The 144,179-nt window shown below is 40.1% G+C and overlaps 2 protein-coding genes and 1 long non-coding RNA gene across 5 annotated transcripts; 1 reads left to right on the top strand and 2 right to left on the bottom strand.

Moving 5' to 3' along the window:
* Positions 1–47,975: 47,975 nt before the first annotated feature.
* On the bottom strand, positions 47,976–87,180 carry LOC125934441 (uncharacterized). Of its 2 annotated transcripts, none has more exons than XR_007461395.1 (5): positions 87,008–87,180; positions 85,164–85,266; positions 65,841–66,070; positions 65,422–65,553; positions 47,976–49,231 (listed from the first exon to the last, which is right to left on the bottom strand). It is a non-coding gene; the product is annotated as an uncharacterized LOC125934441 (long non-coding RNA). The 2 variants fall into 2 exon arrangements; XR_007461396.1 differs by lacking the exon at positions 47,976–49,231 and adding an exon at positions 63,613–64,339.
* Positions 87,181–87,361: 181 nt separating this feature from the next.
* PANK3 (pantothenate kinase 3) lies at positions 87,362–109,814 on the top strand. 2 transcript variants are annotated; one of them, XM_049647815.1, is made up of 7 exons: positions 87,362–87,688; positions 94,715–95,067; positions 97,305–97,558; positions 99,087–99,263; positions 99,909–100,032; positions 101,961–102,086; positions 103,260–109,814. In XM_049647815.1, the coding sequence occupies exons 1-7, from the start codon at positions 87,661–87,663 to the stop codon at positions 103,308–103,310; spliced, it is 1,113 nt and encodes a 370-aa protein (XP_049503772.1). In that variant the 5' UTR covers positions 87,362–87,660; the 3' UTR covers positions 103,311–109,814. The 2 variants fall into 2 exon arrangements, with proteins under 2 accessions (XP_049503772.1, XP_049503773.1); XM_049647816.1 differs by lacking the exon at positions 87,362–87,688 and adding an exon at positions 93,134–94,621.
* Positions 109,815–128,885: 19,071 nt separating this feature from the next.
* Positions 128,886–129,934, bottom strand: FBLL1 (fibrillarin like 1). The gene has a single exon (XM_049648847.1). It carries the CDS (start codon positions 129,932–129,934, stop codon positions 128,939–128,941), a length of 996 nt encoding a protein of 331 aa, XP_049504804.1. The 3' UTR covers positions 128,886–128,938.
* Positions 129,935–144,179: the final 14,245 nt, after the last annotated feature.

Genomic DNA, 144,179 nt, shown 5'->3' on the forward strand with positions numbered 1-144,179 from the left:
CTGCCATCTTGAGAGCCCACCCCAGGGTCACTGACTTCTCCGGGAGGACTCACCAGGCTGCAAGCTTTCCCTCTGGCTCCCCCAATGAACCCAAGTCCTGCCTCTGTCAATCATGCCCCAGGCCCAATCCTGAATCCAGCAGCAGTCAGCCACAAAGGACCAGGTTCTTAGTGTAGCTTGAGGGGATTTTGAGTCTTCCCCTTAGTTTTGGAAACCCTGACTTTATTAAATGCCTAAACAATATCATTAAGAAAATTGTCCCCAAAAGGAAGTTTTTCTAACAAATAGAGATTAAAACTCTTATTTCAATGGCCAAATTCTAGAAACAAAGTCCCAGAGGGCAAGAAACATTTAGTGAGGTAATTTGCATGCTTAAAAGTATGGTTCAGTGTTTGTGTGTGGATACGTACACATGTGAAAAGGGGGGTTAGGCTCTGTTTTGCCCTGAGCAGGAATCAGGCAAAGGAGAAGGGAGAATCCCTTTGACTCAACCAAGAGATCCTAAAATGGCTGATGAAATGATGTATTTAAAAGTTATTTGTAAAGTGTAAACTAAAAACCTTTAATGTAAGATGTTATTACCATTGTTGTTGCTGCTATTGACATGCCAACAGGCTCCATGTAGAAGATGGCTTTGCCTTTTCAATTTCAGAAAGGAACCGGAGTCTGACACTTCAGAAAGAGGACAAGGAAGAGGGGGCAAGGAAGGGGAAAGAGATTACCTAAAGCCAGAGAATGAGAGGTAATCCCCCAGAATGACCCTTAGGAACCCAAGAGTGGCCAGGATGGGGCTGGAGCTAACCTTGCCTTCCACCACATACAAAGCTACTTTGAACCCTAAGGCCAAGCAGCCACCCATTGACTTTGCTGTAAGAAGCCCCTAGCATAAATGGGCTTGCCCCTCAAAATTCACAGGGTCTCAGTATTAAAGCTGAAGGAACCTGAGGGAATCCCTGATGAGTGATAAACCTGAGAATCAGAGAAATGGAAGGTCTAAACCAGAGACCAAGGTCATCGAACAAATTAACACCAGAAACAAGAAGAGACCCTGGTGTCTACCCAGGCCATCATTCTTCTTGCTACTCCACCATGGGCATCCAGGAAGACTGAAATTTGAGAAAGACCCTGTAATACCTTCTAGGTGGCCAGGAAAGTACCCCCCCCCCAAACCCTTCCCAGACAGTGCACTCAGATGTCTGGGAAGCTGGGGCATGGCATGGTTTGGTGACACTTACCCATATATTCTAGTCTGGATTAGTGCCAAAGGAAATGCTTGGGGAAAGTTGGTGAAAGATGCCAGCTACCAGAGAAGCAAAGACAGAATTGGGCATTTGGCAAAGCTTATTTCTCTAACCCAACAATAGATTCTAAGAGGAAAATTTTTTAAGATGTTTTTAAAAACAATGCTATAGTGCCACTTCACCGCTATGGGATAAATAATGTACATTTTTTATGCAACAGACTGTCATATTCTGATGTCATTAAAATAAATGGATGAGTCACAGGAGAGCCTTCAGATGCTCTTGTGAATACCAGAAGTTCAGCCCTACTCCCTGGTGTGTGTTTTATTTTTACTGCTGACCTTCACTCCCTGGGGCAAAGATTACTGTAATTCATGGGGTTTGGGCAAGTCTGGTGTGGAGTTAGTGAAAACAGTTGGTTTCTTGAAGCATGAAGTGGGGAAAAAGAGATCCAGAGTTCCCAAGAGACATGGGAGAGAAGGCCCAACACATGGCTTAAAGTCTGCAGGGCATGTGATTTGTATGGTCACAGACTGCCAAGGGTCATGGGGAAAGATGCCACTCCAGTGCAGAGAACACTTATTAAGATGTGGAGGAAGATTTGTCCTGGGCACTCCAATGCCTAATTAAATCCCCTCCTTTATTCATTCTTTCTCAAGCATTTTCTGAACATCTATGTGCCCAGTACTGGTCTAGGCACTGAAGACTACACAAAAGATGATCAAGACAAAGTCCTTGTTCTCCTGGAGCTTAACTGAGTGTCAATCAACAAATAAGTAAAGATAATATCAGATAATATTAAAAAGTAGAGATGTACTGGTGGGTACTTTCCACAGTGAAGTCAAGGAAAGCCTCTGTGACAAATTGAGACGGGGGGTGGATGAAGTACCGAGAAATGGAAGGAGGAAGCCTGACCCCGTAGTGCTCACTAGATAATCTGCCCTCACACAGGTGTATCCAAGGGAGGTAGAGAGCTTGAGCATCTTAGTAGGCCAGAGGTGATGACATGAGTGAGACAGCACTATGAGAGGGCTTTCAGGGGTGAGGGTGGAGACAGAACTCACCCTTCAGCCTCCCAGCCCTGGGACAACCTTGGGAGCCAATGGCCTTTCTAAATAATGTCATGGATCTAGAGGCCACTACCAACTGACTGAGGACCATTTCTGCTTCCCTAGAAGATAGACCTATATCTCCATGAAAAACACAATTAGGAAGCAAGACGCTGGTGGGCAGCAGATGCACCAAATATAGGAAAGGGCCAAGGCCTGTTGTTCCTGGGCCATAGCAAGCAGGGCCATACAGTCTGGAGGCCCTGAGTGTCTACCAAGATGCCCTTGATATTAGCTTCAAAGCTTTCGGCTTGAAAGAATCTGAAATGAAAGCGGGGAGATTTTGTGCTGACACGTATTATGTCAGGCTGCCTGGGCATCTCTGCCAGAAGAAGCTGCTGGCCAGGAACCTACAGCTTCCACTCTCCAAGCTTAGACAAAACAGCCCCTCCTCCCAGGTTTGGGACCTATAGTTCTACTGATCTGTCATATTTCCCTTTTGTGTCAATTGCAGAGCTTCTCAACTGAGAGAGATATTGCCCCCAAGGAGACAATTGGTAATGTCTAGAGACATTTTATATTGTAGGACTAGGACAGGGGAGCTACTAGCATCTAGTGGGAGGCCACAGGTGCCACTAAACACCCTATGATGCCCAGAATGGCCTCCATAACAAAGAATTATCCTGCCAACATATCAACAGTCTTAAGACTGAGAAACTCTGGCTTGGACTAATCAGCTCCTTCCTGTAACACCTGAATGGAATTGTTTACAAAGGAAGAAGGGGGTAAAAAAAAAAGGGGGGGGAAGAAAGGGGCAAAAATGCTAAATAGGTAACAAATAGGCCTCCTCAGGGGAACATGGTCTGTTGGTGAGAATACATAGCAAGCTAGTGATGTATACTTGTATTTAAAACACAGTTATTGATGTGGGACCAAAACATTCCTGGCAATGAGGTACCACCATTATCCTTCCTTTGCCACTCTGTCCTTACCACTCAGTCACTGCAAATGGGTGAACAGTGGATTATGGATTTATTATGCTTAGGTGACACATAAAATATGGCAGAGCAGGGGACATGCACCTTTGGACCTGCTATAGGCAGAAAATGAATAGGATTAATAAAAATGTTTTTTCTATTTCTTGGAACTCTATTCCTCAGCTGAGTCCCAGCAGGAAGAACAGCAAAGGTTATCAAATAAAGACATGAGGACCATGGATGTGTCTGTGGAATGTCAAAGGTGAGCAAAGAAAGTGTGGGTCAAAAGGCTTAAGCAACCCAACTTCAAGATGGGGCAGGGGATGTTGGGCCAACTCCCAGTAAGGATGATAGGATTAACTGGTTGTCAGAGTAACCTTGCTCACTCAGAGTAATCTTATAAATTGCTACAGGGATAGGACAGGCTCTCCGCCCAACCAGAGCTCTGTAAATGGACCCTGTAAATATCCACATTTGCAGGAAGAGAGGAGGAGAGGCAATCCTTGAGAGCAGAGATTGGAGTAGGGTCTAGGTGATAAGAGCAGACCTCTGTCCAACTCCAGCTCATGGCCCTAGAAAGCTCCACATCTTCTCCCCTATCTTGCTGTTTGATTTTAGCAATATCAGTGTGAGATTCAGTTTGTCCTTCTAAAAAAACAAAGATGGCAATACTTGACATAATCAAGGCTCTGTAGATTACAAGTGGCAAAAAGCAATTCAAATTAACTTAAGCCACAAAAGGAATATGTAGGCTCAAGTCATTGGAAAATCTAATATCATTCTCACTGAATCAGACAGAGATGTATGTATCCTGGAGCTCAATACAATCTCATAAGGGCTCCGGTCTCTCATGCATGCTTGGCTTTCTTCTGTATTGGCTTCATTCCCATGAAGGTCTCCCTAGAGAGTTGGCAAAGTGACTCTCAGCCACTGCACAATGAAAGCAGTACAAACTACTAATTTCAAGTCGAGAAGAAAAGGGCTTCTCTTTTCCAATAATCCCAAGAGACATCTCAGCAAAGTCACTGCCACTGACTGGCCTGGATTCAGGTAAATGTCCATCACTGAACCAGACATTATGGGCAAAACAATAAGACTTCTTGATTGGCCAAGCCTGTATCACATGATCATCCCTGGAGCCAAAAACAGGTAGTTGAAGGTGAGGACAGGTGTTTCCCCCAAAGAAAAGAAGTAATAGATGCTAGGTGGGCAAAAATTGCAGATAATAATTACTCACAAGGAATTAGTTAGAAACTATGACAAGTTTCCAGTTCAAGATGGCAACACAGAAGGATCCTGAACTCATCTCTTCCCACAGACATAATAAATCTACAACTACATATGGAACAATTTCCACTGAGAGAAACCCAAAAATTACTTGACCCACTCCTTCACATTAGGTGAACATGAAAAAAACCCATATCCAAACAAGTAGGAGAGGCTGAGACACAATCTTACCATAAATTCTACCCCTTGGCACAGAGACCCACAATCAGGAGGAAAGTAACAACCTTGAGCTTCTCACTGAGACGTGAAGGGTTTGAAATCCACATCTGGCACCCCAATTTTGAAGACCTGCACTTGAGGGGTGAGTCCCCAAAACATCTAGCTTTGAAAAGCATCAGGGCTCACATCTACAAGACCCACGAAGCTATAGCAAACTGAGAAATAGTTCTTAAAGGGCTCATGCCTGTAGACCCACCCACCCCAGAGCCCAGCACAGAGGCAGAAAAGTGACCAGTTTTTCTGTGTAAGAGACTTATGTTAAAGCATCAGCCTGAAGGGCAGACATCTGATTTAACACATGTAAGGGACCTACTGATATATTCTCCAAAGACAGAGGCCAGTAGGTACCATCTTTTCACTCTCCCTCTGCTTGCCTCCAAGTCACCAGTATCTACTGAAAAGGAGTTTATGCACCCATCTGGTACCCCAGTTCTGCGGCTATTGCCCAGGGAACAACTTGATCACCTGACTCTGCTGGCCAGTGGGGCTTTCACTCATGGGTCCCACAGGACTGTAACAAATGGAGAAAGAGTTCTTAACTGGCTACACACTAGGGCACAGTGGGAGGCAATAGACTGAGGCTCCCAATCTTTCTATGAAAGAGACCAATTAGCTTATCTTCATAGCTTTAGTCTCAAGGGCAAGCTTCTAATTAAACACACATCTAAGGGCTGACTATAGTCCTTCTACAGAGACATTGGAGGGCAGGTGCTCCAGACCACCATTGTCTCCCAGAAAGGAGCTGGTGCACATGTCTGGTGCCCTGTTTTTTTTGTGGCTACCACCCAGGGGATGATCCTCAATCACCTGACTCTGGTGGACAGCAGGGCTTACATTTGCAGTTCTATCAGTGCTGAAAGTAACAATCTGCCAACCGAGAATATTCTACCTGGCAAAGTTGTTCTTCAAAATTGGAGAAATAAAGTTTTCCAGACAAGCAAAAGCTAAAAGGAATTCATTATCACTAGACTGACTTTACAAAAAATGTTAAAGAGATTCTCCAAGTGGGAATGAAAGGGTACTAATTAGCTACAAGAAAACATATGAAAGTATAAATTTCATGGGAAGGATAAATATATGGAATTCCAAATAATGTGATGTTGTAAAGACGGTGGGTCAATCACTTATAAACCCAGCATGAAGGTTAAAAGACAAAAGTAATAGAAAACCTATAACTACAATAATTAATGGATACCCAAGATAAAAAATGTAAATTGTGATATCAAAGTGATAAAGATGGGAGCAGGGGGAGTAAAAATGTACAACTTTAGAATACATTCAAAATTTTTCAGTTTAGATTATAAATCACTTTATATAAATCTCATGGTAACCACAAAGCAAAACCTATAGTAGACAGACAAAATAAAGGAATCTAAGTATAACACTACAGAAAATCATCAAATCACAAAGGAAGGGAACAAGAGAAGAAAGGAACTACACAACAGCCAGAAAACAAAAATGCCAATAGGCATCAATAATTACTTTACATATAAATGGACTAAATTATTTAATCAAAAGAATTTTTTTTATTCATTAAGCCACTCTGTCTATACAGAGCACACACACAGTGCAGGGAATAGAAAAAGATATTCCGTACAAATGAAAACCAAGGGTTAGAATAGCTACACTTTTATCAGACAAATTAGACTTTAATGCAAAGATTGTAATAAGACACAAAGAAGGTCATTACATATAATGAAAAGGGTAAATCAGACAAGGTAGAACATTTATAAATATTCTGCACAAAACACAGGAGATTTAAACATATAAGGTGAACATTAACAGACTTAGTGGGATAAAAAGTCAGCAATACAATAATGGTTGGGGGATTTAATTCTTCACCTTCATCAATGGATGGATCATCCAGAGAGAAAAATCAATAACATTGGCCTTAAATCACACATTAGACTAGATGGATCTGACAGACATATACAGAATACTCCATCCAAAAGCAACAGACTATACATTCTACTAAAGGACTTATGAAACATTCTTCAGGACAGGTCACAGTTTAGGCCACAAATCAAGTCTTAATAAGTTTAAAATACTGAAATCATATCAACCATCTTTTCTAACCACAATGGTACAAAACTAGAAATCAATTACAAGAAGAAAATTAGAAAATTCACAAATGTGGACATTAAGCAACATGCCACTGAACAACCCACAGGCCACATTATACAATCAATGGAGAAAATAGAAGACCTTCAAACAAATGAAATTAGAAATACAACATGCCAAGACTTAGGGATGCAGCAAAAGCAGTTCTAAGAGGGAAGCTCATGACAATAAATGTCTACATTAAGAAACAAGAGGGGGAGGGGCCATGATGGTGAAACAAGATGGAAGTCTTTTTTGCATCTCTCATCTCTGAGTTGCAGCCAGATCAACACTAAACCATCTTGCACACCTAGAAAACTGATTTGAGGATTAACACAACAATCTGCACAACCTGAACCACAGAACTTGGCAGGAACGCAACACCATGAACTGGGAGAGAGAGAAGCCACAGAGCGCAGGGAGTGGATTTTGCTTGCAGAGAGAGGAGGGAGATGGGGGAAAGTACAGGAAAAGCAGCACCTCCCCCCAAAACCAGCTAGAGAGAAAAAGTAAGAGTGGAAACAGCCACAAGGCAGGGGCTGAACAAAAAAGGGAGAAAGGAGGAGAAAGGAGGAGAAAGGAGAGGGTTTAAATTCCACTAAGACTCTATAAACAGGGGAAGTGCAGAACCTGGAACTCCACAGCTCAATACCTGGCAGCGCTCTGGTAGGAAGAACAAATCCCTGAAAGCAAAGTGTGAGATCCGAGAGGTCCTCGAGCCACATGGGGAGAGGCGGTTCCCCTGCTGGGAAGACATTTGGTAGAGGCAGTGCAGCCTCCCAAAGGCAAAAGTCCCAGTGGACCCCAGAGAATGGCCACATTCACTGGTGTTGGAGTGAGGACATTAAGGGTGAAGCCTGGCACCAGATGAGTGTTGTGATTTGCCGTAGTCCCTGAAACACTGCTGCTACACAATCACATGAACATTTTCTGGGGCAGGATGGTGCCTGGCCACAGTCTCTGGGCATCAGCAGCAGCAGTCTCCCAAATGTTCCTGGGGGCGGGCCCGCACCTGGCCATTTCTCAGTAAGACCCTCCCCCAGAGGGTCAGAACAGGTCACAGTCTCTCAGAAGTGAGGTGTTGGGAAACGCAGCCTCATCTGAGATAAAAATCAGGAGGGAGGCGCCCCCTGGCAGCCTGAGGGCTTGGTTACAGTGTAGAAGAGGGGAGTGGATGGAAGCTAGAGACAAAGGAGGGGTGATTAATTGCCTGTCGGGAAGAGCATAGAGTCCATACTAGAGACTGGGTAGCTGGTTGACAATTTTCAAACCTCCGGCACATAAGCATACATGCCTACAGGCACCACAACAATCCACCCCAGTAAGTTAAGCAGCGCCACCTACTGGAGAACGGAGCTGTTACACTAAGTCCCACCCAACTGGGTCAACCGCAATCTTGAGGAACACAAGTCTCTCTGCCTGCTTAGTTTATGGACTATAAAGTGCTTCATAGTTTGACTATGAAGGGGAAACCAGATGTAATTTCAATCATATTTGACTCTGTTTGCTGGTCCATCTGTTTTTTTCTTTTCTTATTCTTGAATACAGAAAGAGAAAAAAATTTTATTTTCCATTTTTATTAAAAATTTTTATCTACTATATTTTTTATTGTTTGTAAATTTTTTATATTCTATTTTATTTCCATTTCATTTATTCTATTTTATTCTACTCATTTTTTCAAATTTTCAAACGTTTTCCTTTTTTCCTTTTCTTATCTTGCCCTTTTTTCTCTAATCTATCAAGTTTCTTTCAACAACCAGACCAAAACACACCTAGGATCTAGCATCCTTTATTTGATTTTTTGTGTTGTTTTTGTTTAACTTTTTTTTAACTTTATTAATTCCTTTTCTTCCTTCAAAATGACAAAAATGAAAGGATTCACCCCAAAAGAAAGAACAGGAATAAATGACAGCCAGGGACTTAACACAGATACAAGCAAGATGTTTTAACCAGAATTTAGAATCATGATAATAAGAATACTAGCTGGGATTAAAAATAGATTACAATCCCTTTCTGCGGAGATAAAAGAAGTAAAAGCTAATCAGGGTGAAATAAGAAATGCTATCGTTGAGCTACAGTCTTGATTGGATGCCACAGCAGCAAAGATGGATAAGGCAGAGCAGCAAATCAGCAATATAGAGGAAAAACTTATGGAGAACAATGAAACAGGAAAAAAACAAAGAGGGAGACTAAGGCAAAAAGAGAATGATATAAGAATTAGAGAATTCAGTGACTCATTAAAAAGGAATGACATCAGAATCACAGGGATCCCACAAGATGAAAAGAGAAAAAAAGGGATAGAAGGTTTATGTGAGCAAATCATGGTGGGAAACTTTCCTAACCTGGGGAAAGACACACTCATCAAAATCCAGGAAGCACAAAGAACTTCCATTAGATTCAACAAAAAACAACCATCAACAAGGCGTATCATAGTCAAATTCATGAAACACTCAGGCAAGGAAAGAATCATAAAAGCCGCAAAGGAAAAAAGTCCTTAGCCTACAAGGGAAGACAAATCATGTTTGCAGCATACCTATCCACAAAAACTTGGCAGGCCAGAAAGGAGTGGCAAAATATATTCAATGTTCTGAATTGGGAAAATATACAGCCGAGAATTCTTTATCCAGCAAGGCTGTCATTCAAAATAGAAAGAGAGATATAAAGTTTCTGAGATAGACAAAAATTAAATTAAAGGAGTTTGTGACTACCAAACCAGCCCTACAAGAAATTTTAAGGGGGACTCTCTGAGGGGAGGAAACAAAAAACAAAACAGAAATAAAAACAAAAAGACCAAAAGCAACAAAGACTAGAAAGGACCAGACAACACCACCAGAAACTCCAACTCTACAGGCAACATAATGGCAATTAATTCATAGTTTTCAGTACTCACTCTAAATGTCAATGGACTAAACACTCCAATCAAAAGAGTAACAGAATGGATAAAAAAACAAGATCTATCTATATGCTGTTTACAAGAGACCCATTTTAGACCTAAAGACACCTTCAGATTGAAAAGGGGATGGAGAACCATCTATCAGGCTAATGATTACCAAAAGAAAGCCATAGCAGCCATACTTATATCAGACAATCCAGATTTTAAAATAAAGACTGTAACAAGAGATTAATAAGGGCATTATGTCATAATTAAGGGGTCTATCCACCAAGAAGATTTAACAATTGTAAACATTTATGCTCCAAATGTGATACACCCAAATTTATAAATCAGTTAATCACAAATATAAACTCATTGATAATACTACTATAATAGTAGGGGACTTGAACACCCCACTTACAGCAATGGACAGATCTTCTAAACAGAAAATCAACAAGGAAACAATGGCTTTGAATGACACATTGGACTGGATAAACTTAACAGATATACACAGAACATTTCATCCCAAAGCAGTGGAATACACATTCTTCTTCAATGCACATGGAACCTTCTCCAGATTAGATCACATACTGGGACACAAATCAGCCCTCAACAAGTACAAAAAGATAGAGATCATACCATGCATGTTTTCAGACCACAGTGCTATGAACCACAAGAAAAAATTTGGAAAGATAACAAATACTTAGAAACTAAAGAACATCCTACTAAAGAATGAATGAGCTAACCAAGAATTTAAAGAAGAAATTAAGAAGTACATGGAAGCCAATGAAAATGATAACACCACAGCCCAAAACCTCTGGGACACAGCAAAGACACTCATAAGAGGGAAGTATATAGCAATCCAGGCTTTCCTGAAGAAGGAAGAAAGATTTCAGATACACAACCTAACCTTATGCCTTAAGGAGATGGCAAAAGAACAGCAGATAAAACCTAAAACGAGAAGAAGGCAGAAATAATAAAGATTAGAACATAAATCAATGCTATCAAAACCAAAAAAAACAAAAAAACAAAAAAACAACCCACCCCAAAAACAAACAAAAAAAACAGTAGAACATATCAATGAAACCAGAAGCTGGTTCTCTGAAAGAATTAACAAAACTGATAAACCACTAGCCAGTTTGATCAAAAAGAAAAAGGAAATGACCCAAATAAATAAAATCAAGAATGAAAGAGGAGAGATCACAACCAACACAGCAGAAATACAAACAATAAGAGAATATTATGAGCAACGCTACACCAATAAAATGGGCAAATTCCTAGAAACATAAAGTACCCAAACTAAAACAGGAAGAAATAGAAAATTTGAACAGACCCATAACCAGTAAAGAAATTGAATTAGTAATCAAAAATCTCCCAAAAATACAGGAGTCCAGGGCCAGATGACTTTCCAGGGGAATTCTATCAAACATTTAAGGAAGAGTTAACACCTATTCTCTTGAAGCTGTTCCAAAAAATATAAATGGAAGGAAAACTCCCAAACTCATTCTATGAAGCCAGCATTACCTTGATTCCAAAACCAGACAAAGACCCCAATAAAAAGGAGAACTACAGACCAATTTCCCTGATGAACATGGATACAAAAATCTTCAACAAGATACTAGCTAACTGGATCCAACAATACATTAAAAGAATTATTCACCATGACCAGTGGGATTTAGACCTGGGATACAGGGCTGGTTCAATGTCTGAAAAACAATCAATGTGATACATCACATCAATAAAAGAAAGGATTAAGAACCACATGAGCCTCTCAATAGATGCAGAGAAAGCATTTGACAAAACACAGCATCCTTTCTCGATAAAAACCCTCAAGAAAGTAAGGATAGAAGGATCATACCTCAAGATCATAAAAGCCACATATGAAAGACCCACCACTAATATCATCCTCAATGGGGAAAAAGTGAGAGCTTTCCCCTAAGGTCAGGAACACAAGAGGGATGTCTACTCTCACCACTGTTATTTTACATAGTATTGGAAGTCCTAGCCTCAGCAATCAGACAACACAAAAGGAATAAAATGCAACCAAATTGGCCAGGAGTAGGTCAAATTTTCACTCTTCGCAGATGACATGATACTCTATATGGAAAACCCAAAAGATTCCACCAAAAAACTGCTAGAACTCATCCATGAATACAGCAAAGTCACAAGATATAAAATCAATGCACAAATATCGGTTGCATTCCTATACACCAATAATGAAACAGAAGAGAAATTAAGGAATCGATCCCATTTACAATTGCACCAAAAACCATAAAATACCTAGGAATAAATCTAACCAAAGAGATGAAAAATCTACACACTGAAAACTATAAAAAGCTCATGAAAGAAATTGACGATGACACACACAAAAAATGGAAAGATATTCCATGCTCCTGGATGGGAGGAATATCGTTAAAAATATCAATACTACCCAAAGCTATCTACACATTCAGCATAATGCCTAATAAAATAACACCAGCATTCTTCACAGAGATAGAACAATCTTAAAATTTGTATGGAACCAGAAAAGACCTCGAATAGCCAAAGCAATCTTGAAAGAGAAAACCAAAGCTGGAAGCATTACAATCCCACACTTTAAGATGTATTACAAAAATTTAATCAAGACAGTATGGTACTGGCACAAAAACAGACACTCAGATCAATGGAACAGAATAGAGAACCCCAGAAATGGACCCACAAACGTATGGCCAACTAATCTTTGGCAAAGCAGGAAAAAATATCCAATGGAATGAAGACAGTCTCTTCAGTGAATGGTGTTGGGAAAACTGGACAGCAACTTGCAGAAGAATGAACCTGGACCACTTTCTTACTCCATACACAAAAATAAACTCAAAATGGACAAAAGACCTGAACATAAGACAGGAAACCATCAAAATCCTAGAGGAGAAAGAAGGCGAAAACCTCTTACTCAGGCAGAAACTTCTTAACACATCTCCAGAGGCAAGGGAAACAAAAACAAAATTGAACTATTGGGACCTCATCAAAATAAAACTTCTGCACAGCAAAGGAAACAATCAGCAAAACTAAAGGGCAGCCAACGGAATGGGAGAAGATATTTGCAAATGACATATCAGATAAAGGACTAATATCCAAAATCTATAAAGAACTTATCAAAATAAACACCCAAAAAACAAATAATCCAGTGAAGAAATGAGCAAAAGACATGAATAGACACTTTTCCAAGGAAGACATCCAGATAGCCAACCGACACATGGAAAATGCTCAACATCACTCATCATCAGGTACATACAAAATCAAAACCACAATGAGATACCACCTCACACCTGTCAGAATGGCTCACATTAACAACTCGGGCAACAACAGATGCTGGCGAGGATGCGGAGAAAGAGAATCTCTGTTGCATTGTTGGTGGGAATGCAAGCTGGTGCAGCCACTCTGGAAAACAGTATGGAGATTCCTCAAAAAATAAAAATAGAGCTACCCTATGACCCAGCAATTGCACTACTAGGTATTTATCTAAAGGGCACAGGAGTCCTGTTTCAAAGGGACAAATGCACCCCAATGTGTATAGTGCGCTATCAACAAGAACCAAAGTATGGAAAGAGCCCAAATGTCCATCGATGGATGAATGGATAAAGAAGATGTGGTGTGTGTGTGTGTGTGTGTGTGTGTGTGTGTGTATGTGTGTATATATAAAAATATATAATATATGTGTAATATATATATTATATACCTAGTGTACGTGTGTGTATGTGTACATGTGTACGTACATGTGTACATGTGTATATGCACATGCGCGTGGTGCGCATTATGTGCGTGTCTACATGTGGGCCTGCGTGCGTGTGCGTGCCTGCGTGCGGGTGCACGTGTATGTGCGTGTGTGTGTGTATATATGTGTATATATGTGTATACATGCGCATGTGTGTGGGGCGCATCGCACGCGTTTGTGTGTATATATACATATGTATACAAAACACACACACACACACACACACTGGAGTATTACTCAGCAAGCAAAAAGAATGAAATCTTGCCATTTGCAACTATGTGGATGGAACTAGAGGGTATTATGCTAAGTAAAATTAGAAAAGAAAAATATCATATGACTTCACTCATATGAGGACTTTAAGAGACAAAACAGATGAACATAAGGGAAGGGACAAAACATAAAAGACTCAAATATAGAGAACAAATAGAGGGTTGCTGGAGGGGTTGTGGGAGGGGGGATGGGCTAAATGGGTAAGGGGCATTAAGGAATCTACTCCTGAAATCATTGTTGTACTATACGCTAACTTGTATGCAAATTTAAAAATTAAAAATTAAAATTTTAAAAACTAGATCTCAAACAATCTAACTTTCCACCACAAAGAACTAGAAAAAAAAAAAAAAGAATAAATCAAACCTGATGATAATAGAAAACAGAAAATAAGTCCAGAGCAAAAATAAATGATACAAAAACTAAAACAACAGAATATATTAAACTAAGAGCTGGTTTTTTAAAAAAAAAAGATCAACAAAATAGGCTACCTTTAGCTAGATTCACCAAGAGAAAAAGAGTGGACTCAAAATGAAATGAGAAATGAGAAATGAAAGTGGGCACATTACAACTGACACCACAGAAATACAAAGGATCATAAGAGTCTAGCTACTATGAACGATCATAAGCCAACAAATTGAGCAACCTAAAAAAGAAATGGTTAAATTCCTGGAAACATACAGCCTACAAAAGAGTGCATCAAGAAGAAATAATATAAAATTTGAACAGACCAAGAATTACTAATAAAGAGATTGAATCAGTAATCAAAAACATCCCAACAGACAAAAGTCCAGGACAAAATAATTTCACTGGTAAATTCTACCAAACATTTAAAAAACAGCAGCAATCTTCCTCAAATTCTTCCTAAAAACTAGAAGAGAATGGAACACTTCCAAACTCATTTTACAAAGCCAGCATTACCCCGATACTGAAACCAGACAACACTATAAGAAAATTATAGGCCATTATTTTAGATGAACATACAAAAATCCTTAATAAAATAGTAGCAAACCAAATTCACATATACATTAAAAGGATCATACAAGAATGTCATCAATGTAGAGACATAGGTCATTCCTGACTTCACTCCTCATCACAAGGAAATCAACCAACAACTATTCATGAACAAGATACTACTGAGACACCATGTAAAACATGGGGGTGAAGCTAATGCATCTTCCTCCACCACAGAAACCAAGACAGCATTAGAAGGGTAGGAAAAGTGGTTACATGTTGACTGCATTGCCACTTCCCCAGGCCACTGCAACATCCATTAAGAGGTCTCCCCAGAGCCTACAATTCCTCCAGTAGGAAAAGGGAACACAGCATAAAGATCTAGCTCCCTTAACATTGTAGTCTGCTTCTTGGGAACTCCCATTTTAGTCTCACACCATGGGGATTTCAGGGGAATTTGCAAGCACTAACCACTGGTAACCTGATTGTGAAGAAGAAAGTGGAAGGGGCTTGCAACAACAGCACTCAAATGCTTGCAGACCAATTTCCCACCTGCAGTGCGCAAACAGATGTCCCAACCAGCACCTTTGCTGATCGGAAGAGCCAGGGCAGTAGCAAAGTCTGATCAGGCACCTCAGCAGAGCACAGGTCCTCCTGACTTGGCACCTTAAATGAAGAGCCATGCAGCCTCATATACTGGCCCCACCAGTCCCCACCCCTGCAAGCCCCTGCAGGCAGAGGAGTAAAGTCATATCCCCACCTGCTACTAAGTGTAGCTCCTGGTCATGCTCAAGCAGAAAGGGCTTTGCTGGACTTGAAGCCACCTATCCTGCTCAGATAAGATAGGTGAGCTAATTCAAAACCTTGCCCACTATTTGAGTATAGCTCCTAATCCCTCCCAACCACAAAGCTTGACATATGGATCTCCTTGAAAACTTCTTGGATCTGGCCCTCCCAACCTGCCAAAGCAGGGTAGCTAAGTCATAGCCCTGTCCACAGCTGAGTGAAGCTTCCAGACCCACCCAAACAGAAAGACTGGCCAGAACACCTGGAAAGCCATGTAGCCCAGCAATGCTGAAGCAGAGAGTCTACCAGGCAGGACTAATGGTCTCTAGAGCAAAGCCAGTGACCTAGTTAGGCCAGGGAAATTAGGGTGCAGCTTGCCTAGAGTCAAGACCATAAAGAGTCTTTCCAAGCTTGAAACTAGTTTTCTTGCTGTGTGTGGGCAGGGAAACTAATCTGTAGCCCCATTATTTGCTGAATACAGCAACCTGAACAGAGAACCTAACCCACATACACAGGAAACTACATAGCCCACCCAACAGCACTGTTTACAGAGGCTTTGAACACAGAACATAGCCCATGGCTTTCACTGTCTGCTAAGCAAACCAGGGGCTCTGTCTGATCAAGCAATTCAGTGCACAGTCTTGTCTGATTTGGGTCCCCCCAAAATAAGCCATGCAGGCCCTCAGACCCATCCTACTGCCCCAGCAGGGCAGAGAAGCAAATTCATAGCCCCAACCACTACTGAGTATATTACCCCATCCCAACCATCTATTAAGCCTGAGTAGAGAACCCAGTCAACAGCAGATTAACATCCTACAGTCTCACTTAGGCAGGGAAACAAGACAGCAATGTTAGCCAACTGTTCTCAACCAACAACACACCCACCCCCTGACCTTTGAGCTTGGGCAGTGGCCTTGCCCAAAAACAGACCCTGACTGAAAGCCTCACATATCCAAAGACATTACCAGCAGACATGTCCAGAAACCCAAACATATCTGACTGGTGAAAAAGGGTCTCTGCCAAAACAAACCTGTAAAATCTGGAAATGGAGACTACCTACTCAGATGTGCACATACCAGGGTTCATGGCTGGCTCGGATGGTGGAATGTGTGATTATTGATTTTAGGATTGTGAGTTCAAGCCCCACAATGGGTATAGAAATTACTTTAAAATAAAGTCTTTAAAAAGAAGTGTACATGAAAAGATACTCAACATCACTCATCAGGGAAATACAAATTAAAATCACAATGACACACCACCTCATACCTGGCTAAAATTAACAACTCAGGCAACAACCGATGTTGACACAGATATGAAGAGGAACCCTTTTGCACTGTTGGTGGGAATTCAAACTTGTGTGGCCACTCTGGAAAATAGTATGGAGCTTCCTCAAAAAATTAAAAAATAGAACTACCCTATGACCTAGCAATTGCACTACCAGATATTTATCTAAGGGATACAGGTGTTTCAAAGAAGCACATGCACCCCAATGTTTATAGCAGCACTATCAACAATAGCCAAATTATGTAAAGAGTCCAAATGTCCATTGACTAATGCATAAAGAAGATGTGGTGTGTACATATATATATATATACATACACACAATAGGATACTACTCAGTGATGAAAAAGAATGAAATCTTGCCATTTGCAACAACGTGGATGGAACTAGATAATATTATGCTAAGCAAAATCAGTCAGAGAAAGACTGATATCCTATGATTTCACTCATATGTGGAATTTGAGAAACTCAACAGATGAACATAGGAGAAGGGAAGGAAAAATAAGATAAAAATAGAGGGAGGCAAACCATAAGAGACTTAAACACAGAGAACAAACTGAGGGTTCCTAGAGGTGCGGGAGATGGGTTAAATGTGTGATGGGTATTAAGGAGGGCACTTTTCAGGATAAGCACTGGGTGTTGTATATAAGAGATGAATCACTGGGTTCTACTCCTGAAGCCGAGACTACACTATAAGTTATCTATCTTGAATTTAAATTTTAAAAAAATATACATATACCAATAGAAGAAATCAAAGAGCCTAGAAAACTCTAACAAACATGAAGCCATCAAAGGAAACTAGTAAAGCTCCAATAACTAACCCTAAATAGAAATGTATGAACTATCAGATAATTCAGAATAGTTCACTTAAAGAAGTCTACCAAAAAAAAAAAAAAAAAAAAAAACTCTAGTGAACTACAAGAACACACAACCAAATGAAATTAGGAAAACTGTGTGTGAATAAAAACGAGTAGTTCAAGAAATAGAAAACAAAATAAAAGAACGAAAGATAAATTCTTAAGCTGAAAAATACAATGACTGAAATGTAGAATTCAATAGAGAGCTTCAAAAGCAGAACTGAACACAGAGAAGAATCCATGATCTAGAAGAAAAAATATTTGACATTATCCAGTCAGTAGGTAAGAATGAAAGAGTGACGAAAGGGTAAGAAAGAAAAAAAAGAAAGAAGAAGAGTGATGAAAGCCTATGGGATTTATGGGACATAATCAAAATAAATAAAATCCATATTATGGGAATACCAGGAGAAAAAGAAAGAAAGGGACATAAGGTATATTTAAAAGTAATAATTGGGGCACCTGGGTGGCTCCATTGGTTAAACTTCCCACTTTGGTTCAGGTCATGATCTCACAGTTCATGAGTTGAACCCTACATTGGGCTTTGTGCTGACAGCTTGGAGCCTGGAGCCTGCTTCTGACTCTGTGGTGTATTCCTCTCTCTCGGCCCCTCCCCTGCTTGCATTTTGTCTCTCCCTCTCAAAAATAAACATTTAAAAAATTAAAAATAAAAAAAAATAAAGAAAATAAAAGCAATAGTGACTGAAAATTGCTTAAACCTGAGGGAGTGAACATCCAGATCCATGAGGCCCCAAAAAATCTCAAGTAGGTTGAATCCAAATAGGGCTAAACCAAGATTCATTATAATTAATCAAAATCAGTCAAAAGTCAAAAACAAAGAATTTTAAAAGCAGCAAAAGAGAAATTAGATAAAAGGAACTTCATAACACTATAAGCAGATTCCTAACAAAAATGTTGCAATCCAAAAAAGAATGGGATGATATATTGAAAATATTGAAAAAAAGTTGTGAACCAAGAATTCTATACCCACCAAAGCTATCCTTCAGAAATAAATGAGATAAAGACTTTCCCAAACAAACAGAAGCTGAGGGAATTTATGACAAGATCTGCCCTAGAAGAAGTGCTAAAAGTAGTTCTCTGACCAGAAATGAAAGGTAAAACCCTAAGAAAGGAGTGTAAAGTTTATTGGTAATGGTAAATATATACTCAAAGTTAGATTCTATAATACAGTAATGGTGGGGCATAATTTACAAGTCTAACTTAGAAGTTTAACAGATGTAGTAAAAATATCCATAACTACATTAAACTATATTAGTTACACAATATGAGAAATATGTAAATTCTAATATCAAGTCTAAAATGTGAGGGAGAGAAGTAAAAAGCATAAAGTTTAGGAATTCTATTGAAGTTATAAGTTTAAAGTTGGAGTTATAGTTTTAAGATTTTCTGTAAGCCTCATGGTAACCACAAGAGAAGAAAACCTGTGGTAATTACACAAAAGAAAATGAAGTCAAAGCATATGGATACCAAAAGATATCACAACAGAAACAATACAGGCAGATAAAAAAAACAAGGCACAATGTATCTACAAGGAAGCAGTGGCTTTCAATGACACATTGGACCAGCTGGATTTCATAGTTATGTTCAGAACATTCCACACTAAAATGGCAGAATACACATTATTTGCAAGTGCACATGTACATTCTCCAGAATAAATCACATAACAGGCTACAAAACAAGTCTCAACAAATTCAAAAAATCAAAGTCATACCATGCATATTTTCTGACCACAATGCAGTAAGACTTGAAATCAACCATCAGAAAAAAATCTGGAAAGAGCACAAATACATGAAGTTTAAGTAACATGCTACTGAACAACGAATGGGTCAACCAAGAAACCAAAGACATCAAAAAATATATGGAGACCAATGAAAATAAAAAATACAATGGTCCAAAATCTTTGGAATGCAGCAAAAGCAGTTCTAGGAGGGAAATTTATAGCAATATAGGCCTAACTTCAGAAGCAAGAAAAATGTCAAAAAATCTAACTATATCTCAAGGAGCTTGGAAAAAAAAAAAAAAGAGAGAATAAAACCCAAAACCAGCAAAAAGGAAAGAAATAAGAAACATTAGAGCAGAAATAAAGGATACAGAAACTGAAAAATAAAATAGATCAATGAAATCAGGAGCTGGTTCTTTGAAAAGATCAACAAAATTGATAAACCACTAGCCAGAAACATAAAAAAAAAACAAAACAAAACCCAAATAAACAAAATCAGAAATGGATAAATAGCCACCAATAGCACAAAAATACAAAAGATAATAAGAGAATACTATATAAAATTATATGTCAACAAATTGAACAACCTACAAGAAATGGATAAATTCTTAGAAACAAAAACCTACCAAAACTGAATCAGGGAGAGAGATAGAAAATTTGAACAGACTTTTAATCAACATCATACTGGAAGTCCTAGTTATAGTAATCAAACAGTAAAAGGCTTCCAAATTGGTAAATAAGTAAAACTTTCATTATTTGCAGAGGACATGACATCCTATATAGAAAGCCCTAAAGCAAAAAACTAGCAGCAAAAAACTGGCAGAACTGATGAATGAATTAAGTAAATTCTCAGGATACAAAATCAATGTACAGAAATCTGTGGCATTTCTATACACTAATAATGAAGCAGCAGAAAGAGAAATTAAGAAAAAAATCCCACTTACAATTGCACCAAAAATAATAAAATACTTAGGAATAAACTTAACCAAGGAAGTCAAAGACCTATACTCTTAAAACTATAAAACATTGATGGAATATCAATTGATATTCATTGATGAACATGACACAAAGAAATGGAAAGACATTCCATGCTCATGGATTGGAAGAATACGGTTTCTTTTTCAAATTAAAAAACAAAATTTTTTTAACATTTATTTATTTTTGAGAAACAGAGTGCAAGCAGGGGAGGGGTAGAGAGAGAGAGGGAGACACAGAATCTGAAGCAGGCTCCGAGCTCTGAGCTGTCAGCACAGAGCCAGACATGGGGCTCAAACTCACAAACTGCCATGACTTGAGGCAAAGTCAGATGCTTAACTGACTGAGCCACCCAGGCACCCTGGAAGAATAATGTTACAATGTCTATACTACCCAAAGCAATCTACACATTTAATGTAATCCCTGTGAAAATACCAACAGCATTTTTCACAGAACTAAAACAAACAATCCTAAAATTTGTATAGAACCACAAAAGACCCCAAGTAGCCAAAGCAATCTTGGAAAAGAAAAACAAAGCTGGAGGTATCAGAACTCCGTATTTCAAGTTATATTACATAGCTGTACTAATCAAAACGGTATGGTACTGGCACAAAAATAAACACATAGATCAGTGGAATAGGATAGAAAGCTTAGAAATAAATCCACAATTATATGGTCAATTAATCTTTGACAAAGCAGAAAAGAATACACAATGGGAAAAAGTTTCTCCGTAACAAATGGTGTTGGAGAAACTGGACAGCTACATTGAAAAGAATGAAAGTCAACCACTTTCTTACATGATATACAAAAATAAAATTCAAAATGGCTGAAGGATCTAAATGTGATACCTGAAACCATAGAAATCCTAGAAGACAGCATAGGCAGTAATTTCTCTGACCCTGGACATAATGACACCTCTCTAGATAGGTCTCCTGAGGCAAAGAAATAAAAACAAAAATGAACTATTGGTACTACATCAGAATAAAAAGCTTCTGAACAGCAAAGGAATCAATAAAACTAAAAGATAACATACTGAATGGGAGAGGATATTTGCTAATGACATATCTGACATTAGAGGATATTTGCTAATGACAACCAAAGGGTTGGTATCCAAAATATATACAGAACTTATACAATTCAAAAGCAAAAAACAAATGATCCAATTTAAAAGAGGGCAGGGAGATCCTGCGTGGCTCAGTTGATTGATTGTCCATTTTGATTTCAGCTCAGGTCATGACCCCAAGTAATAGAATCAAACCCCACAGCAGGCTCTGCACTGCGTGTTGAGCCGGCTTAAGATTCCCTCTCTCCCTGGGCCCCTCTCCACTGCTCACACACTCCCCTGTCTCTCAAATTAAAAAAAAAAAAAAAAAAAAAAAAAAAAAAAGAATCATTACTTTTTAAAAATGGGCAGAAGACATGAACAGACATTTCTCCAAAGAAGACACATATGGCCAACAGACATATGAAAAGATGGTCAACATGATTTATCATCAGGAAAATGCAAATCAAAACCACAATGAGATATCACCTCACATCTGTCAGAATGGCTAAAGTCAAAAACACAAGAAACAAATGTTGGTGAGAATGTGGAGAAAAAGGAACCCTTGTACACTGTTGGTGGGAAAGCAAACTGGCACAGCCACTGTAGAAGATAGTACGGAGGTTCTTCAAAAAATTAAAAATAGAATTACAATATGATCCAGTCATTGCACTAATGGGTACTTAACCAAAGAATACCAACAAAAAAACACTATTTTGAAGGGATATATGCATCCCTATATTTATGGCAGCATCATTTACAATAGCCAAATTATCAAAGCAGTCCAAGTATCCACAGAGAAATGAATGGATAAGATTTGGTATATACATACAATAGAATATCATTCAACCATAAAGAATGAAATTCTGCCATTTGCAACAACACGAATAGATCTAGAGTATTATGCTAAGTGAAATAAGCCAGAGAAAGACAAATACCATATGACTTCACTCATATGTAGAATAAAAAACAAAATAAAGAAGAAAAAAAAGAGAAAGAGAGAGAGACTCTTAACCACAGAGAACAAACAGATGATCATCAGAAGGGAGGTGTGGAGGACGGGTGGTGGGATGTGTAATGGATGAAACAGGTGAAGGAAATTAAGAGTACACTTATCACAATAAGCAGTGAGTAATACATGGAATTGCTGAATCATTATTGTACACCTGAAGCTAATAGAACACTATGTTAACCAAATTAGGATTAAATTTTTTAAAGTTTTTTTTTTTTTAACTATTGATCTGGTTTTAGTAAGATATTATAAATATTTTTATCTTTAACATTATCTGCCCAGAAAACAAGGATTCTGTATTTTCCCAAAATAATTACCTGTGTTTATCAGGTCTTTGATTTACTTTACAAAAAAAAAAAAAAAAAAAGTCTTAATATTCTAAAAAAGTTAAATTTTGCTCATAGAAATATGGTCTGATGCATTCGTCTTTGATATCTTTTATTGTTACTTTGATTAAGTGGATAATTGAATATTGTTTCATACTAAAAACAAATCAAATTTACAAAAAAAGATCATATTTGTGTTTACCAGAGGCAGCAGGTGGGTGGATGGGGGATTGGATAAAGGCTGTCAAAAGGTACAAACTCCATTCTAAGATAAATATTAGGAAGGTAATGTACAACCTGATGACTATAGTTAACATAGCTCTATGGTATTTACGAAAGTATAAATCCTAAGGATTTTCATCACAAGGAAAAATAATGTTCATGATTGTAAGTCTTTACAAGATAATGGATTTTAACTAAGCTTTCAGTGATGATCATTTTACAATATACGTAAGTCAAATCATTGTTCTGTACACCTTAAAGTTATATAGTGCTATTATCAATTATATCTCAATTTTTTTTAACATTTATTTATTTTTGAGACAGAGAGAGACAGAGCATGAACAGGGGAGGGTCAGAGAGAGGGAGACACAGAATCTGAAACAGGCTCCAGGCTCTGAGCTGTCAGCACAGAGCCCAACACGGGGCTCGAACTCACGGACCGCGAGATCATGACCTGAGCCGAAGTCGGTCGCTTAACTGACTGAGCCACCCAGGCGCCCCAGTTATATCTCAACTTGGAGGGACGGGAGGGACAGGAGGGACAGGAGGGACAGGAGGGACAGGAGGGACAGGAGGGACAGGAGGGACAGGAGGGACAGGAGGATCATTATAATCAAGTGGGATTTATGCCAGAGATAAAAGCTTGGCTCAATCTCTTATCAATTGATGTGATTATCCACATTAACAAAATGAAGGATGAAAATCATATGATCATCTCAATAGATGCAGAAAAAGCATTTGACAACATTTAATGTCCATTTATGATCAAACTCCCAACAAAGTGGGTATAAAGGTAACATATCTCAACATAATAAAGGTCACATACATATCTACAATTAACATCATACTCAAAGCTGAAAAGCTGAGAGGTTTTCTTCCAAGATCAGGAACAAAACAAAGATGTTCACTCTCCCCTTTAGTTCAGCACAATACTAGAAATCTTAGCTAGAGCAATTAGGCAAGAAAAAAAAAAAAAAGCCCTCCAAATTGGAAAGGAAGAAATAAAACGGTCACTTTGCAAGTGACATCATATGTAGGAAACCCTGAAGACTCCACCAAAAAGAAAGAAAGAAAGATCCAATCAATAAATTCAGTAAAGTTTCAAGATACAAAATGAACATACAAAAATCAGTTGTGTTTGTACACACTAAAAATGAACTATTAGAAAGAGAAATAATCTTGTTTACAACTATATCAAAAATAATATGTAGGAATAAATTTAACCAAGGAAGTGAAAGTCTTGTACACTCAAAACTATAAGACACTGATTAAAGAAACTGAAGACCCAAAGGAGTGGAAAGATATTCCATACTTTTAGATTGGAAGAATATTCTTAAAATGTCCATAGTATCCAAAGCAATCCACACATTCAATGCAAGCTCTATCCAAATTCCAATGGCATTTTTCACAGAAATAGAAGAGTCCTAAAATTGGCATAAACCACAAAAGACCCCAAATAGCCAAAGCAATCTTAAGCACAGAGCTGGAGGCATCACACTTCCTGATTTCAAACTATTATAAAGTTATAGTAATCAAAACAATGAGATTAGCATTAAAAACAAAGGTCAATGGAACAGAATTGAGAGCCCAGAAAGAAATGCAGGCATATATGGTCAATTTTAGCAAAGGAGCTAAAAGTATACAATGGGGAAAGGACAATCTCTTTAATAAATGGTGTTGGGAAAACTGGACATGCAAAAGAATGAAACTAGATTACTATTCTATACCACACACAAAAATTAGCTCAAAATGGATTAAAGACTTGAATGTAAAACAGGATACCATAAAACTAGAAGAAAACATGGATTATAAATGCCTTGATGTTGATCTTAATCATTTTTTGGATTTGACACCCGAATCAAAGGCAGCAACAACAAACAAAAAAACAAGGGAGACTACATCAAAACACTTCTGCACAGCAAGGGAAATCATCAATAAAGTGAAAAGGCAACCTGCTGAATGAGGGAAAATATTTGTAAGTCACATATATATGGGGTTAATATCCAAAATATATAAAGAACTCACAACAACTCAACAGTAATAAAACAATCTGATTAAAAAATGGTCAGAGGATGGGGCGCCTGGGTGGCTCAGTCGGTTGAGCGTCCGACTTCGGCTCAGGTCATGATCTTGCGGTTCGTGAGTTCAAGCCCCGCGTCAGGCTCTGTGCTGACTGCTCAGAGCCTGGAGCCTGTTTCAGATTCTGTGTCTCCCTCTCTCTCTGACCCTCCCCCATTCATGCTCTGTCTCTGTCTCAAAAATAAATAAACGTTAAAAAAATATATACTAAAAAAAAAAAAAATGGTCAGAGGATCTGAACATTTTTCCAAAGACAACATACAGATGGCCAACAGGCTCATAAAAATGGGCAGAGGATATGAATAAACATTTACCCAAAGACAACATACAGATGGCCAACAGGCTCATAAAAAGATGCTCAACATCACTAATCATCCGGGAACTGCAAATTAAAACCACAAGGTATCCCCTCATACCAGTCAGAATGGCTATTATCAAAAAGACAAGAAATAACAAGTGTTAGGATGTGGAAAAAAAGGGACCCTTGTGTGCCATTGGTGAGAATATAAATTGGTGCGACCACTATGGAAAACAAAATGGGGGTGCCTCAAAAAATTAGAAAGAGACACCTGGGTGGCTTGGTCAGTTAAGCCTCAGACTCTTAGTTTCAGCTCAGGTCGTGAACTCATGGTTCATAGGTTTGAGCCCTGCATCAGGCTCTGCACTGGCAATGCAGAGCCTGCTTGGAATTCTCTCTCTCCCTCTCTCTCTCTCTGCCTCTCCCCTGCTCTCACTCTCTCTCAAATAAACTTTTTTAAATTTTTAATAAAAAAAAATTAAAAGTAGAACTCCCCTAAGATCCAGCAATTCTGCTTCCGGGGATTTATCAAAACAAAATAAAAACACTATATTAAAGAGATATATGCACTATCCCATGGTCACTGCAGCATGACTTCTAATAGTCAAGACACAGAAATAACGTAAACGTCAATCAATGGATGAATGGATAAAGAACACGTGAAAAAGAGTATCATTAATATATAATTACTAATATAATGACTAGTAATTAGTAATTACTATTATAAATATATAATATTCCTTTGTGTGTATATGTATATATATGTATATACACACACAATGGAATATTATATGGCCATTAAAAAGAAGGCAATCTCACCATTGCAACAACACATATAGACCTTGTGGGCATTATGCTAACTGAAAGAAGCAGACAGAAAAGATAAATAACATATGGTCATACATGTAGAATCTAAGGAAAAAAACCGAACTAGGGAACAGACTGGTGGTTCAGAGCAGGGATTAGCATCTATCCTGTCACCACCATCCCCCCTCCAAGGTAGGATAAGATACATTTTTAGGCTACTGAGGTGGGGGTGGGTGAAAAGGGAGAAGGTGGTCAAAAGGAACAAATTCTCAGTTATAAAATGAATAAATCTAGGAATGCAATGCATTGCACAGCACGGCGACTATAGGACTGCATTGTTTATCTGAAGTTGAAAATAATACTGAAAGTTGCTAATTCTTAAATAACTCTATTACAAGAAAAAGTGTGTTAACCGTGTATGGTGATAGCTGTTAACTAGACTTGTTGGGGTGATCATTTTGCAGTATATGCAAATATCAAATCATTATGTTGTACATCTAAAACTTATGTAATGCTATATGTCAATTACCTCAATAACAAATATGATAAAATATCGATGTGATAAGCTAAGGTTAGGAATCCACTTTGTGAATTCCAGCTCACCAGGCAAATATATGGCAGAGGCCAACATTTAGAAGCTAAAAAATAACATGAAGTTTCTTACTAAGATTTTTGAACGTCTCTAAGTTTCATCATTGGACTCAGGGTGCTATTTTCACGTAGACTTAAAAATTAAATTTAAAAATGCAGCCTAAAAATCCATCTTTCCTTACACTGGAGTGGGGGTGGTGGTGACAGAACAGCCACTGACCCCTGCTCCGAGTCCTAGAATAAAATATAATTAGCTGAAGAGGGAGGCTCAGGCTGACCACTTCTCCAGTGACCTTGTTTTGAAAATGACCTCATCTTTCGTCTCCTTGTGATGGCAGCTAATAGGCTGTAGGAGCAGTGTTTGAAGATTGCCTAGTCACAGGTGAGAAGGTAGATTCACAGAATGAGGTGACAAAACTGACATTCAGGCAGCACATGCCCTTTATCACACATTTATACACATCCTTTTGTGTAAGCCCCAAGCAATGCTGCCTGCAGGTTCTGTTCTCCCCACTTCACCAATGAATGAGCAAGACTTGAATCCCACACGTAGGAAGTGGGAGGGGGGTGATTTGAATCAGGTTTGACTAAGAACAATGCCCATGTCCTTTCCACTATTACACCATGATTTGCACGCCCTTGGTAAATGTCTCTTGTTGGATGCCTTCCCACATACAGGGGGTCTTGTGCAAGATGCTGGAGCTCATGGGATTAAGGAAAGCTGCAGAGCTAATTAATCCAAGACTGAAACCAGACCTTGTGTAAGTGTTGGAGTAAAGCCAATGCAACTATTAGGAGGAAATAATGGGAACAGTTTTTATAGAGCGGCGGCTGTGGGCCAGAGGTTTTACACATTTATCCCCAATTCTCACAAAAACTCTACATGGTAGGGATTGTTATCTCCGTGTCGTAGCTGAAGAACCTGAATCTTGGAGAAGTGAGGTCATTACCCAGGGGTTCCACAGCTAATAAACTGCAGAGCTGGGATTCAAACCTGGGCCTGCTATGCTTTTTCACTCCACCATGCTATCCCACCTTTGGCCTAAAGAACAGAGATCCCTATTTACCAGGGGTGGGGGAAGGGACTGCAGGAAGTGTTTCTGAAGATAGGAGGAAGCCATGAGTCCAAGGAAGCTGTGAGTCCCTGGAAGCTGAGTCCTGAGTCTCACTGGCAGGCCTCAGCCATAGTAACCCAGGTGTAGCTGGTAAGGCTGGTCCTTCCCCCAAAGAGCCTTCAGCTTAGGCCTATGAGAGGCATTTCCACATTCATTCTCGTGGACTCAGAACTTTTCAGCTGAGGGGGACTACTGCACTAGAGAAAAGCACACAAACTGGAGCCCGAGGGCCACCACTGACTTGCTAGGTCACTTCAGTAAATAGGTCATCTTTCTGAGCACCTGCAAACAGGGGAATGGGTTGGTAAAAGCTACCCGAAGCCCAGAAAAGTTACCTGGTTAATAGGTTCTTCATTAACCCAATTTCCAATGTGGGAAGAGGGGGATTTGCCCACATACCACCAAAAAGTCTTGGACATCAGCTGTGTGTCCAAGTCAGTTGTGACTCTACCCTGCAATAGCATCAGATTCCACAAGAGTTCAGTCCTCCAAGACTGCCCCCCAACCACTGTTTTCTAAAGCTACTTTTAAGTCCAGGTTGTTACCAATAGGCTATCGACTGAAAGTTCTAACGACCTCCTCCTCAAGCTCAATAAGTTTGCTATAGTGGCTCACAGAACTCAGAAATACGTTTTACTTACTAGAATATCAGTTTACTATGAAAGGGTGTAGCTCAGGAACAACCAGATGGAAGAGATGCTGAGGGCAAGGTATGGGAAAGGACATGGAATCACCATGCTTCCTCCGAATATACCACTCTCTCCAAATCTCCATGCGTTCAACCAACCCAGACGCACTCCAAACCCAGGCCTTCTGGGTTTTTATGGTGGCCTCATCACTTAGGTGTGACTGATTACGTCATTGGCCTTTGGTAATTGAACTCAATCTCCAGCCCCTCTCCTCTCTGTGGAGGGTCAGGTGGTGAAACAGAAAGTTCCAACCCTCTAATCACTTGATTGGCTCCACAGGCAACCAGACCTCATCCTTCCAAGCTCTCTGAAAGTCGCCTCATTAGCATAACAAAAACCACCTTTATGGCTTTCACCACAGGGAATTTCAAAGGTTTTAGGAGCTTTGTGCCAGGAACAAGAAAACCAAATGTGTAATTCTTACCGTAAATCACAGTATCACACCCGGCAAAACATTTACCATGAGAAAAAAATTATGTGCCTACACTTTGTAAAAACTACAAACACCATGAAGATATGGATTAATCCTAGAAACAGTACCCAATCTGTATCAATTTCCTAGGACTACCATAACAAAGTACCACATACTCACTTAAAACAACAGAAATCTATTCTCTCCACACTTCAAGAGGCCAGAAGTGCAAAATAAAGGTGTCAGAAAAACGGATTCCTACTGGAGGCTGAGAGAAATTCCCTGCCTCTCACCTAACTTCTGGTGCTTGCTGGCAATCCTTGATATGCCTTGGCCTGCAGACTTATCCCTCCAATCTCTGCCTACCTCACCTTCACAAGGCCTTTCCTGTGTGGCTGTATGCCCTTTTCTGTATCTTAGTGAAAGAGGCCTTCAACTACCTTCATTTTGACCTCAAACTTTCTAATTGATTAAGTTATTTGCAGCTCATGTCTTAACTCAGGCAAAAGAGCCCTGTGGGCAAAGCATGTCATGAGGGAACAGATACTACCCCATCATGCAGTAGGAACCCTCCTGAGCCAGCAAGGCCCAGCCAGTGATGACCCCAAGACAACAATGGACCTGACCTGTACTGCCCACCTGCATGTACCCACGGAACTTTGTCCCACATTTTCCTTACATAAGCCTAGAAACATTTTCATCACTTTGGAGACTGTCTTCCTGGTGTCGACCTCACTGAAATAAATCTTTGTTTCCCCACCATTCGCCTCTCTCTTTTGGATTTTGTCAGCGGCAACTGGCCGAACCTGGTCTGTTTGGGACCCCCACTGCCAGGTGCACCCCAACTACATAATAAGGAGACTCTCCTTTGGATTTAGGACCCATCCTATCCAGTAGGATCTCATGTCAATCCTTACCTTAGTTACATCTGCAATGACTCCAATTCCAAATACAGTCACATTCTAAAGTTCTGGGTAGATATGATGAATTTGATGGGAGACACTATTCAACCCACTACACAATCTAATACTTTGATTTACAGCTGAGAAACCTGAAGTTTTTTAAAGGGAAATGACTAACCCATGGCCATACAGCTTCACATGTGTAACAGATGTTGGAGGGAGGAGAGGCATGGGCACTATGATTTTCATAAGTGGACAGCCCTTCATAGGTCAAGATAAATAAGCCCATCCTACATGAAGACAACCAGAGGGAGTCTACTCAAAACATGGTCTATAATTTCAACCCATATCTTCCCCTCCTAGGAAACAGAAGTAGGCATCTCACTCCACAGAAAAACCATTGAAGCCAGAGAGAGAAACCACAGAACCAGCCACCAGCCAGCTCTCTTACCAGACACAAAGAGAGAAACCACCACCTCCCATTTCCTCCTCTACAATTTCCTCCACTTAAAGTTTCAAAACTCCACCATAATATTAATCAGAGAAGTGACGGACCTGGCCCACAAGTTTATGATGTGCGTCTCCACGGCATCCGTGGTTCTTATGGCCAGGTGCAGCCACGTGGAATGTTAAGGAGCAACTTGAACCGTAGCTGTTTCCCCATGTTTTTCTGTCTGATTATAAATACAGCTTGGTGAAAATCCAGCCACACCACAGTTTCAATAGGGCTGCATTTTTTCCAAAACCCAACTTGCCTTCAAGGGCACAGAGCATCTGTTTCAAGTCAGAAGCCAGGGCAAGCCTGTCTCACACGTGGCATGGCTTAGAAGCCCCAGCCATGGTACTTAAACCCTAAGTGCCCTGAGATAATTGGCCTCCAAAACAAATTCAGCGGCTGGGACCTGATCAGAAATTGCTGGTGGCTTTTTTCCTAACCTAATTTCATTCCCACCGCCCACCCCTGCCCTCTGACCTTCTTTCCTTTCTCTGGCCTAAATCCTGGAAAATAGAGTTTGGAAATGCCTGGGGGATTTCTTGGGTGGGCCCCAAATCTTCAGGGAGAAGAGATAGGACTGAAAGTTACCAGAGGGATAAGGAAAGAAGCCAGACACGAAAGGTCACATATTGTGTGATTTCATTTGTAAGAAATGTGCAGAATAGGTAAATTCAAACAGACCAGAAGCAGATTGGTGGTTGCCAGGGTCTTTTGGGAGGAGGCATGGGGAGTGACTTCTTGAGTTGGGGAGTCCCTTTTGAGGATGATGAAAATGTTTTGGAACTAGATAGAGGTGACAGTTGCACAACAGTGTGAATGTACTAAAGGACACTGAGTTGTTTACTTGTAAATGGTTACATTTCTGTTTTGTGAATTTCACCTCAATTTTAAAAAACATTAAAAGAGGAAGGGTAGAAGGGTGGGAGGAGGAGGAGGAAGGAAGCCCTGCAGCTGAGAAGAGCTAGCCTCAAGAACAGCCAGGGGCCAAGTCTAAGTTAACCCCTCCCTTTCCAGGACAAAGCTGCTAGCTGAGTGCCTGCTGCAGTTTCCCCAGAAGCTTCAGCTGAGAAACTGCCCTGAGCCAGCTGGTCAGCCCCTTAAAGCTAAAAGGTTCTGCCTCTTCAATGCTTCAGCTCAATCACAGGCTCTTTTCTCTAATAGGTAATGTTTTGAAAGAGAGAGAGGAGGGACCCTACCTATTTCAGGAGCTTAAAATGAAATTAAGCAGAAAGACACGCAATGGGGGGGGAATTTTTTTTTTTTTTTTTAAGTTTAGGATTCTCTGCTTCCCTACTCAGAAGTGCCTAAAATGCACACTGCCTTCTCTAAATTGAACGGAATTGCTGTTTTGAGCCCCCATCCTGTAGCACTGCAAAAACTTTATCTCACTTGCAAAAACTTAATCTCGGTTTAGCATCTGGCCGTTGCTGTCTTCATGTATTCCTGTGAGGTGCCAAAATGTGCCCATACTCTGGACCTCTGAACAACTGTCCTGACTACTTTTGTTCAATCTGTCTGGCAGGTCTCCTCCAAGTTTGCAGGTTCTCTATGCCACTTCTCTATGCCACCTGTCTGTTCCCCACGAATGTCTGGGAATTTGCCAGTATAAGAAGTTAGGTGGAGCTGAGACTGTTCACCTACTTGCTTTCTACTCTTAGCCACACAGGAGAGTCGTTTCATTGCTCCCCCACTGCACAGAGGTTTGGGAACTCTTCAAGGCTGACTCAGTCATGGTGACCAGCAGCTACTTCTACTCTACTTCCTTTTGCAGCATGTTATGGCATATGCAATATCCCTAGGGATGTGCCCTTTTCCCGGGCTCTGCCTCCTAAATGGACACAGGTCTTCTCTACTCTGGGATTCCCCAAACCTATATGCAGTCTCTGAGGTGGAATTCAAATCCAATTTGACTTTAAGACACACCTACTTCCTCCTACACAACACTACCTCGTAGCATTTAACCAGGTGCCTTAGAAAGACATCAATCTTTTGACTGTAGTCAAGATGAAAGGACTTTCAGGAAGAAAAACTGAATTAGGTACTCCTACAGAAGAGCCTCAAAGCACTGTCAATGGGGTGTAGAAACAGAAACTTGGCAATGGGTCAATGTGCCCCACTGTGGTAGGGTCCCCTCCCTAAAGAAAGAAAGAAAAACAAAAAACAAAACAAAAAAAAACAAAAAACAAAAAAAACAAAACCCTCAAGGTAACCTGGCTATAAGCTTATGTGACAACATCCGTCATGACCTTGTAACATGAGACCACTTAATCAGTGTGTTACCATATATGGGAGACAAAGAAGTAGAAAATAAATTTAAAAACCTAGGCCACATGGCGTTCGGGGCTCAGTTTTTTAGGTACGAACCCAACTGAACAGTGCCGGCACAAATAAAGTTGCTTCCTGGAAAGAAAAGCCTCTGTCGAGAAACTGCTACACTTCAAGGTTCCCTGTTCCCTACAGGAAACCCTCATGGAGTTAACTTGAAAAAGTCGAGAGACAAAGGAGTTTATTCAAAAATGAATGTCTAAAAAATTCCAGGCAATGGGCGAAACTTGAAGACATTATGCCAAGTGAAAGAAGCCAAACACAAGGAGTCACATATTGTATGATTCCATTTACATGAAATGTCCAGGGAGATGAATTCATAGAAACAGAAAGTAGACTGGTGGTTGGCAGGGGCTGAGAGGAAGAGGGAATGCAGACTATTAACAGGAATGGGTTTTCCTTCTGGGGTGATGAAAATGTTCTGGAATTAGACACTGATGAAGGTTGTATAACATCATAATGTATGGGAAATCATTGACTTATACACTTTAAAATGGTTTAATTGGGAATTTTCTGTTAATTTTACATCAATAAAAAAATCTTCCCAGACATACTTGGATTTGGTCATTAAGACTACTTTATGCTTGGAGGGCCTGGGTGGCTCAGTCAGTTAAGCATCCGACTTCGGCTCAGGTCATGATCTCATTGTTTGTGAGTTCAAGCCCCGCATTGGGCTCTGTGCTGACAGCTCAGAGCCTGAAGCCTGCTTCACATTCTGTGTGTCTCTCTCTCTGCCTTCCTCTGCTTGTGCTCTCTCTCTCTCTTTTAAAAATGTATAATAGACATTTTAAAAATTAAGAAAAAAAAAGACTACTTTATGCTGGTTGGAGTGCTCAGGAAAAAGACCTATATTGGAATAGGGTTTGGGGGAAGGCATCATCTCCTAGCCTCTGCCCTTGATATGCATTTCCACCAGCTTCTTGTTTAACTCCATCATCTCTTTAAATTTCCCTTTAAAATTCTTGATAGATTTATTTCAGACCCCCCCCCCCCAGTCTTGATAGCTTTACCTGGAATGCAAAAATGTTCTAATGTTTGGGACTTTGCTTATTTCCAAACAACTGTGAATGTCTACAGTTGGAGGCATAGACTTCTAGTCTGAAAAGCCCCAATAGAAGTCATCCACGTACTGTCTGGAAGAGAGATTCCTCTAGCTTTGTCCCCTCTCTTTCAAGCCCTCTGTGAAAGAACACATTGTTCTCTTAACAGTAGTGACCACCTTTGGTTATGATTATATGCCAGATATGGTGCCCTTACTCCCTCAAAAACTATGAAAACAACACTATCATTCTGATTTTGCAGGTAAGAATATAGGGACCCAATCAGTGGAGCATTTTGTGTAATCTCATACAGATGATAAGTGGCAGGGTTGAGATTAAACCCAAGATTGTCTCCACAGTCTATGCTCTTAATCATTATATCATACAGCCCGTTTCCTATTAGCCCTGTTGAGTGTACCTCAGTGCTTTGTGTCATTGCTTCCCTGACTTCTTAGTTCTTCCATATTCACTCATGTTGAGATTAGCAGAAAGAAAAGTGAGGAAAAGATTCTGGTTCTGGTAAGAACAGAATAGCCTGTATAAAACTAACCCTCCCACATAACTTTTATATACTCTGGATAAAATTTTTTAAAAAACAATTGCCTTAAGGCACTAGACGGCAGCCAAAGCAGGCTGGAACCTAAAGGGATCCAATCCTTGAAATAAAGGAAACACATTGAGTGAGATCTTCCCCTAAAGGCACATCCCTTTTTTACAATGTGCAGAGGGCTTGAGTGACTGGAAATTGAGGCATGAAATCCAGCAAATGATGGAAGCACAGAAGAGCTTCCCTAAAATCTGTGTGCTGATTCTCCTCCAATACCTGTCTGACTGCTTACAGTTCATACATAGGGTGAGACTGTAAATTACCCATAGGTTAAGAGTAAGGACCACATCCTAGGACTAAGGTCTACACCCTAGGAATAGGATAGAACTGGAAGGGACAACTCTAATAAAGGCTGAAACTACACTTCCACAGGATTAAGGTGATCTGTTAGCAACTGAATCATTCACTAGGACAAAACTTAATACTTTTCAGAGAAAGACCACAGAATCGAAAGACAGTCTTCTATTCTTAGAGCCATTTCACTCACTCAGCATAGTGTTACCATGCTTAGCACGAAGCCTGCTTAGGATTCTCTCTCTCTCTCTGCTCCCTCCCCTGCTCACACGCTCTCTCAAAATAAACATTTTAAACGTATATTTTATAGGAAAAGATGAATGTAACAGCTAAAGAGCTGGTGAATTTCAAGATAAGAAAATTCTAAAAAGACAAATGAAACCTCACAAACAAAAAATACAATATTTGAAATTAAAAAAAAAAAAACACTAGATAACAGCATACTAAATACTGAACACTTTAAAAGTAGAGGTAAAAGTAAAGACACATCAGCAGAAATTATCCAAACAACTACAAAATAAAGAAATATTTTTCAAACATGAACAGAGTCTCAATAAGAAACATTAAATAATCTGACATCTGTGTCATTGGAATCCCAGAACAAAAACAGAAAACTAGGAAGAAACAAATATAGCAAGCAATAATGGCTGAAAATTTTGCAAATTCAATAGAAGAAACTGCAATCTACAGATTTAAGAAATTCAGAAAACCACGACCATGATAAATACACACCCACATCCACACAAAACCATGCGTAGGCACATCATAATCACATTAATAATGACTAAAGATAAGGAGAAAGTCTTTAATATATCCAGAAGGAAAAAAATACATATAGACAAATGAAATAAACACAAGAACAAATAGAAATACAGCTTACTACTTATCAGAAATGATGGAGGCCAGATGACAATGGGATGACATCTTTAAAATGCTTAGAGAAAAGTGGGTCACCTCTGCAACACCTGTGAAAAACCTACTTACACATGAAAATTATTTTCTGTAAGCATCTGCTCTCAATAGAGTTAAAGTTGAATGTTTTATCATTGATACAAAGGCAGCCCTGAATTTTTACTCTAAGGTCCAGTCCTGGAAGTATACTAGGTAAGTGCTATCTAACCTTTTTGACCCAGAGTTCTCATATGTAAATGGCGATGATAATAGTACCTTCAGCTCATAGAGCTGCTGTGAAAATTAAATAAAGTTGTAAATGTAAAGCACTTAGTACAACGCCCAGTATATAATGGGCTATAGACCACAGGGCGACTGGGGATGGAGAAAACGTAGACAATGGGGTCCAAGACTCCCAAAGTCCTTTCCAACCAGCTAGGCAACTGAGCTCTATGGCTAAGGATATTGGATATGATGAGGGCCCAGACTGTGGTCACAAGCACCTCAATGAATGGGACCACAAGTGAGCTACCAGGACTGAGAGCAGGAATGGTAATTCCCTGGATTAATACTAGGGGCTGTCACTAAAAAAATGGATGATGGAGGTGGAAGGTAAAGAACAAATGTTTACCCTAGAGGCTAAAGGTGGGTCACAGTTTTCCCTCAAAGAGCTCGCGTATAAGGAAATAATTCAGTAGGAGACAGAATACAAGGCACTAAGCATTGTGATAGAGGGATGCACGGGTTCTAAAGGGGCAAAAAGGGAGAGGAGAAAGGGGTGATCAGGGAAGTCTTCTTAAAAAAGCTATTCATTTGAAATGAATATTCAGGGAAAAGTAGGAGTCCACAACCAAAAAAGAGGAAGAAGATTTTTAAGGCAAGCCAAGACCTTGAAGAGACGGGCGGGAGTTGAGGCAGTAGAGACAGAAGTGGGTTGGGTCCTGCTTTGTGAGCCATGCTAAGGAATTTGACTTTCTCCTCTAATGAGTGGCTTTCATTGTGTGTATTGTGTATGTGTGTGTATGTTATACCAAGATCCACAATAATAAAATCATTTTACATGGCCACCTGAACCATAGCAATAGACATTGTATGTGTATGTGAACATATGCACGTATAAATCTCAAATGTAACTATTCTAAAAAAATGGAAGTTTTAGGGGCTCCTGGGTGGCTCAGTAGGCTGAGCATCCAACTTTGGCTCAGGTCATGATCTCACGGTTTGTGAGTTCGAGCCCTGAATCGGCCTTTGTGCTGGGAGTACAGAGCCTGGAGCCTGCTTCGGATTCTGTGTCTCCCTCTCTCTCTCTGCCCCTCCCCAATCACGATCTGTCTCTCTCCCTCTCAAAAAAAAAAAATAAACATTTAAAAAAATGCCTGAGGGGCGCCTGGGTGGCGCAGTCGGTTAAGCGTCCGACTTCAGCCAGGTCACGATCTCACGGTCCGTGAGTTCGAGCCCCGCGTCAGGCTCTGGGCTGATGGCTCGGAGCCTGGAGCCTGTTTCCGATTCTGTGTCTCCCTCTCTCTCTGCCCCTCCCCCGTTCATGCTATGTCTCTCTCTGTCCCAAAAATAAATTAAAAAAAAAAAAAATGCCTGGAAGTTTTAATAGTTATCATACATCTACCCCGAGGCTCACAAATTTTACTCCGATTAGCATGGTTAAAAGAAACCAGTAGAAATGAAAAGACAGGTATAAGATTATTCCCAGGAGCTTTGTTCATAATAGCCAAAAAGTGGAAACAACCCAAATGTCCATCAACAGAAGAAATGGATAATGAAATTGTGGTGCATTCACACAACAGAATAATGAAAGCAGACAAACTACTGCTACACACAACATCACAAACGTATCTCAGACATACTGAGCTAAAAGAAGCCAACCCCCAAAACCCCATTCAGTTCAAGAACCAGCAAAACTAATTGATGATTATATCAGTCAGAACAGTGATGAACTCTCAGGGAGTGAGGGGGGTTAGTTTGGATTGGGAAGGGGCATGAGGGAGCCTTCTGAAATACCAGATGTGTTTTATGCCTTGGTCTAGGTGGTGGCTAAATGAGAGTATGCACATATAAAAATCCATCAAGCTGCACACTCAATACTTGTGCACTTCACTGAATATGTTATAGCTGTTGGGGAATGTCATCAAAAAGATATGACTGCCAGTTGGCCCATGAGCTGGACCTGGGCACTTGGAGGCTCCTCACCTGCTCCCCTGCCCTGGGAATGTGGGTTCCACTTGCTTTTTCCCTCCTGGAGGCTGCTCCTAGGGCATAGCCTTAAGATGGTGAGACAGTTGATAACATCTGTACCGTACATGTGACTGAGCCCAGTTAAGTCCTCTCTATATGCTTTTAAGATTTAAGGGGTGGATATGGGGGTCCATTCATCTTGCAGCTGCCCAAGAGAAGCCTCGTTATATAAGATCCCTTTGCTTGTTAAAAGTGCCACCTACCCACCTGGAAAAGCCTGCATTTCTTTGGTCCTCCCTGTCCTTCAAGCATGGAGGCTGAGAGGTTCAGATTATACTCAGCTCCCAAGAGGAGCTACCATTTAAATGTAAATGCTTACATTTAAAATAATCTGAAATAAATGTTTCACAAAACAATACTTATATATGACTGAGGCTTACATTTAATCCGTTCAATTTTTTTAATGCTGATTGTAATTCACTAAATTGATTTCAGAACTCACTAAAGGTCCTTTTTTCATTATTTGAAAAGCACAGATTTAACCACGAGGGAGCCACTGAGGATTTTGAGAAGAGGAGGGATGCAAATGAGCTAGCGTTTCAGGAAGTGCTCTCTGGTGTAAGGTGGAAGGTGGGTTCAAGGTGTGAGACTGGAGCTGCAGGGCCAGGTGAAGGCCCGTTAGGTTTGAGGATGGGCACTTGAAAAGAGCATTGTTGAACTGGGTCTTTCTTTCAGGTTGTGGGGTTTTGTCTGCACTCTGCACAGACCTCTCACCCTGCATCACCTGGCCCCAGTGTTCACAGAGTTGACCTCCTTCCCGCCCTGTCCTGCAGGTGGCATCCCCCCAGGGAGTGGGTGGCTAAGAGGAACAGGCCCAGTCTCCCCACCATTACAGCCAGCATACAAGGGTGTGGACAGAACCTGCCCTCCCTCTTCCCAGCAAGCAATGCTCGCCCTATGTGCACTATTAGTGTAGTAGGGTTCTCGTGCATAGTCGTGACACCGAGGCTTTTCTTTGCAGGAAGCAACTTTATTCCTGCCGGCACCACTCTGTTGGGTTTGTACCGAAGAACTGAGCCCCAAATGCCACATGGCGTAGTTTTTTATATATTTTCTACTTCTTTGTCTTCCATGTATGTTAACACACAAACATGCAGTCTGATTAAATGGTCTCATGTTATAAGGTCATGAGGGATGTTGTCACGCATGCACATAGCCAGGTTACCTTGAATGGTTTTTTGTTGTTGTTTTTTTTCCTTTCCTTAGAGAGGGGACCCTACCCCATTGATGCTCGGACCCCTCTATTTTGGATCAAAGAGCATCATCTTGGTTTAGAGGTTTATATTTCTGTAACATAATTACATGAATGGCCATCCTTTTTTTTTAAATCATGGCCTCAATGAGACTGGAGACAGACCAAGGGAGCCAAGCAAGGGAGGATTAAGCAACCTCCCAGAATTAGGAGGATATTTTTACGAGAGTTTGAATCCCCCAAAAGTTGAAAACCATCCTCCAAATAACTCCCCAGGTTTCAACTGTTCCAGGTCTGGATGGGGACATGAACAATCCTTTTTATTTGATTTGTGATCTCTTTTATGACTTTTTCCCCCCTTTATCTGAAAACAGTAGTTGCTTAGGTTAAACTTTTTATAAACCTTTTTTTTTTTTTCCAGAAGTAAGCAGATAATATAAGGCCAAGAGATTTTCATAGATAGTATTGCACATTTTGGTTTGCTGCTTGGCTAGTAAGTTAAGAGCTCTGGCAGTTTTATTGGCAGTTATAATTTTTATAACTGCTTGTAGTCTGATTATGTGGTTTAGCATGTAAATGGGAGTGTGGTAGCCCCAGGACCCATCCTCTGCCCAGGTGGCAGGGCCATAGTATTGGATTATACGCTTGGGAGGCCATTTATCGTCTTTTTAATTGCCAATTTGTAAGGCACACTGTTTCCTTTAAGTCTCCCTGTTCCCATACATTTGGACTCCGAAATGTTTCCCTCTGGCAAGTGGGAGCAGGAAGAAAGATGGACGAATGGTTTCCAGCACATATGACCCTGACCAGACTGAGGGAAGTACCATATAGGCTGTCCTTCCACATATCTAGTATAGTCCACCTGGGGCCCACCATTTCATGGCTGTGTTGACATTGTCCCAGGCCTCTCAGAGATGAGAGAAGTTAGAAAAGGGGTAGGGACCTGGCTCAAGGTAATTTGGGGTCCCCCACCATTGGGTTTTCTGAGCAGTTCAGTTATAAAATCTTTGGCCTAGGCATGTTAAGTTTTTAATAGAGATGATGATGAACTTTTACCCCACCAGACAAGACAGTTTTTCCCAATAATTGAGCTTTTGAGAACCCAAACCCCAGTAGTAGGACTGGGGTATTTTGTTTTACTAGAAAATTTGTGGGGATCTAATTTTCTAATCTCTTATGGCCATTGTTTCCCCATGTTGGTACCAACGAAGTATCCTATCCACAAAAGGAAGGTGAGTGCTCACAGAAACCTCTCACCACTTTTCTAGCAGGCCTGGGCAGCCTCAGCCAATCCTATGGCAAAGAGCAGAGCAAGAATCATAATAGTGAGAAACAAGGTGTGACAGTGCATCACAGTAAGGAAACAGATATAGAGAACAAGGACTGTCTTTTGTTTTGCCGGACTGTCGATTCTTCAAGCTTCTGCCACATGAAGATTAGTCAGCTTCTGGAGTGACTAAAGCAGGCCTGCAGTCTTCCAGAGACTCTGGAGTTGCAGATTGCTTCTTCGGTATGGTCAGCTTACATGGTGTTGATGGATCAGGAATGCACTCCCAGTTTCGAGATGCTAGCTTCACTCTGATGTAATGAATCCAGGGACCCACTTCGGCTAAACTGCAGTAGGGGTGGCCAAAATGACAGTGAACAGGCCCCTCCAATGGGGTTTCAGGGGTTGGACATTTCATTCCTTTATTTATATTGCATCCCCTGGTTTAAAGGGGTGAGTGTCTGTGGTCAGACTCACAGGTAATTGCTCCCTGACCCAGGGGCATAAGGTGGTTAGGGTAAAAGCCAAGGACCCACATCTGTTGTCTTATTGCCTATCTCATTTAGATACTCCCTTAGGCCCTTAATAATGGGGGGAGGGTGCCCATAAAGGATTTTATAAAGAGAGAACCCCATCTGTTCTTTAGCATCCCACTTGCAGCTGCCTCCCTGAAGGTTCCTATCTCTCCCTGCCTAATGTTAACCCTTTCCCTATTCATTTCTCCCCCTGGAATAGGGCCCCTAAATCCCATTAGGGAACAGGGATTACGACTGTTCTGGCTTCTTCAAGCTGATAAGGGACGATATAGAGGTACAGCAGTTTGAGTCTACCCAAGGGTCGGTCAAGTGGCCCACAGTATGGTTCTACAGGAAGGCTGGCAGGCATGAGGTGGCATAAACATTAGCAGACACAAGGAGAAAGACACAAAGTAAAGATTATATTGACCAACAAGATGGCATTTAAGATAATGTCCCCAGTTCCCAAACCTGTCAAACAATCTAGGAGAGACCCTGACTTTGTAAACAGCATGTGTCAGGGAACCTCTCATAACCCAGGTGATGGAGGAGGAGGAACAGTAAGTAATCAATGGTGGCTCTATTGCCAAGAGTTTGGCCCTAACTTAATTAAAAAAAAAAAAAAATTTTAAGCATCTAATACCTGTGAGGTGTTATTTAGAGTTTTGCTGAGTATAAGCAGGCAGTTTGCTTTATTTTGAGGTGTAAAACTTTTTCAAGAGCCAGGAGTTCTACTAGAGAAAGAGTTAAGGTAGCCATTTACCATTATTAATTTGCAAATCTTTAGGTAAGCCAAACCTAGGTATTATTTTATAGAGCAGAACTGTTATTACTTTTTGTGCCGTTTCTGTCTTGTAGGGGAAGGCCTTTACTCGATTAGTAGAAGTATCAATCCATACCAACAGACGTTGGAATTCCTTTGACCTTGGCATAGGAGGGAAACCTAATTGTCAGTCTTTCCTGGATGGCCTCCAGTTTCTTGACTGCCTGGGAGAGCAAGTTTGTGGTTGAGAGGATTGTTTCTAAGACATACTTCACAGGCTGATACTACTTGTAGAACTGTCCTTGACAAATTTTTTCCAGTAAATATCCTTTGGGCCATTTGATAAGTTTTGTCCCCCCCTAAATGAAAGGCCTGATGCTGTGTTTTAATGATATTTTAGCTTTGTGAGCTTGGTAATAGTAATTGCCCTGCTCTGTTTGTAACCATTCCAAGGGCTGGAGACAGTGTCTAGGAGACAGACCCTAGTTTATTTATATGTGGGGGGGGGGGGGGGGATAGGTGGGACTGAGTCTCCTTTAATAATTGATATAACAGGCAAAATATTTTCCTGAACCCTGGTATTTACAGCCTACAAAATCCAGTAATTCCCAAAAACTTACACAATTGTTTATTTGTTCTGGAGTTAGTAGTACTATAGTCTCTAATTTAGTTATAATGTCCCTTCCCAGCAAGGGAGTAAGGCTCTCTGGTATTATCAAGAAAGAATGAGAAAAAAATTAGTTTTTCCCATATGTATCCCAGGAGCTGAGAAAAATTTAGTTATAAGTTTTCTGGAGATGCCTCTAATCGTCATGCTGAGTTTGGATAGTTGGCCTGGAGCGTAAAGGAGGACAGAAAATGTAGCTCTGGTGTCAAGAAGGAAATCAACTGGGGTGCCTGGGTGGCTCAATAGGTTGAGTGTCCGACTTCAGCTCAGGTCATGATCTTGCGGTTTCTGAGTTCAAGACCCTCGCTGGGCTCTGTGTTGACAGCTCAGAGCCTGGAGCCTGCTTCAGATTCTGTGTCTCCATCTCTCTCTCTGCCCCGCCCCCCACTGTCTGTTCTGTCTGCCTGTCTCTCTCTCTCTCAAAAATAAACATTAAAACTTAAAAAAAAAAAAAAAAGAGAGAAGGAAATCAACCAATTTTCCTTCTATAATTAGAGTTGCCTGAGGCTCTGGGTTTCTGATAGATAGTTGGTTTAGGGGAGCCACCATGAAGAGCCCCAGGCCCGGTCAGTCCCTTCCAGGGACACTGGTAATCTGAGCCCTCACAGATAGATGTCCCCAAGGGCATTCAGATCCCCAGTGATTGTCTCCACATAAGGGGCATGGCTTAAGGGGTTTTCATTTTGGTTGTCCTCTCTGAGGACCTTCTTACTTTTAGTGCTCTGAACGGCCATACAGATGGCACTTGGTGCCAGGAACCTCGGAAGTCCGGTCTGACATATTATGTAAGGCTACAACTAAGGCCTCAGATTTTTTTTTTTTTAGGCCTCTTTTTCTGTTTTTTTGTTTTTTGTTTCTTGCTTTTTTTTTTTTTTTTTTAAATTCTCTTCTTGATCTTGGTTGTAATTACCCAATTGGCAGCTTGTAAGAGCTCCTCCAGGGTCACTTCTGGACCAACAGCCAGTTTTTGCAGTTTTCTCTAAATATCCGGGGCCGACTGAATGACAAATTTGTCTTTTGGAATCGTCTCAGCCTCAAGGGTGTTAGGGGAGATAGCCATATATTTAATGAGAGCCTCCCTTAACCTTTCCAGGAAGGCCACCGGGGTTTTATTTTGTGTCTGTAAGATAGTGGCTAATTTAGCATAACCTTAGATCTCCTGACCATATATAAAAATTTTTTTAAGATTTTTCTTTACAAACCTTTTATAACTTTGCTTTTAGATTTTGACCTAAGCCTTTATATCTATATCTATATCTATATCTATATCTATATCTATATATATATATATACAACCAGTCTCATTTAGGACAAAATTACTCTTTTTTAACTTTAACAAAAAATGCATTATCATTTCTTATATATATATATATTTATGTATCTACTCTTTTACATGCAGAATTGCTTTTCTTATTTTCATTAGTCTTAACTATATTTGGCAGATTTTTAACTCTTACAAACCTTAGTCTCCAGTGAAAACTAAGTAGTAACCAATTGTGAACTGTTACATCAGAATTTTTTAGACAGCAAACTTATGAATCAATTAAGCACAAAGCATGTTTTCCAACAGGTCCAAATATCTTTAGTTTCTCTGCAACAAGTCAAAAGCACACACCTACATCTAGTAATTAGTGCTTTAGCCTCTTATCTTGTTAGATCTCCAATGAATTTAATCCCAATTTAAACTTTAACATTTTAGTTTACCAAAGACTTTGAAAGCTATCTTAACAATTACCCATGAAAACTATGAGACAGACGAAGTTAACCATTACTTTAAGTCCTCCTTTTGCTAACAAATTTGAACAGAGATAACATAGGCATATTTGACCCTCAGCAAATCTAGGTAGAATAAAAGTTTTTGTTGTTGTTGTTGAATAAAAGTTTTTGTTGTTGTTGATAAACATTGTCTGTTTCAAACCAACAAACTTAAATTAGCTTAAACACTGAATACATTTTACTTGGATCCATTTAAGACAATTTGCTCCCCATGGTTAATTTTTTTTTTTTAATTTTTTTTTTTAACGTTTATTTATTTTTGAGACGGAGAGAGACAGAGCATGAACGGGGGAGGGGCAGAGAGAGAGGGAGACACAGAATCCAAAGCAGGCTCCAGGCTCCGAGCCATCAGCCCAGAGCCCGACGCGGGGCTCAAACTCATGGACCACAAGATCGTGACCTGGGCTGAAGTCGGACACCCAACCGACTGAGCCACCCAGGCCCCCCTCCCCATGGTTAATTTTTACCTAGAGCACTAGTGGGGAAATCTGAAATGGGTGGTCTTTGCTCCAAGGCCTCTAGGGTGGGAGGAGGAGCTGATGGTGTCTGAGGCATTAAAGAGCAGTTATGCAGGCTGCCCCCCAGGTGGTGCAGAATGGGGGGTGGGGGGGGAGGGAAAGCAGAAGAGGCCAGGTGCCGGCAAAAGGCAGAGAAAGAATTCCCAGTTTTAAATCTTGTCAGATCAGACAGAGGAGCAGACTCCAGGTTTCTTTTGTTTTGTTTTGTTTTCCATTAGTGGAATTAGGCAGTCAATGTCAGTTGAGAGAAGACAGGGAATTTCCCCAAAATGAAGAGTGTTTCAGCAGCTATTTGGGAATAGTCCTTAAAGTCCCCGTTCTTAGGTAGACTATCCAAAGACAGTTGGCTCTAATTATCATAGTCATTGACCCAGGAAATGAATGAGAGACAAGTCCCCACACACAGTCACACAGCAACTCCAACCCATCTATCTCCCTACATTCAGTGCCTTAGAGTTGCGGCTTTGTTCCTCATCCCTTGTGGAACTACTAGGGCAACTCTGGGAGGTGATCACGCTCCCCTTCTGCCTCTTAGGGGCAGGCCTACCAAAATGAACCCTGGTTCTTACCAGTCTGATGGGCAGCACTCCCTGAGCTGGTTCCTGGGCCTTATGGGTTCCATTGGCGCACACAGAGTCCTCACCCTGGTACTGGGAGGGCTAGTCTCCTGTGGATCAAGCCATCTGCTGGCTCCAGGTAAGGCTGCCTCTCCCGGCCCTCCGGGATTCATATCTCCTGCAGCAAAGGAGGTGGAAATGCACTGTCTCCAAATCCTGGACGAGCCCCCAAGTAATGTAGCAGGATTCTCACACAGAGTCATGACACCAAAGCTTTTCTTTCCAGGAAGCAACTTTATTCCTGCCGGCACCACTCAGTTGGCTTCATACCCGAAGAACTGAGCCCTGAATGCCACATGGCATGGTTTTTTATATATTTTCTTCTTTGTCTCCCATATATGGTAACACATACAAACATGCAGTCTGATTAAGTGGTCTCGCGTTGTTACAAGGTCATGAGGGATGTTGTCACATATGCACATAGATTACCTTGAGGTCTTTTGTTTTTTCTTTCCTTAGGGAAGGGACCCTATCACATTAGGGACCAGGCTTCAGGTAAAGCTGATGAGGAAAGAAAGCAATTTGTATGTCCTACTCTTTCCCAGACATTATGCAAGTCACTTTATGTGTGTTATCTCATTTTATTCCTCCAGCAACCGTTTAGAATAGATCTGATCAAGGATGAAGAAAGCGAGGCTCAGAGAGGGGAAGTGACACACACACATGTAAGCAGAGTCGCACAACTGTTAAGTGATAAAGCCAGGCTTAGGATCCTGTAGGCTGATGAAAGGTGCAACACTTTCTGAACAAAAGGCCTAATAATGTGAGTGTGTCCCACTCGATCTGAGATGCAGGCTACAGAAGGGGAGCCCGAGTCATAGCATGTGCCAGCACTCCTGGGCTCTTTGAGAGCTTCCAAAGAGGGCTGAGAAATCTCGAGGAAGCAGCCCTCTCTGTGTAGTACTGGGACTTCACACTCTCTGTCCAAAGTGTGGTACATGGTGACCCTTCCCACTCTTTGGTCCTTGTTTCAGCTGGGCCAGCACTTCTGCTGGCAGCCCCGACCTCACAGCTCCTGCACTCAGCACTGGGCAGCACTGGTGGCAGCTGTGTTAACCTCATTTCTCTAGCCTGGGATAGCAGGTTAGAAAACTGGTGAGCAAGAGTAGGACGTCTGGAGCTTCGAGGAGAGTGGAGGTCAGGAAGGGCCATATCCCTGGCTACCAGGCCCAGACAGGCCCAACAACCCTGCCTCTATTTCTATATGAGGATTGCAAGACAAGGAGAAGCTGCTGAAATGCCTAGGCTCTGAAGAACCAGGTTTCCTTCTAGTCTAGTCACCTCCAGAGAATTCTGGAGGCAGAAGACGATTCTAGTGGGAAGCGTTGAGGCCACTGCAAGATGCACCTCTCTGAATGAGAAACTGAGCATAATGAGTATCTTCCAACAGTGCCTAGGGAGAATAAATTTCCAGTTCACACACAAGCATGCATGTATACATGCACACACACACACTCACACACACACACACCAGCCAACCTAATCACTGCTGTCTCCGTCTTGTGTCCTGAGACCCAATCCCAAGGACAGTATCCTTTGGGTTTCCTTTTCAGGGTCCTTGCTGGAAGCCTACCACACACCCATGGTAGCTCTGATTCCTCAGGCAGGCTCTAGCCAACCTCTTTTTTCTTTAAGTTTATTTATTTTGAGAGAGAGAGAGAGAGCAGGGAAGGGGCAGAGAGAGACGGAGAGACAGAATCCCAAGCAGGCTCCATGCTATCAGCGCGCAGCCCAGTGTGGGGCTTGAACTCACAAACCACAAGATTATGACCTGAGCCAAAATCAAGAGTCAGATGCTTAATCAACTGAGCCACCCAGGCGCCCCTAGACGACCTCTTGCTTTCAGTTTTAGGAAGGAATAGGCATCTGTTCCAGATTGCCCTCTGAACTCAAGGTGATACCACATTCTCTCAGTGGTTCTCAGGGAGCCTCCTGCCCTTCCTTTGAGGTATGTGTGGGCAGGGATTCCTGCTCTTGGTCACTCTCTCTCCATCATTTACATGCCTCTTTATACTCCCAAAGCAGCAATGGAACCAGATTTTTTGATCCCCATTTGGCATGTTCTGCATAACTGGTCTAGCTCCTCCCTTTAGAAATCGAGGGCTCTTAATGCCTTTTGTTCTCAGCTTTATGGGTATTTTCAATCAGAATATTAGAAGATCAAGAATGCTGTACACCCTCCACCTACCATTCCTTCTTTTTGGCACTTCTGCATATAGCGGATAGATCTCACCCCCTAAATACATGTGCACATCTGCACAGATGCATACACACACACACACGCATCTCCCATACACACACAAATACAACAAGTAGCTGAAAACAGAATCTAAGAGACCCAAGTGGTAGAGATGTTATCTCCACAAATAGCATCTGGGCCCAAAATACCTGTCACGCATCAACCTGTGAAGACATCTGGTGGGTGTGAAAAGTTTTGAGGCTGGGATCTATGCAGCCCCCTCCAGCTGCACTTCAATGTGTGTTCATTTCAGTATTGGACTGTAGGAGGCAGTCTGATTCCCTCATTTCTAAGTAATCAGGGGGAACCTCATAATAGTCTGCTGATACTTAAAATGACTCCAAAAAGGATGGGTCACACCATGGACCCTGTGCCTGCATCCCCCCAGGGGTCATCACTGTGTAATTGAGTCCTGGCATCATCTGAGCCAATAACCAGGCAAAATTAGATATTTTCAGTGAATGCCTTTCCTCTGCCAGCAATGCACAGCTCACAGCTCACAAGGGCCTTCCACACACATCACTTTATCCCAGTCTTGTGCAGAGCTCTGTGAGAAGAGAATATTACCCGTCTCTGGGAAAGATGAAGATGCCCATTTCAAGACTCCTGAGGTTCTTAATAAACCAAACTAAATACATTGGCAGAAACCCTGATTACTTTCCTCCCCTACCCCATTTCTCCCCATCGCAAACCTACCTACACTGATACGGCTCCTCCCCACCTGCAACAACGGGCAAGGATCCAAGGCACACCTGGGCTTGGGACCCCATTGCTCTGCTCCTCAGGGCAAGTGCGGTTCCCCTTTCACCCTGCCTTCCTCAAGTTGGCTGCACTCTCTCCCAGAGCTTCCTAGTCACCTGCTTCATTTGCAGAATGATCCAAAGTTAAGCTTAGAGAAGAGAACTAGAGGAAGGAAGAGGAAAGGGGTGAAGGAGAAGGGAAGAAGGAAGGGGAAAGAGATGGGAGAGATGGAGTTGGCTCTCTACCTACATGAAACAAACCCACTTGTGTTTCTTCTGACTGGACACTTCTCCCAGCCATCGCCTTAATCTCTTTCCTTCTTTTCACAGCCAAATATTTGGGAAGAAAGGTCTATACATGTCTCTACTTCTTTACTTCCTCTTTCTTTCCCAACTGGCTATAATCTGGCTTCTGTCCCCTCCTCTCCACTAAAACTGATCTAAATTCACCAAGGAGTATCTGACTGCTAAAAAAAAAAATTAAAAACAAAAATTTGTTTTCTCCAGAGCCTCTGGTTCTGCAGATGACCCCCTTCCTTTTCTTGAGACTTTCCTTTCCCCTGGCTCTGTGGCCCTATCTCTTCCTGAGATACATCCTCCCTCTCCCTCTCCTTTTCTTTCTTTGTCCACTAACCCCTAAATGTCAGGACCCCTCCCTACACCATATTAATTCCTCACTCTTCATTACCACAGGGATGTGACATTCAAATCCACAATTCTAACCACCAGCCTCAGCTCCCCACTGATGATGGCCTACACCCTGTCATAATAACAATAGCTCATATGATTAACTGATACTATGTGCCAGTGCTGTGCCAACCCACAATAACCCTCTGAAGCAACCCATTATCAGCCATATTTCACAGATGTCCAAACTTAAATAACTAGCCTGAGGTCACATGGTTATCAAGAGGCTGGTTTTTTTTTTTTAATTTTATTTTTTAAATTTACATTCAAATTAGTTAGCATATAGTGCAACAATGACTTCAGGAGTAGATTCCTTAATGCCCCTTCCCCATTTAGCCCGCCCCCCTCCCACAACCCCTCCAGTAGCCCTCTGTTTGTTCTCCATATTTAAGAGTCTTCAAGAGGCTGCTTTTAAAGTCCATTCTCACTGCTGTTTCTGGTTTCCAGCAACATGATAAACTAACAAAGGGCTGCTGGCTCCCTCACCACAGTCCGACCCTGGAGGAAAAATGAAAGTGATAAGGAGCTGGATGAGTCTGAGGTCCTGTCAAAACTGTGAGGAATCCCTCTGGAAAGCCAGAAGATGGTTGGGTCCCAATGGAGATGGAAAACAGTAGCGTAGGGAATAGGAGGACAGCCAAGTGCCAACCAGGTGACAGATTCTGAAGAGGGCCTTAGAGCTGCTCTTTCCTGCATTTCCACGGGGGCTGAGGGTAGGACTGCCTGCCAGCCAGTGCCTGGAGACAGAGCAGCAGCAGGGCACTGGCTGGGCTGTGAACCGAGAACAGCAGGTGCACCCAAATGGCCTGGCTCAGGACACTCCTCCCTGCCCCACAGCCTGAGGACAAGGGGATGTCAGCCAAAGAAGACAGCTCTTGGAAAGAGCAGTGCCCAAGGGTAAGTACGGCCAGGCTCCTCAGGGACAGGGAAAGAAGCAGTGGTTAGTTCCAGGCTGGAAGGCCAGGGCACTCATCTTGAGGTGTACACCCAAGCACACATACTCACATTCTTAAAACTTTGCAGAACACAACAGGGGCCAATCCTTTCAGCCCTCCGCCTGGACACACATTCCCAACCAAGGCGATGAGCCCCCAAGGGGAAAGCTGGTGTGTGTGATCACAAATTAGAATAACCAAGGTGAGCAACACCACAAAAGAAAGTCAAAAGGGTAGCCAATGAATATCAGATAAAGCCCAGCTGAAGGGCCAGAACAGACAATTCAAATAAGCACAACAAATATCTTCAAAAATATAGAGGAGTTTGTAAAATGACTCAAGAACAAATACTCATGTTGAAAAATAATTTAAAAAAATTAGCAAAGCTGGTTTGCAAAATATTAACTGTTTTAATATCAATTAAATATTAAAATATTAAATTAAAAACCAATGCTGTTTTTTTTAAAAAAGGAACTTTATAGATTGGTTGAATAACAGAATGCAGAAACTTATTTTATTTATTTTTACTTCTTTTTTTTTTTTAAGAAACTGTTTCTTTCCTGTCAACCTTATTTCCATTTTGTTTGCCTTTATGGGAAAATAGCTCAAGACCACTCAACGGTTGTTCCTACCCATTCAGTGGCCTGAATAAACTTGAAGAATGAATTAGTGAGACTGGAAATTCCAGTCAAGACAATCATCCAGAGGAATAACTGGGAAGAGATGAAAAAATAATAAACTATAGAAGAGAAGCTACGAGACATATATGGAAGAGAGAAGCAGACCTGTCAGCATTTAGATAATAAAAATCCCAGAAGGGGTAAAAAATAAGCATAGGTAAGAAAATATTTGAAGAAACAATAACTAAAATTTTTTCCCAAGATTAGAAAGAAAGAATAGACTTTAGATTAAAAGATCTCACAGTGGGGTGGCTGGGTGGCTCAGTCAGCTAAGTGTCCAACTTTGGGTCAGGTCATGATCTTATGGTTCGTGAGTTTGGGCCCCACGTTGGGCTCTGTGCTGACAGCTCAGAGCCTGGAGCCTTCTTTGGATTCTGTGTCTCCCTCTCTCTCTGCCCCTCCCCTGCTCACACTCTGTCTCTCTCTCAAAAATAAATAAACATTAAAAAATTTACAAAAAACATCTCGTAGAGTGACAAACAGATATGTATAAATAAACCCACTCTTAGTCATGTTAAAATGATAGCTTAGGATATCAAAAACAAAGAGAAAATGCTTCCAAAGAGGAAGAACAGATCATCTCTTAAAAGCAGACAATGGAATTCTGAAAAACATTTATTCCAATGTAAGTATGTATATATACATATACATATATAAAATTTATATATCACATAATGTATAATTATATATGTAAATAATTATATATTTGTATCTCACCATTTATAAAGCACAGCTTGATTTTCACAATGTGAATACATCTGTGTAACTAACCCTCATATTAAAAGGCCCTTTTAATTGGCCCTTACCAGTCACCATTTGTACCCCACAGACAACTCCATCCTAACTGCTAACACCATGAATTAGTTTTTTTCTATTTTTGAATTTTACATAAATATATGCACACTGTATATACTAATTTGTATCTGGCTTCTTTAGCTCAACATATGTTTATGGGAGTTATGTGTTTGCATCCATGTAACAATTGTTCATCTATTCTCACTGATAATAGAGCAGAGTTTCTCAACCTCAGCAGTGCTTATATTTTGGGCCAGATAATTCTTTTATGGGATGACTGTCCTATGCAATGCAAGATATTTAGCAGCGTCCTTAGTCTCTACCCAGTAGATGCCAATAGAAATCCTCTTCCCTCTCCCAACAAGTTATGAGAACCAAAAAAATATCTCCAGACATTGCCAAATGTCTCCTGGGAGGCAACATCGCTTCCAGTTAGAAACATTGCTGTATTGTAGAAATATAGGAAAAGTTTATTTATCTGTACTACTGTTGATAGACATTTAGGTTGTTTTCTAATTTGGGACTATTATGAATAATACTATTATGAAGAAAAGCAGTATTTTCAAAAGTTTTAAAGGAAAAGAGCATCAAAACTGGATTTTTTAAGTTTATGTCTGTCTGTCCATCCGTCCATCCGTCCATCCATCCATCCATCCATCCACCTATTTATTTTAGTAATCTCCACACCCAGCATGAGGCTCAAACTCACAACCCTATGATCAAGAATCACATGTTCTTCCAACTGAGCCAGCCAGGAACCCCTCAGAATTTTAATCTATATAAAAAGTGCCAGTTTTATCACTCAAAACAATATTCTCTTTGGAAATATTCTTTGAAAATTCTTTTGTAGTTAGTATTCCAGCAAGAAGAGAAACAAGGGGCACCTGGGTGACTCAGTCAGTGAAGCATCCGACTCTTAATGTCAGCTCAGGTCATGATCTCATAGTTTGCAATATCAAACTCCACATTTGGCTCTGTGCTGACAACATGGAGTCTGCTTTGGATTCTCTCTCTGCTCCTTCCCTACTCGTATGCTCTCTTGCTCTTGCTCTTGCTCTCTCTCTCTCTCTCTCAAAAAAGGAGGAGGAGGAATAAGAGGAAGAGGAGGAAAAGGAGGAGGAGGAGGAGAAGAAAGAGAGGAGAAACAAATCTATATGAATGCTACAAGCTATATGTAAAATAAAGGTGAGTAAACAGCATAGCAAAGTATGCTGTTATCTAAAATAGGAAAAACAACTTCCACTTCTGGGTAGAATGTAGGAGGTTGAAACAGGCCAACCCTGACACTAACAACTATTAAAACCTAGACAGATTACCCAAAAAAAAAAAAAAAAAAAATCACATTTTCCAGCTGTCAAGGACTTTGGAATAAGGACTGAAAGGACTAAACACTCCACAGAGGAGAGAACAGTTCACTGGAGAGCTATCAGATCAGCAGCTGATACACTCCCCTGGCGGCATTTGCCACATCGGGACATGGGTGGAGGACTGGGACTTGGCCCAGGCAGACAGCCACTACTGGGGGAAAGGGAAACCATCAAAGCTTTCTTCTATTGCTGGTGGCTAGAGTGGAAAAAACAGAAATGAGGAGCCTTCAGACACACTTGATTTTCCTGACCACAGGTTTGCGGACTCCAAAGCAGGAGGGCAGGAGGCTAAATGAGCTGGGCTAAAAGCTTCTGAAAGTCAAATAAAATCTGATGCAGGGGCACCTGGGTGGCTCAGTCGGTTAAGCGTCCGACTTCGGCTCAGGTCACGATCTCACCGTCCGTGAGTTCGAGCCCCGCGTCAGGCTCTGGGCTGATGGCTCAGAGCCTGGAGCCTGCTTCTGATTCTGTGTCTCCCTCTCTCTCTGCCCCTCCCCCGTTCATGCTCTGTCTCTCTCTGTCTCAAAAATAAATAAACGTTAAAAAAAAATTAAAAAAAAAAATCTGATGCATATGCTAATCCATAAAACAAGTCTTAATAAATGTAACAGGACTGAAATTATACAAAGTGTGTTCTCCAACCACAATGGAATTAAGTTAGAAATTATTAGGAGAAAGAAATCTCAGAATTGCTCAAATATCTGGAAATTAAACAACATATCTCTAAATAATCCGTGGGTCAAAGAAGAATTCCCAAGAGAAATTAAAAACCATCTTGAACTGAATGAAAACACAACCATAATGTCAAAATGTATGGGATGTGATAGGGGTGCCTGGGTGGCTCAGTCGGTTAAGCATCCAACTTTCGCTCAGATCATGATCTCATAGTTCATGGGTTCAAGTCCTGTGTTGGGCTCTGTGCTGACAGCTCAGAGCCTGGAGCTTGAGCCTGCTTCAGATTCTGTGTCTCCTTCTCTCTCTGCCCCTCCCCTGCTTGTGCTCTGTCTCTGTCTCTGTCTCTCTCTCTCAAAAATTAATGTGTTAAAAATATTTTTAAAAAATTATGGGAGGTAGCTAAAACAATGCTTAGAGGGAAATGCATACCTTCAAATACCTATATCAGAAAAGAGGAAAGACTTCAATCAATAACTTAATCTTCCACCCTAATAAACTAGAACAAGGCCAACAACACCTTAGGAAAAGGTACAAAAGATCTCTTTGCAAAAGAAGATAACCAAATGTCTGATAAAAGGTACTCAGCTCTGCTAGTCATTAGGAAAATGCAAAAAACCACAAGGTAATACAAACCAACCAGAACCAGGACAAAAAGAAACAGAAAAATATCATGTGCGGGTGACACTGGTGATGGGGGTCTAAACTGACACACCTACTTTGGAGATTTGGTTAGCAGTATTGACCAAAGCTGAACTATACATACCTGACGAACCAGCAGATCCACCCCCAGTGATATACTCAACAGGAATGCCTACCTCTGCTCACCAAAAGCCATGCACTAGAATGTTTACAGTAATTCTATTCATAATAGGAAAAACAAACAAACGAACAGAAAACTGGAAAATACCAAATGCTCATAAAAAGTAAAATCAATCAATAAATTGTAGTATGTCATATCATGAAACACTATGCAAGATACTACACAACAATGATCAGACTACAATTACATACAGCCACCGAAATTAATCATACCAAAAAAAGGGGTTAAGCATAAGATAGATACAAAAACATACATGCTGTATGATTCCTTGTATATAAAATGCAAAAATTGATAGGACAAAAAAGAGTAAATAAAAAAATATTTACTCTTTTAGAAGTAAGAATTGTGATTTACCTTAGTAAGGGTATGAGGAGTGATTGGTGATAGGCATAAGGAAAATTTGAGTGTTAGTAATGTTTTGGTTTTTTATTTCGCTAGTTACACCAGTGTGTTCATTTTCTGAAAATTCATTGAGCTGTACCTTAATTATATGTTTGCCTTTGTATATGCATATAATATTTCAATTAAAAATTTCAAAAAATCATGCAGTAAGTGATTCAGACAGGATTCAAACCCAGCCAGTCAGATTTAAGAGAATGAATCCTAAATCTCAATTCTAGATTCAAGGTTACACCATTCTCGAGAATGATTGAAGAAAAAATCTAAGTATATCCCTATGTTATTCAGGGTTCTCTGAGGAACAACAATAGGATGTGTTTGGAGAGACAGAAAGAGGGAGAGAGAAATTTTTTGTTTAAGAAATTGGCTCCTGCAGTTGTCAGGGGCTGGCAAGTCCAAACTCTGCAGGGAAGGCCAGCAGGCTGGAGACTGAGGGAAGAGATAATGTTTGGGCTCAAGTCTGAAGGTAGTCTAGAGGCAGAATTCCCTCTCCTTCAGAGGACCTCTGACATTTTTCTCCTAAGGCATTCAGCTGATTGGATGAGACCCACCCACACTAGATAGTCTAATCTGCTTTACTCAAAGCTTATTGATTTAAATGCTACCCTGTAAAAAATGCCTTCACAGAAACATTTAGACTGGCTTTTGACCAAATATCTGGGTACTAAAGTCTGGCTAAGTTGACACATAAAATTGACCATAGCAATCTCTAACAATTCAAAATGAAAATTCTAGACAAAGTCTAGAGACAAAAGAGTGGAGACAAAAGAGAAAAGAGTTGTCGAGTGGAGACAAAAGAGAAAAAATAAGGGATGTGAAAACATGCTAATATTTTTGTCTTGTTCAGGAGGAAAATAGTGACAGTATTATGTTTAAGACATTATTAGGGAGGATAACTACAAATATTTGTCTTAATTCATTAAAAATAGAATGCATGGGGCACCTGGGTGGCTCAGTCGGTTAAGCGTCTGACATCGGCTCAAGTCATGATCTCGCGGTCCGTGAGTTCGAGCCCCGCGTCGGGCTCTGTGCTGACAGCTCAGAGCCTGGAGCCTGTTTCAGATTCTGTGTCTCCCTCTCTCTCTGACCCTCCCCCATTCATGCTCTGTCTCTCTCTGTCTCAAAAATAAATAAACGTTAAAAAAAAAAAATTAAAAAAAATAAAATAAAAATAGAATGCATGTATTTCAAGCCAACAGAACAAAATTCAATTTAATGAAAGGAAGGAAAAGAAAAAAAAGAATAAAATATAAAGTGTAGTAAACATAAAATAAGAATAATTCATATATAATATGAATCTTAGTTTCAACAAAAGTAAACTCACTGCTCAAGAGACTATTAGATTCTATTTTTGAAATATCTATATCAAATATATTTCTTATAAGTTACTGGTAGAATTTATGTCTACAAACAGCTAAGCAAATTTTGAAAAAGAAGAACCAAGAAAGACTATCCACATTACTAGTTGTTAAGGCATATTTTAAACCACAATAAGTCATCAATGCATTGATATAAAGGAGCAAATAAACCAATGGACAGAATTAAGAGCTCAGAAGTAGACCCAGGTATACATAGCAATTTGTTAGATAATAATAAATGGACATGGATGGATTTTCTTGGAGATGATGTTGGGAAAACCAGTTTACCATATGTGAAAAATAAAGTTGGATCTCTACTTCAGACCATACACAATGGTGAATTACAAAAAAGTAAAGGCATAAATATAAAAAGTAAAATTATAAAGTTAATAGAAACTCCTATCTGTGTGACCTGTGAGAAAGAACCTGTTAACACTCTAAAAGCAGACATTACACAGAGGAAAATATTACATTTGACTACACCAAAATTAGAGATTTCAGGGGCACCTGGGTGGCACCTGAGCATCTAGCCTCAGCTCAGGTTATGATCTCACGGTTCTTGGGTTTGAGGCCATGCTGGGCTCTGTGCTGACAGTTCAGAGCCTGGAGCCTGCTTCAGATTCTGTGTCTCCCTCTCTCTCTGCCCCTCCCCCATTCATGCTCTGTCTCTCTCTTTCTCTCTCTCTCTCAAAAATAAATAAATATTTAAAAAATTTTTTTTAATTAGAGATTTCATAAACAAAATACAGATGAAAAATTGGGAAAAGATACCTGCAATATTTAAAGTTGGTAAGAGATTAATATCTACAACACTCAAAAATTCCTTCAAAATCAACAAGAAAAGAACTGGAAACCCAGTAGAAGAATGAGCAAATGATATACACTTAAATTTACCGAGGAGGAAACTTGAGTGGCTAATAAGCAAAAAAAGAAAAGGATAAAGGCCTAGGAGCTCCTGGGTGGCTCAGTGGGTTAAGCGTTTCAAAATTTTTGGTTTCTGCTCAGGTCGTGATCTCATGGTCTGTGAGATGGTATCCCACTTCATGTGCTGTCAGCACAGAGCCTACTTGGGATTCTCTCTCTCCCTCTCTCTCTCTCTCTGCCTCTTCCCCGCCCCCCCACAAGAGCTCTCTCCCTCTCAAAATAAATAAACGTGAAAAAAAAGTTTTAAAAAAAGAAAAAGTTAAGAAAAAGCCTAAATTTACTAGTAAAAAGCGAATTACAAACTGTCATTAGATATCCCATCAAATTAGTAAAAATTAAAAAGTCAGGAAATACCAAGTGTTGGCAAGGATATGGGAAAACACCAACCAATCCTCTTGCACTGCTGATGGGAGAGAATAACAGAACAGCTAAACTGGAAAGCAATCTGCCAGAGTTTTCATACTTGACCAATTCAAGATACATGTTTTTTGTGTGCTATGAACTGAGGGGGAGGTGATTGCACATAGCCATATGTCTATCTATCTGATTCCCACTGAGGCTTAAATTCATCATGATCTAATGTAACTCATCATCTTGCTCTACCCTCTCACTCCACTCCTCCTCCATTTCTTGCATTAAAGTCCCTGCCAGGTTAATATTATCACCATCTACTTAGTCACCTAAAGAAGGTAACTTGAGTCAACTTGTACTGTTCCCACTCCCTGTGACTTTGGTCAGTTCTCCCATTTGATGATTCCACCTCTAAAGTGGTCTTGAATCCCTCCATTTGTGTCCATCCTTACTGCCAAAAACGTAATATAAAATCTGGTTACTCCCCTTTTAAGTAACTAAAGTAGCCTCAGTCCTGCATCTTCCCCTTTCCTCTTCTATTCACAGTGCATACCAGCAGCTAGAGTGACCGTTCTAAAATATAAATGGGTTCACAGAACTCTCTCCTTAACAGTCCTTCACCAGTTTCCCAAAGTTCAAGTCCTTTAAGCTGTAAAGCACATCTTCACCATCTGCCTTCTGCCTCTCTCCAGCCTCAATGCTCTCCGCTCTTCCACATTCAACCCATGACCCTGAAACACCAACCTGGTGACACCATACTCTGTTCTTGCCTGGGAAGCTCCAGGGTTGGCCAATTACAAGGAAATTTGATTATAGAAATAATTATAATAGATTATCAAAATAAATGTCTATTTTTTACTGTATATATTTTTGTAACTTTGTATTTTTATATCATTACAATCTTAGAGAAATTTGCATGAACAATACAAAGAACTGCATACCCTTTACCCAGATTTATCAGTTATTTATATTTAGCCCCATTTGCTTTGTCTTCATAATTCTCTCTGTATTTTTTTCATGTCATTTTTTCTGAACTATTTGAAAGTACGTATGTTGGAGACATCATGGCCCTTTATCCCTACATATCTCAGAGTATATTTTCTAATAAGGACATCATCTTACACAATCATGTACGGTTATCAAAATCAGGAAATTTAATATTGATACCATACTATTATCTAATCTATAGATCTATAGTCCATTTTCAAATTTTATCAATTGTCCTAAAAACATCTTAAAAAAAAAAATGTGTATTTATTTTTGAGAGAGAGTGTGAGCCAGGGAGGGGAGAGAGGGGCAGGGGATAGAGGATCCAAAGCAGGCTCTGTGCCGACAGCAGAGAGCTGGATGTGGGGCTCAAACTCACAAACCATGAGATCATGACCTGAGCTGAAGTCGATGCCTAAGGACTGAGCCACCCAGGTGCCCTGTCCTAAAAACATCTTAACGTTTTGCCTGTTTGGAACCCAATCCAGAGCCACACATCTAGTTCTTATGTCTCTTTGATCACCTTTACTCAGCCTTTTATTGTCTTTCTTGACTTTGACGTGTTTGAATTGTTCAGGCCAGTTATTTTGTAGAACATCCCCCAACTTGTGTTTATCTTGTGTTTCCTTATGAAGAGATTGGCATTTTACATTTTTGGCAAAATACCACTGCAGGGACATGGTATCCCTTCTCAGTGCATCCTATCAGGAGGTACAGTTTGATCCAGTATTGGTGATGTCAACTTTATCATTTGATTAAGTGACAACTGTCAGGTCTCTACACTTTAAAGTAAGTTTTTAGCCATTTTATTTTTGCTTTAAACATAAATATGCACTCATTCACCAATCTTTTCATTCAGGCCAAGGATTTTTCTTTGAGTATCGGTCTGCTAACTGGATCTTTAAGCCATTTCCAATGCATTTCCTAGAATGCATTGTCTAAAACTTCCGATTTCAATTTCTTTAAAGAAGAGCAATAACTGGGGTGTCTGGGTGGCTCAGTCAGTTAAGTGTCTGACTCTTGATTTAGGCTCAGGTCATGATCTCATGGTTCATGAGTTTGAGCCCCGAGGTGGGCTCTGCACTGACAGCACGGAGCATTCTTGTGATTCTCTCTCTCCCCCTCTCTCTCTGCCCCTCCTCTACAATTTCTCAATCTCTCTCTCTCTCAAAATAAATAAACTTAAAAAAAAAAAAGAACAAGAACTTAAAGCCACTGTCAAAGCAGTCTGAGTGCTGAATTATTCTAGAGTTTGTATTTTCCCAGTCTTTTACTTTTTTTTTTTAATGTTTTATTTATTTTTGAGACAGGGAGAGACAGAGCATGAACAGGGGATGGTCAGAGAGAGGGCAACACAGAATCTGAAACAGGCTCCCGGCTCTGTGCTGACAGCTCAGCTGTGCTGGGTGGCTCAGTCGGTTAAGTAGCCGACGCGGGGCTCGAACCCATGGACCGCGAGATCATGACCTGAGCTGAAGTCGGCCGCTTAACGGACTGAGCCACCCAGGCACCCCTTCCCAGTCTTTTACTTAAGCAAATTGACTTCATCTATTTTTTCCCAAAGTTTTCAACCTGGTTTTCCTGGTAACAATTCTCTTTTCATACTTAAGTTCATTGGTAGGTACAATTTTTAACTAATTTATATAATTCTAATAACAAGTGCAACTGGCATAAGCAGGTTTGGGAACAAATGCAACTGACTGATAGTGGTAATTAGCACACAAGTCAACTGATGGAAATAAAAACTATGGGTTTTATTTACTCCTATGTATGAGCATTTAGAATGCTGTAAGCATCTATCGATATATTTTTCAGGCAGAATGGATAGTGTGGGTTAATCTAGTAATGCAATTAAGTAGAAGTCAGTTAACAGAGCTTTTGCTAGAAATTAAACCTCCCAAATGGACAGACATGAGTTTTCAGATTGAAAAATCCCACCAAGCACCCAGAAAAATAAATTTAATCCATCATTGAGAAATGTCACTGTGCTGAAATAAGGAGAAAACCCTAAAAGAATCCAGAGAGGAAAAAAACAATATTCACCTACAAAGCAAAGAAAGTTGTAATTGCACCAGATTTTTCAATAAGCTTCAAAATTCTGATGGAAAATCATTTTCAGTCAACATTTATGTACAAAGATAAACTATGAACCAAGTATGAGGGAAGCCCAGCTACATAATCAGTTATGCAAGATCTCCCAAGCAATCTTTCTTATGGAGGTAGTGAAGAATATATAAGGAACACAGTAACACAAGGGAAGATGCCGAATCCAGGAAACAGAGGGCCCAACCCACAAGTGTGGGCAAGTATCAGCTGTCCAGATGAGAGAAGAAAGATGTAAGGAAGCAGAAGAGATGTCTCTGGCAGGGGGAGAGGGGAGAGGAGAAACAAAGTATTGAATGGAGTACCTGATGTCTCTGAACATTTAGAAATATTATTGATAGGCATTTGACAGATTTTAGTAGCAATGGGAATAAAGAGCAATAAGTACCTTGAAAACTAAGCAAATGACAAATACTGAAGGACCGCATCAACTAGAAAAAAAACAGTTGTATAAAAAACAAGAAACAAAAAAGTATCAGAGCATAACTTTTGGCTGAACAAAGAACAGTATTTATACAGAATAATACAAACTCTGCCTATTGACTTAAAAACTCATGTAGAAGTAGAATGTAAGCTTTATGAGAACTGAAACCCGGGTGCCTGAGGCTCCACCTCAGTCAGTGGAGCATGCGACTCTTGATCTTGGGGATTTTCGAGCCCCATGTTGTGTGTAGAGATTACTTAAAAATAAAATCTTAAAAAAAAAAAGGAAAAAAGAACTGAAACCTCATCCTAGTCACTATTATATCCTAGTATTTAGGACAGTGTTTGGTACATTGGAAATGTTTAAATGATGTATCTTGTTTTTTAATGATAGTATTTAGAGCTCAAAATTTTAAGTGAAGGCTAACAGAGTTTTGTTTTTTGTTTCGCTTTGTTTCGCTTTGTTTTGTTTTGTTTTAAAGACTTTGTTTTAATGCGAGACTTCCTGAGGCCATACAGAAAACTAGCTGGTGGTGTGAAGTCTGCCATTCTCCCAGGCACCTCATCCATATAAAAACATGTTCTCACAGACCGTCCCCACTCATCAGTGTCCCATCTTGGTGTCCCAGCCCTGGATATTCACAGCTGGTGGTCACACTGTGCTCATGCTGCACCCATTAGACTGATACATTGGATCTGAAGCTATGTCAGTCACTCTTGGTGGGGCAAATTTGTTGTTCCAAATGAATTTAGCCTATGTTAACAGACAAGAAAAGTTTCTGATGGATTCTGCCCCTTCCCCCCCAATCTGCATAGTTTGGTTCTACAAGTGTTTATTTTCTACACAATTGTAGATCTCTGATCACTAACAACATACAACATAATTTTTCCCAATGTTTATCCTTGTTCCCTCTGATTATCAACATAATAAATAAAGATTGCAGAAACCTTGGAAGAAGAAAAAGAAGTAAAATTAAAGTAAAAATAATGTAAAGAAGTAATCCTTCCATACACTGTATGTAACTAAATGGAATTTAAATAAAAACTTGAGGTAGGGGGAAGAGGTAATCCTTTCAAATAACCAGAGATAACACTATTAAACATTTTTTTTCTGAGCCCCTTTTTTTTCTTCTCGACATTCAGATTTTACTATTGTAAATATTATTTCATGCTTAGTTTATTAACCATCGGAAATAAGCATTTCTCCAATCATTAAAAACAAACCTATAAGCAATATGAAAGATTGTTTCAAACTTATTGCCCTTAAAAGAGCATTTTAGCTGCTAGGAAAACCCCTTTTTATAAAAATGGTAAGGGAACAGAATATTTCCTCAAAGTGCTGGTCCGTGGGAGGAAGTCCATGTGATACACTGGGGTGAGGCTTTACCACCTGGGGCTCCACACTCAGGCTTTGATTCTAATACTAGTGTGCCTCTTACTAGCCAATGACCTTGGAAGTTTCCTTATCTGTAAAATGGGGATAATGATATCTCCCTCAGAGTTATTAGAAAGATTAAAAGAAATATGGCATGTCAAGTGCTTAGCACCACACCTAGAAAAGAGTAAGGACCCAATGAATACCAACTGCCATCAGTCTCTTCCCTTCCATCATCATCCTAATTAAGGGTTAAGACAGACACTCCTAAAGCTTGGTTCCATCTCCTGCAGTTAAAATAGCATCTCAGAGCTTGTTGTCTTTGCTTATTTGATCCTGAATATTTCTGTTCCAATTAATACTTAGTTTCCTTTTGGAATGCTGTAGCATTTTGCCTTCCAAAGCCAGCGTTTAATTAATGCTTTCACCCATTCTGTGCCTTACCCTCTTATCCTTGAGAAATGTTAAAAATCTAACTGCCAACTTTGGCCGCAAGCCACATGTGAGAAAATAAACGTACGGGCTAAACATTCTTTGTTGTAAAATGAAAAGAAGAAAGAGAACTGAGTAAGTTCTGAGTGAACCATAACCTGGGCTGTATGCTTTTTCCACCAAAATTCTGCAGTGCAGGTATTTTACTCCTTCTTGGCAGATCAGAGAGGGAAAGCAAATTGCCCACAGTCACAGAGCTAGGAAGTGGCAGATTTAGAAATGGGAGCGAATTCTCTCAGATTTCAAAGATCTGGCATCTTCCACACTATCATGCCACCTCTAGAATGTGCACTGCCCAAAAAGGTTCAGAAAACACTCCACCATCATTAATAGTTGATACTTACTAGGCAGTCACTAGATGCCCAGTGCTCAATCTATTTCATGCAGGATCTCATTTAAGCCTTATGTTGGCACCATGAAGTAAAAGCAGGTATCATCCTTGAAGAGGAAAAGTGAGGCTCAGAGAACTGAAGCCACATGCTTGAGGCCATGATGCTATGAAGAGTCATTGCTGGGACTCCAACCCAGGTCCATGTGACTCCTGGGAGCAGGCTCTGAACCACCACACCCTCCTCCTTCCCTGTCATCCTTCCCTCTCTTGCCCACTCATAACATCTGGTTGAAAAAAAGGAAATCAATTCTTATACCCCAAGTTCTTCATATTGATTCTCTAACTCAGTTCGTAATTAGCGAACATGGAGTGAACATCCTAGGAACCAAGGGGAGACAAAGACAAAGTCCTTTGTAACAGGATTCCTGTTGTGTCCATCATTATCCAACTATGAGATCCCAGAAAGCAAACCCGTCTCCATGGTCACACTTTGCCAGGTCTCTTCATTGTCCCTGTGCCAAAAGCCATCCCAGTAGAGACAATATCAAGCATTACAATGAATTAAAATATCTTCAAGCCTGAAACTGTTTTCCAAAGAAATTGGGCCAAAGGCCAAACTTCGATCTTCTCTCTCCTGAGGCTGAGGATCTGATTCCCCTGAGACAGTTTTCTGAAAACAACAACAGACTCTGCTCCTTGATCAAAGAAGAGGCCAAGGACTGACAGGGGAGGATGTAACAGACAGGTTGCCAGGGTGGGGTCAACTCTATGATCCTGTGAGGGCTCCAGAATGCCCTGGGGACATCAGGCTACAATAGGACTCCTATTGAGACCATATTCTTACTTAGCTTTTTGTCACCTTGTCTTGCTTCCTCATTCCCCTCTACCTTTTTTGCTCCCTCAAAAAATTATTATTATTTTTTAATTATTATTATTATTTTTTTAATGTCTATTTATTTTTGAGAGAGGGAGAGACGACAGAGTGTGAGCTGGGGAGGGGCAGAGAGAGAGGGAGACACAGAATCCGAAGCAGGCTCCAGGCTCTGAGCTATCAGCACAGAGCCCGATGCGGGGCTCGAACCCACGAACTGTGAGATCATGACCTGAGCCGAAGTCAGACGCTTAACCGACTGAGCCACCCAGGCACCCCCTTTTTTTTTTTTAATTTTTTTTAATGTTTACTTATTTTTGAGATGAAAAAATTGTTTAAACAATAAACCCCATCTCAGGTTCTGCTTGTAAGGAAACCAGTCCAAAACAGTGGGTACCAGAAAGAGTCCTAAGAAACAAAATGCATGCCACAGCAATGCCATTGCTAAGACTTCCACCTACAAAGAAGAGGCAGTGGTGAAGTTGAAGGGAACACCAGATAGTACAGTCCCTCTGGCATCTGAAAGGTCTGGGGCAAATGCTAACCAAACAGACCATGGATTAGGTGGTTCTTGCTAAGTTCTTCCAATGTGTTGAAGAAAGAAGATGACAGATTCATTGATAAACAATTCCAGAGGGCCTATTTGGCAATAATTTAAAGAGATACTTACCTCCCACAGCTTGCGGGCTACCAGAGCTGAAGAGCAGGCACAGAACTGCACTGTAAGAATGGCAGAACTTCAAAGAATGCCAAGTGCATCCCTTTACACCAAAGACAAGGCCCTGACAGGGAAAGAGGGGACACTGATCCTTGGGAGAGGCTATCTGTAGAGATAAACCAAGAGAGTCCTGAATCCTGTGGACCTGCTGAAGTGTCCCTGTTCCCTTACTGGAAGATAAACACTCTACCTTGCTTAAAAATGAGTCAGGTGCTTTATAAAACAATATCTTCCCTCCTATAGATTTGTCCCACCTCCACTCCTGGCCACCAGACTGATCATGGGGGTAAAACCTTAGCATGGACCAACTCAGAAAATGCTAGGCCTACTGAGGAAAGAAAGGGATTATATATCAGATCTGGCCAATGTGCATAAACCAAACTGAGGGAGAATGTCTGTGGAGGATTCCAAGGGTGATAGATCAAAGCAGGTAAGATATAAGCTCGATAAGGTAGTTTGTTGATGTGAAGGGGTCCTCTCTCCAGTGCCACAGGATGGCCCGAGGGGTTGGTTCTAATATGCTGGTGGGAGGCTCTTGAAAGACTAGGAAAAGCAATGAGCCAAACTGAACAATGCAGAGATGCCACAGCTGCCGTTGCAAACTAGAGGGGAGGTCTGATGAGCTCAGAGAAGTGGGCATGCTAGAATGGGTCTACCATATGAGACAGGAAAACCCACCAGCCAACCATGCTCCTTGGGAAGTCCTGGAGGACTCCCCCTTTACCAATGAGATAAGAAAGTATGAGTGAGTTTGGCAACAGTACCCCAAGAAGCTCCATCATGGCTGTCCTTTATAGGAGATGCTGCAACAGAACTGTGTTCCCCAGGAAAAATAAAAAAGTGAAATTCCAGAATAGCAAAGACAAATGGAAGCACTCAACCATATGACACAAGATGGGTACAATTACCATAAAAGGCAACAAGGGTGGAATAGTGGCCAGGGCTCCTGGACCTGCAGGCATCTAGATAGCTGGTTCATCGAATATAGTAATGTTGGGAGCAAATTAAGATAGTTAACTAGGGTATACACAATCAGAAGAGATCAAGAATGGAAGGAGCACAGAATGAGATCAGAGATACTCACAAGTATAAGATCAAGGCAATCACACAGGGTCCAATGCTCAGAAGGGCCTCTTGCTTGGAGTTTAATGCTCTGCACTTGCCATCTTGAACTTCTTAATAATTTTATCTTTGAATCTGCTTTGTAGGGGAAGTCCTATTAAATTAAGACAGTAAAGATGAACAGAGACTTGGAGTCTTGGTTCACAGGTAGTGCCACTTCCCAGCACCTCTCTGCCTCCTCTACTTCCTAACACCCTTCATTCTCCCCCACCTCTCCCTCCCTGCCCTGTCCAGTGATGGTAAAAGCCCTCTGCCCTTGGCAGGGGCCTGAGTGCAGACATTAGGAAAAGTGGGGTTGGGCAAAATGGTAGCTGTCCCTTCTTCTGGTTGGCAATGCCATGGCACATTTGGCAAGCATTGTGGCAAGAACAAGCCTCTCACCTATCCCCCATGCAGGTACTGTATGTCCCAGAATGGAGGTTGAAATAAGCTTAGGGTCTCCTTCCACTGTGGGCTGCAGTGGGTAGCCTGTGGGAAGGGGAGGTTCCTGGCTCAAATTTCTCAGCCAAGATGCATCATGGCAGGTGCTGGTGTATCTTTCTGCCTTGCACACCCTCCCTTCCAATCTTCCTGGGTCTGGCTTGTGTTTGTGTCTTCTGACGAGGCACCTTCTGGGGATGAACCACAGAAATACAAATTAACGTAATTTCGGTGATATTTGCCTTTCAAATTGGCATTTCACAAAATGAAGATAAATGGTAAAATTCATGCTAATAGTTAAAATTTTTCATTTTCCTTTACTTAAAACCACATTAAATAGCAAATAAAAATACCATGGCAAGTTGAATAAAAATGGTAGAAAGAAGAAAAAGGTTTTATATGTTATTATCTCTCTGTTTTTTTTTTTTGTTTTTTTTTTTGAGAGAGTGTGCACAAGCAGTGGAGAGGGGCAGAGGGAGAGAAAGACAGAATCTTAAGCAGGATACATGCTCAGCATGGAGCTTGACGTGGGGCTTAATCCCATGACCCTGGGGAACATGACTTGAGTCAAAATCAAGAGTCAGATGCTCAACCGACTGAGCTACCTAGGCTCATACTAAATATATGTTAGTATCTGGACCTAAAAAATTATGTAACCAGTCCTGCTCACTCCCCATCTCCTGAGAGCACTGCCCCCCATAAATCACTTGAACAGGATCCCTATCCTTCTCCCACCCAGCTATTAGAAAACCTAACATAAGATACATGGCAATTTATCCAGAAAAGAAGAAAATAGAATTCCGCCAAAAAACATGGGAGCAGTAAGAAATAGCCATTGTGTCCTGTCAGCAAGAGCAGAACTGAGTTCTCCTCAACTGTCACACTTTCTCTTCCTCCCAAACTCACCCTGAGTTCCTCTCTAAAACCAGTAGACAGGGTTATCTCTGGGATTCCCCCAGCACCTTTGTTCATTTACTCCACAGGCAGGGGTTGAGCACCTAATAATAACAGCTATCAGACAAGTGCTTACCATGCCTTGTGGCCAATCCACAGGTCAACTCTAGCCAGCAGGTAATAGGATCCCCATGTTAGAAACAGGATACAACCTCACTGGCATGGGGTCACTTGCCCAAGATCACTCATCAAACAAGTGGCAGACTCAGGATTAGACTGCAGGGCATCTGCTTTTCATCACCAGATTACTTATCCTCTGTCTGCCCTATGCTAGTACTGGAGCTAGAGAGGTGAGCAAGACACAGTCCTTACAAAAGCACATCTTGTTAGTGAAATATTGGCTTATTTATACATATTGCAGGCTTAATTATATTTACAAACAATTTTCATCTAATCAGAAAGTCCCAAAATAGAAAGGGGGCTCAAAGTAAGTCTAAATATGTCTCCCCTTCACTAGTCAGCTAGCCTTCCCAGGAGGGTTAGTATGGCCTCCTGGAATCAGACAGCGCTAGTGATGGGATGCTCACTCCCACACTGGAAATTTCCACCTATTTTCTCCAGTAATCACCATTGAAAAGAACATACTTACCACCTATTCCTTTGTAACTACTTCTCTTTGGTCTAGCTCTACTCCTGAGAGCACAAACTAGAAAAGACAAGCAACAGCCCCAACCAGCAACAGCCCCTCACACAGGGGTGAACACTGCTGGTCTCCCTATGACTTCTATAGGATATGGTTTCCCAACCCCCCTCACATCTTGGCTGCCTTGTCCACTCACTCCAGTTCCATAAAGGCAGACTCTCTTGATTCCAAGTGTCAAAAAGCAAAATCAACCTGATTAAAAAAACAAAGAAACTGGAAGAACTGCATTTATTGGCTCAAGTAACTGAAAATGGAAGCTGACAAGATGGAGGAACTGGAATGATATATGAGCATGGAGTCTCTTGCCTTGTGTACTCCACTCTGCAGTAAGCTCTCTCTAGAGGGTTGAAGCAGAAGAAGCAGGCTTACATCCCCAGAGCTTAGCATCCCTGAGGGGAAAGAAGGCCAATAAAAGCACTAAGGTTGAGCCTCATTGGTCCAGCTTTGGATTGTATTGCCAACCTTGAACCAATCACTGTGGCCAGAGGAATGGAACATGCTAATTGCTAGGCTTACCTAGAAGCTTACCTGGACCTGGAACAGGGATAAGAGTGGGAGAAGGTTAGTTTCCCAAAGGAAAAAAAAAAGTCAAGTTACTTTTATAAGACATGAGAATGAATATTCAGCAGGCACAACCCACAGATGCCTTCCAAACACCCACAGCCAAAAGCATGACACCATGTGGTCTGACAAGCCCCGTGATGGCAAGATTCTAATTCTTTCTGTCCTGTCCAAGGGAGAAAGATGGTTTCTGGGCCTCCAATGGGAACTGTGACTTGGACTCATGTTCAATTTTTTTCCTTTTTCCCCTCTTTTCATTTCTTCTTTATCCAACCCACTAACACAGACCCAGACTCCTTCCTGTTGAATCCAGAGGCAGAGAGAAAGACACATGGTATACTAAGGGACCTGGATTCCTTTGGCCTCCCAGAACCTGAGAAGACTACCAATCCCAAAGACACTCCTTCCGGGGGAAAGACAACCCAGGACTAGTGGGATTATCTTGGGGCACTCAGGGGAACTGATGGAGAAATAGCTCCTTCCAAGTGATCAGGTTACACAAGTCACTCTTCCAGGTAGGCCTCACTTTACATAACATACATGATTCTGTACAGGTTGGTAATTTTTTAAATATCAAATTATAGTTTAAATGTACTGTGAGGGGCGCCTGGGTGGCTCAGTCGGTTAAGCATCCGACTTCCGCTCAGGTCATGATCTCATGGTTTGAGTTCCAGCACCAAGTTGGGCTCTGTGCTGACAGCTCAGAGCCTGGAGACTGCTTAGGATCTGCGTCTCCCCCTCTCTCGCGCACTGTCTCTCTCTGTCTCTTAAAAAAAGAATAAACGTTTAAAAAATAAAATAAAATAAATACACTGTGAAAATAATATAATAAAAGCTACCTACCATTAATTAAGTATCCTCTATTTGCGGGGATATTTTAAAATTTTATGAACTGGGTATTATCATCACCATTTCGCAGCTGAGAAAACTGAGTCTCAGAAACTGCCCAAGATTCCAAGGGCAGTAAATGACAAAGCAAGGATTTGAATCTAGGCCTGTTTGCCTCCAAAGCCCCTATTATGTTTTCTATCACACACATTAAAGGAAAGGAACCCCACAGCAGTGATTTTTATAATATTCTTGATAATGCCGCAGAATGTCAATTTTGTGCATGTAGATTTTTATATCCAAACTTGTTTATAGTACAGTGTACCTATGAGTTATTCTGATGGTTTATGAGAATAATCAGTATCAAATGCTTTTTGACAACGAGGTTGCAGACATATAAGCATATTTATTCATCCACTCAAATGTGCTCTGTCCTGTACTGTGCCTTCCATATGCAGTTTAGCATGGTGGTCAAGAGCAAGATCTATGGCATCAGACTGTCAAGACTTCGCTCCAACTAGGTGAATGGCCCTGAAAGACCACCTTAGTGGTCCCCATCATAAAATTAATGCAACAATAGGACCTATGCCATATAAGTTTTACAAAGATCAGATTAAATAATATAAGTTAAATTCTCAGCACCATACCCTAACCCAAACCCTAACCCCTAACCCCTAACCCTAACCCTAACCTCGTAAGTATTCAATGAATGCTCCTACAAGACTATAAGCAATATGAGGGCAGGGAGTGTGTGAACTTTTCTTCACTCAACTTTTCTTCACTCTAAGGTTCACTCAACCTTAGAACCTCGTCCGGTGCTTTGCATGCTGTAGGCATTCAATAAACATTTGTTAAATGAATACTTTATTTAAGCTAGATCATTTAATCCTTAACTAATCCAAAAAGTAGGGACAGAAAATAAACAAACACAACTTGTTTAACATATAATAATTTTAAGCAGTATTAAGGGCAGGAAGAAAAACAAAGCAGAGAAGAATAATGAGTGACAGAAAAAAAAGGGTGGGGTGGGGGGAACATGTGTTGTAGATAGCCAAGAACTAAACCAATTTAGACCTAACAGGGAGTGTTATGGACTGAACATTTGTTTTCCCCTGCCCCCCACCCTGCCAAACTCAATGGTAAAGCCCTACCCCTCAGTGTGGCTGTATTTGGAGATGGGGCCACTAAGGTTAAATGAAGCCATAAGGATGGGGCTCTGATCCAACAGGGTTAGTGTCCTTACAGAGGAGACATCGGAGAGCCTACTCTTCCCATCAGTTTCTGCACGTGCATCTAGGAAAGACCATGTGAGCACACAGGGAAATGAAGGCCATGTATAAGCCAAGAGAGGAGGCCTCAGGAATGAACTTACCTTGTCAGCACCTTCACTTTGGACTTCTAGCCTCCAGAACCATGAGAAATAAGTTTGTGTTGTTTAAGCCACCCAGTCTGTTATGGCATTTTGCTACGGCAGACCGAGCCAAAAAAGACAGGGCATGTTCTAGGAAAAGGGAACATCAAGTGCAAAGGCCCTAAAGGAGCCTGGTTTTCAGGAACAGCAGAAGGCCAGTAAATGAACAAGACAAAAAGTGGCAAGACAGAGGGTCAGAGAGCCACACCAGTCCTACCCATAGGCTCTAACAGTACCGTACCAAAAGCAAGCCCTCACTCCAAACAAAATCATTATTATCAGCACCATAATATTTAAAATGAACAACTGACTTTTTCCCAAACTTAGGTAAAGGGTAAATAAGGGCCTTTTAGAAAACTAAGATACTATAGTTCTATAACACAGTCTATAGATCAAAAATATTCTTGCCATGCAAATTTAGCTTCTATGCAAATCAGACATGGCCCCCTACTGTGAAATTCTGTGTTAACCCCTGGAAACAGAACCCTTTCCCTCTCCCTCAGGCAGTGACAAGTGTGTTCCAGCTCTAAGCCACCAAAGCTATGACCCTCAACCCCTAGATGGGGCCCGTGTGAACAGTGCTAGGGAAAGGCTCCAATTTCTCTATGCTATCAGATCTGGCCAAGCCTGTTATTTTTCCTGCCAAGGTAGATCAACAGACCTGGTTAATGCTGAAATCCCTGGAGGTAACTAAACAGCAAAACTGGGGTTGGCCTCAGAGAAGGAAGGAGGGAGGGGGCTATGTAGATTTTCCTTTCTTCAATGCCAGCCAGCACTACAAAATTGGCATTGTTATCTACTTTCCTCCTGGTGACATTTACTTTTGAAGCAAAAACAAAAACAAAACAGGGAAGAGGAGTCAGGTGGATTGGGAAATCAAATTCAGAGGTGGACATAGCTTTAGGCATAAATGTCTGCCTTTTATCTGAAGAAATGGTTTGCAATTGGCAGCAAACTTGCCCACCTAATCTGTATCCCCCTGGCCCTTCTCGCAATATGTGGAAACATTTTTGGTTATCACACTTGGGGTCAGAGGGAGTGCTACCATCATCTTGTGGGTAGAGGCCAGGGATATTGCTAAACATCCTACCGTGCACAGGGAAGCCTTCCACAACAAAGTCTCATCCAGTCCAAAATGTCAACTCTGATTTAAGAAAACAGGACAAGGAAAAATAAACTCAAATATTTAAGGGCCTTCCATGTACCAAATGATATACACATATACCTGCACATACATATATGTCATTTAGTCTCTACACCAAGTCCACAAAGTGATGCCCATTTCCCAGATGAAAAAAATAGAATGCGGACTTCACCCAGTTAGTAACTGGCACAGTTAGCAACTTCACAGGAGGAATTTGAACCTGACTCTGGGTGGTTCTCACTAAACTGTGAGCTCCATGAGGACGGGGACCTTGGCAACCTTGTTTACTTCCTCATACCTAGTGCCTAGCAGAATTTATACTTAATGGAAATATAATAAAGACTTCTTTGAATTAATAAGTATCTGAGTCAGTGGACCTAAAGTACATGATTGTTTCTTCCCACCACTCCTTAGAATAATGAAGATCCTCACGATATCCCTCTAGGGTTCCTGTCAAGTCAATATGTTGCATGTCAGAGTCAGAAATCTCCCTAGGCCAGCACAAGTAAAAATGGAAGTTTATGGAAAAATGCAAAGGTATTATGGAAACAAAGCATTGCCAGGACTAAAGGCTTGGAAAGCCACCAGGAATCAGAGTGCCTCATGTTCTCTATAATGTCTACATCTTGGTTTTCTTTTCCAACAGAAGACTTGCACTGTGTAGCCATCTTGCAGATGGTCCTATGTACCAGCCTCAGCAACATTTTGACTCTGAAAGTCCCCATGGCCTTTCAGCTTGGCTCTCCTTAGTTAAGTAGCTTAGTCTATCCATATCCCAGTTATTATACATTCCCTGAGGAGGGATGAGATCGGCATAGCCTGGGCTAACCTTCAAGATGCCCCTGGCCCCAGCCAGACAACTGCAACTTCACGACACACTCTGAGCAAGAATGGCTAAATTAGCACCTTCAAGCCTGAGGACCATGAACTGTAAAAATGATTGTTGTTTTCAGCAACTATGTTTTGGGACGTTTATTATCCAGCAGGTACCAGAAACAGATTTTGGTATAGAAAGTGGGTTGCTGCTACAACAAAAACTTAAAAGTGTCTCAAATTATAATTCTGCTCCCAGTTCCAAAGTCTGAAGACCAAATATATATTTCTTACTAAACATCACAATATCATAATTACCCTTGTGTTTGACCAGCAGGCAGAACTAGAAGGGCCTTGGAGAGTATGTTAGTGAAAGTCTAAAGGGTCTTGATGATGACTTAAAGGAAAGTGAGGAAAATGCTACTGAAAGCTGGAGGAAAGGGGACACTTGTAGCTGGTGGAAGGTTTGGTGACACTGTCATCTGCTGTAATGTGGAAAAGAAGGAATTGTTCCATAATGAATATGATCATCTGGCCAACCTGATTACAGTACAATGCAAAGGAGAGAGAGCATCTAAAAGAAGAAACTTTTTTGGTTTGAGCAAAATTTAGATGCTACGTAAAAAGTGCCAGGGTTTTCTGAGTTTGAAAATAAAACAACTTCTCATGCCCAACCTCTCCAGAGGGCAAACTTTTCTCAAATTGAAATGACTTTCAGCAAAGGGTGGGTACAGCATCTTTTGTTAGGCACTCAGAAAGGTTTCAGAAGGTACTTCATAGACCAATTCAAACAGACAAAATCCTTCTAAAAAACTTTAGACTGTGCCTGGCTGTCTTAATTAAACAACAGGATTTCCTAAAAAGGCCCCCAAAATAGAAAGGACTTATGTAAGCCAAAGGGATTTGTGGTCATGGCTTTTTCCCCAATGGAAGGAACTCCAGGAAGAATCATTTAAAAACTCAACATTTTTTTAGAATGAGGTTGAACTGGGGCGCCTGGGTGGCTCAGTCGGTTAAGCGGCCGACTTCAGCTCAGGTCATGATCTCACGGTCCGTGAGTTCGAGCCCCGCGTCGGGCTCTGGGCTGACAGCTCAGAGCCTGGAGCCTGTTTCAGATTCTGTGTCTCCCTCTCTCTGACCCTCCCCCATTCATGCTCTGTCTCTCTCTGTCTCAAAAATAAATAAACGTTAAAAAAAAAATAGGTACGTATTAGAATGAGGTTGAACTAAAAAGGAGGAGATAGTGTAAGGTGGAAAAAAAGGGCTTTGTATTCCAGAACTTCTACGGGCAGGAAGCAGGTTCAGAAACTACTCCAGGAAAACACAGTTTATGTTCCATGGAAAAGGAAGGTTAAATTCAGAAGGTAGAACCAAGAGCATGGGAGGAAGAGCTGCAGAGATCACTACAGAGAATTGGTCCTAACCAAGGAAACTATAATGCTTGCTACAGTTTTCCGATGCCGATTCCAATATTGTACATTGGGTGTGGAAGATGAATAACCTGTCTTTTTTAGTTCACAGATACTCAAAGCATTCTTGAAAAGCTGTAACTAAGGATCAACACTCAAGGTACCTCATCTACACCTGGAAGTAATAGAGAAGATGAGATTCTGGACTTCATGTCTGTCCATGATGCCATTAACTGTTTGGGAGAGTCTTGGGATGGGCCAACTGCCTTTTGAGTGAAGGAAGAACGTAATTTGTGATCAGAGGCAGACTGTGATAGTTTGAAAATCTGACCTTGCAACTTTTTGACATTCCTACTATGGAAGAATGGTCTCTTTCTCTCAATGACTGCTTGATCAACAGAAAACAGGAGAAGTGGTACTGTGCCAGTTTCTCGCCCAGTCCTTAAGAAATGAGCAGCTTCTATTTCCTCTTTCTTGAAATTCTTGCTTTTGGATCCCACCCATCATGCTGTAAGGAGTCCAGGCCACAGGGAGAGGCCAAGGGATTGTGTTCCAGCAGACAGCCCCACTAAGGTCCCAGTCTATAGCCACACGGGAGTAAGAAAGCTTTAAGAAGATTCCAGCCAGCCCCAGCCAATAACCAACTGTAACCGCACAGAAGACAGTGAGTGAGATAGTATTAGCTAAACCCAGGCAGACCTCAGAACCATGAGAGATAATTAAATTATTGCTGTTTCTTTAAAGTCACTAAGCTTTGGAGTGATTTTTTACACAGCAATAGAAAACCAGGACAAATATTTGCTGTAGTTACTTTATGTAATCTTAAATTGCTTGAATTAAAACAATAACCTTAATATATATATACAAAACCTTAATAATAATAAAGAATCACTAACATATAAAATGAATTAAAAGTTACTATTAAAATATTACTATTAAAATGACACAAGGCTTTGGGATCAAAGAAAACTAGGTACAAATCCTGGTCAGCATCCTATTAGTTGTATGACATTTGATAAGTTACTTAGCCTCTCTGATTGCCAGTTTCTTTCTCTTTAAAATGGAGTAAAGTGGAGGGTACCTGGATGGCTCAGTCGGTTAAGCATCCAACTCTTGATTTTGGATCAGGTCATGATGAACTGTGCCACAGGCTCATGCACTATGAGACTGAGCCCCAGGTCAGGCTCTGTGCTGACAGAAGGAGCCTGCTTGGGATTCTCTCTCTCTCCCCTTATCTCTGCCCCTCCCCCACTTTATGTGGGTGTGCTCTTTCTCTCAAAATATATAAATAAACATTTAAAAAAAAATGTTTTTAATGGAGTTAAGGGACACCTGGCTGGCTTAGTTGATGGAACATGCAACTCTTGATGTCGAGGTTTAAGTTCGAGCCTCATGTTAGGTATAGAGATTATTTAAAAATAAAATCTTTTAGGGACACCTGGGTGGCTCAATTAGTTAAGCATCTAACTCTTGGTTTTGGCTCGGGTCATGATCTCATGGTTTGTGAGTTAAAGCCCCATGTCACACTCTGGGTTGACAGTAAGGAGCCTGATTGGGATTCTTTCTCTCACTTTCTCTCTCTCTGCCCCTCCCCTACTCACACTCTTTTTCTCTCAAATGAAAAAACATAAAATCTTTTTTAAAAAAACCCACACATTTAATGTGTCAATACAGCCTTCTTTAAAAAGGAAGAAAGGCCTCAGATACACAACCTTACCTTACACCTTAAACAGCTGGCAAAAGAACAGCAAATAAAACCCCAAACCAGCAGAAGACAGGAAATAATAAAGATTGGAGTGGAAATCAATGCTATCAAAGTAAAAAAAAAACCAAAAAAACAAATCAATGAAACTAGGAGCTGGTTCTTTGAAAGAATTAACAAAATTGATAAGCCCCTGGCTGGTTTGATCAAAAAGAAAAAGGAAAAGACCCACATAAATAAAATAATAAATGAACGAGGAGAGGTCACAAACAACACTGCAGAAATAAAAACACTAAGAGAATATTATGAGCAATTATATGCTAATAAATTGGGCAATTTGTAAAAAATGGACAAATTCATAGAAACATATAAACTACCAAAACTGAAACAGGAAGATATAGAAAATTTGAACAGACCCATAACCAGTAAAGAAATTGAATTAGTAATCAAAAACCTCCCAAAAAACAAGAGTTCAGGGTCAGATGACTTTCCAGGGGAATTCTACCAAACATTCAAAGAAGAGTTAACTCCAATTCTTTTAAAGCTGTTCCAAAAAATAGAAATAGAAGAAAATTTCCAAACCCATTCTATGAGAATTACCTTGATCCCAAAACCACACAAAGACTCCACCAAAAAAAATAGAACTATAGACCAATTTCCCTCATGAAGATGGATACAAGAATTGTCAACAAGATACTAGCCAACGGGATCCAACAATGCATTAAAAGAAATAACAGGGGCACTGGGGTAGCTCAGTCGGTTAAGTGTTTGACTTTGGCTTACGTCACGATCTTGCAGTTTGTGAGTTTGAGCCCTGCACTGGGCTCTGTGCTGAAAGCCCAGAGCCTGGAGCCTGCTTCAGATTCTGTGTCTCCTTCTCTTCTGTCTCTCCCCCACTCACTCATTTTCTCTGTCTCTCAAAAATAAATAAACATGAAAAAAAATTGAAAAGAATTATTCACCATGATCAAGTGGGATTTATACCTGGGATGCAAGGCTGGTTCAATATCCACAAATCAATCAATGCAATATATTACATTAATAAAAGAAAGGACAAGAACCACATGATCTTCTCAATAGATGCAGAGAAAGCACTTGACAAAATAAAGCATCCTTTCTTGATAAAAATCCTCAAGAAAGTAGGGATAGAAGGATCATACCTCAAGATCATAAAAGCCATATATGAAAGACCCACCACTAATATCATACTCAATGGGGAAAGCTCTCAGTTTCAGGAACATATGTCAGGAACACGACAGGGATGTCCACTCTCGCCACTGTTATTCAACAGCGGATTGGTAGTCCTGGCCTCAGCAATCAGACAACACAAAGGGATAAAAGTCATCCAAATTGGCAAGGAGGAGGTCAAACTTTCACTCGTCACAGATGACATGATACTGTATATGGAAAACCCAAAAGATTCCACCAAAAAACCTCTTAGAACTTATTCATGAATTCAGCAAAGTCACAGAATACAAAATCAATTCACAGATATTGGTTGCATCTCTATACACCAAAAATGAAGCAGCAGAAAGGGAAATCAAGGAATCGATCCCATTTATAATTGCACCAAAACCCATAAAATACCTCGGAATAAACCTAATCAAAGAGGTGAAAAACCTATACACTAAAAACTATAGAGCGCTTATGAAAGAAACTGAAGAAGACACACAAAAAAACGGAAAAATATTCCATGCTCATGGATTGGAAGAATAAATACTGTTAAAGTGTCAATACTACCCAAAGCAATCTACATATTCAATGCAATCCCTATCAAAATTACACCAGCATTCTTCACAGAGCTAGAACAAACAATCTTAAAATTTGTATGGAACCAGTAAAGACCCTGAATAGCCAAAGCAATCCAGAAAAAGAAAACCAAAGCAGGAGGCATCACAATCCTGGACTTCAAGCTGTATCACAAAGCTATAATCATCAAGACAGTATGGTACTGGCATAAAAACAGACACTTAGATCAATGGAGCAGAATAGAGAACCCAGAAATGGACTCACAAACGTATGGCCTACTAATCTTTGACAAAGAAGGAAAGAATATCCAATGGAATAAAGACAATCTCTTCAGTGAATGGTGTTGGAAAACCTGGACAGCAACATGCAGAAGAATGAACCTGGACCACTTTCTTACACCATACACAAAAATAAACTCAAAATGGATGAAAGACCTAAACATAAGACAGGAAACCATCAAAACCCTAGAGGAGTAAGCAGGCAAAAACCTCTTACTCAGGCAGAAACTTCTTACTCAACACGTCTCCAGAGGCAAGGGAAACAAAAGCAAAAATGAACTACTGAGACCTCATCAAGATAAAAATCTTCTGCATGGTGAAGGAAACAATCAGCAAAACTAAAAGGCAACCAATAGAATGGGAGAAAATATTTGCAAATGACATATCAAATAAAGGGCTGGTATCCAAAATCTACAAAGAACTTATCAAACTTAACACCCCAAAAAACAATCCAGTGAAGAAATGGGCAAAAGACATGAAAAGACACTTTTCCAAAGAACACATCCAGATGGCTAACAGACACATGAAAAAATGCTCAACATGACCCATCATCAGGTACATACAAATCAAAGCCACAATAAGATACCACCTCACACCTGTCAGAATGGCTCAAATTAACAGCTCAGACAATGACAGATGCTGGCGAGGATGCGCAGAAAGAGGATCTCTTTTGCATTGTTGGTGGCATGCAAACCAGTGCAACCACTCTGGAAAACAGTATGGAGGTTCCTCAAAAAATTAAAAATAGAACTTCCATATGACCCAGCAATTGCACTACTACGTATTTATCCAAAAGATACAGGTGTGCTATTTTAAAGGGACACATGCACCCCAATGCTAAAGCAGTGCTATCAACAATAGCCAAAGTATGGAAAGAGCCCAAATGTCCATTGATGGATGAATGGATAAAGAAGATGTGGTGTATACACACACACACACACACACACACACACACACACACACAACGGAATACTACTTGGTGATGAAAAAGAATGAAATCTTGCCATTTGTAACAACGTGGATGGAACCAGAGTGTATTATGTTAAGCAAAATTAGTCAGAGAAAGACAAATACCATATGACTTCACTCACATGTGGAATATAAGATACAAAACAGATGAACAGATGGGAAGAGGAGCAAAAATAATATAAAAAACAGGGAGGGGGACAAACCATAAAAGAATCTTAAATATAGAGAACTGAGGGTTACTGGAGGAGGTGTGGGTGGAGGGATGAGCTAAATTGGCAAGGGCATTAGGGGGACACTTGTTGGGATGAGCACTGGATGTTATATGTATGGGAAGAATCACTGGATTCTACTCCTGAAATCATTATTGCACTATATGCTAACTAACTTGGATGTAAATTTTAAAAAATGAAAGTAAAAATAAATAAATAAATAAATAATAAAAACCCCACACATTTAAAAATTAATTAACTAATTAATCAAATGGAGTTAATTGAGAACATCTATTGTTTAAGATTGTTGTGAGGTTTAAAATCAGAGGATAAATGTAAATCCTTAGCCCAGTACCTGGTACATAGTAGCTATTCCATAAACATTTCTCATCATTGTTACTTGATATTGGTTGAGCCAGTGTTGGCTAGCAAAGCCTCTGGTAATGAATAGGTCTTTTCTCACGTGGGAGCATTGACAATTCTATTAAGCAGGCTGGCCAAGTACCTACCAGCTTGCCTTGTGCCATGGGCTCTGTGGCTGGATGACTGTGGAAGCAGACATTCCAAACAGGGCTTAAGCATTTATGTGGTTCCAGATGAAAATGGCTCCAGTTCAGTTGCTACTGAAAACCAACTCACCTTCTAGCCTTAAGCATCAATGTAAACAAATGAGAAATGAACAAGATAAAAGGACAGACATCCACAGCATGGACAAGATCAGCCTTGTGCTTAAGGACTCAGCTTCTGTAGAGTAAATGGAGAAGTTAAGCTGCTTTTCTGTTAGCTAGTCAATTCAACTAATTGGATATTAATTAAAAATTGACTTTGACAAAAATCTGTTTATGCTATAAAACATCCAAAGCAAGAGTTGGTAAGGCTCATGACATAAGGAAACTTGTGGTCTAATTAATGATGTTAATTCAATCAATCTTAACACTTATTTATTCATTCCCACTGCTGGAATCTTCGCCTGAGCCCCACCTAAGCCACCACCTTACCTTTACCAGGCCTGAGTAAACTTTCTAAAACCTAGTTCTAATCCTGACACTCCCCTGCTTTTAAATCTTTGATGGGTCTCTGTTGTGCTTTGGATTAAGTCCAAACTCTTTAACATGGTTTCCAAGAAACTTTATAATCCGGTTTAAAACCCTCCAATGGTTTTGCATTGCTTTAAGACTGGAATCCAAACCCTTCTCTGTGTTCTACTAGACCTGCATGAACTGGATTCTCTCTCACCTCACCTCCTTTACTCCACTCCAGACACTAGTCATCTTGTTTCACCAATGTGCCTCAGAGCCTTTGCACATACTCTTCTCTCTGCCTGGAACACTCATCCTTAAGTTCTTTGCTTGACTGGCTCCTTCTCACACTTAAATGGAAGTCAACCATTCCCTAATCAACCAATCTTTTACACATTAAAGAGTTAGTTGACTTTCTCATAGCATGTATTGTAAACTGGAATTATCTCACTTCTTTATCTGCAGGCCCCTTGAAAGCAGGAATCCTATCAGCCAAGGTCACTGCAATAGCCTCAGCTTGCAGAATAGTTCCTAGAATCTAGTATGTGCTCAAAATGTTGTTGGTCAAGAATAAATCTCCATTTTCCAGATTTGGAATCTAAAGCTCAGACAACTTAGAGGACTTGCTTAAGTAGTACAGCCAAGTCTGACCAACTTCAAAGTCCATGCTCTAGGCCTGTGAACTACTTGTTACTGGTCCAAGCCTAAGATAGTGACAAACTGGGCCAACATGTAAAACAGTGAAATGCCACCTTCATGGAGTATATCTTGCTAGGAAAAGAGTACCAACTGAACTAAAAACAGTGTGTCAGTCAGTGAGGCAATTGATGTACATTTTGCTGCAAGCTCCCTACCCCACTGGGAGCTAATCCCAGGCAGGGGTCAGCACTGCCCCGTGGGCCACAGTTTGAATGGCATCTAGCCTGGCCACCACATTATACTCTTCACTCTTCCTTATCCCTCATGCAGTGACTTTGTGTGAAGCACACGGTTTGTTCCTGACTCCTTTATCCTCCCATCTGTGGGCTTGTGCACAGGAAGGGTCTGATAATTTGTCTTGTAGATACAGAGAATAGTGAAAAGGTGGGTGGGGTTTTCTTAATCCTGCTTTTCAAAGTAAGTAAAAAAATAATTTTTTGTGGATTATTCCCAGTTTTGGAATGTTCTTAAGGTTCTAAGTTCCTACAAGCTAGCTATTCTTAACGGGTAGTTGGTTAAACTCTGTCAGAGCCCTGATTTCCAAAGTACAACTATGCAAACTATTCTTATCATACACACTGGCCTCATAGCCTAAGGCAGTGACAGCCTTAAAAATCCTATGATGAAGGGCCTGTCCTTATGTGCTCTTAGTGTCTTGTTTCATTGGTACAGAGCTTGCTAACCAGAGTCTGCCCCCATTCTCCATCAGTATGGGCTTTCTACCATGCTAATCTCACCAAATAACACCCCCTACACACACACACACACACACACACACACACACACACACACACACACAAATGCCCCATGCCAACACAGCATGCCAGTAGGGAAGGCTTTTACATTCATTCAAATAGTCAGTGAGAGCTTTCTATGGGCCAGTAACTGTGTTAAGAGTTGAGGATTAAAGACCAGAGTCCTTGCCTTCTAGGAGCTTTCTAAGCTGAATGAGGACATCAGACTAAATGTGACATAAATAGTCTCATGATGAATGCTATGAACAAAGTACTCACGTTTTACAAGGTCAACAGACACCCTAATGCAGTCAGCTTGAGTGCGCTAGTAAGAGAAGAAGGGACATTTACACTGAGGCTCAAATATAAGCATGAATGCTTTGTTTCTCTAATAGTTCCCAGTAAGGCCACACTTTTGCTCCCATATGATAGGTACTATGTTAAGCACTTCAGATGCAGGAAGTCATTTCATCTTTACAAAGGCACGGGAGCCTTTTTTATCCTCATTTTATAGATGAGGAGACCAAGACATAAAGAGGTAAAATTACCACTCCAAAGTTGCACAACCAACCAAAGATCAAAACCTAATTCTGCCTAATTGTGATGCCTAGCTTTTACCATTAAACTCTACTCTAACCTGGTCAAAGCCTTGATAAATACAGTCTTACAGGTGTCCTAGGCCCAGGAAGAGGCCCAGCTGTAATTAGAGGTGCCCCTGATTAAACACAATGTTAGGAAGTACAGGATGGCTCCCAGGTCATACTCTCTTCAGTATTAACCCCATAAAGGACAATGATTCACTCCTGCTAAACTGCCTTCATTGCCAATACTTACTGGTTCTTAGAAGTTTCTAGAAGGCTGAGAGTTTCCAGGTTGCATTTGAAGGTCTTGGACCCAAACTCATCCAATTTATTTATTTGTGAGCCACTATTCTGGGTTAGCCCCCATGCTAAGCTTGGGGATACCAAAAAGAATAAGTCACGGTCCTAGACTTGAAAGAGTTCATTTGGTAAGTAAAGGCATCATTATATTACTATGCAAAGAATGGCAAGGAGCAGCTTGTGCTGGGACCAGAAGTAGCATGAAGGAAAAGAAGTCTTTCCAGAGGAGGTGGGGATTTCTGGGCTGGGTTTTAAAGTATGAATAGGTGCTCAATGGGAACTCAAGAAGAGAGTCTTCCACATGCAAAAGGGGTGACAGCATCAGGCAGTACAATGTACTCCATTTGCTAGAAGCAGCTTTTATCTTATCAAAGCATATATAATGAGGGTGCACAAATACAAGGGAAGCAGCTAAAGAAGTTTACACCAGCCAATCATAATGTGTCTTATATCTCAGGCTAAGGGGCTGGATTTCATCCTGAAGACAACACTGGGGGAGAGCCATGGTTCTAAGCCCTGGAAATGGTACGGTCCAGTTCGCTTTTGAGAAAACTCACTCTGGCATCAGTAAGGAAGGTAGATGGAAAAAAGCCAGTCAAGAGGCAGAAAGAGCCTTTAAGAGTAGACATGGGAGATGTGGACGCTGGTGCTCAGATGAGAGTGGTGAGGTTGGATAGAAGTAACAGACATGAAGACAGCAGCGAGAGGACTTAGTGACTGGTCAGATGTGGGCTGGGAAGGGGCGAGAAGAGTCCAGGATGACTCCCAGATTTCTGTGTTGGCAAGTGGGTGGATGCTGGCACCACCAGCTGAGACAGGGCCTTTAGGAAAGTGAGAAGGCAGGAGAAGAGGGGGAGGAGGATGATGAGATCATATCTGGACTTGTTAGGTTAAAGTGCCAGAAAGCAGGGCTCAGTGGTCCGAGTGGAGCTCCAGAGGATCTTCCCTGTCCCCACAAGGAATGTCCAAGGGAACTCATCCCCGGGCAGGGCAGAGGTATGTGACACCCCAGTTGGGAGCCTCTATGATACAAACCACCAAGTGTTCAAACATGCTGACCACTATGACAAAACATGGACTGCATCCCCAATTTCAGGAGAGGAAGGTCCTGGAGGACCAACAAGGCCAAGGCAGAACCCTTGACTTCCCATTTACTTATTCCCCATGCTCCTTGGCAAGTGACACTACCACACCCTAAAACCTGTCCTCTTACCTCCCTTTCCTTCCCCTAATCCACTTCGCTAGCTCTGTATCTCAAACAGCCCTATCACTCCTGATCTCTGTCCCACTTTATCTTCATAGCATTTATACTTTCTAAAATATTATGGTTAACCAATGAGACAAGAGTCTACTTGTTTACTATCTAGGTCCCCTTTGAAATGTAGACTCCAGGAGGGCAGGACTTTGTCCTGTTCTTAACCATACCCCCAAAACCTAGAATGTTAACTGGCACACTATAGGAGCTCAGTAAGCAGTTGTTAAATGAAGTTCTCATCCCAGAACTTCTCTCCCTCTCTGCTGCCACCACACTGATTCAAGTTCTCACACACTTCCCAGAGTGTTCCTGGAGCCCCTTAGACATGTTGACTGCTTGCATGTGGGCCAGGAGGGCGAGGGAGGAGCCTTTCCATTTCCAAGTCATGGAACCTCTCCAATCTATCCATTCTCCACATTGTAGCCAGAGTGGCTTTCTAAAATCACAGATCATGTCAATCTCCCACTTGAAAATTTCCAGGGGTCCTCAAGGTCCAGCATGCTCACCTCTCCAACTGTACCTCCAATCACTTTACTCCACTTTACTCTTTACTGCCCATACTCTGCTCTGTTCCTCAAGCCAAACCTACCTCCAGTGCCAGTCACACCTCTGTCTTCCCCAGAAATCTGCAAGGATTCCAGTTCATACACTACCTCCTTGGAGAAGCCTTCCCTGACCATCCAAACTAAAATAGAGCCCTCCTTCTCTGCCCTCACACATCCACCTGATTTCCTTCACATCACTCACCACAGCCTATTCTTGTTCACTGATTTGTTAACTTGATTATTATTTCTCTCTTTTTCACTTCTCTCTTCTCCTAGCATGTATTCCAGTGCCTAGAACATAGTTAAATCTCAGTTAACATTTGCTGGATAAAATTGTGTTTCCATTGTCATGATGGTGATGCTTATAGTAATGATGCCCTCCCACAGTGAGATGCTGGTTTGAGTTTGTGGAGCCAAGGTCTGACTGGAGCATGTTCTTGACCATTTAATTAGAGATAGAATCCACTGTTACAAGCTTGGTCTGGGCTTTGAAGCCAAGGTGTATGTGTGTGTGTTTACTTTGTGCCAGGAGACCTCATCAGCATCATTAGGTATGATCTACCACCTATCTCCATTGACACATACTCAGCAAAAGCAAAATGAGGATGTGTCCATTCTCCTCTATTCCTCTGCAAGATAGGGTGAATTTATTGTGTGTGATAAGCTATAAATATTGAAACAGGAACACAGTCTCTTGGCCCCTTAGATACTCTCCCCAACTCTCACACTCACCCTGCTGGGAGGGGTTTTACGACATGATAGAGAAGAGAGAAAATGCAGTTAACCAAACAGTACTGGAGGGAGGGATGGGGCTGATAGTCAATAGGGGATGCAGAAGAAAGTTTCTGGCCAAAAACTGAAGCAGGATAACCTGTCAGTTTCAATACCACTGGAACAAAACTTAAAGGAAAATGCAGTTGAACACATCTCATAATGTTCCTGAAAAAGAGACATATTTTAGTGAACCTCAAAAATCAGAGACAGAAGAAACCTCAATTGTTTCATTTTAAAGATGGGTAATCTGAAACCTAGAGAGGAAACAGGACTTTCCCAGGACCACACTGAAATTCAGTGGCTGATCGGGGTGCTTGGGTGGCTCAGTTGGTTGATCGTCCGACTTCAGCTCAGGTCATGATCTCACAGTCCGTGAGTTCGAGCCACACGTTGGGCTCTGTGCTGTTAGTTCAGAGCCTGGAGCTTGCATCAGATTCTATGTCTCCCTCTCTCTCTGCCCCTCCCCCACTAATGCTGTGTCTCTTTCTCTCTCAAAAAATAAATGTTAAAAAAAATTTTTTTTAAAAAGAAGAAGAAATTCCATGGCTGAGCTGAGACTAGAATTCTCACTGTTCAAAGTTCAGTAGTTTTCTGGGACACAGCATCACCAGTGTAAGCCTAACTTAGCTAAATTGAACTAAGTCATCCACATGTACACTCGTCTCTGTGGCCACGGAAACTAGCAAAAGCTTGTGTCCAAAACTCACCCAAATTCTTATGGCTTCTCATTTTAGCTCTCCTTCCTCTTGGTCCTTGGCCAGCCTATCACAAGACACACATATCACTTCCCTTCTGACTCCCAAGCTGATGCTGTCAAAAAAAAGCAGGAAATAACTGAAAGATATATGCTGGTAGAGAACAGGGTATGTACATTTTTACAAAACCAGCGGGTGAATCATATTAGATACTGAACACTCTTTGAAGCCATGTCTGATCAGAAATCATGATTCTCACCCAATAAAATTGTGGGCAAACAGGACCATTTAAGAATATCTACAGCTCCATACGGGATGGAATGACAAGAGGGAAAAAAAGAGGAAAAGAAGGTTAAGTCTACCACTCATGGTTCAGAGATCAGGTCAGATATCGGGAGCTCAGAAAAATGTTTCTATAAAAAATATAAATAAAATTATATTTCTAAACGACAAATGTGAAAACTGGGGTCAAAAAAACAAAAAATAAGGAACCACAAAGTACCAATTAAACTTGAGGTCCAATCCCAAATAATTACTTTAGGCAAACAGTGTAGATAATCTTTCTTCATCTTTACAATAAGGATAACAACAGCAATCATAGATGTAGTCATCGCTTACAGATCACTACCCATATGACAGGCAGTGAGTTAACTACTTTATATATCCCTTCTTTCATCTAACCCTCATCTAATCCAACCCCAAGGAACATAGACATCATTATTTCCAATGAGACTCAGACAGATGAAGTAATTTGCCCAAATTTATTGCCAAGGTATAGGACCAAGATGTACATTCAAGTCTGCAGTTCTTAATCATTATATTTCAAAAGGTGGTTGTGAGGATTACATTTAAATTAAATTAAATTAAATTAATTAATGTATTTATTCTTATTTGAGAGAGAGAAAAGGCACGGGGGGGGGGGGCGGGGAGAGACAGAGAGAGAGAGAGAATCATAAGCAGGCTCCATAGCAAAGCGACACGAGGGCCTGATTCCAGGACCCAGGGAACATGACCTGAGCTGAAATCAAGAGTGGGATGCTCAACCAACTGAGCCACCCAGGCACCCCTAAATTAAAATTTTAAAAGTAAGCTCTCAGTACTTGCTCCCTGGTAGTTTGTGTCCCTTCCTGTCCATATTTACGATCCTTGTCTCATCCTCCATAAGAGAGGGGCAATAAAGCTCAATCATCCATTGCCAACTCTCAGACCATCTGTTGCCAAAGTCACTGAATTCCTGGTCAGCTTACTGGCGGACAGAGGTGGAGGGGAGGCCAGGAAAAGATGCTCAATGCCATCCCTTCCTGTTCCAGCTAGAAGACTCAGGAAATAGGGGGCATTGAGAAAGGGGTCTCTGGCTTTGCTGTGAGAACTGGAAAATCTAATTTTCTTCTCTGGAAATTTCCCCCTTTGGAAAGAGGAAGCTGGACTGCAGGGCCCCTGAAGGGACCACGGAACTGTGGCAAAGAGCACGTGTTTCCCAATTTATTTAACTCCTCAGGTCCCACCCCATCTTCAAAATGGTAGATAATAAAATAATTGTAGGCAGTTTACAAGGTTGCTCAATCGAACTAAATAATTCCACAAAAAGTGCTTAGCAGAGTGCCTAGGACATGGTACGCATTCCATAAATATTAATTATTATTTTTATTGCTATTATTAGTATTCCAACCCCATAACATTTGAGGTGTCTCTTAAGCCAGAGGGTCCCGTTGTGAATGACTTTAATTTACAAATGCATTCAACGGTCTGCCTAAAGAGCGGCTCTACAGCCCTGTGTTTAGTGCTTTCCACCGCCCAATGACCAGGTTTTCTACCTCCAGGGGAAGGCTGCGACTTACAGACAGCCATGACAGTACCTGCACAGACATAGTACCCTTCCCCTTCTTTTCCAGCCGCGGGGTGAAGCCTGAGCCCCAGACTTTCGCAGCCCGCCCAACTCAGCCACCATTGGTCGCCTCCTCGCTGGCGTGATTAAGGCCCCGCCCCTTCTCTCTGGGACCACGCTGAGGCGACCTCCGGAAGCGGAGGGGCCTCAGAGGAGGGACGGCGATGCAGCCTGGGCTTCGTAGTCCGACTGGAAAGCTGCAGCCAGAGACCGGGGCATCGCGACCCGGAGAACTACCATCCCCAGCAGCCGGCGGAGAGAGGAGGGGCTGGCGTCACGTGGGTGCTCGGCCTGGGCGGGCTATTTCTCAGTGCGGCGGCGGCGGCGGCGGCTCGGGGGACCGGGGCCTTTTGTTTGGAGCGGCTGCGGGGGGGCCCCGGAGCGGCGAGGCCGGAGGCCTTCCCCAGCTCGCTCGGTCCCGGCACACCCTCGAGGGGGTGGGGAGGCCGCCCCCTGGGCCGGGCCTCGCCTTAGGCGCCGCCGCCCCGCCCCAGGCCCGCCCCGCCCGGCCTGAGGGGAGGAACCGGCCGGGCCTTCCCGCGCGGCCGAGACACCTCCGGAGTCGACTCCACTACCCCCCGTGCTCCGGACTCGAGGCTGCCTTTGGTTCCTTAGGCAGACGCCATGAAGATCAAGGATGCCAAGAAACCCTGTAAGATGGGGTCTTGGGCCCCCCGGGTTGGGAGAGCACTTTGGGCCCCGTGTAGAAGCGCCTTAGCGGAGCGGCGTTGTTCCCGGCCCGTCGGCCCTCGCAGGCGCCCGGCACGGGATGGGGGGGCGGAAGGACCATTTCAGCATCGGGGTTGAGGCTCCCTCTTCATTCCCCTGTGAGCGCGTGACGAACGCCTGCCGCCTCCTGGCCCTTTCTTCCCACTTCCTTCTCGAGATCTGGAAGGCACTTGGGGGAATTTTTGATTCGGGTTTTGCCAGACCAGACGGGAGCTATCAGTCCGCTCCCCCAGCTGGCTCTGAAGTGAGGTTGAAAATGGGTGTCATTTGCGCAGGGGCATTTACCGCCCCCCCCCTTTTTTTTTTTTTTTTTTTACTGATTTCTGAGCTTCCAGCATGTGTCCTTGAAATCCTGGTGTGTTCCTGGGAGTTGTCACTGCTGTTACAATTAAAGCCTTTTTAAAACACGCCTGTAACCTACCAGCGGGTAATTGCTTTGGCTTGTTTTTGTTTAGAATAACAGCTAGATCGTGTTTGCTTGGAAAAAGACATAAAAGGATGAAAATCATAGGTATTCCCGCCGCTCAGGGCTAACCACTATTAATATTTTGGTGAATACTCAGATTTTTCTACGCCAGTATATATGTGCGAACTTTTTAATGAAACGTTCTTTCCCATGTTTTAAACGAGCGTATCAACTTTCATTTGCTTCCTTTTATTTTTAGCCTTTTAAAAACCTTTACTCCTGTAAATAGCTTATTTAGTCATTCATTGTGATTTCATACTAAGTACATTCTCCCAGAGCAACTAGGAATGTGGGGATGCATGCTTATTTCTTAGAGTTGTGTTGATAGTTCACAGTTTTTAGTGTCTCAAGTGATAAAACGGAGCACTGACACCTTCCCTTCTGGCCCATCAGGGTTCTTGTTACCTCAAGGGAGAGGCAACTTACTGCAGCACTCTGAAAACTATGGATTGTTATTTAAACGTGAGATAATTCATTCTTAATGTTACTGGTGAGGAAATTGAATTTATTTAGCCCCAGAGTAACTTTTCCAAGGCTATGCCAACCAACTCTGCTAATGAGGCTCAGGGCCCTAAGTGAACTCCTAGTCCAGTGTTCTTTTTTCTGTACCCATAGGGCATAGTTTAGTCTAAATACTTAAACACAAACCTTTCTGACGTGGTGATTTTATCTGCCTGCTGAAGAAAATGTGTATTTTAACGATGATTTCTTGTGATCTTTAAAGAGTACTTACTCAAGGGGTCTATAGAATAGTGATGGGAAGGTTTAAATGACAGTTAATAGAGAACCAGTTTTAATTTTCTTTACATTTGCTGAATTAAACTAACCTTGAACAGATGCAGTAACGTCGAACACTTGGACATGTTCCTTTAACACATTTTCCCTGCTTGTCTTAGAAGTTCCATTTGGTAAAATGAGTTGAACTTTGACAAGCTCATATTCTAACTCTTAGGGTATTTTCTTTTTGCCATGATGCTGATGTGATTTGTTAGATTTGGGCACACTTGTAATCAGGTATGAATGCTGCCTCTGTCAAAGGTGCTTCAGCAAAGATAATACGTAAAGGTTTATAAAATAAACTAAGTTGAGAAAGGAGCACCTGTTTTTTAGAAGTTGCTTATTACTGCTTAGGGCACAGTGTTGAAGGAGTCATGCTGAAACACTAGTCAGTTAATCGGATTTAGAAGTCTAAAGTGACATTTCCCGTTTCTTATATGTAAAAGGTGACTTTGCTGCTTCCTCAGTTCTTCACTGGGAAAGTAAAGAACATCTTGTTTTTGTGTGGGGGAAGTATTTCAATTATGAGCTATAAATATATAGACCCAGAAAGTGTCATTTCTGACGTTTCAAACCACTCCGATTAGGGAAAGATGTATTTGTGTTGTTTTTGAGTACTTGTATAGGGTTTTTTTTTTTTATAATTATAAACTAAGTGAGCACTTCCTATGTGTAAGGCACTCTTTACATGCATTGCAGCATTAAACAAGTGGCTTTAGCTTCACACTCTTACATTCACCTAAGGGTTAGAAAACATTGCTTTTAGATACAACACTAATATATTACAGGGTTAGAAACCAAATGCATGTATTTAACCAGAAAGTGAGAAAAAGAATCAGTTTCGTCCTCTAGTTGTATAAGGTTAGCGTTAATTCAACTCCAAGGGAAGGATGAAGTCAAACATGAACCTCATGACAAATTTTTCTAGTGAAAATTTTTCTAGTTTTCTATGAAAACCTGAAAAATGACAATGTTGGCTTGCTTTGCCTTATGTTTTTCACACTGCTTAAGTATTAGATGTTAAAAAGCCAATCACGGGTTCCTCTCTACCTGGACTGACCTGGACTGATATCTTAAGATATATTCAGTCTTTGTTTTGCTTACCTTTGTGACATGAAGCCTGATTAACAAGGGGACAGTAAAAGATAAATTTTTTTAATTTGATGAGATAAAGGTTTTTGAATCTCTGCTTTGCTAACCCAACCTGAAGCTTTTGTCAAGACCAAAGAGAAGTATATGGCATATATGTGTAGTTTGGCCTGTTTGTAAATTGAATCATTGTTTAACAATTATCACTTCCAGTAGATAATAAGGTACAATTTAATATGATAGTTTCTAACATTCCCTTAGATGTACCTAATTTACCAAAGGAAAAAAAAATCTTACGTGATGCTTTTCTAAGGAATTGTGACACTGAAGGTGTGAAGGTGATTATTTTCTTAGTCTATTTTGAAACACCAGCATTTTTATTTGGAGTGATTATTGGGAAGAGCAAAATGTCTTTTTTATCCAAGAAGTTGAAGCATACTTGGAGTTTACCAGTGCACATGCCCATTTTAGAATTTTGTTTCTTAAAATAATGTCTTGAACATTTTCATCATTTGGTTTCTCTTTCTGCTAAAGAATAATTAAATCCTAATTTGGCATAGGATCCCTTTGGGCTGAAATCTGCATGGGGCCAATAGCAATTAAATGGTTTGATAATGCTTCTCCCCCACCCCTTTACAATGCCTAGCAAGACATCAAGCTCACATAACACAACTTATTAGAAATTAACAGTTTGCCCTGTGGCTAGATATCTCCTGCTGTTTAATCATTTCAAAAGGTGACTGGACATGCAGGTTTCTTCATTCATGATCCACCCTGGTAAGGAAGATAATTCTTGGTAGCACTTTATGCTTATGGTAGTCCTGGATATTTTTGTTACTTGCAGGGAACTAATGGCAGCTCTTTTAGGCTCGGCTGAGAAATAGACTAGGAACTATTATTTTTTTGAAGTCCAAGTAAATCACAGGAGATTCTAGGAAAGTCTGGGGAAGGCAATGCATATTTGCCATCATCAAAGTACGTATTTGTATTTATGGAGTGTGTGCTTTGTTTTTTAAATGTGTGTTTTGGTTCATTTTCTTTTTTTACCTTGGCAGTGGAGAGTTTAATTCTCAAAGAATAAAAAAATATTTAGCTTATATGCAGTAAGTAGGCTGCTCATGCACTGGTGACCTACTTTTAACCTATCCCTTGGCTAAAAGCAGCAAAGCTATAGGTATAGATACTTGCCTGACTTTTTAGAAAACTGATGTTTTTATTACCTCATAAGCTATTAGTGGACCTGTGGTTGTACTTAATAACCTTATATTTGCTTCATGCTTTCATTGCAAATAAAGTTTGAGCTCCATGATCCTTTCCCCTCCTATTTTGGTCAGTGAGAAAATGGGGGTTTTTTTTGTTTTTTTTTTTTTTTATGTACTGAACAATGTAAAGATCGGTTATTTGACCACTTACTAAATGATAGGGAGTGGGTCATAATTAAGGATTTGTGTTTTCTGTGGTGCACGCCTGGCTGGATCAGTTGTTAGAGCATGCAGTTCTTGATCTCTGGGTTGTGAGTTCCAACCCCATGTTAGGTGTAGAGATTACTTAAAAAATAAAATCTTAAAAAAAAAAGAAGAAGAAGAAGAACTTGTGTTTTCTGTGTTCTTATTGCCTTCTCCATACTTTTTGAATGTGGTCCTCCCCACCTGCCCACATAAGGAAATGAATTCCAGAATTCTGCTGAGTTGAAAGGCTCACTAATACCAAAGGTGGCTGTTACCAGTTTTTGTGTTTTTTTTTTTTTTTGTCAGTGGCAAGGCTGAGTTCTCTTTCAGTATCTACCTTCCTGATTTTAAGAAGAGAATTACCATAAATGAGATTTACTAAGAAATAGAGGGAACATGTTATGATCTAGATTGCACATGATGATGAGTGAGAAACTCATCATTTACAATCTAGTTACCCTTCCTTTAAGAACAGACATCTCCTAGGCTAGATGTGAGATGAATCTTGAGCTTTTTGCATTCATAATTTTAAAAGCCTACCTCTAGGCAATAACCCTTAAAGAAATTACATAGTTCTTCCAACTTAATCTGAGGTATTTGGAAGAACCTTCTGTTTCTTTAGTGTACAAAAGTGGCTACACAAAGATTTAAAATTGAATGGTAGGTGTGCCTGGAAAGCTCAGTTAGCTAAGCTTCTGACTTTTGACCTCAGCTCATGTCTTGATCTCCCTCGGCTCCGTGCTGGGCTTGAAGCCTACTTAAAAAGATAAAATTGAATGGTAGTACTCTGTTTCATAAGTTTGTCGTTGTTGATGGTTGTTAGGTCATACATATTTTATATTCTTCAGCAATTAATGTAATTTAAAAGAAATGAGGGATTTGGTATACTGTAATAATAAAACAGCTTTGTTTGCAAATGTTTTTTACTTTCTGTGTGGAGTTTTCCTTTTCAGATAGGACAAGTTTGGTTGTTTCATGCAAATAGATCAAGAAAAGCCTTTTAAAAGAAGTGAAAGGTTTTTGTTTTTCTTTTCATTTTAATGATAATTACACCTAAACAGTCATTTTCTGTCTCTGAGAAAGAACTAGTTAACACTTTCTTGCACCCAATCCTGTTTCATTCACAAACAGGATTTCATTCTGTGAGCCTTTCTGTTGCCTACTCCACAGTTCCGTGTTTTGGAATTGGCCATTGCCCTTTGGGGTCAAAAACCTTAGTGCTAACCACACAGGTTTAGAAAAGTAGAAAGTTTCTTCCTCCCCAGTATTTTTATCTGTAAACTTCAGATATCTTCCTAGGCAGTAAGTAAGGTTCTTTTAAAAATTATGGTTTCATGTAAGAATTAAAAGTTCTTCACATAAGTGTTAATTGGTTTTGTTTTTTTTTTTCTTTCAAGAATGGCAGTGTTCACTTATTTATAAGCCTGGGAGTAGGCAGGGACTTCTGACTAAAAATAAAAATAAAATGAACTTTGAACTTGGTAATGTTTCAGCGTTATAGTTTGCGTGGAAGTAACATTTTTATTTGCATATTTTGACACCTGACAAAGGCATAGAAAGAAAAACTATAAACTTAAACAATTTTTAAAGTATTTTGAACTTTGGAAAATAAAAGTTTTTAGCTCAATAAAACTCACCTTGTAGAAACTTTTCTATCCCAAAATATACTTTACATATCAGCAATGATTTGCACACCCACCCCCATGAAATCTAGAATCAAGTATCAATCAAATAAATCATTTTGGTTATATAATATCAGAAGCATTCCTATGTTTTATCTAATATACATTGAAAAGTGTCCTAACTGCATATCTGTTCAACAGTTTGGGAAAATTTTGAAGGCATCTCTGATTTATTGGATCAGTAAAGCTACTCTGTATTGTTTTCTTTTAAGACCAACAGTTGCTGTGAATATCTCCTTTGTAGCTGTTAGTATTGCTACTTCCTAGTAGGGATTGAAAAATTGAGAAACTTTAGCCTGTTTCTTTTACTACATCTTAGTTATTTATAAAAACATAGACATAAAAGCATAATGCCTCTTTGGGGTCTTACTGCCACCCAGATTATGGTCTTATATCATTTTACTATTTTTTTAAAGAAGTTTCTATTTTAAGATTGTCTTTATTATAGACCTGTATCTGCAACTTGGGTTTCCAATACAAAAACAGGCTAGAAAGAAAGAAAAGGAAAGAAAGAAAAGTGAGCTCTTTCTCCAGGAAAAGAATTACACTTCCTCATATTTAATATTAATTTCAGTAAATGTAAAATTCTGTAATGGAGAAATATATAGAATCCTATCTTGCTGAATTGTATGTTCCTGGTTTCTAATAGTCACACATAACAAAAACACTAATATTTAAGAAACAGAATTTTAGAGGGAACTAGTCGTCTTTGACAACTTCTACATAAAAACCTGTTATATATTTTATTCTGAGGCATTTTGTAATGTATGTATTTAAGTATTAAATTATTTTGAGTATCATCTTGTTTAAGATCCCAGAGAATAGAAACAGACCTTAAAGAAACTTGGATTCAGAGAAGTTAATGGCTCTTCTAAAGTCATATAGTCCAGTTAGTGAAAGAGCACCAAGTCCCAACTTATCTACCCAAATGATAGAACTGGCTGCCCACATATGCCCCAGGTAGACTTATCTTCAATATTATTAACAGCTAATTTTATTAACCAGATGTACCAAAGAAACCTAATGCTTAATGAGAAAGAATAAGATTTCTTTTTAAGGAGGTACTTTTACCTTGGGTTACTTGAAGTAATTATAGGCCAATTTTACTATGTTACAATGTTACTAGAAACATCATCAAGTCCTAGGTGGTGACCTATTTATTAAAACAGAATTGTTCCAAATTTTTCCTGATCCCCTGCGGCATATGATAAGTATTTAATAAATGAAAAGGAATGCCTACCTGACCAGGAATTAAAAGGCCCTGGACCAGCTCTAAGCATCCTATGTTACAGAGTTTTAGAAAATACACAAAGTAATGCTTCAAATGGAAAAAGTTGAGTTGCACATAGAAGATGCATCTTACCCCCAAAATATTACTGACTGCATGATTCAGAGTAAGCGAAATTTGTGGCTAATTAACTAGTTTCTAACTAATTTGTGTTTCTAAAACCAGTGTAGATAAAGTTATTACTTTTTTTAATCCACAGCTTTCCCATGGTTTGGCATGGACATTGGGGGGACTCTAGTAAAGCTCTCCTATTTTGAACCTATTGATATCACAGCAGAGGAAGAACAAGAAGAGGTTGAGAGCTTAAAAAGTATCCGGAAATATTTGACTTCTAATGTAGCATATGGATCCACTGGTATTCGGGATGTACACCTTGAACTGAAGGATTTAACACTTTTTGGCCGAAGAGGGAACTTGCACTTTATCAGATTTCCAACCCATGACCTGCCTACTTTTATCCAAATGGGAAGAGATAAAAACTTCTCAACATTACACACGGTGCTATGTGCTACAGGAGGTGGTGCTTACAAGTTTGAAGAAGATTTCCGCACAGTAGGTATCTGTTACTTAAAGCCAAACATTGATACCCATTCTCTTTAATTTTTAAAACATGAGTCTAGGTTTCCTTCCATCTTACATGTTTCTTAGATTAGTTGCCCCTGCTTGGATACAGAGGAAGTTTCTATTCATGACAAGCTTTTCATCTGGGACATGTTTTTGGCGGTGGGGGGTGGGGTGGGAGGGGGCAGAGGGAGACAGTCTCAAGCAGGCTCCACTCTCAATGTAGAGCCCAACATGGGGCTCCATCTCATAACCTTGAGACCATGACCTGAGCCAAAATCAAGAGTAAGACATTTAACCAACTGAGCAACCTAGGCACCCTTCTTTTGGGGCACTTAAACACCTTTATAGACTGAGTAAAAAATCACCCAGATTTGGCCTTATTGTACATAATGTTTGGTAAAACCTGCTAGGTTTAGGGACTGTTACAAAGCTGCAATAAGAAGAAATTTCAGTGAATTAGGTAGTGTACAAAGCCAGATATAAGTGGGGTTTGAATTATTTTCACTATTAATGTCCTGTGTTTGCATTGCTCTTTGTTATTACTCATATAGCCCTCTCTCCTAGGGCCATCCCCCTCCCCCAAAGAAAAACAGCTGAAGCCAGTGTCTTTTGACTAGTAGACATCTGAATGAAAGTCCCTATTACCTCCTTTTCCTGATTTTATCTGTCAACATTACCATGGTCTTGTCTCAAAGAGTGCCATTTGGAAATGGCAAATGTAAGCATTGATTTATGTGCTAGTGGGGGTTTGCCAAGCTTCTAGTTCTTTCCATTAGAGTAAAGATTAGAAAGTTGGCATTTGGGGCTACTGAAATTTGTTTTCTGTGAAAATATGCAAGTGGACCGTTTAATTTCTTAAATTTATATAGGGAAAATCTTAATAGAACATAAGTGATCACTTACATGGCTCATATAACATAAGCCCCTTAAACTTTGGGATAGTTTAAAAATCTAAATTTTTTTTAATTCTTTTATTTTGATGGATAATACTGATTTGTTTTCAATTTATTGAATAATTTGAACATAAATTTCATGAATTTGAGACCAGTTTGCTTGGACATGAGATATTTGATGTTTAGTATTCTTACCAAAAGCAGTGTCCTTGATGCCAGCTTTCATTTCACCTGGCCACTATCAATATTTTCTAGTGATGAAGTTCTGTAATAACTTTCCTGTTGATGCTCCATCATTTATTAAGCTAATAATTGAGCATGTAGTATATGTCATTTATTATGCTAGACACAGCTCAGCTGGAAATAAGACACAGTCTTAGCCCCGAAAGAATGTAGTAGTCTAGACCACACAAATGATTTAAAAGTAAAAGTACCGTGTCTGATAATTAATGCTATTGCTGTGAAAAACAGTGCCACGGGAACACCAGAGTAGTGTGGTACCTAACAAGTTCTGGAGAACGAAAGCTTCCCAGAGGAAGTGATCTCTAAGCTGAGATTTTATTACAAATACTTTATAACATTCTTTACTAACCTGAAATGAGTTAAATAATTTCAAACTAGTACTCAAAGTATAATATAGAGACAGGAAATGAAGTTATTTATATATTGGTAGATTTCTCTAGTAGGATCACATAAAAGGGGCATAATGAAATAGTTAGATGCTGGCACTTAGATATAAATTCACCGTAAATTCTAAAGCCACAAATGGTAACAGATTGATATGGAAGTCCAGTATTCCCTCAGTTTATATAATGGTTGCATTCCTAGCAAATTTAGTGTATATATATTAAAACCATATAAAGAATACTTTATGTTTACACAGGCATGGATAATTATAAACAAATTTTCCTACTGCTACCTACAAAAATGTCTGTCAGAACAGTGAAAGAGCAGGAATGGGATATTTCTTTGTTTTGCACAACTGCCCCACTCACTGGAGTTGTGCCCCACTCATTTGCACAACTGCCCCACTCATCTGACATCACAAGTCCCTGCCCATTAAATGTTAGTTTGGTTCTTTTCTCCTCTCTTTGTGAAAACTGAAATAATCCCCACAAATACCTCCAGAGGTAATACCACCATCACCAAGAATCATAGGACTAAGAGATATTGACACAAAACAAGTGGAAATGTATAGATGATTTTGAAGTTTTATAAAGTATGTGAAAATTATACAGTGCATTTGAGTCAAATATTTTTAATACTGTCCCTTGTTCACTTTGTACAACTTTTTTGGTGTTTTTGTGTGGTTTTTGTTTTTGTTTTTTACAGATTGGAAACCTCCACCTGCACAAACTGGATGAACTTGACTGCCTTGTAAAGGGCTTGCTGTATATAGATTCTGTCAGTTTCAATGGACAAGCAGAGTGCTATTATTTTGCTAATGCCTCAGAACCTGAGCGATGCCAAAAGATGCCTTTTAACTTGGATGATCCCTATCCACTGCTGATAGTGAACATTGGTTCAGGAGTCAGTATTTTAGCAGTCCATTCCAAAGACAACTATAAACGAGTAACCGGGACAAGGTAGTAACCTTTTTGTTCTTATTGCAGCATTCATGTTGTTTTATACACAGAAGTTGTGAACTCATATTAATGCCAGCCTTTAACATGTATTTATGCAATAGAAAAAAAAGGTAGATGTGTAAGTAGAAGTTAAAGTGTTACAGATAATTTTGTTTCATAAGGTATGTGTGTAAAGACTCAAACTGAAATCATTATTTATATTTGCTTAGCAACAGTTGGCACTAAACTTTCCACAATTGTAAGAGGGAATTTTTATCTGGAATGATTCCAGTGACTTTTTTATTTTCCAAAGCATTCTTCTCTCCTTTCACTATTTTATAGATATATTTAAGCCTAATGCTTGACACTGGTTAGCTTGCATGCTGATTGGATTAGATTCATATTTAAGTGTTGTGTTAGACAACATTATGATAATTCTTATAGGATGAATTGAACATAAGCTCTTTATGGAATAACATTAATGTTCCAAATATCCCATAGTGTTTTCTATAATGCCTGAAGTATTGTGAAATGAAATTTTTAAATTGTCCTTACGATTCTGATATATACTTGAGGAAGAAAGATTTTGGGGTTTATGAAAAATACTTATTTCCATTTTAAAGTAGTGCTCTTATTAAAGTGATATTTAATATTTTTGTTCATTTTAACTAAACTGCCCCCCTCATGGAGCTCAGACTCACAACTCTGAGGGTCACATGTTCTACTGACTGAGCCAGCCAGGCGCCCCTAAGTGATCCTTAAATTAGTATTTTATCTCTATGGTAGCTAAAAATCTACCTCTATTGTGATGCTCTATGCCAGAGAATTACAGGGAAGTATTACCTACTGCAGTCAATTCTAAAAGAAATTAAGTCTGGTTAACTAAATTCCAGCAGTGACCAGGAATAGAGTCTGTTAGAAATTGAGGTGAAACTGAGGAACAAAGGTTTTGATTTTAGGGGTTAGAGAGACATTTCATTTTATCAGCATATCTAAAAGAATAACAGAACCAAGTAAATTTCTGGCATTAACATATTGACCAGACTGACAAAAATTTTCTCACCATATTCATTTCTGGGTCACGTTAAATGCTTATGTATCACAGTGAATTGATTTCAGCCTTGTCAGACCAAGTAAATAGATCTTTCATTAAATCATTTCCTGGAAACCATTTAGAGTTACAAATTTTCTCCTTTTAATTCATATAGCAATTTTTAACATTTAAACTGCTTTTTCACACACATAAAAGCATTTATTTTTTGGCAATTACAAAGTGTAAGGAATTGGTAAAGATGATAGAAGATATAAAATATCTCTTCCATCCTCATGATGCTTCCACCAAGTGATTATCTTTCCCTGTGGTTTATTTCATCTGACAAATTTAGTTTTGCTAGGCATTTTTCTTACCTTCATTATGTTGATATTTCAGCACTTGGCATTAGCAATATGTTCTTTCTTCGTGTTTGTTGAATATATGAATACTCTTATTTTTACTCTGGAAGAAGAATACAGTGTGTAAATGTAACTTACCCAGTTTTATTTTCTTTAGCCTTGGTGGAGGTACCTTTCTGGGTTTATGCTGTCTGTTGACTGGCTGTGAAAGTTTTGAAGAGGCTCTTGAAATGGCATCCAAAGGTGACAGCACCCAAGCCGACAAGCTGGTCCGTGATATTTATGGAGGAGATTATGAAAGATTTCGTCTGCCAGGTTGGGCGGTAGCATCTAGGTAACTTTAATATTTATGTTGTAATGAAAGTTGCTTATTTAGTTTTTAGAAAGCAATATATATTAGGAAGTTGTAAGGAGGCTTACTTACTCTTAACCCAGTTTAGGTTCCAAGTTTTGAACATTCATGTAGTTTAAAAATTAGATACACATTAAGAAGTCTCCCAGGTATATACCTTATAGGAAACCATTTTTATTCTTGTGCATCCTTTCAGTTTTTCTTGATGCAAATGTAAATACATATCCTTATCCTCCCCTTATTTAGAAGGTAACTTTCAAAAGGTAATATTTGTATACTACTATACAGCATACTGTATATACTCTTCAGTAGGCAAGATATCCTAGTCTATCTGCTGGCCTCCCACCCTACCTTCATTTCTCTCTCTTTCTCACCTTTTCTCCCCCTTCCCTTTTCCTCTCCCTCTCCCCCCCCTTATTAACAGCTTCTTGGTATTTTATTGTGTGGGTTTATCAAAGTTTGTTGGATGTTTTGGTGGTTTCCAGTATTTTGCTGTGTATAGTTCATGGGTCAGTCAGTAACCTTGTTAACATGCATTATTTTGTACATACCACATTTATCTGTAAGATAAATTCCCAAAAATGTTGATTATCAGCAGAACTGATTTTGTCTTTCATTTCTTTGCAGTTTTGGGAATATGATTTATAAGGAGAAGCGAGAATCTGTTAGTAAAGAAGATCTAGCAAGAGCAACTTTAGTTACTATCACCAATAACATTGGGTCTGTGGCACGAATGTGTGCTGTTAATGAGGTAAAAAAATTGTATGGAAAATGTGGATTGAAATTTTATTTATGTACAGCAGGGCTTCTTTATGTTCCTTAAGGAGGTCTCTAGGATTGAGGTTACTCATCTCTGTTAAATCCCAAGGCTCATTAGCTAAATATCATGTGTACCCACTTATTGTTATTTGTAAAGAAAATAGCAGATAATTCAAATTGGAAGGAGGACAAATAGATATTTATATTTCAAATTTGTCTAGAAGCTTTTCCACAAATATACCACCTAAATCTCTTGAAGATAGAAAATTCTTTTTTCAAACATAGGACATTTTTGAGGTAACTACTGAAAGAGGGTTTGGTTTTGTTTTTTGGGTTTTTTTGGTTGGTTTTTTTTTTTTGCTGTTAATGTTGCATTTGATTAGCAAAGTGCTTGGAAGTTTTCTTATTGCCTTTGGCTTCTTTACAGTGCTGCCTTGTTGCATATGGATCAAGCAGCATTGTACAGGGCTATGAAGGCATTGAGACTTGTTCTTCACATGCAATTTGAATGATACATACTTATGAAAAGCATAGATTTACCTCGTAGATTTGCCTCACTATTGGGTTATTTTTATATGAAGGAGAGTAAATACACAGTTCTGCCTTCATGTAATAGATGTATTTGCCCATTTAATTTTTGTAAATAATCAAATACTTTAAATGAATTGGAAATTTTGCTTTCTGAGGGAATCCTTCATTTGTTCATTCATTTATTCATTGTGGAGTACCTTGTACCAGGTATTTTTCTAGGCACTAGGGATATATTAGTGAAAAAAACAAAGACCCCTGACTTTGTGGAGCTTCCATCTATTCTAGTGATAGAGTAAATTTTTTAGTATATGTTAGGTAATAAATGCTACTTTTTACAAAAAGAAAACCAAACAAGATAAAGAGAATGGCAGAAGACAGATTGCTGCGTAGTTTGCTTGTTAAAGGAAGGCTTTATTGAAAATGTGACCCTTGGATAAATATTTAGAGGAGGTAAGATAATCATGCATATTATTCTGTGTTAAAATCCAGAGTTCTAAGTGTCTCAATAACAGTTTAGTAAGTTGGTGGAAAGAGCCACTAACAGGTGTTTTAACCCAGGTTTGGGGAATATTTCACTTTTGGGGGCAGACAATATTCTGGGACCTTTTTTCTTAGCCCTGTAGATCTATCTAGATTTTCACTGGCCACTTAATAGTAATTAAGGCCATAGCTTACACTATCCAAACTCAGTGTGCAAAAATGTATACTCAGAAGTCAATATATTGTGAGAATAGAAAAGCATTTTGGAGATTGAAACACTAGTTCCTCCATCTAAGATTTCCTTCAAGGTATCTAGGGAACTAAATTAGTGAGTTGCATCTTAGCAGAGAGTAACTTGATGGGTTAGGCAGGGCCGGAGATGCTGGAAGCCTCAAGTTTACAGTGTTTTAATTCTAAACACATTTAAAATACTCTTCCTTGGTTTCTCTCCTTTAATCTCAATAATATTTCTCCAAATTACTTTCTTAATAGGTTATTTATTGGCCATTTTCAAAAACAAGTCTCATCTAAAATCATTTACTAGGTCTTTCGAGAACTTTTCTTTTTTAAAATAGATTGTATTTTTTAGACAAGTTTTAAGTTCACAACAAAATTGAGTGGAAAATACAGAGTTCCCACATATACTCTTGAACTCCACTATCACCCAAAGCCCATAGTTTACATCTTGGTATATATTCTATGGATTGTGACAAATGTGTAGTGATATATCCTGAACTAAATTTTATATATTCAGGATTATGGAGGTATATGTACCAGGAATGTAATAGACACTAAAAAAAGGTAGTGGCTAATTATATTTTTAAGTGGAGATTTTCTAAACCCTACTGTATTATAAAATGTACTTGATAGCTCTTATTTCAGGTCATTTTATTTGTTCTTTTCTTTTAGAAAATAAACAGAGTTGTCTTTGTTGGAAACTTTTTACGTGTCAATACTCTCTCAATGAAACTTTTGGCATATGCACTGGATTATTGGTCAAAAGGTCAACTGAAAGCATTGTTTCTAGAACATGAGGTATGATAGGAAAATTATGTTTTGTGAATTTTAATAGTATGCTTTTTTATATGCAAGTTTTATATTGCTTCTTGCTGTGTACTTAGAAGTATAAAACTGCGATTTACTAAATACTATATTGAGTCCCACACTTCAGTTTGAATTGGGGAGATAGGGGTTACTATAACCCCCATAAAGGTTACATGGCCCATTAATGCAGGCGCCCCATTAAGAGGGAGTTTCCCACTTCTTCTGACCAAGAGAGAGCAGTATTAGATCTTATTAACTCCTTAAATATTGGGATTGCTTGTGTACTTAGTGGATTTGTTTTGTTAAATTGTTTTTTGTTTTTTTTTCCTCCCTTGAAATAATATTAAATGTGAACAACACAAAAATATATAATTTAGCAGTGAAAATTTTTAAAATTCTTAATCCTCCCATCACAACCTCACTTCCACCTCCAGAGGTGACCACTGTTAAAATTTTGGAGTTTATTCAAGATTTTTTTCCTATTCTTTCACTACATCCATTTATTCTGATCTGAAAATATCAGTTCATGTAATATTTTGGGTTAAGTAAATTAACCTTGAATTATTTTGTTTCTGGTCAAGTGGACATATTAATAATTTTAATAACACATATTCAGAGTTTTCCCTTATAAGTGTCTGTTTCATTGTCCCTACTCTCACCCTGTAGTTGAGAATGGTGTCCTGCTGTGCAGGCTCTGCATGGCATGCTGTATGCTGTGAGGATGACACATGAACAAAAGGAATTGTGTTTGAGGAAAAGGGGCAAGAGGGGTACAGAGTTGCAGCAATAACCTTAGAAGCTTTTTAATGTCTAAGAGCAATACTTTAAAAATAGGTATTTCAGGGGTACCTGGGTGGCTCAGTTGGTTAAGCATCTGCCTCTTGATTATGGCTCAGATCATGATCTCACCGTCATGAGATCAAGCCCCAGTTGGGGGCATGGAGCCTGCTTAAAATTCTCTGTCTCTGTTCTTTCCCCGTGCGCGCTCGCTCTCGCTCTCTCAAAAGCACGTATTTCATATTTTCAGATATTAACTGATAACACAGATTGGTAGATTTCCAAATAGATGTTCTTAAATAGATTATAATATCTGTTCCTAATAATGAATATTGTATGCTAATTTAAAAGCTAGACTGCATTAATAATTGTGTTTAAATTATACAGGGATACTTTGGAGCAGTTGGTGCACTTCTTGGGCTGCCAAATTTCAGCTAAAAAGCATCCGGTTTCTCTCTGCTAATAAATGTCATCCAAGAGGAACTGAAAACCAGAGGCATCATTACTGGGAACCAAAGGATAACAGAGTAGCACTACTGCTGTTGATTTTTAAATGTCAGAATGGTAAGCTGCTGAAAGTTGCCATATTAAAAGAGAGCTTGGTAACATGTGAAGTATTTCTAATTGAAATGCTTTCCCTTCTGTATATAACCAGTGTTAAATCCTTAAATGCAATACAGCCTCTGATTCTTGAGCTTCCTCTGAGAAGATTTTCTATTTATTTTATGTAGCCAACATTGCAGTACTGTATGCTCAAACACAAATCTTAAAGTCTCAGAAATGTTTAGCTCCTGAAAATAATTGAATCTGAATAAGTGTGTTCTATGTGTTTTGGTTACTAGTAAGTGGACAGTAACATACTCTGTATCAAACTTATTGAAATGGCTATCAAAGATGATCATTTTTATGTGATTTTAGAAATGTTAAGGCAATATTAATTTTTCATTATTGTAGTTTTGTCAGCATTTCCCCCGGCCAAAAAAGCACGTTTATGTGATCTTTTCCCAGACATACAAGCTTTTTCAAATGGTATAATTTAATTAAAATACTATTGTTAAATATTAGCCTGAATTTTAAAATGAATCCTAGAAAATTATTTAAAAATGTTTCATATTTTTTAATTGGAGGCTCAATTACTTATTTGAAAGTCCATTTAATGAAGTCCCAGGACTCTTCTAGTAGAATATGTTTTGCGTGCATTGATAAAAGTCTGTGATCTTTCTGTACCACATTTATCTTGGGCCCAAACTGAGTCATTTCTGTTTAATTAGGTCTGACCATCAAAACTACAGACTTTAATCTATTATGAACAGCAACCAAATCATATTTATTCTAAACAGATGTGATGGAAATCTGAAATATGAATGGTTTTGAAGCTGTAGGAGTCTGAGGCAGTATTACAGAATTCTAAAAAGATCAGTGTTTTACCATTTTGGTAATAGAGGCATTATAGTTTCAAAATTTGTAAGTCCTTTTGCCTTGGAATTTGTTCTCTTTGTTGAAGTCATTTTTTATAATGTTACAAATCTTTTCAGATTTTTACTTTGGCAGCAACATTTTGGAGGTCCTGTAGTTCAGCAAATATTCAAGACCATTACTTAATGGTTTACAAAGTAGACTTGGAGAAAATATTCACCTCCTTAAATTACCAGTAAATCTGGATGTACTTGGAAGAGTTTAAAAATTGTGTATATTACAGGAAGAAAGAAGTATTAGTATGTTTTTATAGAACATAATTTTTTGCTCCATAAAGAACAATTTGCAGTAGAGGTGCTGGACATTCCTCCTTATAGTTTTCAAATTTTGTGCTCAAATATTTAAAATTCAGTTTTATTTATCTAAAGAGATGAACATATGAACAATAGGAGTGAATACTTAGAGGAAAAAGCATGCAAGGTAATGTTTTGGATTTAGAATATTTGGAACTTGGCATTCATGTTCGGTCAGTAAGCCACTCTGAAACCCGACAGTGACTAAACATCTGTGACTTTACTGTTTCCGTTGTTGTGGTTAGATGTTTCTGTCACTACAAAAAGCTACATGTTCAGTTTATTTTAAAATTTTGTGATTTGGACATTTGTACAAAAAGTTTTTATTTTTAAATGATAATTTCACGTTGTATCTTGTGGCAAACTACCTTACCAGCTGTAGATTTAGGACTGTGTTTAAGAAAGAAATGGAGGGGCGCCTTGCTGGCTTAGTCGATTGAGTGTCTGACTCTTGGTTTCAGCTCAGGTCATGTTCTCACAGTTTGTAATTTTGAACCCTGTGTCAGGCTATGCACTGCTAGCATAGAGCCTGCTTGGGATTTTCTCTCTGCCTCTCCACCACTCACATTCTCTCTCTCTCTCTCTCGAAATAAATAAAAACTTAAAAAAGAAAGAAAAGAAAATGGAATGGTCAGGGTCCATGTAAGTTAATTTGATCAATGTTCTGGTTAATCTGAGAATGTGGTTCATACTTTGTGTCCTTTGAAACTGAAATTTCCTATTAAAATGCATATAAAGTGAACAACCATTTCAGCACTGTTGCTCTTGGCCATTCTCATGTACAGTCAAGAATTACTTGAGTAATAAGAATGAACACAGAGTTGTGATCAAGACTGCCAAGATTGTTTTTTTAAACATAATCTCATGAAATTCTTTGTAAGCATACAGTGGTAAATAGGTTTGGTTCTAAGCCCAAACAGCATAATGCCTCAGAGCTCTATTTCTACTAGGCTATACTGTTTAAGAACATAAAGTGTGAGCAGTATGTAATTTTATATTTTCTAGCAGGCATATTTAAAAAGTAAAAAGAAACCGGTGAAAATCATTTTGATTATATATTTCTTCTTGACCCAGTATATCTGGTATGTTACTATTTCAACGTATAATCAATATAAAATGTTATTTAGGAGATACTGTACCTTTTCTTTTCTTTCTTTTTTTTTTTTTTACTTTGCCTTCAAAACCAGTGTGTATTTACACTTAATAGCACATGTCAATTTAGGCTAACCACATTCCAGGTTCTCAGTAGCCACATTTGAGTAGTAGCTACTGTACTAGACAGTTCAGTTCCAGAACCAGCTCTTAAAAATGACCACTATCAAGTATCCATGAAAATTTTATGGATAAGGGCTTTTAAAAGAATACTTGAGAAGGGGATATGGGAAATGTTATTTTTTATGGGAAAAATATGGAACTTTTTAAAAAAATACAGATTAAGAAGTACCTTGTTTGGGCTAGTTTATTTTACAAAGACAAGCTGTATTTCTGACTGTTCCAAAAAATAGCTTACATTGGATCCTGCCATTTCATCATACTGTGTATCATTTTTCCAGTGATACACTGGATAAAGTTGCTCAAGACCCATCCTGACTGGTCTCAACAGTCTCCAAAATGTCTATTTCCTTCACTGAAGCAAATTTGAGGATTCCAGTGACTTAAATCCCCTTCCCACCCCCAACCTCATCTACTTGAATTTAGAGAAGACAATTTTAAAGGACAAAAAAGAGACCCTTTTAATTTTTCATTGAGTTGTATATACATGAGAGAATTTTCTTTATAACTTTTGGATTTAATTTTCATTCTTAAAAACTGATAATATTTTCAGATGCAAAGAGCACTATCAGTTTGTTTGGGGGCTTGGTAAAGAACACAAGGTCTAGAACTTTCCACCACCAACCCCCTTCTCCCCCCAAAAAAGATTGCCTTTTAACTAGAGACTCTTAGAACTAATGGCCTTCAGTTCTATAACCAGTTTCTCCATAGAACTAGTATTAGACTTGCTTGACTGTCAACAGGGGTATTTATTCCTTGTTCGGCTGCTCTAATTTAAATAGGTGGGCTCTTAGTTTAAATAAGTGGCCATTGCCAATAACATATACACGGCAATTGATAGTCTTTCAAAAGGTTCAGATTCCTTTGCCAAATATTAGACTCTGTAAAATTCCTGAGTTTTTACTTTTACATGCAAATGTGATTACTGTATTCTAAGTACCAGTTCCTGAAAGTCCGTTTCTATAAGAAAAATGATGCAGCTGAAGGGAAAGGTTTTCCTCTATGTCCTACGGGACTCTTACCTTTGAGAGCGGTCTTGCCTTGATTTCTAAGGTTGCATTCTTGGGTGGAAAGCTTATTAGCAAGGTAATAGTTCCCAGATATCCTTTATAACCACTTTGCTTGTTATATGCAAAAATTTTATATTTTGTTTGGTGTATCTTTTTTTTTTTCTGTTGAGCACTTTATGCTTTTTAGTCTATTGCATTTGAGAATGTAGTTTAGAAATCCTTTCTTATTTAAAGCCATGTAAAAACTGTTAAAGGATAATCACCAGAAAAAATGAGTGTGCATTATTTTGCATTTAACTTACTGGTTTGTGGTATGTATAAACAAAATATTAGAAATATATTGCCTTTTTGTAATACTCTTTGACCTTATTTAAGATGATTTGCCAAGAAATATCATTGATGTCCTGTTTTCCTAGTAAGTTTATTTTAGTGTGTTTTATTCTAATACTGAAGGAATTCAGCCAACTTTGTTTATATTGTCAGATAACCTCAGAAAATAATGTGCTTTATCTGTATTACTGCCTATTTTCAATATCTGAGACAGTAGTTGTCTTATATTTTCTACTGAGCCTAGTAATAATCAGCAAAGACCAAAAGAAGTAATTTTTTTCTTCCTTTAAGGTATTTTTAATAGCCTGATAAAAATAATGGTGGCTTGAAAAGTAAATTACCCCAGCTTTTTGACCATATCTAAGTTCTGAGTAATTTCCACTTCTAAAAAGTTCAGATGTCTTCTAAAAGCAGTCTCTATTGCTTGTGTTATCTCTTGTGTATTCAGTGGATGTGGGGATCACGATTTGGTATTACATTGGAAATAGTGCCAGCCACTCTTCTAAATTCTTTGAATATTATTTTCTTTCATTGTAAAATGAGGAAATTGATTTGTTACAATGGGAAAGGACACTGTTATCATCAAGATCCTGAAAGACAGTTGGTTGCTCCATTCATGGCAGCATTTGGAGACTAAACTCATTATGTTTAGATATTTGGTGTCAATGTTTTGGAGTTAATTTGATTTGTATATGTTGATAGGTACTAGATTCTGGATTCTCACCAAACCAATAGAATGATATTAGGTTTCTCTCATAATGTTATGTTATTGCCTGTAATGGCCAAGTATATCTATCTTAAAGTAATATAAGAGGTTTTATATCTGTATATTAAAACTGTGTATGTGTGTGCTTTAATCTGTGGAAGTATCAGAAATTTTTATTGAGTTAACTCTAAAATTATGTGGACATTATTAGAACTTTTCCGTTGTACAAAAAGAAACATCCCACTAAATTCATGAATGTATGAATATTAGATATAGTTGAGATTCTTTGGTGGCTATTGTCTTCAAGTTCTTTCTTTCTGGTCATTGTGAGTGGGAACAGATGTGAGATTAACCCCTCCAAGAATTACTTACTGCTTTTGTCAAACACAGTTTGTAGCAAAATGTATAAAACAGTTTCAATTACCTCCAGGTGAGTTGAAATGTCATGTATTCTAGTCATCTACATCCAATATGATGAAGGCCTAAAACACTTTTATCCTTAGAATTATCTGAGGATAATCAAATTGTACATGTGTGTGACAAAATAATGTAGCAGTGAGTTGATCTGGGACTTCAAGTACATGAGTTCGTGCTGAATGATGTGTTTGAGGGGAATTTTCCCCCCCTTAAAAAAAAATCTAGAAATCTTTACATTCTGGCTTTTTGTATAGTGAAGAGATTATTTTTCTTTTGTATTGTTAGTCATTTTGCTGCAGCAGCCACTAATTCTGTGTTTAAAAGAACTAAGGTGGAATGTATTTTTCAAAGGAGTGAAAGAAGTTAAAATTCAAGGTTTTGAATTATATAAAATATGCAACTAAATTTCAATTCTGAGATATTGCTGGTTTTGTTTTGGGGGTTTTTTTTGTTTTTTTGGTTTTTTGGTTTTTTTGCTATTTCTTAACATCTTTCATTCGTTGCAGTACTTACAGTTTCAATAGCTTTCAAAGAACATTTCAACTTTTACATAATTTGTAAAGCATATATAAGTAATGCAAATAGTTTGAGATAATTTTGGCTTTACATTGTATCTCTGAATCATGGACATCATACCTATCACAGTCAGTAGTGATTACAGATAACCAAGCCATTTTGAAATTTACCACTTTTTTCCTGAGGGGCCCTTTTTAGTTTACAACATTTAGAAGCAAAGGGTAACTTTATACATCTAACATCAATATCTTAGTCTCTTGATCCCAAATATAATTAATGGAATTAGGATATAAGTCATATTAAGACAGTTTTATCATGTCTTTATTTGAGCTTTTTATTTGAACTACATTGAGAGTTCAGCTTTTTAAATAAGTTGAATGGCACTTGTCTTACTTCTGCCCAGTGATTGACCAAATCCTATCTAGATGTTTGTATGTTTGAATTTTACTTACACAAGCCATTTCAGTTTAAGTTGCCTTATTCTGTCACATCGTTCTTGTCAGGTCTGAGCTTTGTCATGTTGGAATTCTTCTAACAATGAATCTGTGATGTAAAAATGTATGATGTGCTACAAATTTTATTCATAATAAACTAAGTTATAGCCTATTGTAACCTATAAAACATTGCTTGTAAATCGTCTAATTTATTTTTTCATTTATGTACATTTTCTTATGTAAATTTTAAAATATTTGTTGTGGCCTGTTCTATAAACATTCTTGTACTCTTCTCCTTAATCCTTATTTGCATGAAGGAAGCTTAGGTTTTGCTTGTTTATATTGGCTGGCAATTAGGCCAACTTCAGTACTTTCTGCCTTCTTTTCTGTAGTTTAACTTTTTCTAGTTTTCTTCATATTCTAAATAAATGTTAAAATCATACTTTTTATTTCCTACTTTCCAAATAAATTCTCTAAGTTGTTTCCTATGTGTATGTTTTTATTATTTCATTTTATATATTGTACTCCCACGTTTTCACTGATTAAAGTTGTAGCTGAAATTACCTATAGTAGAATGTAAACTCTGAGAACAAAGACTTGGCAAAGTCTTACCTTTATCCTGAGTAGTTGGCACAGAGAAGGCGTTCAATAAACGATTGTACAGAAAGTGTCTTATCTGTCATGTAAGAAGTAATTGTTAGTTTTTCCCCACCTTCTTCCCATCATTAGAAAGTACAGTTAGTTATTCACAGATGAGAGTCTTAATGACACTGGGTAAAAAATTAAAGATTTCATCTAAGAGTAAACTTCAAATTAGAGGTGCCCTGGTATCTCTCACACACCAGTAGCCAGTGACCAGTCAAGTTTGGGTGCTCACGGACTGCCGAATCAAACCTAGGATTTTACAGGGAATTACAAAGCTCAGAAAAGTCAACTGTACTGTGCCAGGTCACACAGCTGATTATTAGCAGAACCGAAACTAAACTAGTTTTTCTCAGCCCATTCCACTGTTGTTGTTTTAACCCTCTTCCTGTTGGGCAGGTAGCATATAGGAACAGAATGTTACTCAAATAAATTTAAAAATAATTAGGTGATAACATCCAAGTAAGATAGAACAATCAAAATAGAAAAATTAGAACAACTATAAGTACACAAGAAAAATCAGAAAAGGTAAATATCTTCATAAACACAATAAAATTATACTAAATTTGCCAATTGAAGAAGTAATTTGGGTTTAAAGGGAGAAACATCCATAAGCTTTTTATAAAATAGAATGTTGACTAAAGTGTGAGAGAGGTCAAGACACCATTTTACAAAAAAACCCATTCCCAATGCGGCAACACAATAGGGAAGGATCTCACCACAGATACTTCTAGACGTGAAGGATTTGTGCCCCCTATCAGGTACTCCAGCCTCTGGGATCTGTACCAGAGAGACAAGCTCCCATAACATCTGGCTTAAAAAGCAAAAGAGCTGATGTCTAGGGATCCCAAAGTGCTATAGGAAATAGATTCCTCTCTTGCGGGGGGGGGGGGGGGGGGGGTGTTCATACACAGTCTCACTAAACACAAGACGGCCAAAAGCCAAAAAAGTTGGGGAAGTGCCTGGCAGCAACCCATAAATGAATACCATAGGTTCAGGGGTCCTTCCTCAGGAGTGAGGGGTTCAAGCCCCAAATTGGGGATCCGCTGCTCTGGAGATCTACACTGGGAAGACCTGATTTTGAAAATTGGCAGGGCTTAGCTCCAGGGGCTTTGAAAATCAGTTGGGTTTAACTACAGGAGAGCCCAGGGCTATATAAGGTTACCAAAATCCTGCTTTTAAAGGTCCCATACACAATCTCATTCACTCTGAGGCATAGAACAGAGACAGCAGTTTGAAAAGCACCTGGGCCATGAGTGTAGGAGAGCTATTGACTAATTTTAAGGTATATGCCAGAAGGGCAGGGATTTGTAAGAACTCTGGGAATAGAAGTGCTGTTGGGCACCATTTTTCTTGACCTTTTTCAGTCCAGCTGGATCTATGCTGGTGGGCAACAGTTCTGACACTCTCCAGCTAGCTACATTGCTAGTACCACTCAGCCTGGTGTCCCTTGTGGACCTACCACACCCAATGAACCAACCCAGACAGGTGTCCTTCCAAAGCAGTTCCTGCCATACTACACCTAATAGGCAGACTTCTTTGGAATCAGCAGCCCTCCAAAGCAACTCCTGTCCTCAGGAGGAAGGGAGACAACCAACCTGCCCACCAACATGCATATAACAGTCGTTGCTAGTCCCCTCAGCCAGCAGCCCCACAGCAGTCACCTCCCAATCATAACAGGAGGGTACACAAAGCCCACACAGGGGACACCGCAGGAGCACCTGGTTCTGGTAACCAGAAATTGTACTTCTGGGAACCAAAGGCCTACACATAAGACCACTACCTTCAGGAGATGAAGTTGACCTACTAATACATAGAAACACAGAATCAGACAAAATGAGGAGACAAAGGAGTATATTCTAAATGAAATAAGACAAAATCTTTGAAAAAGAAACAATGGAAATAATCTACCCATCTGAGAGTTCATAGTGGTGGTCATAAAGATGGTCAGTGAATTTGAAGAATAAAACTCAGAACTTCAACAAAGAGATAGAAAATATAAAAACCAAGCTGAAGAATACAATAATGGAAATGAAAAATACCCTAGAGGGAATAAACAGATTAGAGAATGAGAAGAATGGATCAGTGTTCTGGAAGATTAGGTAGTAGAAATCATCCAAGCTGAACAGCAAAAGGAAATTTAAAAATTTTTTAAATGATTATTTTTGAGATGGAGAGAGAGCATGAGCGGGAGAGAGGCAGAAAGGGAGACACAGGATCCAAAGCAGGCTCCAGGCTCCGAGCTGTCAGCATAGAAACTGACACAAGGTTTAAACTCAATGAACTGTGAGATCATGACCTGAGCCAAAGTCGGACGCTTAACCAACTGAGCTACACAGGCTCCCCTAGAATTTTTTTAAAAATGATGATAGGCTAAGAGCCCTTTAGCAAAACATCAGGTGTACTAACATTCACATTATAGATGTCCTAGAAGAGAAAGAGAGAAAGGGGCAGGAAGTTTATTTAAAGAAATAATAGCTAAAAACTTCTCTAACCTGGGGAAGGAAACAGACATCCAGATCCAGAAAGCACAGAGAGCCCAACAAGATAAACCCAAAGAGGGTTACTAAGACACAGTAATTAAAATGTCAAAAAGTAAACATAGAGAATCTTAAAAGCAACAAGAGAAAAGAAATGTAACATACATGGGAATACCCATAGGACCATCAACTGAGTTTTCAGCAGACATTTTTCAGGCCAAAAGGGAATGGCATATTATGTATATATAAATAAAGTGCTGAAATGAAAAAAACCTACAATGAAGAATATTCTACATAGTAAGGTGATCATTCAGAATTGAAGGAGAGATGAAGAATTTCAGAGACAAAGAAAAAATAATTTAGAATGTGTTCAAAGTTAAGTGACCATCAACTTAAAATAGACTGCTATACACATGGGGTGTTATGTATGAACCTCAAAGTAACCAAACCAAAAACTTCAGATAGATGCACAAAAAACAAAAAGAAAGAAATCCAAGCATAACACTAGAGAAAGTCAACAGATCACAAGGGAAGAGAGCAAGAGAAGAAAGGATCAGAGAATTACAGAAAGAACCAGAAACCAAAATGGCAATAAGTAAATATCTACCAATACTTACTTTAAATGTAAATGGAATAAAAAGGTCCAGTCAAAAGACATCGGGTAAGTAGGGGAGACTGGGTGACTCAGTCGGATTAAGTATCCGACTTCATCTCAGGTCATGATCTAGCAGTTCGTGAGTTCAAGCCCTGCGTCGGGCTCTGTGCTGACAGCTCAGAGCCTAGAGCATTCTTCTGATTCTGTGTCTACCTCTCTCTTTCTGCCCCTCCCCTACTCACACTCTGTCTCTCTCCCTTTCAAAAATAAATAATAAACATCAAAAATTTTGTAAAAAAAGACATAGGGTAACTGAATGGACAAAAAGATCCATCTATATACTGCCTACAAGAGACTCATGTCAGACCTAATGTCACATACATACTGAAACTGAATGGATGGTAAAAGATATCCCATGAAAATAGAAATAAAAAAAAAAAACACAAAACAAGAACACTATGGTACCATTAGTTATATCAGACAAAATAGACTTTAAAACAAAGACTATAACAAGAAACAAAGGGCATTACCTAATAATAAAGGGATAAGTCCAACAGGAGAACATGAACACTGTAAATATCTGTGCACCCAACATTGGAGCACCTAAATACATAAAATCTCACAGTAAGAAACATATGGGAGAAATAGTATGATAATAATAATAGGGGACTCCACTCCATGTACATCAAAGGATAGATTATCCAGACAGAAAATCAATAAGGAAAGTATCTTTGAAGGACATATTAGACCAGATGGACTCAACAGATTACATGTATATTACAACACACACACACACATACATAAACAAAAACATTACATCCCCAAACAGAATACACATTTTTCTCAAGTGTACATGCAATATAATCTAGAGCAGATAACATGTTAGGCCACAAAATAACTCTCAATAAATTTAAGAAGATTAAAACATATATCAAGGATATTTTCTGACCACAATAGTATTAAACCAGAAATTAATTCCAAGAAAAAAACTGGAAACATAAACACATGGAGGCTAAACAACATGCTATTAAACAACCAAAGTCAATGAAGAATCAAAGAGAAAATTTAAGAAAATACCCTGAGACAAATGAAAATGGAAAAACGATGTCCCAAGATCTTTGGGACACAGCAAAAGGAGTTCTAAGGAGGAAATCTATACAGGTCTACTTCAAGAAACAAGAAAAATCCCAAATAAACCATCTCACACCTAAAGAACTAGAAAAAGAAGAACAACACCCAAATTTAATAGAAAAAGAAATAAAGACCAGAGTGGAAATAAATGAAATAGAGACATCAAAAACAATAGAAAAATCAATGAAACTCAGAGCTGGTTCTTTGAAAATATAAACAAAATTGGAGAACTTTTAGCCAGATTTATCTTTAAAAAAATAGAAAGGACTCAGAATCACAAATGAAGGAGTAGCAAGAGAGGAGGAAAAAGAGAAGGAAAGAGTGGGGGAAGGGGGAGGAAAGTGAAAACACACAAAAGGGACTGCACAAAAAAAAACTGTTCTCCAAAACCACTGACTAGGAAAAAAGAGAGGGTTACAATACCACCAGTTTTTTAACAGCTGAGAGCAGAGTCTGAAGTTTGGGGGGTCAGCCCTGGTCATGCCCTGAGGAGGCAGGGCAGAGCCCAGGGAGCAGGCAGAGCCTGGTCTGGGTGTCTCCTGGGTTTCACAGGGAGAAGTGGTTCCCCAGCTTGGCATGCATTTTGTAAAGGTGATACAGCCTCTCTGTGAGCAAAAGACCCAGCAGACACCATAGAGCTGCCTCGCTTTACCAATATAGGAACAAAGACCCCTGAGGGCAGCAATCCCTGGTGGTGGCTGTGTGTTGCAACTTACCATACATAAATTCAAAGGGGCTGCCACTGTGCAGTCACGCAACCATTTTCTGGTTCATGGCAAGACCCATGCCCAGAGGATCAGCACAGGTCCAAGCTGCAGGGGTCTCTGAAGTGTGGGGTTTTAAAACACAGTTGTGCCCCCTAAAACCTAGAAGGGCAGTGCTGCCTGGAAGGCAGACAGCTGGGACACAAACAGGGGGAAAGTGGGGATCTGACAAAAGCAGGGGACACAGAAGGGGTAACTGCACGTATGTAAGGGCATCCCGAAGAAGGGTGGGCATGTATCTCCCAGCTCTCTCCAGAGTGGTAAACCATATTTACCCCATGCCCACCAACCTGATCCACCTCAGCAAGCTAAACAGTGCCACCAAATGGAGAACAGATCCACTAACCCAAGCCCCGCCCCCCTGTGCCCTGCAAAGGCATCTCCACTAGGGCAAATCCACCTGAGCATCACAGCAGCAGAACCCTCCCCCAGAAAGAGCAGCACAAACCCCCCCTCACCCACACCAAATCTACTGATCACAGAGTGCTGTAAAGCTTCAGCTCTATGGGAAATAGGATCTAACTTCCTTTGGGTTTTGTTTGTTTGCTTTGTTTATTTTTGCCTTTGTTTTTGTTTCTGGATACAGAAAGAGCAACTTTTTAATTACTTTATTTTTTAATTTCATTTCATTTTTTATTATTTTTAAATTTTTTTATGTTTCTTTCTACCTTTTTCTGTCAAGCTTCTCTTAACAAGAATACCAAAACATACGTAGAATCTATCTTCATTTAATTAAAAATTTTTTTCTTTTTCTTTTTTCTTTTTTTTTAACCTCCAAAATGACAAAACAGAGGAATTCACCCCAAAAGAAAAAAAAAAAGAAGAAGAAATGAGGGCCAGAGATTTAATCAATACAGATATAAGTAAAATGTCTGAACTAGAATTTAAAACAATTATAAGAACACTAGCTGAACTTGTAAAAGGCATAGAAGACTCTAGAGACTCCCTTACTGCAGAGATGAAAGAACTAAAATCTAGTCAAGGTGAAATTTAAAATGCTATTAACAAGATGTAAACTCAAATGGCTGCCATAACAATGAGGATGGACAGAGCAGAGGAATGAATCAGTGATACAGAAAATAAAATTATGGAAAATCATGAAGCTGAAAAGAAGAGGGAAACAAAGGTAATGGATCATGAAGGTAGACTTAGGAAACTCAGCAACTTATTAAAATGGAATAACATTTGTATGATAGGAACCCCCAGAAGATGAAGAGAAAAAAAAAGGGCAGAAGGTTTATTTGAGTTAATTACAGCTGAAAACTTCTCTAGTTCAGGGGAATTTCTCTAGTTCCCCTCTGGGGAAGGACCCAGATATCAAAATCCAAGAAGCACAGAGAACTCCCATTAAATTCAGCAAAGGCTGGCCATCGCCAAGGCATATCATAGTCAAATTCACAAAATACACAGACAAGGAAAGAATCCTGAAAGCAGCAAGGTGGAAAAATTCCCTAATTTACAAGGGAGGGCAGATCAAGTTCAATGCAGATCTGTCCACAGAAACTTAGAAAGCCAGAAAGGAATGTCAGGACATATTCAATGTGTGGGATGGGAAAAATATGCAGCCAAGAATTCTTTATCCAGCATGGTGGTCATTCAGAATAGAAGGAGAGAGAAAGAGTTTCCCAGACAAACAAAAACATGACCACTAACCAGCCTTGCAAGAAATATTAAGGGGATCCTTTGAGTGGGGAAAAAAGGACTCAAAGCAATAAAGACTAGAAAGGAACAAAGAACATCACCAGAAACTTTACAGGTAACACAACTGCACTAAATTCATATCTTTCAATAATCATTCTGAATGTAGATGGACTAAATGCTCCAATCAAAAGACATAGGGTATCAGAATGAATTAAAAAAAAAGACTCATCTACATACTACCTACAGGAGACTCATTTTATACCTAAAGACATCTGCAGATTGAAAGTGAGGGGATGAAACTGGACCACTTTCTTATACCACAAAAAAATTAATTCAAAACTGATTAAAGACCTAAATGTGAGACCTGAACCTATAAAAATCCTAAAAGAGAACACAGGCAGTAACTTCTTTGACATTGGCCATAGCAACCGCCTTCTAGATAAGACTCTTGAGGCAAGGGAAATAAAAGCAAAAATGAACTATTGAGACTACATCAAAATGGAAAGCTTCTGCACAATGAAGGAAACAATCAACTAAAAGGCAACTTACTGAATGGGAGAAGATATTTGAAAATGCTCTATCTGAAAAGGGGTTAATATCCAACATACATAAAGAGCTTATACAACTCACACCAAAAAAAACAAATAATCCAGTTTAAAAATGGGCAGAAGACATAAACAGACATTTCTCCGAAGAAACAGATGGTCAACAGATACCAGATGGCAACATGAAAAGATGCTCATCATCACTTATCAGAAGGGAAATGCAAATCAAAAATTACAATGAAGTACTACCTCACACCTGTCAGAATGGCTAAAATGAACAACACAAGAAACAACAGGTGTTGGGGCACCAACGTGGCTCAGTCAGTTAAGCATCCAACTGTTGATTTCAGTTGAGGTCATGATCGCACAGTTTGTGGGATTGAGTCTGGTGTTGGGTTCTGCACTGACAGGACAGAGTTTGCTTGGGATTCTTCCTCTCTCTATGCCTCTCCCCTACTCACACTCTCTTTTTAAATAAATAAACTTAAAAAAAAAAAAAGAAACAACAGGTGTTGGCAAGGATGTGGAGAAAAAGGAACCGTCTTGCACAGTTGGTGGGAATGCAAACTGGTACAGCCACTGTAGTAAACAGTATGGAGGTTCTTTAAAAGTTAAAAATATAACTACCTTATGATCCAGAAATCAGACTACTGGGTATTTATTCAAGGAATACAAGAACACTAATTCAAAGGGATACATGAACCCCTGTTTATAGCAGCATTATTTACAATACCAAAGATATGAAAGCAGCCCAAGTGTCCATCAATTGATAAACAGATAAAGATATATATATCACACACATGTGATATATATATCACACATATGTGATATGTATATATATGTATATGCATATACATACAACTGAATATTCAGCCACAAAAAAGAATGAAATCTTGCCATTTACAATGATATGGATGGACCCAAAGGGCATCATGTTAAGTGAGAAAACTCATACAAAGAAAGACAAATACTGTATGATTTCACTTATATGTGGAATATAAAAAGCAAAACAAATGAATGGACAAAACAGAAACAGACTCATAAATTTAAAGAGGAAACTGTAGTTGTTAGGGGGAGGTGAATGGGGAAATAGGCAAAATAAGTGAAGGGAATTTAGAAGTACAAAATTCCTGTTATAAAATAAGTCATATGGCACAAGAACAGACACTCAGATCAATGGAACAGAATAGAGAACCCAAAAATGGACCCACAAACGTATGGCCAACTAATCTTTGACAAAGCAGGAAAGAATATCCAATGGAATAAAGATAGTCTCTTCAGCAAGTGGTGCTGGGAAAACTGGACAGCGACATGCAGAAGAATGAACCTGGACCACTTTCTTACACTGTACACAAAAATAAACTCAAAATGGATGAAAGACCTCAATGTAAGACAGGAATCCATCAAAATCCTCAAGGAGAAAGCAGGCAAAAACCTCTTTGCTCTTGCCTGCAGCAACTTCTTACTCAACACGTCTCCAGAGGCAAGGGAAACAAAAGCAAAAAATGAACTACTGGGACCTCATCAAAATAAAAAGCTTCTGCACAGCAAAGGAAACAATCAGCAAAACTAAAAGGCAAGCAGCGGAATGGGAGAAGATATTTGCAAATGACATATCAGATAAAGGGTTAGTATCCAAAATCTATAAAGAACTTCTCAAACTCAACACCCAAAAAACAAATAATCCAGTGAAGAAATTGGCAAAAGACATGAATAGACACTTCTCCAAGGAAGACATCCAGATGGTCAACTGATACATGAAAAAATGCTCAACATCACTCATCATCAGGTACATACGAATCAAAACCACAATGAGATAGCACCTCACACCTGTCAGAATGGCTAACATTAACCACTCAGGCAACAACAGATGCTGGCGAGGATTTGGAGAAAGAGGATCGCTTTTGCATTGTTGGTGGGAATGCAAGCTGGTGCAGCCACTCTGGAAAACAGTATGGAGGTTCCACAAAAACTAAAAATAGAACTACCCTATGACCCAGCAATTGCACTGCTAGGCATTTATCCATGGGATACAGGTGTGCTGTTTTGAAGAGACATATGCACCCCAATGTTTATAGCAGCACTATCAACAATAGCCAAAGTATGGAAAGAACCCAAATGTCCCTCGATGGATGAATGGATAAAGAAGATGTGGTGTATATGTACACACAATGGAGTATTACTTGGCAATCAAAAAGAATGAAATCTTGCTATTTGCAACTACGTGGATGGAACTGGAGGGTATTAAGCTAAGTGAAATTAGTCAGTGAAAGACAAAAATCATATGACTTCACTCATATGAGGACTTTAAGAGACAAAACAGATGAACATAGGGGAAGGGAAACAAAAAGAATATAAAAACAGGGAGGGGGACAAAACAGAAGAGACTCATAAATATGGAGAACAAACTGAGGGTTACGGAGGGGTTGTGGCAGGGGGGATGGGCTAAATGGGTAAGGGGCATTAAGGAACAATGAAATCATTGTTTCACTATATGCTAACTAATCTGGATGTAAATTTTAAAAAATTAAAAATTAAAAAAATAAGTCATAGTAATATAAAGCATGGCATAGGGAATATAGTCAATATTTTAACAAATTTGTATGGTGACATATAGCAACGACACTTATGATGGTGAGCATTTTGTAATGCGTGTGTGTATTTATGTATGTAGAGAGAAAGAGAGTCATTATGCTGTATACCTGAAATTAATATATTGTATGTCAACTGTACTTCAATTTTGAAATAAATACAATAAAAACATATCAGGTAATCATTAATAGATCAGGCAAACATTTACAAAAAGCTTATGTAGTAATATTCAGGCAAGAAAATAAACGTGAAGACAAAGGCCATCATTAGGAATAGGGCCATTACATAATCATTACTAATCAGAAGACATAACTATTAAATATATATATGCAACCAATAAAATATCCACAAAATAAAGCTAAAATTGATGAAATGTTAAGGCATAAAACCGCCATCACAGTTGGACATTTCAACACCTCTTTCAATCATTGACAGCTCAGGTAAACAAAAAATCAGTAAGGCCACACACTGAATTATGCATCCAGCAGTAAAAGAATACACATTCTTTTCAAGCATACATAGAACATTTGTAAACATTGATCATATACAAGACCATAGAGTAAGTCTCAATAAATTTCAAAAAATAAGACCACATTCTCTGAGCACATCACAATTAAATTATGTGATGTTATTACATGATGATAACAAGAAGATAAAAGCTAGGTATTTGCTGATGACTTGAGAGGCAGTGTAGAGTACTGGTTAAAAGCTAGTATTTTGGAGCATGGGTTTAATCCTGCTCTGACTTACTAGACACATGATGTCAAGCAGATTTCTCAACTCTGTGTACTTCACCACATGCAAGATGAGGCTAATAATTGTACCTTCTTGTGGCTCTCATTAATGTTGTTCAGCAGAAATTTTTACTATTCCATCTTTCAGACACATAGTGGGATTGTACTTCCCAGCTCCTTTTTGATTGGATACGTTCATATGACTAGTCCTGGCCAACTTGTTGAGTGAATTGTGATTGGAAATGATGTGCACTACTTCTCAGCTAGATCACTTAATCACCTGTGTGAGAGCTTTCAGAATCATCTTTTCGCTTTAGTTTGACAACCAGCAGCATTCAAGATAGTGGCTTCTCTGACAGCTTGATCTCTAAGTGATGAAAATTAACAGAGGTCCTGTCTCCTCATTCACCCACCAAATATTGAAGGTTCTGTGGTGTAAGGGAGAAAATAAACTGTTCATTTAGGCATAGACTTGGGGATTGGTTACCATAGCATGATCCATTTGATATATCTATCCCAACTGATACAGAAATTGGATCAAATAGGAATGCCACTCAATACCAAAAACCTAAAATACGTGGCACTGGCTTAGGGGCCAGTGGCAGGTGATGAAGAAACCACTATGAAGGGACAAAAGGATGGTGATTCATGTTATGAAGAAGTGAAGCTTTGGTCACCTGATAACTTGGAAGGTAGGAAATGTGCCAGTGAACTTGGGGCCTTAAGAGAAGTCGAAAAAGAGTGTTAGTAGCATATATTGGCAGCTTTGTTTCCATTTGATCATGTACTCCAAGAAACAGATGGGTTCAGGAAAGAATTGGACAAGGAATTCAGCAAGGAAGTAACTATAGTGGACCATGAGATCTTAGCCAGGTAAGGAAGCAGGGAGTTGAAGGAGTGGTAAAAGATGGTGGATCAGAGTGTTGGGGGCCTTCATGGGGTTCATGGGGGCTGGATCTACCTTTTTTTTTTTTTTGAGAGAGAGAGAAAGAAAGGTTGCACAAGTAGGGGAGGGGCAGAGGAGGAGAGAAAGAGAGGGAGGTGGAGAAAGAAAGAATCTCAAGCAGTCTCCAAGCTCAGCACCGAGAAGAGAAAGATACTGTTTTCCATAAAAACAACTTCTGGTTTCCCCCTCAGCTTTTTTTGTCCAGGGTTTCTGAAAGCCTTCTTGTTTGGCAGAGATAGAGCACTCTGCCACACACAATGGCTGCTGCATGTAGCCAGAATTTTTTTTTTTTACCATAAACAACAATTTTAACAAGATGTAGTAAGTTCTCTGACCAAAAGAAATGCAGAACAACAGGGTTATTCTAGCCTTTTTTTTTTAAGTTATTTATTTGAGAGAGAGAAAGACACAGGAAGGGCAGAAAGAGAGGGAGAGAGAGAGAATCCCAAGCAGGTTCTGCGCTGTCAGCACAGAGCCCAATGAGGGCTCAAACTCAAGACCCATGAGATCATGGCCTGAGCCGAAATCAAGAGTCAATCATTTAACCAATGGAGCCACCCGGGAGCCCCTATTCTAGCCTAAGCAGAGGAGAGGACAGATAGAAGAAACAGGAGACATGGGAAGAGGGGACAGGGAAGACTACCTACAGGACATGTCTGAGCCAAGTCTTGAAAGCATGAGGAAGGAGTAAGTCAAATAGGGGATGTGGAGAAGAAACTACTCTACAGGAAGAAATGATCATGAGCAAGGCCCACAAGTATGAAACACAAGGCCATACAGGCAATTTAGAGGTTCTGAAACAAAGTTCAAAGCAGTATGAAACAAGATTGAAGTTGTCAGAAGTTGGCCCCTGGAGGGCTTTGAATGCCAGATGCCGTTTTAGTCATTCAGGCTACTGTAACAAAACACCACAGACAAGGTAGTTTATAGACAACAGGAACCTCCTCCTCGCAGTGCTGGAGTCTGAAGTCTGAGGTCAGGGAGCCAGCATGGTTGGATTCTGGTAAAGGTGCTCTTCCAGTTTGTAGAGCGCCAGCTTCTTGCTGTGCCCTCATGTGGCAGAAGGGGAAGAGACCTGTTGGGGCCTCATTTTTTAAATTTTTTTTAACATTTATTATGTTATTGAGAGAGAGAGAGACAGAGAGAGAGACAGAGCATGAGTGCAGGAGGGGCAGAGAGAGAGGGAGACACAGAATCCGAAGCAGGCTCCAGGCTCTGAGATGTCAACATAGAGCCAAACGCGGGGCTCGAACTCACAAACCGGGAGATCATAACCTGAGCCGAAGTCAGATGCTCAACCGACTGAGCCACCCAGGTTCCTCTGGGGGCCTCTTTTGTAAGGCACGGATCCCATTGGAGAGGACTCTGCCTTCATGACCTAATCACTTTTCAAAGTCCCCACCTCCTAAGTCGGTTCTGTGCCCCAATTCCAAAATGTGGAGACAATTTTCCCCCCATACCACCACCAATTCTCCAACACCATCTAGCTGTCCTACAATTCAACTGAACTCTGACATTCCCTACCTGGAGATAGCCTCAGATCCCACAGGCTGAGGGCTCAGTCCCCCAAGATTCCACACTCCCAATGTCAGATGCCAACAGTAAGCCCTGGTTATTACCTGTGCTTCTGACTGACCAGCTATAAATCAGAGGCTCCCCAGAATTCTTGTGTGATGTTTTCAGGCAACCAGGTCCTCCAGGCAGAGGTTTGGCTGGAGGCAGTAGGTGGAAAAGTGTTTAATGGACAGTGGACATAGAGCCATATCTGATTGGAGACTTGGTGGCCACCAGGGAGTGGGAATGGCAAGCATGAGAAATAGAAGGAAAATGCAAAGGCAACATTTTGGAAAGAAATCTATAAATGTTTTTGCTCAAGAGCCAGAAAAGCCCATACAAGACAACTTAAGTATTGAGTACTACTTAGAGTCTGGATAAGGAAATAAACATCACAGAATCTGGCCCCTGATTAAATATAGATGTGTAATCTCTCATGTCTGATCAGAGGTGATCACAAAGGCTTTACTCGGCAGATAGGGTGCCGGGAGGTGCACAGGGGGAAGCCGCCTCTCCATGCCAGATTTGGTGCACAGCCTGCACATGAGGTCTCTGAAGGACTCTGGGCCCCCGGCAGGTAAATTTACACTTCTACCCCGTCCCCTCCATATATAGGTCTCTATCTGAAGCCTTAGAGATCTCCTTCAGGCACCTCTGCCACCTTCTGGAGGCAGCAGGAAAAATTGAAGACACTTTTCCCCTCTCTGACTTAGTACTCAGAACTTCTCCAGTCCTAGCCTTTCCCATCATCCCCGCCACCACCTACCTTAGGGTCCGTAAAATTGCTGAAGCCTTTTGTTCCAGATGCTGGAAAGTGTGAGATGACTGCCCACCCCCATCATGGAGCTCTTATCTCCCTGACCCTCAAGCAGGGCGGATGGAATAGGGGAGTCAGCACTTTCTCTAGTTTTAGCTTCTTGCTCATTCCATGGCAGTAATTAAAACTTAATTCTGACACCTGACAGCTCAGTGCTCTCCCAGCTCAGCTGAACTTTTGACAAACATGATCTGCATGCAGCCCTCAGGGCCGAAATGGACAGCAACATCGGTAACTTTGTTTTCAAGCATACACTTTAATCCTCCTCGTCTTTGGAATCTTAGGGAATATCCTGGCCTGTCATAGAGGCCCCAAGTACCAGCAGGTACTGGAGAAAAATTCAGTTTGTCTTTCAGTTATTCAAAATACTGTCCTAAATTTGCCTTTCCCAATCAAAGACAAGAATGGTATGGGATTTTAAATAGTGGGTATCAGCCCTGGGTGCACATTAGAATCACCTGGGGGACTGATTAAAAAAATAAAACACCAAAGCCAAGTCTTTCCCTAGAGTATTTGATTTTAATTTCACTAACTTAAAGAAACAACATAATCCTGTTCTAGAACATCCCAGATCTCCCACTTTCTAACCAAACCACATTGGGTGATTCATATCACTTTCCTGAGCCTCAGTTTCCTGATCTGTCATATGGGGGCAATAACCCTTGCCTCCAAGGGGGTGGTTAAGTTAAACAAGTTGTCTGGAAGCACCTGACACATAGTATGTGCATAGTTAGATATTGTCTCAGAACATGAATCAAGAGCTTTCAGAAGAGGGATTTCCTCTGGGCCCAAAGGCCTGGAAGACTACTTCAAAGAGTTAGATTTGCCTCCTTAAGAAGGAGTGTTGACATTTGTGTGGGTAGAGAGACAAAGGGGCCACTCTAAGACATAAGCAATGAGAACACCTTCTCTGGGCCCCATACTTTACAGGACTTTGCTCTGGCCTTCCTCTGTCAGCACCTTGTCCCACAGGGCAAGGAGGCCATAGGAAACAAGTGCCATGCACCCCAGGAGCCCATGTCCCCATCTTCTAGATCGTGGATCAGACACCAGAACCCAGCCTGGGCAGCCTGGACCTGCTTCTATTGTATTCCCCAGGCCAGTTCTCCTGGGAGATAACACTTCCAGTTTGCAACTCTAGTCCCATAGAGTGCCTTAAAGAAGGCTATTTAAAGGGCATGGGGACAGAACTTGGATTTGAAGGCTGGGATACTACAGACGTGTGCATGAGGCCTTTCAGGGTATGCAGGAGATGAGGGGTGGAAAGAGGAAGGGCAGGCCATGGGCCAGGCAGGGGCTTTCATATATTCTCTTTATCCAGACCACACAAATATTAGAAGTAGCTCCAACAGCACTGTTCATTTTATAACAATTCATTAAGCTGAACATTTACATTTCAGTATTTTTCTGGTACATTTTTTCTCATAATGAGATGTAAAATAATATTTTTAAAATCAAATAATGCTTAGCTCCATGCCTGAGACCTCATAAGTGCTTGAAAAATACGAGTGAAGCAGAATCCAAACATACTCACTGCAGCTCAGATGTGCATCTTGCTTTGTAGTAGGATTGCAGCTCAGGAGGAAACTGCCAATTTAAAGGAAGTTGGTTTCTTCCAGTTTAAAACAGTCTCTTTTGGATAAAGGTCCGTTCTCACAGGTCTTCACCCTCTCTATTCTTCCTCCCTTTATCCCAGAAGGCATCTGGGCAGGGGGAGGCTGACAGACATCATGGTGATGGTGAGGGTAGGTGAGATTGGATCTGTGTGTTCTCCGCTCCCCCGCACCAGCTTGTGCTGACTTACTTTGGCGCAGAGATCATCACTCCTGATCCTCAAGTATCAGCTTTTTACCTTCATGCACCTGCTGCAGAGGTGACTGCAGGAGGCCATGCACTAAATGCTTGGGCCAGGCTCTGCTGTGGCTCTTGCTAGGCAGTTGATTCTCTGAAACTCAGCAACAACTTCTATCCAGCTTTCAGCTTGAATATCGGGCCCAACTGAAACCCTACTAAGTTTGCCAACCCCTATTCCAATGCAACCTTTGGCTTTTATGCTAATTCCTAATTCTCAGCTAACTTGTCATCTTATATTGCCAATAAGAGGAAAGCTGGGAGGGAGGAACAACATGCAGAGCTCTGTGCAGGTATTTCGCATTGCACGTGGGTTTCCTCAGTCAATCTTCACAAGCCAGTAAGAGAGGCATTTTAGCTGAAGATTCCTGTCCCTCCCTAGTGTTATAGGCTGAGCTGTGTTCCTCTAAATTCAAGTGTTGAAGCCTTAACCCTCAATGTGACTGTATTTGGAGATGGGGCCTTTAAGAGGTAACTAAGGTTAAATGAGGTCATTAAGGTGGGGCCCTAATTTGATAGGACTGGTGTCCTTATAAGAAAAGGAAGAGGGGCACCTGGGTGGCTCAGTAGGTTGAGAGTCCGACTTTGGCTCAGGTCATGATCTCATGGTTTGTGGGTTCAAGCCCCGTGTCAGGCTGTATGCTGACAGCTCAGAACCTGCTTCAGATTCTTTGTCTCTCTCTCTCTCTCTCTCTCTCTGCCCCTCCCCTGCTTGCATTCTGTCTCTGTCTCTCTCAAAAATAAATAAAACATTAAAAATTGAAAAAAAAAAGAGGAAGAGACACAAAAGATAGCTTTCCCTATCCCCTTCTCCTCTCCCCTTCTGCCCCCTACCATGCATACAGAGAAAGGCCATGTAAGGACACAGGGAGATGGCAGCCATCAACAAGTGAAGGGGAGAGGGTCACTGGAAACCAACTGTGCTGGCACCCTGCCCTTGGACTTCCAGCCACCAGACACGTGAGAAAATTAGGCATCCAGACTGTGGTATTTTGCAATGATGGCCCAAGCAGTCTAAGACACCTAGAAATCACAGTTTAATACCTTCTGGGAACTCAAACATTCTTGGCCCTGAGCATCTCAGGTGACCCTGAGCATTCACTGCTGCCTATTTCCTGGGCCTCACTGCCCCCTGGAGTTATAGTCCCATACTTTTCCCTGCCTTTATTCTCCAAATCAGGTTCTAGCTTCCTTCCTATTTTCCCTTAGTTCTAATTCCCATATTTCTCTTGGTACTTACCATGTTGTTCCATTGGCCCAGGAACGCATCTGCAACTCAGAGACAATCTTTAGGAGGCTGTTTTCATGCCATTTCTCCATTGATAGTCTCATCTCAAGCAGGTTCAGACATGAAGTATAAATTGTCCCTGTGTATGCATGTGAGGGTTCTCCTGCCAAGGAAAGAGGCTGAGTTTTCCTTGTTCTGTCTCCCACCCTGGGGAACAGACACCCTGTAAAGAAGAACCAAGTGTATCTTCTTGAGGCTGAGCTCACTTTGACAGAGGCTGGATCCTGTAATGCTCTGGAAGTTTCTTGCAAGTCTATCCCCAGCCTCAGGGGTTCATCCCAGCATCAAATTGATAAGCCTAGGACTGAAAAGAGGGCTTTTCAAAGCAAAAGAGCCAGCATAGATTTCCATGGAAGGGCTACAGATTTCTGAGTCAGGTTCCTGTGTATTTGATTTATGGCTGAAAGCCCTATGGGAAGAACTTAAGCAAGCCATGTCATCTCTCTGAACTGTAGTTTTCTCACTAAATGGGAAAAACAATCCTTGCCTTTCAGGATTGTAATGAAGATTTCACATTCTTTTTTGGAAATGACTAGTTGGGTTTTTGTAGACATTTATTCCATTCACCCTATTTCACCTGTGTCACTCCGGACAACAAATCTGAACTGTAGCTCTTGGCTTGCAGTATAGCTTTGGTGTGCATGTGGTGGGGGAATGAAGGGAGGCGAGGAGGGATGGATGGATGCCTTTTTAAAAATCTAATTTATCTCATTTTGTTCAGGAAATATCCTCTCAGAAAATGCAGACTAACTTCAGTCTCTGCCCCAGCACATCTTTAGGAAGGCAGAACCATTCTCCTAATAATGCATTCCTGAGTAATAATTCCCAGACTCAATATCAATGACCTTGGCAATTGGCAATGGGGATTTTCTTTAATGTATGAGTAAATGAATAAATAAAATGTCTTTTAAAGGACTGGTTTTGGAACATTCCCAGCTCTCCTGGGATTGCTTATTCTCCCACTCCCTTTGGGCTAGTTTAGAGAGTCAGAATTGAATGTAATGAGTCCAGCAACTCAAGATCTGTAGGAAATGGCTTTCAGAGACAGGTACTTTCTGAAGTCCTTTATATGGTTGTTTCTCAGACACTTGTTGATACCACTTTGGGCATATTATGCCTCGCAGTAGGAACACTCTGTGAAGTAGATCCATCTCCTACCTCCCTGCCCTGTTTTGCTCTTTTGAAATCTAAAGGTAACACAGGGAAGTGGAAGAAAGAATACAATGAAACCACAGAACTCCGTTCTGTGTGTGTCCACATGTTGGGACTTGCGATCTGTCCAGTGTGGGCCATGCAGAGGAGAGTTAAGATCCCACTGGCATAGAGGAAATAGCAGTGAATTTAGAGCCCAAACATTAGGATTTAGATTCTATCTCCTAACTAGTTATACAAACTTGGGCAACTAATGTACCTTCAGAAGCCCTGTTGTTTTCCATGCAAAAGGAAAATGTTTAACAAAGCCATCTCAGAGCTGGTATGATGAGTTAATGAACTAGGGAATGCAAATGGTCTTAGTTGAGGAGTAAAGTACTAAATATATATTGTACTGGAACTTTGGGTTCGAGTCAGACAAATTAAGTGTGTTACACTATACTACTTTCCATCAATATCCAGTGCCACTCCCTGGAGTAAGGCTTGATTGTGTAACTTTGCCAATGTAAACCGAAGTGCCCTCTCAATTCCAATGAGGACTTTACAGGCTTAATAGCAATTCCCCAGCTCTCTACTCCCTGCCCCTGTGATGAGAAAGCATGTGTGAAGAGAAGCTGAGGGGCCTGCAGGGCCCTAGGTGATTAGAGTAAGCACAGCTCCCATGCTGTCCCTTGATGGGTTCCTATCAAGAGCTACTTCAGCTTTTTGGGGATTTGGGGATTGATTGTTACTGCAGCAAAACCGTCTGGCCTCCTGATACACCTGGGTACTGTTTCTTTAGACCATTTAATAGAAGAAAGAAAAACAACACACAAAGAAAACACATATACTGAACACAGCACAGTCTTGGGGAGATCTCAAGGACAGCCCTTGCTGACTGCTACTTGCTGCTGCCCTTGGGAAGGGGCCGGTAGACCCCGACGACTACAGCGTGGTCCCTCTCATAGGGCTCCAGGGTCAGTTGCTCTTGAGGCTTTAAGTTCTCCTGCTGCAACTTCCTCACCTCTGAAGCAAACACCGCCTCAGCAGATGCAGTGGAGTCAATGCAATTGGCCTTAATGGAAATAAGGAAGTGGCCCCCGTTGCGCAGGAAGGTGTGGGCATTCAGAGCCACTATGCGGGACTGGTCAGGCTGGGCCACATCGGCAAAGATCACATCCACCATTCCTATGAGCATGCGGTACTTGAGTGGGTGCCGGGCATCTTCGAGAACTGGGATGATGTTGGTTCGCTGCTTGGCCACATTAACCAGATCGCGGCCAGCGCGGTGGGAGAACTCAACCGCATACACAAGGCCATCGGGGCCGATGATGTCAGAGACGTGAGACACCGTGGTCCCCGAGGCAGCACCCAGGTACAGCACTTTGGACTTGGGCTTGATGTGGATCTGGTCGACCCCGCCCAGGATTGCGGCTGCCAGCTTGGAGCGGAAGGGGTTCCATGTGCGGTATTCCTGCTTCACGCCGCCCTCAGTCACTGTGATGCGCCGTTCGCCGTACACCGAGTGGCCCGGCACCATATTCAGCGTTACCAGCGCGTCCTCCGCTCCGCGGTAGATGAAGACACCCTCATGCCTGTGTGGCTCCACCGTCACGGCATTGGCGCCCTTCCGCCGGCGGTTTTTGCTCCTGGCCACGCCGCCACGCCGCTGCCCGCTGCCACCACGGTCCCTGCTGTCCCCGCCTCCGCGCCCCCGCCCCCGGCCTCCGCCCCCGAAGCCACGCGACCGCGCCCCGAAACCGCCTTTGCCTCCGGGGCCGCCATCCCCTCCTCCTCCTTTGCCTCCTCCGCCTCGACCCCCGCCCCAGCCACCACCCCAGCCGCCACCACCACGCCCACCGGACCCACCGCCGCGGGAACTTGAGGCAGACTTCATGGCGCGCCCCGGGCCCCCGGGTGGCTAGCAGGGATTGTAAGGTGTCGCAGATAACTGGCGGTGGTTGTTAGGGGTTACCAGTGGCTTGGAGCCGTTGTCAGGGGTCACCGGTGGTTCTGGATGGTGGTCCTGGCGTGGGACAAAGATTGCTAGCAGCGGTTGCTGGCTAGGTAGGCTGGCCACAGTGGGAGGCCGGGGCAAGGTGTGCGGCAGTCGGGAACAGCTCTACCGCAGTCCCCCCATCCTTGGAGCCGCCCTTTGACGCAGGGGCTGGCGTGATTGCATCACACCCGCTTTGGCGACCCTGCAGCCCCGGAAGCCCCCCTTCCTAACCCTCTTGCAGCTGCAGCCTGCTGCCTTATAAATCTTCCCCTTCCTCCTTGCTCGTCTCCTGCTCTTTCAGACACCCTTTGCACTTCTCCTGGGGTGCAGGGAAGGAAGCGTCTCCGCTGCGAGAGGTGAAGAAGACAGCATCGGCTTTAGTTCTTGCTGTGCCACTTGCTGTGTGGTCTCAGGAAGCTTCCCTGACCCTCTCTGAGATTCTTGTTTCAACTTGACAAGTTTCTGGAACTGAGTCTCAACATCCCACCTGTAAAACAGAACCTATCTCAAAAGTTTGATTGATTGATTTTTAAGTAGGCTTCTCGCCCAACTTGGAGCCCAACGCTGGGCTTAATAAAACCCCGACTTGGGTGGTGAATTCGTGATCTCAGGTTCGGGACTTGAGATCAAGACCCTGAGCTGAGATCAAAAGTTGGCCGCTTAACTGACTGAGCCATGCAAGCGCCCTCAAAAGTTTTTTTAAAGTGCTACATACACTTATCCCAGACATGGCACATAATAAGTACTCTGTTAGCCTTTCTTTTCTTTTCTTTTCTTTTCTTTTCTTTTCTTTTCTTTTCTTTTCCTTTCTTTCTTTCTTTCTTTCTTTCTTGTATTTCTTTTAGTCTTTTTATTGACATATAGTTTACATACAATAAATGCACTAATTTTTTAAGTAAATGCCTCTTAGAGTTTTTGCCACCCTTGTAAAAATGGCTCTTGCACACTTATACAACGTTTATGAGAATGCAAATTGGTACACTTAAACAATATATCTATACTTTGACTTATTCTACTTTAAAAATTTTATCCTAAAGGGATGATCCCAACAATTACCAATGATACTAATTAGAACTGCTAGAGTGAGGGTGGTAATGGCGGTTGTGATAATGATCATTGTTGTCAAAGAAGTTGCAGAGGTCAGATGAAGTAAACTAATCCAAGAGAAATATTTAGAAGACAGAAGTCATAGGACTTTCTGATGGAATGTATGTAGGTCAGAAAGGGGAAAATTCCAAGCCAGAGATTGACTCCTCTTTAATGGTTAATAATCTACAAGCTGCAGCCCTGGTTTCTCTCTCTCTAACTCTGCTCTTTTCCATCAACTGCACTAAATCCCAGAACTCATTCTGGGATTATGGGGCAGCAAGAAATTGTTTCTTCAGTGTGAATGGGGACACAAAAACCCAAGCCCTAAATCCTGTAACACACCTCAAGCAGGAAAAATCTCATGTTTATTCCTGAATTATAGTTTATTCTTCAAAAATCCACTCGTTCAGTCTGCATCATCATTTTGAGCATTAAAAACAAAACCAAAACACGGTGGGCATCACAAAGAGTAGAAAACAGGTGTAACGTGAAGGCCTGAACTTTCGGTCAGCACCACGGACAGCGACGCCAACCGAGGACCGACTTGGGACTTGTCCAAGGGCAGGATAAGGGTGGTGTGGGTAGGTGAAATAAGCAACCCGTGGACCTCCCTATTAGTGGAATTAAGTGCCTGCTCCAGAGAAAGACAAAACGTACCTGAAGATCGGGGCAAATGTCAGGCAGGGTGTACTGAATGTGCACATGCCAAATAAAGCTTTTATTTCATCCTGGACTCTTTCTCTTTCAAATTCATGGACAGCAACACCAGGTCTGGTTTTCTCAGAGGGCTAGAGTGCCTCCTTAATAGGGGCCATAAGTTTATGTGTTGGAATGTGGACAAGCAGTCAAAGAGTGCAATGTACAGTTCCTGAGGTGGATGATTGTTACAAAACATTCTCCTTAGAGGCTTCGTTATCATTATAAATTGAGGAGTGTTCTCCAAAATGATGAGCTATGCTTGCTGCCTTGGTAAGATTTCCCCCAAATCAGACCTTATAATGGTTTATTTTATGGATAAATTTGACTGGACCATGGAATGCCCAGATGTTTGGTCAAACTTATTCTGGTGTTTCTGTGAGGGTGTTTGGGGATGAAATTAACATTTAAACCAGTAGCCTAACTACATAGAACAATGTGCCCTTCATAATGTGAATGGGACTCATTCAATCCATTAGAGGCCCAAATAGAATAAAAGGCTCACCCATCCCAGAGTAAGAGAGAATTCTCTTGCCTGACAGCCTTTGAACTGGCATATTGACTCTTCCTGGTTTTATAGCAGCCTGCCTGCCTTCAGATTTGAACTCCCACATTAGCTCTGCAGATTTTGAATGTGTCAGTCTCTCTAATTGTGTGAACCACTTCTTTGTAATATCTATATATAGATGTAGATGTGGATGTAGATCTAGGTACAGATATAGATCAATCTGTCTATACTGTTGGTTCTATTTCTCTGGAGGACAGACCCTGAGGCAAGAACATGGATCCAGGTTGTTTTTTTTTTTTCCAGGTGGTTTTTTAAGAGGTAATCCCAGGAATCACATATAGGGGATGGGAAAATGAGACAGGAAGATAGAAAGGCTAAGACAGGACACATTAATTAGCAGATTACTGCAGTGGGAGATGAGGGCTCAGTTGTGTTGAGCACTCTCTGAGAAATTGTGTGGAGGGCATCTCATAATTGTTCTACTGCAGGCTGGGAAGCTAGGGCATTAATTCACCATTCTCCCTTTCACTATTGTTGGGAGTTGTTTCTAGGGAATTAACTCCCCTGCCTTTTGAGTTGCTCCTGTGTGTGGTTAAGCAAACTCCTATGATGCTGCAGAGAGCCATCAGACAGAGAGGCAGGCGCTTGGGTGGGGAGCTGCTATCATGGTAGAAACTGTTTACCACAGCTGCAGATGAACTCAGAGCTGGGCCTAGGGGATATTGGGTAAGGCGCCAACAGTGCCCGCTTCACTTGGCTACTACATCTCCTGTACAACCAGAACTTTGTAACTTAGAAAATGTGCATGAGCTCATAAAGCTTATTACCTCAGGAAAGAAAGTCCTACTATAATTGCATCAGCACTCTCTGTAATAAAGTTACTCAACTTAGCAGTACCAAACTATCATCAATATTTTTTACTCTAGTACACAGTATCATGCAACTATGCAATTGTATTTGAGAAGTTTATTCCTTCTTTGCTTTTATTCAGGGTACTAGAGCACAATCCTTCACAATGAACCCTCTCCATTATACCTCCAGACCACTGTAGAGGATCCATATCCAACACCAACAATCTGTCCAACTTTTACCTAAGACAGTTTAGATAATTCTGTACAATATTCCAGGTATAAGCTTTTGAGGGCATATCAACTGACTTATTCTGAACTTTGTCTTATCACTTTCTGTTATGCTGTTATTAATGCTCCTTTACCACAATGCAAACAAGTATCTCCCAGGTCTCTATTCCTAGCCTCTGTTTTAAATGGACTGAGGTGGACTTTCTAGTGTACTTGCCGTTCATTTCAGAACTGACATTCTCAAGAATGTCATGCATTCCCATGTGATCCATTAAATGGAATCCACTGAGAGGGGTGGCTAGTGATTTAAAATTCTAAATCTAATGAGCAACATCTTCATGAATTTAGAGTTTTGGGAGTAACTACTGTAAACTGGCAATAGCAGTGGGCTACCTCACTGGTGGTAAGGCCCACCCTACTCACTAGATTTCATGCCAGGGCTTGAAGCAGCCTCTACCACACTCTACAAGTGACAATTTCTCCAGGTATCTTTTCCCCACCCTCATCCTCCATCAGTCTCATCACATTACTGCTGTCATTTTCAACAAGATTGTGGCTTAGAGTTCCAGAACCACCCTCCCTTATGGTATGCAAACCTCAGCAGCTTTCTCAGGCCTCTTCCCACTGCCTCATTGCTGGTGGCAGCTTTGGAACTGATAAAAACCAAGTTTTCAAATCTTGCTTTTAACCAGAAGCATCCTTACCCAGAGCAGTGTTTGATGACTCCCAGAGAACTTTTCTGTCTCCTGGCTTTGGTTCCTACCTGGCATATCCATTTCTTACAGCCTGTCTGTTGAGATGCTACAGCCTGGGGGCACCCATCAGCCAGCAAGACTTTCAGTCCAGTTGGACATGTTCCACCTATCCTGTGCATGACTCCAGAATGCTACCAAAGCAAGGATTTATACCAGGTATTGGCATCCTAAGGTGTCAAAACGCTCTTCCATTAAACTTTTCATCTGGGGCCACTGATAACATTGAAATCTGTCTCATTCCCAAAGGTTTATTCACGGTGGGTCCTATCTACTCAAGATATTTCTTCAAGTGCTAATTTGGCATTATGACCCAGACAATTTTCTCTGACAGAGAATAAGAACAAATATAGCCAGTTAAAATTAATTTACAATTGACTTGTTATTCCATAAAATATGGCCTATAGTGATGTTCATAATTATATCTGTGACTGGGCCTTAATAGTTAACATGGAGTACACCAGTCCTACTCACAGACTTAAAAAGATATATGAGAAACTTTGCTATATTTCTCTCATACACCATTCTAGAAAATTGCTTGAGGATGACCAGCAGTGATTTAGGTAAAACCAGCTGGAAGCTGTGTAACCTCATCCCCGGTATCATTAGTATTTAAACAGTCCTGCATGAAATCGCTTCTCCAACCTGGTTTCTAAAAACCTTGGTTCACTTCCAAAGGTGACTCCAGGGATTTGTATCTCCATCCCCAGTGAGTCACAGCTGTATCTAATCAAGATGGGATGAGCTATGGTGCAGCAATGTAACCTTCAAATCTCAATGGATTAATATAACTATGTATACTTCTTGCCTACTTTTCATGTCCATTGAAGGTCCATTGGAGTTATGCTCCACATAGTTACTGAAGGGCTCAAGTATCAACATCTTGTGGCTGTAATATGAGAAACAAGAGGGCTTCCATTATTACCACTAGGGAAAAGAGTGCATAGAGAGCTCACATTCCTTTTTCTGTTTGTTGGCCTAGGGTTTGATATAGTCATTTCTACTTACAACTCATTGACTGGAACTAGTTACATGCCTTGTCTAATTGGAAGGCAGCCTGGAAACAGGAGTGAGATAATCAGTGAACAGTAAATGTTTTTTGCCATAAGTATCTATTGCATAATGCCAGGCTAGCACACCTGGATCAGTGTATCCAACACAAACATCACAAATGAAATTTACTGTTCAATGTGCATATATTTAAATTTACTCATTGAGGGAAAATATATTACCTTTTTACTAACACATGACTGAAACCTAGAATCATAATCAAATTTGTGGCACATATCTAATATAGCTTGTTAACTAAAGCAGAAAAAGAGAACTGTCTCTCCTTTCCTAGTCTCTGGGCCTTAGAGAACAGCTCACGTTCCTTAAATGGGATTCCATTAACATTTGGCCATTCCATCACTAGTTGTGGCACTTTATGTCTAGGGTGGATCAGACTCTCTATTTCCCTCTATAAAATTAGTGACTGGGGCTCAGTTAATGCTTAGAAAGCTTTGGTGGGTATATTAGTCAGGGTTCTCCAAAGAAACAAAAATTTATTTTTTCACAGCTCTGGAGACTGGAAGTCCAAGCTCAGAATGCAAGCATGTTGGGTTTCTGGTGAAAGCTCTCTCTGGCCTGTAGATGGCTTCTCTCTGTGTCCTCACCTGATGGAGAGAAAGAGAGTGAGCTCTCTGGTGTCTCTTCTTATAAAGACATTAATCCTATTAGTGTCATACCCTAGGACCTTAATTAATCTTATTTACTTCCTTATTCTCAATATAGACATTGAGAGCTTCAACATCTGAATTTTGGAGAGACACAATTCAGTCTAGAAATAAGGAACTACTTTTCCAAAGGTTTTCTTTCTAGAAGAAATCTTAGAAATCATAAGTAATTCCTCTTTTTTCAGAATAGGAAATTGAGATTCAGAGGTTAGCTGGCTTGTCCATATTACAAATCCTACAATCTACATATTTTTACAAATTACCTAACATCCCCACAAAAATACAGTGGGTCTAATTGAGCTTTCATCAATCCATTACATTTTACCTTTACAAGCATTTTATAAATTTATTTCATGAAACTCTTGGCCAATTGGAAACTCAAAGCACCAAACAACAAAACAAAGCAAAAATGTTTTACCTCAACTGGCCAACCACATGTACTTTCATTAACCTCAATAAAATTTCTATGATCCAACCAAACATTATTTAACCAATTTTCTAGGACAGTTAATGCTGGCCACTTGAGCCGATACTGGCCATGAAGGAAAATCAAAGAATGACAGGGAAAATTAACAAAAAATTGCATTAAATCACATCATGCCCTCGTTTAAATTCTCCATAAGAATTAATTGTTCAATGGAGAAAAAAAATCAAGGCTGCAGATGACTCATCATTTACCTCAATATATTAAGAATAATTTCTCTGAGACCCCATTTGGACTATTAGTTTGCTCTGCTTTCTAAGAATTTGATAGCTAGTAGGGAAACCACAAATATAGCCATAAAAATTAAAACACTTTTGAACTTCAGTTGCTCTCATGGCTCCTCTTTGACACCAGTCAACTCTAAATGACCTGTGTGTGGTTTCATTCTTGCCTGTATGGATTCCCTCATTTCTCTAGGAATTCTTTGTTAGTGGGGCCAAATCAGAGCCTGACAGAAAACATAAGCAACCCCACAATTCCTTGTTAACCCAGAGTAACTCTGACTACAGTTTAGTTTCTTTGTCAATGATTTTTAACTTCATTTTGGCTTCTCTGCTCTTTAAGAATTTCTAGGGAGATGGAGAAATTCAAGACTTCCAGAAAGAAATAATTAGACTAAAGTTGACACCTCCTGTACTACTGATTCCTTGATGATTCCAGTTTGCCTTTGGAAGTTCTCCCTGATGTCAGATGATAAAAAGTGATTTTAATGAGTTTTAATGATTTTTCCCCAGCTTTACTGAGATATAACTGACATAAAACATTGTGGAAGTTTAAGGTATACAACATGATTTGATATATGTATGTATTATGAAATGATTACCACAATAAGGTTATTTAATACATCTATCACCTTACATCATTCCTTTTGTTGTTGTTGTTGTTGTTGTTGTTGTTTATTTATTTTAAGAGAGACAGAGAGATCACAGTAGAGGAGGGGCAAGAGAGAGGGAGAGAGAATCCCAAGCAGGCTCTGTGCTTCTGCCCAGCTCGGTGTTCAAACTCATGAAATTGTGATAGCATGAATGACCTGAACCAAAGCCAAGAGTCACATGCTTAACAGACTGAGCCACCCAGGTGCCCCCTAGTTACATTTTTTTTTGTATGTGATAAGAACTTTTAATATCTACTCCCTTATCAATTTTATTTATTTTTTTAAATTTACATCCAAGTTAGTTAGCATATAGTGCAACAATGATTTCAGGAGTAGATTCCTTAGTGCCCCTTACCCATTTAGCCCACCCCCCCAAAAAAAACCCTCCAGTAAGCCTCTGTTTGTTCTCCATATTTAAAAGTCTCTTATGTTTTTGTCCCCCTCCCTGTTTTTATATTATTTTTGCTTCCTTTCCCTATGTTCATCTTTTTTCTATCTTAAAGTATTCATATGAGTGAAGTCATATGAGTTTTGTCTTTCTCTGACTAATTTCACTTAGCTCTACATCTACTTAGCTCTAGTTCCATCTACATAGTTGCAAATGGCAAGATTTCACTCCTTTTGATGGCTGAGTAATACTCCATTGTGTGCTGAGTATAACTCCATATATATATATACCACATTTTCTTTATCCACTCATCCGTCGATGGACATTTGGGCTCTTTCCATACTTTGGCTATTGTTGATAGTGCTGCTATAAACATTGGGGTGCATGCATCCCTTCAAAATAGCACACCCATATCCCTTGGATAAATACCTAGTAGTGCAATTGCTGGGTTATAGGGTAGTTCTATTTTTAGTTTTTTGAGGAACCTCCATACTGTTTTCCAGAGTGGCTGCACCAGTTTGCATTCCCACCAGCAGCACAAAAGAGATCCTCTTTCTCTGCATCCCTGCCAACATCTGTTGTTGCCTGAGTGGTTAATGTTAGCCGTTCTGACAGGTGTGAGGTGGTATCTCATTGTGGTTTTGATTTGTATTTCCAGAATGATGAGTGATGTTGAGCATTTTTTCATGTGTCAGTTGGCCATCTGGATGTCTTCCTTGGAGAAGTGTCTATTCTTGTCTTTTGCCCATTTCTTCACTGGATTGTTCATTTCTTGGGTGTTGAGTTTGAGAAGTTCTTTATAGATTTTGGATACTAACCCTTTATCTGATATGTCATTTGCAAATATCTTCTCCCATTCCATTGCTTCCCTTTTAGTTTTGCTGATTGTTTCCTTCGCTGTGCAGATGAGGTCCCAGTAGTTCATTTTTGCTTTTGTTTCCCTTGCCTCTGGAGATATGTTGAGTAAGAGTTGCTGCAGGCAAGAGCAAAGAGGTTTTTGCCTGCTTTCTCCTCGAGGATTTTGATGGCTTCCTGTCTTACATTGAGGTCTTTCATCCATTTTGAGTTTATTTTTGTGTACAGTGTAAGAAAGTGGTCCAGGTTCATTCTTCTGCATGTCGCTGTCCAGTTTTTCCAGCACCACTTGCTGAAGAGACTGTCTTTATTCCATTGGACATTCTTTCCTGCTTTGTCAAAGATTAGTTGGCCATATGTTTGTGGGTCCATTTCTGGGTTCTCTATTCTGTTCCATTGATCTGAGTGTTTGTTCTTGTGCCAGTACCATACTGTCTTGATGATTATAGCTTTGTAATACATCTTAAAGTCTGGGATTGTAATGCCTCCTGCTTTGGTTTTCTTTTTCAAGATTGCTTTAGCTATTCAGGTTCTTTTCTGGTTCCACAGCAACTTTCAAGTATACGGTATTATTTACTGTAATCGCCATGGTATATATTACATCCCCAGTACTTACTCATCTTATAATTGGAAGTTGGCACCCTCTGACCACCTTCACTCATTTTCTCTCCCTGGCTACCACCAATCTATTCTGTTTCTAGGAGTTTTGTTTTTTTAGATTCCACATAGTGAATCCACATAGATTTCACCTAAGTGAGGTCATGTAGCATTTGTCTTTCTTTGTCTGAATTATTTCGCTTAGCATAGGATCTCTAGTTTCACCATATTATCATAAATGGCAGAATTTCCTTCTTTTTTATGACTGAATAACTTTTCATTGTAAATATATACCACAATTTATTTGTCTATTTACCCAGCAGTGGACATTTACATTGTTTCCATATCTTGGCTATTGCAAACAATGCTGCAATAAATATGGAGGTGCAGATCTCTTTGAGAGAGTGATTTCATTCCTTCAGGTATATATCCAGAAGTAGAATTGTTGGTTTATACAGTATATATAGAGTATATATATTATATTAGCCCTATTTTTAATTTTTTGAGGAATCTCCATGCTTTTGTCCACAGTGGCTACACCAATTTACATTCCCACAACAGTGAACAAGTGTTTCCTTTTCTCCGCATCCCCACCAACACTTGCTACTTCTTGTCTTTTTGGTAATAGCCATTACAACAGGTGTGAGGTGATTACTCATTTTGGTTTTGTTTTGCATTTTCCTGATAATTAGTGATGCTGTCATGGCCATCTGTATGACTTCTTTGGAAAAATGCCTGTTCAGATCTTTTGTCCATTTTTAAATTGGGTTATTATTTGCTCAGATTTTTTGTTTTTATTTTCTTTTTGCTATTGAGTTATATGAGTTACTTACACACTTTAGACATTAACCCCTTATCAGATATATGGCTTGCAAATATTTTCTCCCATTGTGTAGGCTGTCTTTTCATTTTGTTGATTGTTTCTTTGCTGTACACAAGTTTTTTAGTTTGATGTGGTCTTACTTGTTTATTTTTGCCTTTGTTGCCTGTGCTTTTGGTGTCATATCTAAAAAGTCATTGCCAAGACCAATGACAAGGAACTTTCCCCCTATGTTTTCTTTTAGGAATTTTATGGTTTCAGGTCTTACGTTTAAGTCTCTAATCCATTTCAAGTTAATTTTTGTGAGTGGTGTAATACAGGAGTCCAGTTTCATTCTTTTTCATGTGAATATCCAGATTTCTCAATATCATTTATTGAAGAGATTATCTTTTGCCCATTAAGTATTCCTGGCTCATTTGTCAAAGATAAAATTTTAACATTTAGAACACAGGTATGTTGAAATGCAGTGATACTGCCCTCACATAGTACCTTAATTGAACTCATTTATTCAGTTCCCTTGGTCACAATATGAAATTGTTATTGTTAAAAATATTCAAGTTCTCCAAACATGCTATTTTTTTAATGTTTCTTTTTTTTTAATTTATTTTTGAGAGAGACAGAGTACAAGCAGGGGAGGGTCAAACAGAGGGAGACACAGAATCCAAAGCAGGCTCCAGGCTCCAAGCTGTCCACAACAGAACCTGACGTGGGGTCTGAAGTCACAAACCGTGAGATCATGACCTGAGCCAAAGTCAGACACTTTACTGACTGAGCCACCCATGCTCAGTCAAAACATGCTATTTTTATTTATTAAAAATTTTAAAAAAATGTTTATTTTTGATTGAGAGAGAGAGAGAGAGAGAGAGAGAGAGAGACAGAGTGTGAGCAGGGGAGGGGCAGAAAGCGAGGGGGACACAGAATCTGAATCAGGCTCCAGGCTCTGAGCTGTCAGCACAGAGCCCGACATAGGACTCGAACTCATGAACCATGAGATCATGACCTGAGCCGAAGTTAGATGCCCAACCGAGCCACCCAGGCGTCCCAAAACATGCTATTTTTAAAACCAGCACCTCCAATAAATTCTTTATTCATCCTGGAAAGGCTGAGACCTTTTCACTGAAATGCCTGCATTGTCTTCAGTAACTCAGAGTTCTCAGAGGTCCTCAGCTCCCAGGCCCCTGTGCATCTTGGTGTCCTACTCAGGGCTCTGTGCCTTACAAAGAAAGGGTAGCTGGCATTCCTCTCAGTCCACCAGATACAGGGTCATGGGAACAGATGATCTTGAAGCTACAGGGATAGGTGATACTCCTGGTATGTGGGCACAGGTAGGCCTGAAATCTGGATGGACTAGAAGGAAAAGGAAGGAATCTGAAAAGTAGTAGAGGAAAAAGAGGAGAGAAAGAGAAAGTGGAGGAGGAAAAACATACCATTTAAAGCTAAGAGACATGGGTCCCAATCCTGGCTCTTTGAGTTGTCAACTGTGTCTTCAATGGAATAATCAGGTTATAAGGAGTATAGAGTCTAACAGTAGGTGCTTGAATGAGTAGTTCTTACCAAAGCTATTAAGCCAGAGCAGGTACAGAGGGGCTTATGATGTTGGCAGAATTTCTTTACTGCTAGATATGGACACATTTTTATTTAACTATGCTTGACATCTCTTAAGAAGCAAATAGGTATTTACTAAGCAAAATCATAGGAAGAAAGAATTTCTTTCTTTCCTATCCAGTCCTTATTCTTATTTCAGTTTCCTCCTAGATTGGTGCTTCAGCCTTCTTATGATTTTTGCATTCAGTCATGCAAACCCAGTGACAGGCAACTGAACATCAGCCCAAAGGAATTAAAAGGATTATTTTTCCAAGGGAAAGGGGAAAGACTCTTGACAAGAATAAAGACTTAATTTGACCAAGTCTCACTGATTCAACCCTGACTTTAGTGTTCTTCACAAAACAAACTCTTTGGGTTGCTAATTTGTCAGGCATTAAACATTACTTTTCTAAATACCTTTTTAAAGTTATTTATTTATTTTTAGTAATCTCTACTCCCAACATGGGGCTCAAACCCACAACCCCCAAATTAAGAGTTGCACACTCTTCCAACTGAGCCAGCCAGGCATCCCTATACATTCTTTAAGCCCAACGTGGGGCTTAAACCCATGAACCATGAGATCATGACCTAAGCTGAAATCAAGAACTGGACGCTTAACCAAATGAGCCACCCAGGTGCCCCCTTACACATTATTTTTCTGACATCACTTTCTAAAGCATTCCTAAGAGAAGAAAAATTCCTCCTACGTTCCTAGTACTGAGCTAAATGTTTCATCTCCTATAATCCTCACAGGAACCTTGGAGAGAAGGTATTATTGCTTCCATTAACAGATGGGGAAGCTAATGACTGAGAGAGGAAGTGACTTTCCCAAGCCAAGGTACATAGCTTGTAAGCAGTAACTAACATTTGTTGAGTGTCTACCAAGAGCTATCTCAGTTATTATTACTGGTGGTGGTGATGGTGGTGGTGGTAGTAGAAGCAATGGTAGTTGACTACCATTTTGTAACACTATATATATATATATATACATATATATATATATATATATATATATATATTATATGTATATTTTGAGAGAGAAAGAGTGCACAGGTGCATGAGCAGGGAAGAGGCAGAGAGAGAGGGAAAGAGAGAATCCCAAGCAGGCTTTGTGCTGTCAGTGCCAGTGCAGAGCCCGATGCAGGGCTTGATCAGACAAACCGTGAAATCATGACCTGAGCTGAAATCAGGAGTTGGATGCTTAACAGACTGAGCCATCAAAATTTTGCAAATATACATACACACACACACACACACACACACACATACACTCACTCTCTCTCTCTCTCTCTCTCTCTCTCACACACACACACACACACACACATATGCTAGTGTTTGGGGTTGATACAAAAATATATATTTTAACACTGTGCTTATAGTATATAGATGATATATATGTATATATGACTATCAAAAATGATAGACACTACCATATAATTGTTAGCTATTATGTATAATATATAATTCTATAATTCTGTCTAGTTGGAAAGAGTAAATAAGAATACACACACACACACTCACATACATATATACTCATTTGTCCTCCTCAACTAGATACACAAATTATTTAACATGTCCAGAGTCACACAGCTAATAACTAGTGGAACCAGGGTTTAAAACCATATCCAGTGGTGCCTGGGTGGCTCAGTTGGTTGGGCATCCAACTTTGGCTCAGGTCATGATCTCACCGCTCATGAGTTCAAGCCCTGTGTTGGGCTCTGTGCTGACAGCTCAGAGCCTGGAACCTGTTTTGGATCTGTGTCTCCCTCTCTGTCTCTGCTCCTGCCCTGCTTGCGCTCTATCTCTCTCTGTAAAAAATAAATAAACATTAAAAAAATTTTAAACCATATCCAACTTTATACATTCTGCTCTTAATTGCAGTCCTACATGGCCACATCCCCATTGTATTAGTCTGCTAGGGCAGCCACAACAAAATACCACAGACTGTGGGTGGCTTAAAAACCAGAGATTTATTTTCTCACCATTCTAGAGACTCAAAAGTCCAAGATCAAGATACCAGAAGAGTTGGTTCCTGATGAGAATTCGCTCCTCGGCTTATGGGTAGCTGCCTTCTTAATGTGTCTTTACATGGCCTTTCCTCTATGCATGTGTGATGTGGGAGAAAGAGAAATATCTCTGGTGTCTCTTCCTCTTCTTATAAGGACACCAGTCCTATCAAATTAGGACCCCATTCTTATGACTTCATTTAACCCTAATCACCTCCTTAAATGCCCCATCTCCAAATACAGTCACATTGAGGGTTAGGCTTCAACATATCAATTCGGGAGGGAGGAGGGGACACAGTTTAGTCCATAAACTCACCATCTTCATAGTTGGTAGGCAAGGTTAAGGCAAGGAGAAATTAAGTAACTCTTCCAGAGCCAAACAGCAGGGCAGTAAGTGTTTGAACTGTGTAAAAACCCAGCCCATATCCTGTAAACTTCTTCAGAGAAAGAATATGTACTTCTCCTGTACTTTAACAAAGAGTTAGGGCATGATTTTAAGCTTATTAATTTTTCTACTAACCTTGCATTACCAAATCTGTCAAATTCAATGGCCAGTACTGACAAGGTACAGAGACATGTAATTTTCATGCATTGTTGCTGACACTGTGACATGGTACCCTCACTCTGGGAGCCATTTGGTAATATGTGCTGAATCCTATAATATGAGTGCACCCTCTGAATCAACAATTCCACTTC

This window comes from Panthera uncia (genome assembly GCF_023721935.1).
Source record: "Panthera uncia isolate 11264 chromosome A1 unlocalized genomic scaffold, Puncia_PCG_1.0 HiC_scaffold_17, whole genome shotgun sequence".
Taxonomy (NCBI): Eukaryota; Metazoa; Chordata; class Mammalia; order Carnivora; family Felidae; genus Panthera; species Panthera uncia.

What these genes read in the sequence shown, in the direction of transcription:
- FBLL1 (XM_049648847.1), bottom strand. Translation starts at nt 129,934, where the DNA reads ATGAAGTCTGCCTCAAGTTCCCGCGGCGGTGGGTCCGGTGGGCGTGGT.
- PANK3 (XM_049647816.1), top strand. Translation starts at nt 94,543, where the DNA reads ATGCTTCAAATGGAAAAAGTTGAGTTGCACATAGAAGATGCATCTTAC. An exon ending in TACTGACTGCATGATTCAGA is followed by an intron (nt 94,622 to 94,714) that starts GTAAGCGAAATT and finishes TTTAATCCACAG; the next exon opens with CTTTCCCATGGTTTGGCATG. An exon ending in TTGAAGAAGATTTCCGCACA is followed by an intron (nt 95,068 to 97,304) that starts GTAGGTATCTGT and finishes TGTTTTTTACAG; the next exon opens with ATTGGAAACCTCCACCTGCA.